Below are 126,316 nucleotides of genomic sequence, written 5' to 3' on the forward strand. Positions count from 1 at the left end.
TGCATTGAATGTACTCAAACTTCAGCTCCATGTATTTATTACCAAAATACGAACAAAGCAAAAAAGTGTTTAAACACTATCCACGGGTGCCATGGCTCACGCCTTTAATCTCAGAGCTTTGGGAGGCCAAGGCAGGAGGATCATTTGAGGCCAGGAGTTGGAGACTAGCCTGGGCAACATAGAAGGGCCCTATTAAAAAAAATTAAATTACCTAGATGTGGTGGTACATGCCTGTAATCCCAGCTACTTGGGAAGCTGAGATGGGAGGATTGCTCGATCCCAGGAGTTTGAGGCTGCAGTGAGCTCTAGCATTACTGTACTCCAGCCAGGTGACAGAACAAGACTCTGTCTCAAATACATAGATGCATACCACAGGGACAATTCCACCTATCATCCCATCGAAAGTGAAAGGAGCCCAAGAATGGGGATGTGATTCAAATGTGCCTTCAGTTGGGTCTGCTTCCTGGGTCTTTCATAGTTGAGCCCTCTAGCTCCCTGCAGTGTTATGCCAGTGTACAAAATGCCATCAGTATTTCTTATACATAACCCCTAACCACAAACCAAAATTTTCTTCTGGTTCTCAACCAAAGAAACAAAGATCTGTTGACTTTTGTACCTAGCCCATGGGTGAGACGGGCTTCCACTGTTTAGCATGAGTGGACGGTTTCCTTGTTTAATCATAGCAGCCAGCTCCTTCGTAGCAGAATTTATTCTGTGAGCTCTGGCTGTAGACACAGCATTATCCACTAAAACGTTCTGTGGTGTTGGAAATGTACTATAATTTGCACTGTTACAGTGCAATGGCTACTAGCCATATTTAATTGAGCATTAGAGTGACTTAAGGAACTGAATTTTCCATTTTATGTCATTTTAATGAATTTAACTGTACGTGGCCACATGAGGTTAACATCTACTGTACTGGCAGCACAGGTGTGGAATAGCAGGAGCTGCTGGGCTAATGTTTGGTCTGGACACTCAGAGAATACCAGGGACTGCAAAAGTTCCTTATTTAAACTCAAGTTGTGTTTGCCCTCAAGTTCAGGAAAGTCTAGGTCTAGGTGCTTTCTAAAGGCTAGTGGAGGCTTAGTCGTATAAGGCACACAGGTGCTCCTGGTAAAGAAATCATCCTAAGGGAAGAACAGGCTCAGGTGGTTTGATGCAGGAAGACAGGTACGTTGAGAAGGAAGTGGTGATTCTGTGGTCCCAGGCCCTGTGCAGTGGAGCCACACTTGAGTGCTAGAAGAAGGAGGCTGCCATAAACCCCCTGCTTCCTCATGAACCCCACTCCCTGGAGCACAAAAGGGGAAGGTAGTGGCAGATGGGCAGCTTTCCTCATTCACTCTTGCAGCCAGCCTGCATTTCCCAAGCAGTGTGTAAATTCTCGGCATGTGCTGGGCAGGGGTGCTGGCAGCTGCAGCAGCACCTACTCAGGTCTGCTTTTAACAACCTCTGTAGAGCTGTCAGCAGTGACAGCGATGCCATCATCGAGCCTCAAGAGGATAGCTGTGTATTTTGGAATAACAGTGATGATCAGGAGCATTTATTTATTTCCATTTTTATGTCCAAACCGTAGGTGGCTGGTCTCCTATGAACAAGCCTTGGATGCCTTTTGAAGCCAACCCAGAAGAAGGATGTTGTGCTTTGCTGAATCCTCAAGAAGCAAACCTACTCCAGAAAGCATTAGGGAGCAAGAAATTTTACTATTTTGTGAGAAGAAGTGCATTTTATCACACACCATCCAAGAAACAAGGGCATAAAAATCCCTGTTAGACCTTTTTGTTTGTGTCTCCTAAGTTTTTCTTAGCTTCTAGTCCATCTCAGGACCCTCGCTTAGGCAGCTTCTAAATATCCCCCAACTCCCTTCCTTATGCAGAGCTATTTGGCCACTACAAGCTCTCCTGGGGGCTTTTTAAAGCATTCATTCTGCAAGAGCCATTTTCCACCATAGGTGAGATTCTGCCTCTAAGAAAAGTAGGATTTATCTATTGTTGCATTTGTTAGTTTCTTTAACACCCTGCCTCAAGTCCAGAAGAACTCAAGGCAGCAAAACGTTAAAACGCCAAGACAGATGAGAAGGAAAAAGGCCAGGCACCTCCTGGTGCTTTCTAGTCTCAGGACTCAGGTTTAATGTCTCTTCTTCATCTTCCCCACCTTTATCCTAACGGGTTCCCCTTTTCTCTCAATGTTGTCTCTTCTGTATGTTTGCTCAATGCCCCTCTCTCCCACTAGCTAGGAATTTCCACCAGGGCAGGTTCCATACTAGTCTTATTCTACCGCATCCTGAACACCTAGCATGATGTTTAACACATAATAAATTACAGATAAGCCAGGCACAGCGGCTCATGCCTATAATCCCAACACTTTGGGAGGTGGGTGGCAGGATTGCTTGAGGCCAGGAGTTGAAGACCAGCTTGGGCAACATAGCAAGACACAGTCCCTCCCACCACCTACAAAAAAAGGTAAATAAATAAATAAATGTTTGTTGAATGAATGAATAGTAGCCAAGATGTGGTGTTGGTTATATACTACTATGCAACAAATTATTCCAAAATGTAGAAATTTAAAACAATAACAAACAGTTGGCATCTCACACAGTTTGTCAGGAAACTGGGAACAGCTTGGCTAGGTGGTTCTAACTCGGCGTCTCTCATGTGATATATAATTAAGCTGTCAGCCAGAGCTGCAGTCGCTTGAAGACTTGATTGGAGCTAGTGGATTCACTTCCAACGTGGCTCATTCACATGGCTGTTAGTGGCAGGAACTTCTCCATGGGACTGCTTGGGTGTGGTCACAACATGGCAGCTGTGTTCCCCTTAGAGACTGATCCAAGAGTGAACAAGGTAGAAGCTGCAATGTCCTTGATGCCCTAACCTCGGAAGTCACCCTTCCACAAGAGCCATTTCTTACCCAGGCTAGCCCTATCCAATGTGGGCGGGAACTACACAAATGTATGAATACCTGGAGGTGGAATTGTTGGGAGCCATCTTGGAGACCAGCTACATGGATGGCTAATTCTTGCAAATTCTCAGAATTATTTGAGTGGTTATAGAATTCCTACAAGGTAAATGTCAGTGGATACAGAGAAACGCTGTTCGTGGTTATTATGTTTCCCTAGGATTATGCCCCCTACCCCCTACTGCTGTTGCCTGGGATTAGCATTTCCTATAGAATGTCTTTACTTGTACATCCAGATCCTCAGAGTAAACTATAATAAAGAGAGAATGAAGAACCCAGAAATTCCTAATGGATTGAAAATAGCAAAATTCCATTTATGAAATACTAGGACAAAGTCTTCCTAAAATTATGGTAAAGGGTAGAAAATCAGTTCTCATTGGAAACCTCAAATAAACATAACTATATTTGAGAAAAGTTCACTTTTTCTCAGTTTAAAGAGAAATATAACTACTCCTCAGAAAATGTGTGAGTTTTCCTTGTCTTCAAGTTTGATGTTTTATTTTAATGGAATTGGATAGGAAGATAGACTGAGATAGCAAAATCCATTGCTAGACTGCATCAAAGGGCACAGACTCAAATGCCTACAAAGGGAAAGCATGTGATATTAAAGAAGTAAAAAGGGCCACATGGGCAGCTGCCACCCAGAGCTGGCCATTGTTGCCATAAAGAAATGTGAGCCCTTTATTGCCAAAGCTTCTGGATTTTCTTTTAAAGGAAAAGCCAATATCTATTAAATGTTGCATGTGAAAATAATTTTAACTATGTGGATTAATATGGCCCTAGATCTGGCTTACTAGCTGCCATTTTGCAACATTTGCTGTGAGTTAAAAAGCAGATGAGTAATAACCACACACCTGAATGGGTGCTGACTCCTGCCTGCAGGGGGGGTGGGGGTGGGGGGCCTTTTGAGAGGCTACTTGGCCTTTTGAGTTCTTCCAATTTACTGAGAAAGTTTTCCATTCTCCTTTTCACAGACATTCTCTGCATATCTGAGGCTTGGGGGTGAGAGAGGAGGAAATATGACAAAAAAAAAAAAGGTAAGAGACTCTCATAACTCATTGGACATAGAAGCTGAAAGAAACAGCATACTAAAGCATTCTCATGCCACCGTTGCAGCTCCTCGTAGGTGAGAGGACCTTCCAAAGTGTAATCACTTCTGTAGACTCCAGCAGGACAACCAGCTCCTTACACAGTCAGTGAGAAAACCAGCCTTTGGCTTTCCTCCCTCCTCAGTAATGAAATCATCTGGACTCCAAATGTCATTAGGTATGCAATCTGGGTGCCTTCTTCATATCAGGCAGTGGTTTTGAGGGGAGTCAGTGTCTCTCTACTCAGAGACACTGTGCAAAGGAAAAGAACATGAAGACAGACACATTCGTGTTGAGAAATGCTGAGTGTATGATTGCTGAGAAATGATGAGTGCATGATAGAATATACTGTTTGCTAAGAAGAACGATGGCAAGGAAAACCTAGCCACCTGCCACCCAAGTGGAAAACTACTTGGGGCATTCTAAAATAGCAAGACAGTATAGGTATATCATATACCGGTTGAAACAATTCTTTAGGCATGGGATATGTGACCCTGCCCCAGTGGTTCCCTTGTGGAGAAAACTTTTTAGTTTGTCTGTGATTAGTGGTGAGCAGGCACCAGCTGCCTACCTAGTTTAGCTTGGTTCTATAAGAAAACACAGAACACCTGTTTGTTGATAATAATCACCTGTTCAGAGAGAATAACTACGTGGGTCAGAATCTGCTGGAGGCCCTCAGCCCGGAATGCTGTCAGCCCCCGAGGCTCTCAGCTTGAAAGGCTATTGGCCCCAGATAGTCCCACTTTGCTGTTCTCTCTGGGTATCTGCTTCTTATATGCCTTCAGTGCCACCTGGGTGGGGGGTCTCTATGGCCAGGCTGGTCTCAATACATTAGGATTCAAATCTTGCCACTTACCAGCTACATGACCTCCTTGCATAAGTTTTGATAAGTCTGAGCCTCATTTTTCTCATCTGTAATGTGGAATAGCAAAAATCATTCTTATAAGATTATTGTAAGGATTAAACAAGAGAAGACCCGTAACTGTTAGGGTTACATCGGGGTGATAGTTCGCTCACCTGATATTTTATATTCTGGGCCTCAACTTTGCAGTTCACAGTCTACCTGAATAGTAGAGCTTGCAAAGTTCTCATGTTGCAGATGAGAAAAACCAGTTCAGAGGACTTGGGTGACTTTGTCTGTGGTGTGACTTGGCCCCTCACTGCTTGTTGGGACCCTCCACGGGGCTCTCTAAGATGGTGCAAGCGAGAACCAGCTCAGGAAGAATGATGAATAGCCCGACAGCGATGTTCTGTCCGGGCTGCTGAGACCACTTAGTGGTCTGGGACCCTGGTTACTGCCTTGGTTGATCCTACAGGAGAGGCTCATGTGCCTGACCCACCTCCCAGCCACGGCTGGAAGGGACTAATTAGTGGCTGGGAATGCAGCTGTGACAGGCATCCTTATTCCAGTAAGCCACCCGAGTGCACCCAGCAGTTACAGCCAGATGGAAAACAGCCACTTAGGCCTTAACGAGCTTGTTCAGCTGTAATTCTGGGGAGTCCTGAGAGCCCTGTTAATTACCCCATTGTGTTGTCGTTGTTGATGTTTGGTTTTGCTTTGTTTTTTATTTGTTTCGGGTTTTCCTCACTGAGCAGGCCCCTGCTTTGATTAGCTTGTCTCAGTTGTCCATACTGTCACATACTACTTTCTAGGCAGATTTAAGATCATTTGCAAATGCAAGAGTACAAGACAGTGTTTGTGTTTGCCTGGATTGAAGCCTTCCTCAACTTGCCTGAATGGCTTCCATTTTCAACCCAAAGAGCACACTTCTCTTTCTAATCCATTCTAGCACCTGTTACAACCTACCCAGGGCACTAGAGGAGAGAGGAGACAGATTTTCTCTTATCCACAAAACGTAACTCCCTGGTTAAGCCACGAAAAAAGCATGAAGCACTAGTGCCCTGTCACAGGCTTTTCTAAAAAATGATACATGAAACACTACCTGCTGCTCCACCATAAAAGTTAAACGAAAAGTTGAACTGTGTTCACACGACAGTAATGTCAAGGTACACCCTACCCTACCAAGGCCTAAAAGAGGGGAAATTCCTATGCTCTAAATCTGCTACACGTGGGATGCGTGGATGCAACAGAGTACCAGAGAAGTCCTGGGTGGCTGATAGTCTGTAGTTGGTGGTGGACGCCACAGAATCATGCTCCAGAGACCACCCACCCTCCTGGGGCAGGGCCTGCGGTTCCCACCAGGAGAGTCACACTCTGGAGATGAGGTCTGCCTGTAGAAGGTGCCTGTGAAGAATTCAAATAAGCCGTCTGGAAGGACAGCATATTGGCCTTAGAGATCTGAGATGTGAAGCCAGGCCTAGGGTAAGAGGGGACTGACAGAAGGCGTGGAGCTCATGTGTGAAGTGATCTAATATTGCCATTTTGGCCAGTTGTGGTGGCTCATACCTGTAATTCCAGCACTTTGGGAGGCTGAGGCGGGCGGATCACAAGGTCAAGAGATTGAGACCATCCCATCTAACATGGTGAAACCCCGTCTCTACTAAAAATACAAAAATTAGCTGGACATGGTGGCGCACACCTGTAGTACTGGCTACTCAGGAGGCTGAGACAGGAGAATCACTTGAACCTGGGAAGTGGAGGTTGCAGTCAGCTGAGATGCGCCACTGCACTCCAGCCTGGGCAACAGAGTGAGACTCTGTCTCAAAAAAAAAAAACAGCCATTTTACAGGTAAGAAAGCTGAGGTCCAGGGAGATGAAGCCAACTTCTTAAAGTCACACAGTTTGCCACAGATGTAGAGACAAAATCCAGATCTCCTGCTTCCTAAGCCAGGACTCTTTGCAGGAGAAAAGCCAGGAGCAGGAGGTGGTGTGAGAAGCTGGGTGAGATAGGAGTTACCACCACAGCTGCTAAAGAGGCCCTGAGAGGAAAACAGACAGATACTCAAATCTGCCCCATGTTTTCCAAGGATGATCACAGCTTAGAGAGTAGTGAAAAGTGACTGCTACCCCCAAGAAACTGAATTTTGCTTCAGAGTAAGGAAAACATCAGAAAGAGGAAAGGGTCATATTCCATTTAATTTTTTTCTTTTTGGTAGCGATGAGGTCTCCCTATGTTGCCCAGGCTGGTATTGAACTCCTGGGCTCAAGTGATCCTCCTGTCTCGGTCTCCCAAGGTGCTAGGATTATAGGCATGAACCACTACACCTGGCCTCAATTTAGTTAGATACCTGCAAAAGAGAAGGGCTGAAATGAAGCACTCTCAGGTGAATGTGGAAGCTGTCTACAAACACAGAGGTCTTCTGGAATCATCATAGACAGTTGAGATCTATAGAAATGCCTCCAGCAGAAAGTCTGTTGAAAGGGAACAGAGACAGATTTATCATCTGTGGCACCAAAAAATGACATAATTATGCTGAGACAGGGGCCAAGGACCAATGTTGCCAGGTGTGCCCACTGCCTATACTGCAAACAGGCACTGGTTTGAAGGGATGGCTCACCCACGGGCCCTGGGATTCTCCATCTTGTGGAGGACTGTTCACCTCTATGAAATGGGGAAGGACAGGGTTCTAAGGAGCCTTCCAAGATAGGTCAAGAGATGAGACCATGGACACTGAGAGGACATGGGGTGGGGGTAATGAGCAGGATGGGGATGCAGGACCCCAAGTTTCCCTAAGTCTATCAGACCTCCATACCCTGAACCAGGGCCCTGGGCAGTCCACATGGGGGAGGGACTGTGTGTGTACTTGGCTCCCTGGTGGGCAGGAGGTCAAGTCCAGCAGGCTGAATAGCAGAAATGCTGCAGAGCTGGGGCTTGCCGCATCTGCCTGTGTCACTGCAGCTGAGGACAGGGAAAGGGCACTAGATTCTGCAGTTCTGCAGATGTTCTATTGGGGCATCTGTGGCTCCATGAAGTATGTGACATTGTCTTCACAGTCATATCCTCCAGTTTCTCCTTCCCACCCACACTCCCAAGAAGATGAACGTTTCACTTCTTCCACTAAATGACTGATAAGTTAATATGGGAGTTCTAGGTGGTAGAGGACACCAAGGTCAAGTGTCACCTGGGTCTCGAGGTGGGAAAGGTGCTAAGAATGGCCCAGCTCTGCTGCAGGCAACTTTCTCTCCATCTCACTCCACCAACCTCCTCATCCCCCTGCATTCTAGATATATGCCACAGTTATAAACAACTCTTGAATCTCAGGGACTTAAAACAACAAAGTTTATTTCTTGCCTGTAGCTTCATGTCCCTCTCAGGTTGGCAGAGAGTGTTGAGCTCCTCGTTATCCTCACTCCCATCCAAGCTGATGGAGACTCCATCATGGGCACCAGTTGCCCTGGCAGTAAGCACTAACACATGGACCTATTGTTCCTTATGATGAAATCTGTTTTCTCCCATGATGTAGTTCTTTTGAAGATGGCATAATCAGAGATGGAAAGAATGAGAATTCTTATTACAGGGCAGTAAAAAGGCCAAATAATAAAGATTCAGGAAACTGATTCCCAATTTTAAAACTGCCAGTTACTAGCTATGTGACCCAGGGCAATTCATACATGCTGTGAACAGTTTCTGTGGCCTTATCTATAAAATCAGCAGCCTTGATATGGGTCATTGTGAATGTGCTTTAAGATGTAGGCTTTGTCATCAGGCATAATAAATTTTGGTCCTCAGTTTCACTGATGGTTCTCAGGTCATTGACAGTGAGCCTGGTCATCCAGGCCTCTGGCCCAAGCAGGACTCAGGCCCCTGTCCATTCCCTGGTGGGAGGAGCCGGGTGGTAGTTTTGTGGGGGTCCTCAGACTCACTACACATGGGGTGGTCAATGCATGTCCCTGCAGTCATTGTATCCTATGGCCTCTGGTCTCAGTTTCTGGAGGAAACATTTAAAAAGTGCCTTGGCTTGTCAAACACCACTTTGAGACCTTCAGAGAACATGATCTCAAGACTTCCTCTTTTCCGCTCTTTATCTGAACTGCAAAGGGCAGCTTGTGGTTCCAAGAGCTCATGGTTTGTTCCAGATCACACAGCCTGTGCTCTCCTGACAGGCTTCCCCTGTACCTGCCAGCAGGCTGCCTTCTGAAGCACTAAGATGCCTAGTCCAGTCTTTCCTACAGACTCTTGCCTGGACAAGAAGGACTGACACACTTCCTATAAGCATCTGATAAAGCAGAAGACTGTTTTTAATTACATCTTTGAAAATAGACAGTCTTAAGCATTGCTGGTAGAAGCATGCATTGATGCGGGCTTGCTGGCAGGCCATTTGGCAACACGTATCAAAAGCATTAAAAATGCATATCCCATTTGAGCCAGGAGTTCCATTTCTAGGAACTTACCCTAAGGAAACAGTTTAAGATGTGCCCAAAGACTGAGGTGTCAGGGAATTCATTACATCCTTATTTAGAATGGGGGGAAAAAATTGGAAACAACCACATGGGGAGAGCAATGTTAATAAATAAATGTGATCATAAGATGGAATCCTGGGCTGCCACAACAAATGACACTCCCAAAACATTAAAGAAAAAGAGAGAAAGAAGAAAAAAAACAGTATGATACAACAAGATCCTATTTTTTAAATTTTATTTTTATTTGTTTGTTTGTTTAAACACAGAGCCTCACTGTTGCACAGGCTGGAGTGCAGTGGTGCAACCATGGCTCACTGCAGTCTTGACCTCCCAGGCTCAAACGATCCTCCCTCCTCAGCCTCCCAAGTAGCTGGGTATACAACCACATCCAGCTAATTTTTAAATTTTTTATAGAGATGGAGTTCCACTGTATTGCCCAGGCTGGTGTCAAACTCCTAGGCTCAAGAGATCCACCCACCTTGGCCTTCCAAAGTACTGAGATTACACATGTGAGCCACTGTGCACAGCCTTAAAATCCCATTTTTATCAAACACTATGAAGGACATATCTCAAGAGATGGTGAAGTTGTGTGTGAATTGTATTGTCTTCCTTTTGTTTCTCAGTACTTCCTAATTTGTCTGTAGAAAATGTAAAGTCATTCAATCTTCCAACAAGTAGATTGAGCAAACTACTAGTAACTACCAGTAGTAGTTTTATTGAATAACTACAAGTAGTTTATTGAGGAACTACTAAGTATCAAGCACTATGCTGGGTCAGTACTGAGAGATGAGATTCCTGTTTGCCAGAACTTTTCTGTTTATTCCTACTTGTGTGATTTTTTCTTAATTATTTTTTTTAATTGTACCAGTTAGGTATTTTTTAAGTCTAGAATCCAGGGAGTGAGTTATATCAGAGGCTTTCAAATAGTTCTAGTCCGCAAACCATCTCAGTGGTGCTAAACACCCATGCATCTCCTGATTCTTTCTCTCACACCCCACTGCTGCTTGGCCTGGCAAATCAGGCAAAATCTTTGCCAAGGCAGTAGGAAAAGCCAGACCTGCTTTTAGAGAAGGCCATACTCTTGTTAATTATCAAAAGGCAAGTTACTGACTTATGCTAGAAGCAGAAGGATACCCGTTTTGTATCCCTGAGTGGATGGAGCAAATGGATGAAGAGTCAAGGGTGGCTGTTGGACAAGTCCTGCTGATGAGTTGGGTGGCTTTCCAGCATCCACTAAGCTCTCCACACTTTCCTCATACACATATAATGAGAACAATAGTGTCTGCTCTTCCTATGTCGCTCCTTGTGAGAAATAAAGAGAACATTATCTTCCCTGCCTGCCTACATGAGGAGTCTGGACAGCTCACATTGACCCTCTTAAGAGCTATCTTTACTCTAAGTTGGGCCTCCACAGCTGTGTTTGTACTAGACTTTCTCTCCTGGGATTTTAGAATGGGCAGCAGGAGACAGGTTCATTCTGAACTGGTTTTTCAGAAGCAAGAAGTAAAACACCTTGGTTGCTGGATTTGGCTATCTTTGTAGAGGAATCTGGATTACAGAAGAACAAAGCGGTTTGCTGGGAGAGGCAGAGCCAAGAGAGAAACAGGCCTGGTGGATTTCCACTTCCAGGACACTGGTCTGACCTGAGACTGGGCTACATTCTTATCTTCAAGTTGGAGAGAATGCCCTGTATTGTTATCAAATATCCTCCAGTTTTGCTCAAGCTAGTTTAAATCGTCTCTGTTTTCATAAGTAAACAATTCTAACTTGCACTCTTCCTCAAAAATTCTGTGAGAATCGAATCGACTAATTTTATCATTTTATTTTATACTGTTTTATATTATTTTATTTTTAGAAGGAGTCACCCTCTGTCTCCCAGGCTAGAGTGCAATGGTGTGATCTCCATTCACTGCAACCTCCGCCTTCTGGATTCAAGGGATTCTCTTACCTCAGCCTTCCAAGTAGCTGGGACTATAGGTGCCCGCCACTACACCCAGCTAATGTTTGTATTGTGAGTAGAGATGGGGTTTCACCATGTTCATCAGGCTGGTCTCAAACTCCTGACCTCAGATGATCCACCTGCCTCAGCCTCCCAATGTGCTGGGATTACCGGCATGGGCCACTGTACCCAGTCAAATAGACTAATTTTATATGAGACATTTGAAAACTCCTTTAAAAACAAAGTCCCCTGACTTTGCAGTTAGGGCAGGAGCTCAGGGTCTGACTGGTTTTCTTTCTCAAAATTCAAACAATTCTGCTAACTTCTTTCTTTTTTTTTTTTTTTAGATGGAGTCTTGCTCTGTCTCCAGGCTGGAGTGCAGTGGCGCAATCTCAGGTCACTGCAACCTCCACCTCCTGGGTTCAAGCGATTCTCCTGCCTCAGCCTCCTGAGTAGCTGGGACTATAGGCACATGCCACCATGCCTGGCTAATTTTTGTATTTTTAGTAGTAGAGACAGGGTTTCACCATGTAGGCCAGAATGGTCTCGATCTCTTGACCTCGTGATCCGCCTGCCTTGGCTTCCCAAAGTGCTGGGATTACAGGCGTGAGCCACCACACCCAGCCAATTCTGCTATTTTCTATGACACCTTAACCCCACGTTCAAAAGTATGTCACATCCAATTCCTGGGCTTTCTAGGGGATTTGTGACACAAAGTAACTTGATATTCGGATTGTGTTTTGGTTACAGTAAGTAGTGATGGCTGCTGTAACACATAAACCCCCAGTTCTCAGTGGCTTGACAAAATAGAAAGTTAGTATCTAGCTCATGTCAAAGTCCAGTAGTGCTGGAAGGACGGTTCAGCTCGGTCCTGTTTTGTGGGAACCCAAGTTTCTTCTACAAAGTGACTTTATCATTTCCAGGGCCTCGAAGTCCTCTGCGCAAGTCAGCAGGACTGGTCCAACAGACACCCTTGACTCTTCATCCACTCACTCCATCCACTCACAACAGGTATCCCCCTGTTTCTAGCCTAAATCACTAACTTGCCTTTTGATATTTAGCAAGAGTATGGCCTTCTCTAAAAGCAGGTCAGGCAGTAGGGATACTGCCTTGCCAAAGATTTTGCCTGATTTGTCATGGCAAGCAGAAGTAGGGCGTGGGAGAAAGAACCAGGAGATGCATGGGTTTTTAGCAACACTAAGGTGGTTTGCGGACTAGGACTAGTCCCAGAGGACTCTGGATCCTCTGAACCCAGCCTGCAGATAAAGGAAGAGCGAGTGAGAACTCAGGGATCTTCTGGGCAGTTTCTGTGGGGCCGGGCCTGAAAGTGGTATGCGTCATTTCTGACCATATTCCACTATTCCACATGGCCCGACCTGCCTATGAGAGAGGCTGGAAACATATAGTCTACCTACATGTCCAGAAGGAAAAGGGCAGGAGGTTTAGTGAACACAGTCCTGACCTCCATCTTCCAGCCCCATTTCCCCTACTCCTGTTATCAGTTGTCGCTAGCCTATTGCCATCTAGTCGACTATACAGGGATTGACAAACAACAGCCTTAAGGGTGAAATCCAGCCCATGGCCTGTTTTCATACATAAAGTTTCCATTGAGACTCAGCCATGCCCATTTGTTTACTTACTGTCCATGTTGCTATCATGCTATATGGAGCAGTTGAATCGTTTCAACAGAGCCCATGCGGCCTGCAAAGCCTAAACTATTTACTCTCTAGACCTTTACAGAAAAAATTTGCCAACTCCTACAAAAATACATCAGCTTTCCAAATAAGAGTCACATTTCCTCTTCTGCTTTTGCCCCTTGAGGGTCACCTGCTGCCCTCCAGGGAAACCGTCAGGTGAGACGGTCTCTGGAGAAGCGTTCCAATGTGCTAAGGAAGAACTTGGGTGCTTGTTTATTCCAGAGGTTCACTGGAGTGTTTGGTCATTTTTGTAAAGTTGCTGAAATTTTTTATGTTCTAAAGTCTAAGAATACTCTTTCTGAATTTAATTATTTTTTTCTTATTCAACTTCCAAATGATGTTCTCATATTCACCTGGAAGTGCCATATAAACTTTCAACTAATGGAACAGAAAGCAAACAAGATGAATGTGGTCAATTAAAGAACAAAAAATGGGTTAGAGAAAGAGCAAAAATTGGAAAGAGATGAGCAATGTTACCACAAGTCTCACAACACCACCCTACCCCCTCTAATACCTTGCTGTTACAGAAAATAGACTGTGAAATAGCATTTATTGCATAAATTGTGCTATCTTTATAAATTCGGAGATTATATATAATTTAGACCATTTTAATTAACAAGGAGTATATGCTGCTTCATTGTCCTTTATTATGTATATAATGTTATAAACTTTGCTGCATGATCAAAGCTTCTTGGATTCTTTTTAAATAAAGATTTTGAGACTTCAAAAGATCCTACATCCCCTCTAAGATGGCTTCTTCTAGCCCGGGGTTCCTATGATTCACAGCAACCCCATCCAACCCCCAGTGGCTCTGCCCAGCCCTTCTGTGGTGTTTCTAAGCACATAGGTCTGGTTTCAAAAAGAACCCACACCTCCCCGCCTCTCCTGGAGTTCAGAAAATGAGCTTCCAACCTCCAGGTTTGCTGGCTTCTGCCAGAGCCTATGCCCTGTGGGCAGATGTGCCTGAAGGAAGCTGGGCCCCTGGTAGAGGTGCCTTGCTCTGGGCAGGGGGCATGGATCACATGGTAAGGCACTGAGTGAGCCACCCTCCCAAGCCGCAAGGAGACACTGGGGATGGGGCTGGAAGATTTGCAGGCTCTTCTGGGCCTTACCGGGAAGTGTGGCTCTAGCTCCCAAGCATGTAAGGACTTTTTTTCCCCTAGGCATTCAGAAGCCTTTTCAGTATAAGGAACATGGCTGTGCTTTGGTCAAGGATCCCCCCAGGTAAACATTCAGAGTGACTCAGCAAGTTTAGAGCACAGGCCTATAACTCCACTTGTTATCACAGCCATCTAGCCATAACCTGGGAAGGCACATCATTTGGCTCTAAGCCACTATTGTCTCTAAAAGGTATAATTGCCCTGCTGACCCTGTACAGGTGCACTCATGCCAGAGAGAGAAAGAGTTAAGCTGCTGACCCTGAAGGGAGAGCTGCACAGCTGTGCATGGGAGCAGCCGGACCAAGAAGCTGAGACAGAGCAGACAATGCAAGAGAGCTGCTGATGAGAGAGCTGCTGAATACAGCTGTATTTCACTTACCTATGGCTCCCTGAGTGTTCTTTCAGCTGTCTGCCATTCATCCACACTTAGGACCTCAGCATGGGCTGGAACCTAACCCTAGACCTAATAATTGGTGTAGTCATCTGCAGAATGAGGTGAGTGGATATTCTGCCCCTGAGCCTCCCAGGTCGGCTATGTGGCTGCAGCATGGGCTGTGGTACCTGGTGGCAGAGATGCTGCTTGGATGGACCTCATGGAAATGTGGGATGCAGTGGATGGGTCTCCTATGAGTGTGGAGAAGGTGCTGAAGCAGCTTGGTGAGCTGTGAGCACAGCACCAAGAAGGAACACACCTTTGCCAGAAGAGTCGGATGGGCATTTCTGACTGCACTGTGTGAAGTACGTGCTCAGTCCTTGCAGGACACAGCGCAGGTAAGGGACCTTCAGGCACAAGGTGAGCGCCTGGGGGCCCAAATGCAGAGCCTGGAGCAAAACCTGGGGGTGAAGGACCTCCAGGCACAAGCAGGGCACTTGGATGCCCAGATAAACAGCCTGAAACAGGTTAGCAACAGCTGTTAGTGGGACTTTGAGCCCATCCTCCAGGCCAGATACTCCTGTTCTGTCTGATGCCTAGGAGGAGGAGGAGGAGGAGGAGGATGCTCACCCTGTGATCTGCTACTGGCTTGCCTTGTGGTCTGTCAAAAGGTAGAATGTGAGCAGTGGAAGGGACACTAGGGGAGAGTCCAGGGGGCCCCCACAGTAGTGGAACACACCATTTATATTGCTTATACCCCCACTGAGTTGCAGGAGTTGGGTAAACAGCGTCAGCAGCACCTAGGGGATCCCCTCCCTGCCTGACTACTCAGTCTTTGGGATGAGGGAGCAGACAGCATTTCTTACTCTGCCTCTGAGATGGCAAAGCTGGCTTCTATCACAACTCACCCCTCCCTTCATCAGTGGCTGCAGCTGTGGCTACGTTTGGCACAAGGGCAAGGTGACCACACGTTAATCAAGTGGCTAATGGCAGCCATAGGGACTATTTGGAATGATGCTGGAGAGACACCAGAAACTGTGAGTAAATGGCAGTCATATACTGATTTGGTGCAGATACTCCAGGAGATGGGTGTGCAGCGGGCTGTGTTTGATCTGAATACCCAGGGGCCGGATGATGAACACTTTACCTCCCACATGAGGGATCTTGTATTGGGCTCAGAGCCCCCGAATGCTTTTGCCTCCCCTCTGTCCATCTGCAAGGCAGACAGCTCTGATTCTCTCTCTTACTGGGCACAAGATTGCCTGTGTATGACAGTAGGCTTTTGGTCCCCGCTGTGGAAGGGAGTTGAGCTCCAGTATCTCTTGATAAAGAAGCAGTTAGTAATGGCGGGATGTATGCATTCATGGATGATGTCCCCCGCCATCCCCGGACTGGAAAAGCAGTTAGTAATGGCATATGCTGCCCTTCAGGCTCATGAGAGCATGGCAGAATGGGCTACAGTCGTCACACGGACGACTTACCCAATAGTGGGATGGGTGTGTTCATGGGTAACCAACCCCAGGTTAGGGACAGTGCAGAGATCCACTTTAGCTAAGTGGGGCACCTACTTGGAGCAGCAGAGTACACTGAGTACAAGTCCCTTAGCAGGAGAGTTGCAAGAGTTCTTAAGGCCTGTAGACCTAATGAAGATAAGGCATGGGGCCCGAGGCACCCCCCGCCCATTCCTGATGAGGCATAGTACACAGGCAGGTCTAGCCAGAGTACTGCTGCTGCCTGGATTGCTGTCGCAGTCCAGCCTAGTACTAACACTATATGGTTTGACACAAAGTGTGGGCAAAGTAGTTAATACGTTGAACTCAAGGCAGTGTAGATAGTGATCACCATGGAGGCGATACCTATGGTAATCTGCACTGGTAGCTAGGCAGTTTATTGAGGCTCAACCTTGTGGTTAATTACCTGACAGTTACAGAATTAGCTAGTTAGTCACCGACCCATGTAGGGCCAGGCCATGTGGCCAGATCTATGAGAAGAATGATGACCTTCGCCAACCAGATATGAGGATGAACAGTAATCTGTTATTGCCTGCCCCAATGCCCCTCAAGGTAGGGAAACAAACAAAAACCCTGGTGTTGGCCATGGACCCTCCAAGCCCCTCATTGGAGATGGTTGGCTATCGTAGCCCCTGAGGGGGAGGGTCTGCAGTATAACTTATGTATTACTCCTTGGTTATTTAATGTGTGACTTCCACAATTAACCATTCATAGGGGAACAACTGGGGAGGGGACCCCCCTCCAGGGGACATATGCACTGTCTGTATGGCCTATTGTGAGCTCTCCTGTGACTTTGGCACGGGTACAAGACCCCAAAGAACTATGGGGAGCTGAGAAGGTGTGGTATCATCACCCAGGGCAGAAGCCCTTGGTGGCTGCATTGTTAGCCAGAGACGAAAAGTTGACTTGTATTTTGCCTGAGGGACGTGATTTACCCGTTAGTACCTGCGCTTGCCTTGGCGTTTCGACCATAGGCTGGGATACTCCAACAGCCTCGTGGACTAGGCCCATACCTACACTGAGGTAACCAATGTCTCCAGCTGGTGGATCTGCACCACCCTTCCAGCAGCAGCTGCAACGGCTTGCCCTGGCACGTGCGTCCAGCTTCTGTGAAGAACTGGACATGGCTAGAAACTTAGGGTCCTATGGACAAGGGTGCAGATGCAACACAGTAAGCTTTGGATAGCGGGCATCACAAAACCCATGGCAAGCCTGCCCCCTGGCTGACTTGTCATGTCCATGGTGGATAGGGCTGGCTAATGGGAGAACATGTGGTGACCCCATTGCATGTACCATGATGTATAGAGCAGCGCTGGGGTAAAGTCACTGTGGGATAATTGCCTACTGAGGCTTGTGCAAACATAACACGTGTCACCACACCAGGGGTGTGGTGGAACAAGCAGCCTAACCAAGGCCAGGCCCCAGTGGATGTTGTGCCCCCTCGGGTTTGTAGGGACACAGGTTGGCCATATCTGCCAGCCAATTAGACTGGACATTGTGCCTGGGGGTGACCTTCTGTGCCTGCCACTGTGCTTCCCCCATTGCCTAGTTGCCTGAATAACTGGGAGGTGCTGTGCTCCTGGTTTTTGTGAGTGCAGTGGGCCCCCGGTGGTCTATCCCTTAGCAATAACTATCCCTGGAGCAGGTATTACTGTAGAAATGCAGGTTACAGCCCTCGCAGAACACACGGCTCAGTCCCTGAATTACACCCGGGTCACCCTCCTTTCATTAACTGATGAAGTTGATCAGATCAGGAAGGTGGTGCTGCAAAACCGGATGGCCTTAGACATAGTCATAGCTGCCCAAGGTGGCACCTGTGTCCTGGTAGGGACACAATGTTGTACATTTATTCCTGACAACAACCAGAACATAATGGCAGTTTTGCAAGAGGTGTCACAGGAGGTTAAGGCGACTGAGCGCCTTACTGATGACCCCCTGCAGAGATGGTGGGTGTCTCTAGGCTCTGGGCTACATTGGGCTCTAATAATCACAGGTAGCATAGCAGGAATATGAGAGGCAGGTTGTTGCCATCTGCAATGTTGCTGTGGCCTATGAATCCAGGGTGCTGCCCTATGTGGATGGATTCCCACTCAGAGAACTCTAATGAAGAACCCCTGCAGAAATGGTGGGTGTCTCTAGGTTCTAGCCTATGTTGGGCTTTAATAATCATAGGTAGCATAGCAGGAATATTAGAGGTAGATTGTTGCTGTCTGTATTGTCACTGTGGCCTATGAATCCAAGGTGCTGCCCTATGTGGATGGATCCCCAGTAAGAGAACTCCCTCAACCTAGAGGGGTGAAGTGTAAACCCTGTGTGCCAAGCCTGTTTATCAAACCTATGTGCCCAAAACTTATGTACAAAATCTGTGTGTGTATATTAGCCTAAGTATCTAAAGCTTATATATATAAAACCTGTGTATCCAAGGCCTACATCTCACTCGGCCAAAGGAGTGGAGTGTATGAAACATGGCTGTGTTTTGGTCAAGGATAGGCCAAGGTAACATCCAGAGTGACTCAGCAAGTTTAGAGCACAGGCCTATAACTCCACTTGTTATCACAGCCATGTAGCCATAACCTGGGAAGGCGCATCATTTGGCTCTAAGCCACTATTGTCTCTAAAAGGTATAATTGCCCTGCTGACCCTGTACAGGCACGCTCGTGCCCAGAGAAAGAATTAAGTTGCTGACCCTGAAGGGAGAGCTGGCTGCACAGCTGTGCATGAGAGCAGCTGGACCAAGCAGCTGAGGTAGAGCAGACAGTGCAAGAGAGCTGCTGATGAGAGAGAGCTGCTGAATAAAGCTATAGTTCACCTACCTATGGCTCCCTGAGTGTTCTTTCAGCTGTCTGCCATTCATCCACCCACTCCCTTCGGACCTCAGCATGGGCTGGAGCCTAATCCTATACCTAACATTCAGGAATCTCCCTTTTCCTTGAATCATTGAGTCCCTCTGAGACTAGAGCTTCCAGTTACTCCTCCTGAGATCAGCAATCAATGAAGGCAATCAGCCAGAGCACCTGCCTTTAAAAGGCCCTGCTTGCAGGTAAGCTCCATGGAGACAGAGACCTTTGTCTGCTTCTCAGATGGATCCCAGGACAGTCCTTGGTACTTACGAGGTCCTCAATAAATATCTGTTAAACAAATGTACTTAGATGATGTACTTGTATGCACCTGGGAATGCCTCTCTGCTTACTACTGTCCTTTTAGCACTATGGCATTTTTATTAGACAGAAAAAAGCTTTTATTTAGGTAAAATTTATATGCAGAGAAATGCACAGGTATTCCCTAGCACAATTTGATGAGATTTGACAAACGTATTACCTATGCAACCAATCAATATTTATATTTCCATCATTTCCAAGAAAACAATGCCTTTTATTACACAATTTGAAGGCTTAGCCTCACTTTATTTATTCCCCTTTAGAGTTCTTGTCTTATTTTACTCTATGATAAGGACTCATGACTGCCTTCACCTTTCAAGGTGTCCCAAGGTATAAGCTCAGTGAGGCTGGGATGCTCCCCAGAGGCAAACAACTAAATAAAGTTTGAAGTATACACACCTGGCTGGTCTGAAGGTAAAGCCTGATTCAAAGATGCATGGAGAGGCACCTGACCTGTTTCTAAGTGCAGTGCGGGGTTTAGAACTGTTTCTAAAGATCCTGGGTGGAGGAGCAGAAGAGGCTTCCTAAGTTGAAGAAAGTACAGGGACAGGGTTCGAGAAAGGCCAGACAATGAGACGCAGAGAAATCACAGTTTTGTCTCAGGTAAGATCTACTATTCTTAGAAGTGAAAGGATTCCCTTCCCAGTCATTCAGTGAATGAATAGCATGCTTCATCTCCACACCAAAACCCACAGCCCAGGTTTACAAATGAGCACAGTGCCTTGTACCCAGTAAATGTTCAACAAATGATTCTTGGGTAGAATTTATCGAACACCTGTCTTATCTCATGGTAAAGCTGCACCTGACCCAATTAACTGTACTCAAAGGACCCTGCAGGCAATGGGCTAAATTCTGGAAGCAGTCACTAGCATCATGACTAAGAGCACAGGCTCTGGAGTCAGGTTGACTGGGTTCAAATTCCAGTACCACCACTAGATTTGTAACTCTGTGCATGTCATTTAACCTCTCTGCTCCTCAGCGTCTCCACCTGTAAAGCAGAGCTGTTGAGAAGGATGAGCTTCTTATTAGGATTAACCAAGACGATGCACATAAAAAGCATAGCACGTGCCTAGCATATAGGCATACTTAGTGAGGGTCAGCTGTCATGATTTACAACTCTGAGGGTAGGGTGAGCCTTGTAAGAACACACCCAGCTGCAGGAGCTTAGCAAAAATGATCTAATCCACTCTGGGGCCAAGCTGCAATACTGGTAAGATGTGACCTCGGTGGGGCATGCACAGTCCCAGCAGACAAGGGAGCCTTGGAGAGTCTGACAGGAGGCAGCGGAACATCCAAGGAGCAAGGACAGAAAACTCTGGAATTCAGAGATGGTGGAGATTGAAGGATAGCCTGAGAGAAATCCTTAATGTGATGATGGAAATTAAAAATAGATGACTTGTCTTAGCAATGAGAAGGCAGACAATCTGCCTTCAAAATTTGTAAGTCCAATTTCTTCCCCCAATTTTTTGTTTTTACTCCAATTGTGTGTGTGTGTGTTGTTTTGTTTTGAAACAGGGTTTCACTCTGTTACCAGGCTGGAGTGCAGTGGCACAATCATAGCTCACTGCAACCTTGACCTCCCAGGCTCAAATGATCCTCCCATCTCAGCCTCCTGAGTATCTGGGACCACAGGTATGTCTAACCATGCCCAGCTAATTTTTGCATTTTTTTGTAGATATTGGGTCTTGCTGTGTTGCCCAGGCTGGTCTTTCAGACTCAGTGATCCATCTGCCTCAGCCTCCCAAAGTGCTGGGATTATAAGCGTGAGCCACCATGCCCGGCCTCTCCCCAGTTTTTTTATGGGAAACTTGTTGAATACCAGATATATGCTCAATTTGAGATAAACAAATACATCACACATTTGTCATAAGGGATTGTCACAATCAATATAGAATATTGAAAATACAAATAGGAGGAAAAAGACTTTATGATGTACATTCATGTTAGTGGGCCCTGCTACAGTGTAATTCCAGCTCTGTAAATTGGATTGATACTGAAATGCAACTGCAGGTTGGTCAGGACTGTGAGAGCTGGGGTCTGGAAAACTGGGCATCACTGCAGCCCTCGATCAGAGCAATGAAGGGAGAGAGAGACGCACATCTTCGATGAGAAGCTGGTTCCAAGTATTTTTTTTTCCTTTTTCAGCCACTTTCTCAACATCATGATTATTAATTATCCATCTCTATGGTACCTATTAGAACGATCCCCTCCAGGGAAAAAAAAGTTGACTTTTTAAAAATGTAGTCTTTAAAGGTTCAGACCCATGACTCTTCCCTCTGTGATGTTCTAAAAATGCTTCCCTCAGCAGTTCAGCTGTGACCCACATGGCACAAATAACATTTCAGGGAAATTACTTGTCCCTATCTCTGAAACTAGGCCTTTACATCTTCTAGTCTCTGTCATGGTTTCTCTTGTTCAGCTGATGAGAACTCTATCTTATTCTCTTGTTCAACCATTTTGGTGAAGGCATCAGAGTTCCATCTGTGAATCAAGCCTCTCCACTTGCTGATGTATCTCCCTATGGTATAGCTCAAGAAGCCAAGGCTGAGCTTTCCTGCTTCTTGACATGGAGGCCCAGGACACTCTCTCTAGGAAATAAAATTCCTAGTTAGGCTCCTTCTCTAGGATGGGCAGCCGTCCTCAATAAACAAGAGCTGTCACAGCCCCTGTGGAAGCAGGTGGCACTGCTCCCTTCCTGGCATGCTCAGCCTTTGGCTAGCACAGAAGCAGTTTGACTTCGAGAGTGACGAAGTGATTCCTTCCCAGGGGACTTGTTTAGCTGACAGCAGATCTGGTTAGAAATTTACCTGTTGGCACAGAAATAAAAGAACAGAGCAATTCGGTGAAAGCATTACAATCAAACAGGTCAGCCCTCTCTGAGTGAAGGCCTATTGTTGGAGTCATCACACCCCACCAGCAGGAACAAGAGGGCCTCTTATCGGTTAAAAACAATTACCTGCCTGCCAAGAGTCAGCTTGCTGCTGTGGAATGAATGTGCTTCACTTGTGTCCCAGCATGGCCACTTCCTGGATGAGTAGCCCTGAGCAAGTGATGTCAACTTTCCAAGCTTTTGTTTTCTTATCTGTAGAATAGAAGTAACAAAATCAGCCTTGTAGGGTTTGGAGGAATGATTAAATGAGATCAGCTGTGGAAAGTGGCTTGCAACGTGCTTGACACATAGTAGGCTCTCATTTTTGCCAGTTTCTTTTCTGTTTCCCTTCCCTGCACTTTTCTCTCTCCCATTGGCTCTTAGGAAAGCATAGGGAGTGGAAAGAAATTTAAAACGTGAAGGAAAAAAGGATAATCCAGGCAGAGAAGAAAACAAAGCTGGAAGGAAAAGTCTGAGAACATTCAGGAAGCCAAAACAATGATGGTACTTTTGTGTTCTAGTAAGTTCTGTGGTGGATGTCTACTCGCTTTTTCTGTCTGCCCAATGTCCTTTCTCCCTGTATTCATTTTCTGCTGCTGCATAGCAAATTACCCTAAAGTTTAGTAACTTAGAGCAACATACATTTGTTTTTCCCCAGTTTCTCTGGGTAAGGAGTCACCTAGCTCAGGGTCTCTCCCAAGACTGCAATCAGAGTGTTTGCCAGAGCTGCCTTCATCTCCAGACTCAGATAGGGAAGGTTCCATTTCCAAGCTCACTCAGTGGTTGTTGGCAAGACTCAGTTTCTTGTGGACTACTGGATTGAGGGTCTCAGTTTCTTGCTAACTTTGGCCAAAGGCAACCCTCAGTTCCTTGCCATATGGGCCTTTCCATAAGGCAGCTCACAATATGGGAGCTGGTTTCATCAGAGTGAGCAAGGGGGAGGAAGAGAGAGAGAGATATCACAGACTTTTGTAAAATAATCTTAGAAGTGATATCCCACTTTCCTCATATTCTGCTCATTAAAAATGACTTACTAGGACCATCCCACACTCACAGGGAGATTATATGAAGGCTTGATAACAGGAGGTGGTGATCACTGGAGACCATCTTAGAAGGCTATCTTCTTGCCTTTCTGATAAGAGCAACCTTCCTTATTCTGTAAAACCACATATGATTCTTTTGAGGCTGCTCTCCATAATACCTGCCACTCCCACCCCATTCCCACACTGAAATGGCCTGAGACCCAGGTCTGGTAGATTATCATAGCACATCTTATAGCCACAATGATTGGTCCAAGAAGGAGCCATGTGACCTAGGCTTGGCCAATCATAGCCTCTCCCTGGAATTTATATATACTGAAACAGGGAGCAATATATTCTGTCTTTCAAATATTTCTCTCCTTCATCTAAAAATAACTAAGATCAAATGATGTAAGCTTGGGGTTTCCTGTGGCCCTATCTTTCAGCAACCATTTAAAGAAATTGAGCCAGGCATGGTGACTCATGCCTGTAATCCCAGCACTTTGGGAGGCTGGGGTGGGTGGATCGCTTGAGATCAGGAGTTTGAGACCAGCCTGGCCAACATGATGAAACCTCAACTCTACCAAAAATACAAAAATTAGCCAGGCATAGTGGTGCAGGCATGTAGTTCCAGCTACTCAGGAGGCTGAGGTGGGAGAATCACTGGGATCCAGGAGGCAGAGGTTGCAGTGAGCTGAGATCACATAACTGCACTCCAGGCTGGGTGACAGAGAAAGACCCTGTCAGAAAGAAAAGGAAAGAAAAGGAAAGAAAGAAAGAGAAAGAAAAGAAAGAAAAAAAATTAATTTCAAGTATACCAGGAATAATTGAGACCATCATATTCTGAAGCAGAGATAAAAGATTTGAGATTAAAGAGAGAGTGCAAATAAACTGGTGACATTTTCTTGAATCCTGGAGGCTACTTTTATCCCCCAAAGCTAATATATCTCCCTTTTTCGCTTGAGATAATTTAAATTGGGTTCTGTCACTTGCAGGAAAAAGCATCTTGATCAATTTAGCTACAGTTTTTGCATCTATGAAATCAAGGAGCTGAACTAAATGATTTCCATGGTTTTTTTCATATTTCAAGTTCTAAGATTCTGACTTAAAATATCTGATTTTTTACTAAAAAATAGATTTTTTCAAAAGTGGGGGAAGAGCAGGAGAAGCAACCTGAAAGAAAAGAAATGCGGAAGAGGAAGACAGGGTCACTCCTGGGACGCAAGAGAACTAAAGACCAACTCTGCCTTCTCAGAACTGTAAGAGTTCCTGCAAAAGGACTCATGCCTTCAGTGATCCCAGGTAAGGCCCACACATACGTTTCTCTGACATGCTGTTGGGGCCATGATGACACAGTAATTGAGGGCATGGACTTTAAAGGCTGCTGCCCCTGGATTCAATGATTATCGTTATCATCATAGCATTTACTGAGTTTTTGTGACATACCTGGAAATATCTCAAGACCCAGCCTCTTCACTTACTAGCTGTGTAACCTTAGGGAAGTGACTTAACTGCCACAACCCTCTGCTCCTCATCTGTAAAATGGGTGTAATAATAGCTTACTTCTCACAGGGATGTTGTGTGGATTGAATGAGTCAATGCAGGTTAAGCACCAAGAACGGTATCTGGCATGGGCTGTTCCTGAAATATTCCTCCTTGCCCTTTACACCCAGCTCAAATATCAAATATCCACAAAACTTTCCCAATTGTACTCCACCTCCTCTGTGTCCTCCCAGAACCTTGCTCCTGCCTGCTAGCTTTCTGGCCCTATGGCTCTGTATTTCATTCACCTGCTCACATATCCATCACCTGTGGCTCACCATCCCTTATTTTTGGGTTCCTGAAGCCTTGGTCAATGGCAAACATATAGAATCTCAGGAAATTTAAATGGATTGAGTAAATAATATTTAGCCATCTCTCAAGAACAAAGCAGACAGTCTGATCAGTAGTACACCCACACATTTTGATTTCACCACCTCAGTGAGTGTTAAGGATTTTTGTCAGGTGAAACTCTGATGTGTGATTGTAAAGCTGCTCCTCACATGAAACCACCAATTGCTCAAGCTAAAAGTAATAATTCCTCATAGCTGGCAGGCCAGCCCATCTGCAACCAGCCATGGTGCCTGTGTTAACGGGTGCGGCGCTGCTGGTTTGGAAGCTGAACAAAGAGACAGTAAACACAAAGGTTGCCTGGGTGCATAAACACAAAATGATCTCCTCCTCGCCTCATCCCTGAAACAGGCCAGTCACGGCATCAGGGACACCACAAGTGGCTACTTGTCAGCTCCTGTCAAGTGCAGTGGCAAGGACCTACCACCTTCAAGCTGCAGATATTAAGGACGAAATTGTAGAACCTGTGGTTTTATGAGAAGCTAAACAGTATGTGCATTCAGAAAAAGATATTTTTCTAAGATGAGTACATGCAAGGTCGTGTATACAGAGAGTAAACATTTCCCCACTTCTAGCTAAAAGAAAATTTGCTAAATGTGTTCACCCAGCTGACTACAGAAAGAACCTCTGGGGACAGTCTGGTATGCCACATAAGGCTGACCATGTGGCACCTCATTTCTCATTAGTACAAATCTTAGGGAAGCAGTACAAAGTGCTTTTGAATCTATAAGGAGAGTGGGGAAGGAAATGAGATGGATAACTGGCTGGAGCGGCATGAAGTTTTCTAAGTAAATAGTGGAATAAAATGTATGAATACAATTTATATTCCCTTGTGTTGACTGCAATTCAATTCAAGGGCATGGTAAGGCTTACAGGATCCCAGTGGTGATCTCCCAAATGACTGGAATTTTTAAAAAACTCTCATCTTCAATTCATCTTCTCCATCTGTATGTTTTTATTGATTCACTATTTATTCATTCATTTATTTGTACCCTGCCCAGTTCCTAAATGCAATGCAGCCTTATGTTCTGCAAGCACTGGGGAACTGTCAGTGGCTTTTGAGCAGGGAAACTACATGATCAAACATGAGTTTTAGATGATCTGGAATCAGTGTTGAGGATGGAACTAGAGAAGACAGAGGCTGGTAGTCAGTCATCCAGATGAGTCCTGACTAGATACCCCGAAGGAGAGAAGACACATTATTTAAGAGGTAGAATGATCAGGATTTCTTGACTGGGTGACTGTGATTGGTAGCAAAACAGTGAAAAAATAGCTATAAAGTGACTTTTTTTGATGGCTTTGTGAATGATGACACTACTTAAGCAGATTGACAATATAGGAGGTGGACCAGTTTTGGAGTATGGGTAAAAGAAAGCTCAAGGAAGTGCTTTAGTGAAAGGTGTCATATAATGATGCTAAGATTTCAATTCTGTGTCAAGCTGCCAGGGCAGGTGACAGAACATGTTGCTAATGAAGGTCTACTGTTGCTCCTTGTGGGCTGATCACCAGCTGCGCCCTTTGAAGTTGTCCTACATCCTCATCATGCCCCGTTGTGGCCACGGTGCTCACTAGAGGAACTTTGAGGGGGTGTGGAAATGGAACAGTACAAGCCCGGAGCCACCCCTAGAGACCCAGCCAGAAGGCTTCTCCTATCGATGGGATGGTGGGACTGGTGCAGTACCACTTTTGCTTCTACTTAATATTTGAAGCCTGCACGGATATCTATTGCCAGTGGAATACTGAGTATTTAAGGGCAGATGACTTCACAACTAGGGTAAATATCCTCAGGCCCTGCCTTGAGTACTGTCTCCCAGTCTGTCTTCATACCTTGAGGAATGGATCAGGGAGAAGAATCCTCCCTTCCAATCACTCTAGTCTCTCTCTTTTCCTCCAGACACCTTCTGTCCATCTTTGAGCCTCTGCTGCTCTTTCCATATTCCCAAATGCCTTCCTTTTCCACACTGGATGAGTCTATGAGCTGGGATGCTTCCTGGATGGCAGAGCCGTTATCTGCTGGAGCAGTCTGCTGTGGACTTGCTAGGCTGTGTGACTGCTGCACAAATAGAAGGCTTTCGTTCAGCTTGGGAATTTTTTGTGTATTCTCTACCTGTTCTCTTATCTTGTTTCTAAAACGGTTCAAGGCATCTTGCAGTATAACAGGAGTTGTTTGCTTTTTTGTTTGTTAGGTAGGACTGGGGATGCCCTCCTTGGAGCTAAGAGCCCAAGGTGCAAAGGTAGAGCTCCCCCTGCTGGCTAGCTTTTGCTCCTGCGCCCCCGGGCATCTGATGCTTTCGCCTTTGTGAAGTCTTGTAGTTTCACAGGGAAGAAAATCAGTGTTGTTCAGCTTGAGGAGGTACTCCTGCTTTCAGAAACAATGGTCAGTGTGCCTGTTGGACTGAACATGCTTAAAACTCATTCCATCGCTTTCTGCCATTATCTGTCACTAGCTCTTGCACAAATATTGAGGCTCTTAATTTGTTTGTGGGACATTGATTGGGCCCTGACCCTGAGTCAAGCACTTTGCTAGCACCAGGAACACTAAGGCCAATGAGAGACTCTCCCTGCCGTTGGAGGCCAGCATAAGTGAAACTGCCCTCTTTCAGATAGGGAAGGCTTTGTCAGCCCAGGCTGGGGACACTCAAAATGAAAGGAGCTCCCTAGCCAGGGCCCCAGACCCAGGTCCATTCAGGAATAAGGGTTGTTTTATCAGGTGTTAACTTTGAGTTATCCTGGCCCCTCTTCTAGGCTGACCTAGCAGGTAGGAGGGAGAGCAGGGCATCCTAAAGGCTGCAAGCCTGGCTGGCTCTGCTCCACCCAGGTGATGTACACCTCAGAGCACCTTCTCCCACTGGGCAGGGGACCACTGGAGCAGCAGTTCTCAACACCTGATTCCCAGACTCATAGTAGCAGCAGCAGCATCTAGGAACAGGTAACAAATTCTCAGGTTTGAAAGGCCCCTGGGTGTGAGGCCCAGCAGCCTGTGCTTTAGCATGCCCTCTAGGTAACTCTGACAGGTCCTTAAGTGTCTCTGGAGATTCAGACAGTGGTGCGGCCACCTCTGGGAGCCCTGCATGATAGTTCGGCTTCATGAGATGCTTCCTCTGCCTCACAGCAGCCACAAAGCCACTTCAGCGGTACCTACTGGATACCCCTTCATTTTATAAATGAGATCACTGAGGTGCAAGACTACATGGTTCTCCCAGGGCAAATCTGTCCAGGGATTTGCCCCCAGGGATCCCAATTTACACAAGCAGAAAAGGGAGGCCTGTAAAGGGTACCCTTTCCGGGTTCCTCGGGTCTGCCTGCTCTGGCCGTCAGGGCTCTGCACAGTGTCTAGTGCAGATCTGCCTCTCCTGGGCTTGTGACTGGGTCACCACGAAGCTCTGGGCCCATGGTCTTCCTCTCCTTGGGGGTTATGTCGAATTCCGCTTTCTCCTTTTTGGTTGCACTGGTTCCTGCTGTCACTCACTCAGAGATGGAACATAAAGGTCCCAGCTGTGAAAGGATCACAATAGGGTTTGGTTTATAAAATCAATCCCCAGTGCCTAAAAATACTTGTCAATCACAGAGAGATAGGAAGTCACTAGAAAGACAGGAAATGTTCGAGGATGGAAATGCAGCCCCTCTGGCCTGGCCATATGGTATAGATGTCTTTTCAGATAAGTGCCAAGGTCTTGTCAGCTGGCTAGAATTAAGGCAATGCTCTGCCTCCCCTCCCCACAATATTTACAAGTATTGATTTTCTAGAAGGGAAGTGGTGGGGAGGGAAAATGTAGAAAAGAATAGCATCTTTATTAATATTAGTATGTTTGTGAACATCATCAGAGGGGTTGGGTCCCAAAGGGGAGACTGCACTTTGAAAACAAAGCTTTCTCTCAAAGAGCAGAGAAATGATGGGCTCGCAGTGTGAGCACTGTCCGTGCAGCCCTGCATGACAGGTGAGGTGCTGACTCAGGCAGAGAACTTTCTGCACCTCTCCACTTACGGTCTTTGCAAAAGGTCCAATGCCCCCTTGTTTGAAAAGATCACTACCCACACTCTTTCATCCCTGATGCAGTGAACAGGGGTGGGGGGAGCACAAAGGAAAAACTATTTTCTCACCAAATGTGAAGGAGTTGTTTTCTCAGGAGGCTTTAATCAAATGCTACAGCCGGATATATTGAGGAAGCACTGCAGGAAACAGTCTGTAAAGCAAGATAGCCTTTCCACACCTGCCTTCTGGAGAGGAGGGTCTGGGCAGGCCTGTTCCATCCAGAATGTTTCTGCAGGTATTGGGCATGGCTGGATTTCAGAACTGGATTAAAAGAAGAGAAAAAGGGGATCTTTCAGCTGGTTTGGGAAAGGGAGCCTGGGGTACGAAAGGAGTGCTCATCACACAGACTCACATAATCTCACACACACACACACACACACACACACACACACACACACACTGAGCTACTTCTGCTTTGTTTTCCAGATGTCCCACCTCCTCATTCTAAGCAGCACTTCTATTTCTTGGTCTCAGGTGGAGTTTCTTAAAAAATAAACTCTTGTCCTGGTATGAATAAGAGTTTAATCTAATGAGGATATTATATTAGATATTCTGGAAGTGGGGGGTACTTGGGGAAAAGATAGGGGTTGAACTGAAAGAGGCAGAAGATTCATGGGTTCACTGAGGATTGGGACCCATGCTCTGTGTTCTCCCAGTGCCCCAGGGATACGGCAGCGCCTCTGGGAGGAGTGGCCGTGGGATGTGCCTAGGGCAGCCAGGTCTAAATGTGAGGATACCCAGTTCATATAAAGAATGCAGTCCTAAAAAGAAATCAGATAGGCTGGGTTTGAACCCAAACTCTGCCACTTGCTGGCTGTGTGACATGGGGTAGTTACTTCCCTATATTGCCTGTTTCCTTATCTGTAAAATGAAGACTATTTACTTATTCTACAAATATTGATTGAACTATATGCTGGGTACTATTCTAGGGATTGAAAGACAGAATTTAAAAAAATAGAGGTCCTACCCTTACAGAGCTTACATTCTAGTGGGGGGAAGCAGATGAAAGACTCTATTACTAACTAAATCACACAGCATATTACGATGGAAGATGATAAGGGATATGAGAACAACGTGGAGCTGGGAAAAGTAGAATTGGAAGGGGAGGGGGCACAGATACAGGTGGTCAGCATATGCTCATTGAGAAGGTAATATCTAGGCAAAGCCTGGAGGGAGATGAGGGAAAACCTTGAGTTATCTGGGAAAAGAATGTTCTAGATCAAAGAGTAGTTGCCTCATACAAAACTATTTATGTAAAGCACTACCTTAGTAACATTCCATAAACATCAATTGTTGTTATTTTCATGCCTATGTATGGTCCAGCAGCTACCATGTGGGCTAGAAAAATGAGCATGTCCACAGTAATCAGCATGCCCTGAACTAGAAGGACCCCTTCAAATGATCGGTTCTAGATAAAGTTCCCAGGACCTTTATTTGACTCAGGGGTAAGGGGAGGAATCTCTAACAGTGACTGAGATTACATTTCCCTATAGCCCTACCAACAGGAGACTCAAGTCAGATTCTACTATGATTTAAAGAAAATAAGGTAATGTTGCTTTGTAACTTGAGCTGCTAAAGTAAGATTCTTACTCATGCCCAAGAAAAATGGGAAGAGTCTGACAAGGGAAGACAGGATAGGGTCCTAGACTGAATGACCTAAAAATGTCTTGATGCTGCAGATTGATATGCCCTTAGCAAGGCAGGGACCAAGGGCAGGGGTTGGGGGAGACAAATGAGGGGCAAAAAGGAGTTGAGATCAGAGAGAAGAAAAATGTATTGGAGGATATATCTGAAGTTGCTACAAGTGAAATACAAGCAGCTCTGGCAATAAGAGCAGGGCCTGAACATATGGTAAGAACAATCTGCCCCCAAAGGAGGTAGGAGCAGTAGACATCATAAGTCAGAGGGATTGGTGATACCAAGGCCAGAGAGTACCATGTGGCTCCAGGGAACCAAGTTTATCTGAAGTCAAAAATGTTTAGCCTCCATAGAAGGGGTGTGGATGGGGTTGGGGGGCTTAAATGTGTTAGAATCCCAAAATGTTAAAATCCTGGAAAAGACTTTCATGCTATTTACTCTTACACTCTCCTTTTTCTATGTGAGGAAAGTAAGACTCAGAAACAGAAAACAGCTATTCGGGAGTCACATTCTACTGGTCAGAATTTCATTGACAGTGACAGAAACTCAATTCAAACCAACTGAATGAGCAAAAGGGAATGCATTTTGGCTGATATAACTGTAAAGACCAGGACTGGCTCACAGGACAGGACTGAGACAGAAATTGGGTATGAACAAATCTAGGATGTATAGCAGAGACAAAATAAATCGTAGACTGCTGTCACAGTATTCTATGAGCGCATAGGCAGGCATAAGACCCCCTGAAATTTACAAGAGTTTTTTTAAAAGCCCACTGTGATCCATTTCCCAGGACAAAATTAATCAAACATCAACTTCATGGGAGGCAGGAAACTGCTTGCCACTCTAAATGGCACTTATTTCCAAGGGCTGCTCAGTAAGGGTCTAAAACTCAAGTTGTGAAGTAATGGTCTATACATTGAATCAACACTCCAGATGCGCTTTGTCTGTTCCACAGGGTGGGTTGTTTTAAAAGTTCACTTACTTAACAAATACTTGTTGAGCACTTACTATGTGCCAGGTCCCGCCATAGGCATTTGGCAAAAACAGTGAACAAAACGGAAAAATCCTTGCCCTCATATACTTTGAGTATAGTGGGAGGATATGGGCAGTCAGCCAATAATTTTTAAAAATCTATTATTCTAGAAGATGATAAATAGTATGGAGAAAAATTGAAAAGCAGAGAAGGAGAGAGAGTGCAAGGTGGAAAGAAGAAGGCGTTACAATTTTTAAAAGAGTGATTAGGAAGGGCCTTCCTGAGAAGGCGACATTTGGGAAAAGACCTGAACAGAAGAAGTAAATCTTGCGGGCATAGAGGGGAAGAGTATTCCAGGCAGGAGGCACAGCAAGAGGTGGTGGCCTCCTTCTACAGAGGCTAAACAATGCCCGTGATGTTTGGGAAGTAGCGAGGATGTCTGTTTTTTCTTTTCTTTTTGTTTTGTTTTGTTTATCTGTATTAGCTGCCAACATTTAAAAATTGGGAATTTCACATCAAAATCTAGATTTCCAAATTTTCTTGGAAAAGAATATCTCCAGTTAAGATCTGGCAATGCTGGCTCCACTGGATTTATCTGATGTTTTCTCGTGATTTGATTCAAGGTATGCATTTTTGTTTAGGAATATTCCAGAAGCCATGCTGCGGCCTTCTTGGTGCTTTATGTCAAGAGGCACATGATGCCTATTTGTCCCATTAATGCTAATGTTCCCTTTGATCACTTGGTTGAAGTGGTATCTGCCAGATTTCTCCACTGAAAATTAATGTTTATACTTTTTAAATAAGCATCTTATTGGGAGATACTTTGAGATTGCATAAATATCCAGTTGCTCATTGTTCTTTTAGTTTTTATTGATGATTCTTCCCTGAAGCAGTCATTACTTTGGTGGTAGCCAGATGGTAATTTTCTAATGCCATCATTCCTTCAACATGGCCTCATCAGCTATTATTACATATTAATGCACCTTGCTCTTCTCAAAGGAATAGACCCTGTAGTATGGGACTAGGAAACTTGCCCTTAAGTTAAAGATCATGGAGATAGGCGGAACAGCAAAAGAATATAGCAACAGCAAGGGACCTGTGGAATGAGCACTACTGTTTCTGTAGAAACTGATCATGTAATTTCTAATATGTATGTATGTGGCCACCAGGTAGCAGGCTTCAGAGAGAATAGACTGTAAATGTTCCTCATCAGACTTAAGGTCTGTGTTGATGTTAAATGCTGTTTGGCTTTTCCTGAATTCCAAAAGGGTGGAGGGCATCATGAGCCATGTCTGACCCCCACTTTCCCATCGTGACCTGTGTCTGTCTTTCAGGTTAACTTTGGAGTGCTCTGGCTGAAAGGAAGGAGTACATTCAGATGGTTGGGGGCCTTAGAATTTTATTTTTGGTTTACACATAAAAAGGGTTTGGAATAGCCACCTTGAAGAATTCAATAGAAAGTCAAGATAAATAAAATGCCTCTCTGACAACAACAACAACAACAACAAAAAAAACTTATGAATCTGAAAAGCAAACATGCTTAGATAATGCATCAGGTATAGACTAATTTGTTCCAGAAGTCTTTACAGGTCTGCTGATTGTAGTGCTTATTGGAACATCTATCTGAATGTCTAAGTCTGATAGAAATCTTTGGCAGACTAACTAATGGCATGGATAACTGTTAGCATGCACTTTTCAATACGTAGAGAAGTGAAATTTTCCACTCACAGCAAGCTGTTAAAATCCTAATTATCCCCTTGGAAACTCACCCTCTCAATTTCAGAAACTAGCTCCTGTATAAAGGAAGGAACTCACACATACACAAGTCCCCATCCATACATACCATGAATAAGTATATTGATCTTCATTTCCAGGAAGATACTCTAAGTCATTTCCAGGAAGATAACTCTATGTCACTCCTTGACGCATAGACTTTCTGTGTAATCCCATCACCGATTATTCCAAACAAAGTAAGTTTTCTACCTGTATTAATCTGTTTTGCATTGCTGTAAAGAAATATCTGAGACTGGGTAGTTATAAAGAAAAGAGGTTTATTTGGCTTATGGTTCTGCAGGCTGTACAAGCATGGCACCAGCATCTGCTCAGCTTCTAGAAAGGCCTCTGGAATCTTTTAGTAAGAAGACAAAGTCAGAGCAGCATGTTACATGGTGAGAGAGGGGGCAGAGAGGGAACAAGAAAGATGCCTGGTTTTTATAAACAATCAGCTCTCTCATGAACTAATAGAGCAAGAACTCACTCATTACCCATTGCTGGGGAGGTGGGGAAGGGGGAGTGGGTGGAGCAGGGTTGGGGGGTCATCGAGCCCTTTATGAGGGATCTGCCTGTATGATCCAAACACCTCCCTCGAGGCCCCACCTCCAACATTGGGGATCACATTTCAACAGAGATTTAGAGGAGATAAATATCCAAACTATATCACTACCTATTCCAGTGATAGCAGCAGCTGGTTTTTGTTGGAAGACATATTTATGTCAACCATGTAAAAAATTTACTCATATTCCTATTGCCTTTTCATACAACACCATGACCAATTAGGAAGGAACGCCAGTTTCTTTCCTCCTGGGTTTTTGTGGAGACACTGAGAAAATCACTTCCTGGAGAAATGAAGTCCAAAAGCCCTGGCAAGAAAAGGAGACAGTTCTCTGCAGATAGGCAGGAAAAAGTTTCAGAAGAGGTGTCAGGGCTAATGCCAGAAGCAAAGGTACCAATATTGACAGCACCTTCTTACAGCTCCTAAGGGGCTTCTTCTTGGGTTCAAGCTTTCTGCAAATGGCAGCAAATGGGCAGGCTGTTAAGCATAGAGGAGAGTTACTATCACCTGATCCTGAGAACAAAGACTAAGTAATGCATCCTGGGAAGGCCCAGGCCAAACAGAGGCCCTGTGGCAGGTTGCTCCAAGGGACACCAAAGAACAGAGAAGGAAGCAGGAAGTTTGGGAAGCAGACCCATGCTTTGACTGAAAGGTGAGCAACAATAGAAGGAAGAGGAGTAAAAACCTTCCTCTTTGGTCATCCCTGCATAGAAAATAGAATTCATAAATTTGAGACTCAAATGTACTCTGCAACAATTTAAAATTTGCAGCATTTTCCTGGGCGTGGTGGCTCATGCCTGTAATCCCAGCACTTTGGGAGGCTGAGGTGGGCAGATCACGAGGTCAAGAGATAGAGACCATCCTGGCCAACATGGTGAAACCCCATCTCTACTAAAAATATAAAAATTAGGTGGGCGTGGTGGCACACATGTGTAGTCCCAGCTACTTGGGAGGCTGAGACAGAGAATCGCTTGAATCCAGGAAGTGGAGGTTGCAGTGAGCCAAGATCATGCCACTGGACTCCAGCCTGGCCACAGAGTGAAGAGATAATTTCATTTTTTTTTTTCTGTCTCAAAAAAAAAAAAAAAAAAAGGCCAGGTGCGGTGGCTCATGCCTGTAATCCCAGCGCTTTGGGAGGCCAAGGTGGGTGGATCATGAGGTCAGGAGATCGAGACCATCCTGGCCAACATGGTGAAACCCCATCTCTACTAAAAATACAAAAAAATGGCCAGGCATGATGGCATGCACCTGTAATCCCAGCTACTTGGCAGGCTGAGACAGGAGAATCACCTGAACTGGGAGGCAGAGGTTGCAGTGAGCTGAGATCGCACCACTGCACTCCAGCCTGGGTGACAGAGCAAGGTTCTGTCTCAAAAAAAAAAAAAAAAAAAAAAAAAAAAAAAAAAAATTTGCAGCAGTTTGTTATTTTGGAACTGGTGTTAGACTGCAGATAAATATGTAGTTTAATACATACACATTATATCAGATTACATATCGCTACAATCATTGGAGTTGCTTTGCTGTTTGGAGAATGAGCCTTGTAGGAAACAACCATTTCCAAGTAAATGATGAATGAAAGATTCTATGAAGAAAAAGAAAAAAAAAGTAACCATAAGGTTAAATGCTTTAGAAGAAGTCAAGCTTGGAGAGCAAGTCGTCTTTGTGTTTAGAAGCCATGCTGGACGCTACAAATGTGCATTATGAATGTGCACAGTAAACGAGAGGCAAAGGAGCCAGCAGGGCTATGAGGATGGGGGTGCTATGGGAACACAGTCACAGACAGTTAAAGAGCGGAAAGAGTATCGACAGAGTTCAGTGAATAGAATGGAGCTACCCTGAGAGATAAAGGTACACAATTAGGTTGGAGCACAACCAGACAGTTGATACATTATGTTCTTTCTCAAGGTTGACTTTTCCTTAATTGTGCTGTTTATTTCCTAAGAACACTTGAGTTGTTGCAAAGCAAATGTTTGAGCTGAGAACTAAAGTCTCATCTTCCCTATTGCTGTAGAGTCCTTGGCAGAGAGCTAAAGACCCTCACAAGCTGATCTGAGCCTGCTTTCCCAAACTAAGACATACAAGAGCCAGCAGTTGAAGTATTAGATTGGGAAGAGGCGAGTTAACTTTGGGCCTCTCTAACCCCACATCAGTAATTGAGAGATATCACTGGTTGCCTAATAAGGAGTGGGATGATGGCAAGTACAAAGCCTGCTCATCCATCCAGGCATTGTCCTATCCCCTCAGCTGCCCTCTGTACTTCCTTCCTCCTTCACCCCCACCCCATCTTCAGGGAATCCAGCTACACTCTGCAGGTGCCCTCTGAGTGGCCAAAGTCATCATCACAGCCAAAACCAGATTTGCCCACCCTTTGACATGCTTCAAACTTACTACCCACCTTTCCTTTCACTTTCTACCCTACTCTCCAGTCAAATTCACAGAGAAATTCTGGTAATATTTGTCATAGCAAAACATAGTAGGGAAGTTTTACTGTTAATCAACATGGGTATTGGTTAAAAAAAATTATGGTTGACCACATTAGGGAATACTATGCAGCCGTAAAAAAGGGGAACACACTGCATGAATTAACAGGGGGAAATGCCCATGAGCATTTTTTCCCCCAGGTAATTTGCCCAAAACTACATCTGGAGTGAGATAATTTCATTTTTTATAAAATAAAGCAAAATAAAAACTATATAGGTGTCCTGAGACCCAGCCCCACCAAGGGTATGCCTGCAGAACAACAGGTAGACTGACTTGGCTAAGGTCCGAGGTTCTTGCCTTGCTGGGTTGGACTGAGTATACATACACACTGGGTGAGTCTAGAGGTGGAGGTGAAGGTGGAGGAGGAGGAGAACCAGAGCCAGTTCAGGTGCAGGGAGGCTGGGAGGAGACAGGCTTGGGAGAAAGCATGAGGAAGAGAAAAGAAAGGGCAAGAGAGACAGAGCAGGTGCTGTGGGGAGAGGAACTACTTTGGGGAAGTCCTACTGCTACCCTGAAAATCAGCAGAGTATTATGGTGTGATCACCACTTTCTAAAGTCAGTTTCTCAGCTCAGAATACTTTTTTTTAGCACACTGTGGAAGAAACAAAACTTCTCATTGAATATTAGGTTTATAAACTCTCAGAAGAACTTTATTTTAAAGCCACTGCAAAAGGAAGATAATTAAGCTGGTGTTTGCTGCCTAAAACACCAGCAATCACACTGTATGGTCTTAAAGAAGAGAAACTCAGGGAAAGGAGGGAAAGAAGAAGAAAAATGCTTTGAACTTAATATGTATATATCTTCATGTGACTAATAAGAGGTAATTTGTGAGCCATTACCATCTGCTACATTTGTCTTATTACCTTTCATGACTGGCTAAGCCTTTATTACAAGCCTTCAAATCCACGCAGATGTAACAGGTTCACATTTCACTCGGATAAGGCTGTGCAGAAAAGCAATTTGACAACAATGGTGTCCTTATCCCTTCATAATTAATGACAACAGAGAAATCTGTATCTTGATGGATATTAGCATACCTATTTATCCTCATTTGAGACCTTCACAGTCATTCCAATAGTCCGCTGACAAAAGCTTTTTGTTTAGTTCATTAGGTTCTCACTTCAGCTTCCTTATAAGCAAAACAGACGACTTACAACAGAAGATGGAATAAGCAAAATATTTTAAATCGAGTGATTTGTTTCACATATTTCACTTAATGTAAACTGATTCCCTTCATAAGGGAAAATAAACTTCGGGAGTGTTTTGTTGTTGTTGTTTCTAATTTAAATATATTTTCTACATGTTCCAAAAGGTTTATAATAAATGTATTTTAATTTGTAACCACAAAAATATTTTTTAAAAATAATAGAGACCAGGCCAGGTGTGGTGGCTCACGCTTGTAATCCCAGCACTCTGCGAGGCCAAGGCGGGCGGATCATGAGAAGTCAGGAGTTCGAGACCAGTCTGTCCAACATGGCAAATCTCCATCTCTACTACAAATACAAAAATTAGCCACACGTGGTGGTGCACGTCTGTAATCCCAGCTACTCAGGAGGCTGAGACAGAAGAATCATTTGAACCCAGGAGGCAGAGTTTGCATTGAGCAATAGAGTAAGACTCTGTCTCAAAAATAAATAAATAATAGAGACCAATCATAAAAAGAAACTGCTTTGTAAAAGCCTTAGTCCTCACCCTGATTCCCTACTGCTGTGTCCTTTCAAAGAAGGATTAGCATGTCATCAAACAAGAAAGCTGATTTTAGTGGTGGGCCCATTTGATGACTGAGTCTGCCTGGCTGGACTGATGGCAGTCATTGATATCCCTGGAAGAAGCCATGTCCTCACAGGAAGTTTCCACCATTTGTGAAGAAAGTACTTCAGTCAGAGCTTCAGTTGCCTCTAGTGGCCTCTAGCTGCCTCAGTACTTCCAAGGCCGCAGCCCTGCTCCTTTAGCCACCATGCCTCTGTTTCCCACAGAAGACAAAATGTAAAGCATCCAAAAAGTATATGTCTCAGCCAGGGTCCAGAGAGAGATCAACAGGGGAGATTTAACATGGAGAACCTCTTACCAGGGTGTGGGAAGAGCTGAGATGCGGAGCAGGGGGTCAACGATGCAACCCAGGCATCAGCAACAACTGGAAGCTGTTACTCGCTCTAGGCTGGGCGGACAAACTTACTACCCATGCCCAGAAGCCAGCCTGGTGAGAACTGGCTGCACTGGCAGAGGAGCTGTCTCATGGGAGATGGATGTGAAGGAGGCACAGTCCCTGTTGGAGAGGCCACTAGGAGCAGAGAAATGGGGGGCAGGAAGGAAGACCCGGGCTTTTTCGTTCCCTCTCCATCCTCTCACAGTGCCTCCCGTTAAGCGAAAGCTATCCAGAAGCCACTTGGCAGAGGAGCCTGAGAAACAAAGAAGGAAGCATTGAGATGACATGAGCTGACAGTTTCACTCTGTCCTTTCATCTGCATTCCGAGTGTAGCCCACTCACTGTTGTCTCCCACTTGAATCGTGCAGCATCCATCTGACTCGTCACCCCGCCTCTCTGACAGTCTCCACACCACCGCCGCTAAACCTCCTCAGGGACCCCTCGGGATCTTCAGGCGCAAAGCGGCTGCACAGTCCTCCTGAGCTGACCCCGCCCCCACTCTACCGTACCTCTTCCGATAGCCGCCTCACAGCCTATGCTCCTGCCAAACTAAACCTTCTTAGCGTTTATTCTTTCTCTATGAAAAAATTCGAAAGAGCAAAAAGGCCTGGAGAGTAATACGATGAACATCCATGTATCCACCATCAAGTTTAAACATATAAAACTTTGTAAAGCCTCCTGTGTAACCTTTCTGTGATTACATTTCTCTCGTTGATCCACTGCCAATAAAAACCATCATCCTGAATTTTATGTTTATCATTTTCAGGTATGTCTTCATGCTTTTATAAGATATGTAAATATCCCTGAGTGATCAATGATATTGCAGGTTTTCGGGCATTATATATATGGTATCATGGTGTGTGTATCCTTTGGCAACTTTTCCAACTCAACATTATATTTAGGAGCTGTATACCCGTTTATACATGTAGCCCTACATTGTTCACTTCTAACTGTTCACCACAGAACTGTACTTACACTAGGTGGAATAAATTACTTACACTAGGTGAAATGAATTGCCTTATGAATGTCAGACTATAAAATCTGTACACTATGGATTAAAGCAGAAATACATAAAGCCATCCTCAAAAGAGTCACAATAGGTCTTAATATGATTAAAGATACAGACATACCACACTGAGTGATGTGTCACTCAGAAAAGGGTTGATCAGCAATGGAAGCATGAAAAACAGAGCAAGAGAAATAATCTTCAGAAGGTAGCTTAGTGTCTGCGCAGAGTCGGTTGAAGTGTCATCAAGCTATAAAAGTTTGATGCTTCCTTCTCCGCTGCATTAAAAAAAAAAAGACCAGTTTAATTACATGGTTGAGAGCCACATTTTTCTCTTCCTTTCACAGAGTCATGCTGTGTTTGCTTCTCTTACTCTCTGTTTTTCGTTGCTGACAAACCCTTTTCTGAGTGACATATTGCTCAATGTGGTATGTCTGTATCTTTAATCATATTAAGACCTATTCTGACTCTTTTGAGGATGGCTTCATGAATTTCTGCTTTAATCCAATAGTGTACTGATTTTATAGTCTGACACTCATAAGGCAATTTATTCTACCTAGTTTTAACAACTTGAAGTGTAGATCATCCAAAATGTTCACACCCTTTGATCTTGCAAATCCCATTTTAGGTAGTGGTAGCACACATCCTCAGAGGTGCATGGGTAGAAATGTTTCAGTGCTATTTATTGTATCTAAAATTGACATATAAATATGCTCAACAGGAGACTAGTTACATTAATTAGGTATTTCCATTCAAATAAATACAATACATCCACTAAAGAGGCTTGAATCAGTTTTTATTTATAGTACTTACGTGGAAAAAGATACCTAACATCTTTTAAATAGAAAAAAAGCAAGTCATGAATAATATTTATAGTATTACTTAGTTATAATGTTAAAAATGTTTATATATGTTTATATATGTTTATTTAGGCAAAAAAGCCTATAAATACACACGCACACACACACAAGTAGCTGGGCTCAGTAACATGTACCTGTAATCCTAGCTACTTGGGAGGCTAAGTAGGAGGATCTCTTGAGCCCAGGAGTTTGAGGCTGCAGTGAGCTGGGATTAGCCACTGCACTTTAGCCTGGACAGCATAGGGAGACCCCATTTCATACCTTGAAAAAATACACACAGGAATATTTATGTTATCAAGATGCTAACATTGGTAATTGCTGAGAAGGTGAAATTGTATAATTGGGACAGGAGACATTTTTCCCTTTTTTGAATTGTTTTACCTATCATCGGAGAAAATATATTTCCTGGCTTTTTGCATTTTTATAAATTAATTTCTATTTTTAATTATGTAATATAAAACTAAAAAAATACAAATAGATTTTGTGGGGATAAAAACATGTTAGATTCAGAATTTCAAAACATGCCTTTGCTATTTATATGAACCTCATTGAAAAAAAGTAAGGAGAAGTCTCACCAGCCAGGAGCTGAGAAGCGCCAACCCGAGTTCCTTAAGTGCATGGATTTAATAGGCTCTCTTTTATACCTTAGTACAACCCAAAATTCAGCCTTGCCTCAGCCCACTCCAAGAACTCCTCTGGGAACCACATGGGAGGAAGGGCCTTGTGACACCTGGAACACTGATCCAAATGCCTTCTGGGAAAATACAGATTATCCATCTTTGCCAAACATCCAACCTAGAGGATAGAGTTGGGTGGGATAACAGATCTCTCTTCCACCCATACTCAGCAGGATAGAGAGCATGGAGCCTGATTCTCATCCATTAATCAGCTTCAACCCTTCCCCTTATCTCTCTTCCCAGAGAAAAGACCAATCTCCCAACTCTTAAGTTCCTTACCAGAGGTCTCTGTTATTCTGAAGTTTAGTATATGATATTTCCCATGCATGCATTTGTGCTCTAAAATAGCATACATAGTGTTTTATGTTTAAATTTAAATGAAGACTTTTATATTATGTATATCTTTTAGGAACTTGCTTTCTTTTTCAATCAACATTTTTGAAATTTATCCCTGTCTATTCATGCAGATCTATTTCATTCATGTTAAGTATGAGTAATCACATTTTATTTACTCATCTCCTTACAGGTGAACAGCTGTATTATTTCTGCTATATTGCTGTTAAAAACAGAGCTATAATGAATATTCTTGTATTTGCTACTTGTGCACAGGTGCTGAAATTGTTCATGGTGGTTATTGTCATAGATATCTTCAGAACTTCCTTATAATGCATAATGAACTCTGAAAATTTTAAATGAATGCCTCCATTGTTCTAGGCATATACATAGTTTTTTCTTTTCTTTTCTTTTCTTTTTCTTTTTTTTTTTTTGAGACAGAGTCTCACTCTGTCATTCAGGAGGGGCTGCAGTGGTGCAATCTTGGGTCACTGCAACCTCCGTCTCCCAGATTCAAGTGATCTCCTGCTTGAGCCTCCCAAGAAGCTGGGATTACAGGCATGCACCACCATGCCTAGCTAATTTTTGTATTTTTAGTAGAGACGGGAGCCTTGCCATATTGACTGGGCTGTTCTTGAACTCCTGGCCTCAAGTGATCCACCTGCCTCAGCCTCCCAAAGTGCTGGGATTACATGCATGAGTGACCACATCTGGCCCATATATGTAATCTCAAATGTCTCTGGATTTGACGGTTTCATCCTTAGGGTATGTTAACACCTTATACTAAGATGAAAGAGATGGCAAAGTCAGCAGTAATAATCCTTGCACCTTAAAAAGAGAAGTAGGATTTTATGATACTATCTGATCCTTGTCTGTCTTTTTATGTGTGTGTCCTAGCTCCCCAGCTAGACCAGGATCTTCTTGTCAGGAGTGATTTTGTGTTAGACTTCTTAGCATTCTCAGCACGTAGGAGAGTGCCCTTTACTTGATGTAACCTCTTGCTACTAAGTGTGTGCCCTCAAACCAGCACCATTGCTAATACCTGGGTGCTTGTTAGAAATGCAGAATCTTAGGTCCCACCCTAGACCTACTGAGTCAGGCTCTGCATTTTAACAAGATCCCCAAGTGACATTAAAAGTTGAGCAGCACTGTTGTAAACTCATTGCTCCCAGGACCTTACCAACATATGTGTTTAATTTTGATCATGTTAACATCAATATCTCATATTCCCGGATCCCACCTTTATTTGCTCTCAAGGACCTTAACTGATATGGTGCCATATGATGAATGTTTCTTGCTCCAATGTGCTCTAGAGTAAGATAAAGGGCATTCTCAGGCCAGCAAGTCAAAATATCTTCCCAAAGAAGGTGATGTCTGAGCAAGTCTTCTAGGGCTTGTAGTCATTAACTAGGTAGAAGGGTGTTCTAGGCAGAGGGAATCAAGTGGGAAATGCATGCATGCTCGAGAAATGTTTAGGGAGCTGCAAGTAATTTAGTGCATATGAAGAAGTAACACAAGAAGAAACTGATGGCAAATTATGAAAGATCTTGTTTACTATGTGAAAGAGTTCTGTTTTTATCATGTAGGCAGGTTGGGCAAAACTAGTGAAATATTTTTGGTAATAAATGGCAAAATTAGATTTGTAATATAGCTAGGTCACTCTGGAAGCTGTTTTGAGGTTGAATTTGGGGGAGGATGCACTGGCAAAAATTAATGAACCCAACAGAGGGCAAGGTGGCCAGCATGTCTGGAAGTGATCTACAGACCAAGTTCAACAAATGCAGGCTTGAGATACCCCACAAAAGAGGGGCTGCCCTACATGGCTGAAAGATTTGGAATCTGTGTGGCTGATCTAGATTGCTGATCTGTGATGGAGCTGGCAAGAGTGAGCTGCAGGAGCACCTCTCTAGGTTGAGTGTTACAAAAGATGGATAACATGAATTCTCTCAGCAGGTGCCTTGGTAAGATAAGTGCTCAAATTGTTCAGGATGTACACACAGACTTTAAAACTACTGATGTTTTTGAGACACGTGCTCATTCATTCAATAAACATTTGAGCATCATATGTATATAATGCTGTTGGAAGGATAAAAGTACCACGGTAAGGTCATAAAAGCTTAAGAACCATCAGCCCCAGTTCTTTAATGTATGGATTTTTAACAGGGTCCCTTTTGCACCCAAGTACAACCCAAGATTCAACCCTGCCTCATCCCACTCTAGGAACTGCTTTGTGAACCACAGGGAGAGGGGGCCTTGCAACACCTGGAACACTGATTCACTTGAACCTGTGCTCAGGAGTTCTGACATGGACACGATATTCAGAGGTATGCCATCATCCCTTGGCATAACTTATCTATCTCAAATTCCATGCAGTTGATAGAGCCAAAGGAGAATGGACCTCTTAGCCAGTAGGGATACAGCACATGCAATTACCACTATCACAGCAGCAAAAGCTAACATTTACTGGTATTTATTATGTTCCAAGCCTGTGTTCAATTATTTTTCAATAATTGTTTTAATGAAGTATAGGATGTGGAAAAGTGCATAAAGCACATGCAAAATATTTGCCTGTATCTGATACTAGGCTACAAACTTATGGAGAACAGCAAATATCTTTTTCATCTTTATGCCCTACAGCACCTGGGATCAAGCCCTGACCTACTCATTAATGCTTGTGAAGTGGTTAAATAATAAGCTAATAGCCAAAAGAAAATAAATGCTCCCTTGTCTTAATAGTTCTCAACTTTTGGTACACGTCACCATCACCTGTGGAACTCTGAATGTCATAGCTGCCAATACCCCATGCTTGGAGACCTGATGCAGTGAGTGAAGCCTGATTTAGTAACTGGATTTTTGATTAGACAAATCTTTTCATTCACCTTTAACTCTATGCTCTTCTCAAATGAGAGCATGACTTCACTAAATCATAGGGCTAAAAGCATGATGATGTGTATCTATCATGCCTTTACTTCTAAAATGATTTTTCTTACACAACTCTTCCTTCCAAATAGTTAAATTAAAGCACTCTAGGGAATATCATCTAAATGGATTTTTAAAACCCACTCTTTCAACATTTTTACATCAAAAAGAGTGAAAGTAATTATTGTAATTACAATGAAAAATTTTCTGGCAGTGCATTAAAGGGGAACCATTACTAGGTTGAGAAGAAATTCATTAAGATTATGGATATCAGTAATATCCACAGTATTTAGAGTGATATTTTACAAATGCATTATTCTGAAATTTGCTCTATTTTTATTGTTAGTAGAACCTTATCAATGTTCAATTATGACAAGAATCTAAATTGTAAAGAAACTTTGAAATGATGTATATTTATGTTGCTATTAGAAACATACTAAATTTCACACCATCAATTTCATTTATTCAATTATGCATTCGCCTAATAAATGTTAGATGAGCACTACACCAGGCACTAGAAATAGAGATTAAAATACAGTTCCTTTCTTTAAAGTCATCAATTTAGTGGGGTAGACAATTTAGGAAATTAGAAATTCCAATGGATATGATAAACACAATATTATAGATACACACAAGGCACTGCAGAGGCTAGAGGAGGAGGAACAAATTTGGGGATGGAGAGCGGAGATGTCAGTGAAGGCTTCCAGGAGTAAGTAACTCTTGAGCTTTGAATGTTATCTTAAGGAAAACAAAGGAGGCAACTGTATCCATCAGAGTTCTTAGTCACCAGTAACAGAAATCAGCATTGGCTGAGTAAGCAGAAAAGATACTTATTAAAATGTTGTGAGGTAGCTCACAGAATTTCCTGCATTACTCGAGAACTGGACTCAGAGTCCACATAGCCAGAAATATCTCCCAAAATCATGCCAAAGATCTGGTCTAGTGAGGATACTGCTGAAGCTGACTGCCCCTAGACATTAAGCAGCAACTAGCACCTGCTGTCCCAGAAGTTCAGTCTTGCTGCAGCTGCTAACATCACCATCAGAGAAAAATTATCTGTGGTTCTTGTGTCTAAGTGCCACTAGCTCCCAAAACAAAGTCTAGAACAGAGACATCTGATCAGCCCAGCCTAGATCACAGGCCTGCACCCAGGTGCAAAGGAAGCTAGGAAAACAGATATCCCTGTTTTCAATATCAATGACTATACAACAAACCATCTTAGTGGTTTAAAACATCAATAACCATTACTATACCCCAATATTCTGTAGGTTGACTTGGCTCAACTGGACAGTTCTTCTGCTCCAAGTGGTATCTGCTGGGTCTACACTCACCTAAAGGCTCATCTGCCTGGGATGTTCAAGACAGTTCACTCACATAGCTGGCTGTTGGCTAGGAGCTCAGTCACAGCAGGTCAGTTCCCCTCCATGGGGCCTCTTCATATAGATTGGGCTTCCACAGCATGGTGCCCTGAGGATAGTTGTATATTGTATAAAATATCTCCCTTCCAAGAGGAAGCATCCCAAGCAACAAAATCAGAAGCTTCAGATCTCTTAATGCTCCACCTGGGAAGTTACAGAGCATCACTTCTACCCATTTTAGTGGTCAAACCAAGTCACCGGCTGGCACACACTCAAGAAGAAAGACAAGCTCCATTTCACCAATACAAGGAATGGAAAAAAATGCAGCTATGTTTAATTCCCTACACTGGCATTTTCAGCTTTTATAATCAGACGAAGGCTTTTACTCTGCCTACCTCGACTCCTAAGTTGGAGATTTACTGAAATATAGGAAATGAGTTTGGATGCTGAGCCATTAATGACAATAACAAAAAGACAATTGTCCACTGTAAGAAGGAAGAAGAGTATTCAAAGCAGAGTGAACAATATTGAAAAGTCAGAGAGGACTTCAGCTGATACTGCCACTTAAATAGTGCACTACTCATGATGATATAATTCCTGCCGTTCTCCTGCTAACACTGCATTAGAACGGCTCCTTGTTGAGCAGAGTTGTAATTCTACTGTATTTGTGCACATCAGAGGGTTTAAACTAATTACAATTGATTCAGAAGTTGCAGTACTTGCTTGTTTTCTCCTTTCTACATCTTTAAAATCCTTTTCAAGATCATTGTTAACAAGATCTGCTCCAGGATCAGAAACGTGTATTTGACAATGATTGCCTAGGGAATGCAGTAATTTGGAAATAAATAAATCCAGATCTCATCTGCATACTTGGGTATTTTAAATTTTTCATTTCTTTTTCATTCTGAAAATATTCAAAGTGTAAAGAAGTAGAAAGTACTTTACATATAGTACTTCACATATATTGGTACAATAAACACCAATATTTCCACGACCCAGATTTGATTTAATAATTGTTGGCGTTTTGCCATGCTTTCTTTATGTACATGGTGTATCTTTCCTGAACTATCTTAAAATAAGTTACAGACATCATGACATTTTAACCAATGCAAAAGTAAGGGCATTATCTTACATATCCATACTTTCATTATTCTATCTTTAAAAAATTGACAATAATTCCCTGAATATTTAAGATCAGCTCAGAGGCCAGAGCACCAGAATTATTGTCTCTGTCAGCTCTAGCACACCAGAGGTCCAAAATGTCAGGAGGGAGTTCAGCATTGACAATTTCTGGAAAGCTAGTGTGGCAGTGTGGCTCCCAGAGTGATTTTAAGTTTTGGAGAGCAGGAGCAGACCCTGGAGGGACCTAGAATTAGCAGCCCCAGTAGACAGAATGGCCTGAGGCAATATCAGTGGCAACTGGCAGCTTTAGGGTGTTCTGAAACAGCGTTTCAAGAGGGCATTATTTTTATTTGGCTATTAGCTTATTATTTAACCACTTCACAAGCATTAGCGGGTAGGTCAAGGCTTGATCCCAAGTGCTGTGGGGGCATAAAGATGAAAAAGATATTCCCCATCCTCCAGCAGCTTGCAGCCTAGTATCAGGTACAGGCAAGGGTTTTGCATGTGCTTTATGCACTTTTCTATTCAGTTACAGGCATCATGACATTTTGGCCATCTGCAAAAAGTAAGGACATTCTCTTATATATCTATAATTTCATTATTCTATCTTTAAAAAATTGACAATAATTTCCTGAATATTTAATGCCAGTGCATATTCAGACTTCTTCAAATATCTCCAAAATGTCTTTTATAAATGGTTCATGTCATTTATTCAAATAAGAATGCAATCCAGAACCATACATTCCACTTGGTTGTTAATCCTCTAAAGTCTCTTTTAATCTAGAATATTACTTTTGAAGAGACCAAGTTATCTGTCTTGTAAAATAATCCATATACTAGCTTTGCATGCTTGTTTCATTATAGTAACATTAACTGGTTCCCCCAGTATTTCCTGTAAACTGGAAGCTGAATTTAAAGCCTTGTTTAGATTCCAGGATAAGTATGTTTGGTAAGAATACCGTGTACTTCCGTATCTGTGTACTTTACATTGCATCACATCAGGAGGCTCACTGTGTTCAACTGTCTTTGTCTTTTAGTAGTGGGGGTGGGGGAGGGAGGCAGCAAAGCAAAAATAATAATTCCCAGGCTAATGAGGCAAAATAAAATAGTCTAAGATGGGGTCACAGTGGAACTAAAGGTGTAGTAGAGAGATGTGTTAACCAGGCCCCAAGGATGCTGTCTGTCTCTGAGCCCTTAGCTTTGGGCTTGAATCCCTCACCTGAGAGGACAGATGTTCCTCTTGATGGTATTAATAAAGGGAAGCAACATGCCCAGCCACTCTGATTCTGACTGGAGTCCGAGAACAAGATCCTTCTTTATCCCAGAGCAAGCTCCCAGAATAGCCCCTGCACAGGTCTCTCCTGCCCAGTTCCGGGTGAGGTCTGCTCTGATTTCCTAAAGAGAAAAGCAATACAATAGTACAGCAAGACTTATTTCATGGGCCCTACAGAGCTATAAGAACTTAGAGTCTGGTGCACTCAATATGGGCACCAGAGTTACCCTCTCTGTCAGCTCTAGCACACCAGAGGTCCAAAATGTCATCAGGGAGTTCGGCATTGACAATCTCTGGAAAGCCAGTGTGGCAGTTTGTTTAGGGGAGCAGCAGCAGACACTTGACGGACTCAGAATTAGCAGCCCCAGTAGACAGAATTTGCTGAGGCAGTATCAGTGGCAACTGGCAGCTTTAGGGTGTTCTGAAACAAGTTTGTTCTCAAACTTGATACTACCGATACTTTGGACTGGATAATTCTGCATTGTGGGAGGCCTTCCTCTGTATCGTAAGATGTTTAGAGGTATCCCTAGCCTCCACCTACTAGATGCTTGTTGTAGTCCCACCCCAGTTGTGACAAGTAATGGTGTCTCCAGACATTGCTAAATGTCACCAGGTTGGTGGGGAGGGGCTTGTGTCAACATTGCCCCAGTTGAGAATCTTTGGTCTGGGGAAAAGGTCAATTTGGTGACAGTAGGGTTTTCCATTAAGAGACTAATACTGGGCCCTATGTAGGAATCTTTTACATACATTAGTTCATTTCAGCTGGATAGCAAACTCTGTGGGGTGGGAACATTTTTTTGATTTTTGCAGCTGAGGAAAGTTCTCAGCAAGGTTCTATGATGTTGCTAAGGTTCATACCTGGGTTGATCCCACTTTAAAGCTGATCCTGTTCATATACCAAGCTGCCTTTTTCTGACAGCACAATGTCAGCATCTCAGGCCTGGCTGCAACAGAGAAGTGTCAGGGACAGTCTTATTTTAAGACAGGGTCTCACTCTGTCTCCCAGACTGGAGTGCAGTGGCTCTGTCCCTTCTCACTGCAGCCTCAACCTCTCAGGCTCAAGTGATCCTCCCACTTCAGCCTCCCAAGTAGCTGGGACCACAGGTGCACACCAACACACTTGGATAACTTTTTTTTTATTATTTGTAGAGATGGGGTCTCCCTACATTGCCCAGGCTTGGGACAGTCTTGAAGGAGCATCAACTCAGGGCTAGGAGCAGCTTCCAGGTTCACGGCATTGATCTGGTAAGAGTTTCCAAGGGGCAATGTGAAGTCCCACTGATGCTCTTCATGGGACCACCTGAACGAAGACTCGAAGAAGGGATAGCCAGGAGAGTAGCTTTGGAGCTAGGGGAACATGGAACATATTAAAGACTTTGAAGTGAAAATGGTGGGCTCCTGACAAATAACAATGAGGGGATTATTCCTAAATTCTTTATATACAAGATCCTAGGCTCCAAAGAAGTCTGAGATAATTCAAGACTTGCAGCATGAGAACAGTGCCTGGACAAACCATACTTCACTGGAACAGCACAGGGTTGACAGAAGCCCCCTCTGGGGCCCCCACAGTGAGGAAGGATTGGTTCTTGGGAAGGGGAGGGCCTAATGCATGGGGCGTCAAGGAGCCTGGAGAAGTACTCTGCGGCAGAACCAATTGGATACACTGGGGCAAGCACATATCTGAAATGAAGCATTTCCCAACTATTCCAGCAGATTTTCCTCTTCCCTGAACTTGCTACTTTTATTGTCAATCCTATGTAGCTTCAGCACTTAATTATTCTCCATTTGATAGAATCAGAAGTTTCAAGGTGGCAATTGTTTGAGGTATATTAGCCTTGTCTCCCTAACTAGACTGTTAACTCCTGGTTCTGGGCAGGAACCAAGGCCTGTTTCTTTACAGACTATCAGCACAGATATAGAGGAAGCTGAGTGCACAAAGGTGTTCAGTAAATTGTCAATTAATTTAAAAGGAAAAATTACAAAAATAATAATAATCAAGGATAGGATTATAAATTGATATTATACCTATATAACTATAAAACCATTGAAAGACATGATAAATAGCAAAGCCTCAGGAAAGCTATTAAAAATACATTAAAGTTTTCAGCTGGGCGCAGTGGCTCATGCCTGTAATCCCAGCACTTTGAGAGGCCAAAGCAAGCATATCACTTGAGGTCAGTAGTTCAACACCAGACTGGTCAACATGGTGAAACCTTGTTTCTACTAAAAATACAAAAATTAGCAGGCCGTGGTGGTGCGCGCCCGTAATCCCAGCAACTAGGGATGCTGAAGCAGAAGAATCACTTGAACCCGGGATGTGGAGGTTGCAGTGAGCCAAGATTCTGCCACTGCACTCCAGCCTGAACAACAGAGTAAGAATCTGTCTAAAAAAAAAACGTTAAATTTTTTTTTCTAGAACAACCCATGCCATTCATTCAAGGGAATGTTATTTATTGAATAAATATGTATTGCCATCAACCACATGCCAGGCCATGTTGTTGAAGCTGAGAATATAGAAATAAATAAAGCAGACCAGAGTCTCTGCTTTCATGCAACTGTTAAAAGTGCATGAGAACTACCTCTATTGTATGTCCCTGGATCCTACGACTACACAAATTTAAAGACAGATGTAGGTTTTAAACAAAGTTTCAGCATTGTACAATAAAAATTTATGAGCCACATTGCAATTTAAAATTTTCTAGTAGCTACAGTAAAAAGAAAAAAAAGAAAAAGGTGTAATTAATTTTAATATTTTACTTAACATATTTATTTTTGTCATGACTCACAACAAGGTTTCCACTTCTGTTCACCTTGAAATAAGAGACTAACGTAGAAAGAGTTATCGCTTGACTGTTCCACAGTGCCCTGAGGCCAATCTCTTCAAGGTAAAGGGGACTTTTCTCCTGAGAGACAAGTTGCTCAGAAAAGTCACGTGTTCTCCAGGTGATCAGGCTGAATTTCACAACACAGCAGGTTGATACTGGAACCATTTCTACAATCAGGATAGTATATCATGAGCCTTTCAAAGCTTTGCTCAGAGCCAAGAGAGAGGCTTGAAGACTAGAGTAAGGAAGAAAGTTGGGTTGCAGCTCCCTTCAAGAGAACCCTCCATCTATATTGTTCGATATGTGGTAAACCCATGAGTGGGTACAGGTTCAGTTCTGAGGCTGTGAAATGCAAGATAAAGGTGCCAAGAGGTTTGGTTGTTCAGTGTGTGCTGTTCTCTGCTTCCAAAATGGCACCTTGTTGCTGAATCCTCCAAAGAGGGTGGAATACTGTGTCCTCATGTGGCAGAAGAATATGTCTAAATAAATCTAGGAAATGACTCTGGGGTCTTTGATTTAAATGTTATGTATTAATGTCAATTACCACTACCAGAAGCCCATCCTTCAAAATTTTTTCCTTGGAAAGGTCTATAAAATTTGATAGAACTTTATGTACAGAATTTGAGCCTTCAAAAAATTTGTGGAAAAAGTTTCAGCACCTTTAGAAATAATGTAGACAAATAGCAGTTTCTTCCCTACCTCTCCCTCTAATTTTACAGATAAAATTAATACTGTCCTAACAAGTTAAGACATATTAAATATTGAAATATTCAATATTTTTCCTGATACATTGAATGTGTCCAGAAAGTTCTAGATATCCAGTAGTCCAGAAAGTACTATAACACCAAATTGTAACATATTATTTATGCAATAAATTTGATAAGCAAATCCAAGAAAGATCAGAAAGGGTCTTGCTCTGTCAGCCAGGCTGGAGTGCAGTGGCGCAATTACAACTCACTGCAGCCTTCACCTCCTGGGCTCAGGTGATCCTCCCACTTCAGCCTCCCGAGTAGCTGGGACTACAGGAGCATGCCACCTTGCATGGCTAATTTTTTGTAACGATGGAGTTTCAATATGTTGCCCAGGCTGATCTTGAACTCCTGGGTTCAAATGATCTGCCCACCTCAGCCTCTCAAAGTGCTGGGATTACAGGAATCACCCACATGCCCAACCTAATACCCTATTTTTATAAAACTGTATGAAGGACATATTTTAAGAAGTAGTGGTGAGATTATACCTGTAATCCCAGCACTTTGGGAGGCCAAGGTAAGCAAATTGCTTGAGCCCAAGAGTTGGAGACCAACATGGGTAACATAGTGAGACCCCATCTCTACAAAAAATAAAAAAATTAGCTGAGCATGATGGCATGCACGTGTAGTCCCAGCTACTTGGGAGGCTGAGGTAGGAAGATCCCTTGAGCCCAGGAGGTTGAGTCTGCAGTAAGCCATGATGGCACCCTGCACTCCAGCCTGGGCAAGGGAGAGAGACCCTGTCTCAAAAAAATATAAATAAATAAATAACATCTTAGGTAAATGTTTAGATACAGAAAAGATCTTGGGGATCACCTGGTGCATATTTCTTAAGCTGTGATTCATAGATCCTATTCCATGAATGAGCTTTAGGATGAGAAATTTGAGTGTCTGTGGATAGAAGCATTTTTCTACAGAAAGAGGCAAAGCTTTCACCATATTCTTAAAGAGATACATGTGCCAAAACATTATTTGTCCTAAAAGGGCTGAGAACCTGTGATCTCACTGCATTCTCTCATTTGTTATATAAGGAGACTGAGGTCAAGAGAGGTTAAATAACTTATACAAAATCATAGTGATAACAGAACCTGGTCATAGACTCAGGTTCTACCCATACTGCCTTTCCAGAACACCACCACATTGCTGAGGTTTTGTTCTTGTTTGTCTGTTAATTTCTTATACAACATAATGAATTAAATTGTTTTCACTTTTTAGTCTAGTCAATCTTTTTTTCCCCCTCTCTTAATTATTATTCACTGCTGGTTGGTAAGGAGGTGGTAGAATAAGTACACTCCTATATTCCTGGTGGCATTCTAAATTAGTAGTCTCTTGGAAATTACCAATAAAACATTCATAGCCTTTTGGCTTAGTAACTTTTATATTGAGAAAAAAAATCCTAAAATTGAAAAGCCACACATACAAAATGTTCACCTAAGTACTATTTTATAATAGTGACAAATATCCATATAGTGGTGATTCCATTGACCACTAAGCAGGCAATTAAAATTAAGGTTTTATATTAAATGATAGGAGGAAATGCTTACAACACAACATTAGGTGAAAAAAGGGACACAAAATCTACTTAAATTACAAGTTTGTAAAAAGTTGCACAGGAAAAAAAAATCTAGAAGTAAATACAACAAATGTTAACTGGTAGTTTTTTTCCTTCTTCTTTTCTTGATGGCAAATCTTAGATAATGCAGTTATGGCCATAATTTTTAACAAGGTAAGTAAAAACAATACTATCGCTGGCTCCAAATGAAATGGACTTTATATTTCCTATAGATTTATCATCTTAAAAACATTCAAATACTCTCCTTTTGTAATAAATAAAATTTCATAAGCATTAGAGCACGGTCTTCAGACTTACATGTAAGATTACCAATTACAATTTAGTTGGCCAAATAGGTATTCAATTTTCCTATTACAAAACTGTAAGCTGATGGGGGGAGTGGCACAATTTAATTTAATTATTTTTTGAGACAAGGTTTCACTCTGTCGCCCAGGCCGAAGTGCAGTTTAAATTCATTTAAACATTTTCTTAGTGTAGGGTCTGCTTTAAGGTCTAGTCATTTGTTCTTCTTATTTTGATATTTCCGTTTAGTAGAGCTATCAAATGAAAACAAGTATGTGTTCATTTAAAATCAATTTCAGTTTCTATACACACACAAATTCAAGCTTGCACACGAGCTAAACCAGCAGGGGGCGAAATACAATAGGCATAAATTTGACAAGCCAATATAGATTTTTCTTACTTCAGTGACTGAGCAATAACACAAAATCCAGCATCACCACGAAGCAATTGATACTCCCATTTAAAGTGATGCAGTCCCCGTATATCTTACAGCGATTGAGTAGTAAAGAGACAAATGCGGGTCTATTGGAGCGCTCCGAGTTAATTTGTCTAGAACATTGCAGAGGCGGGATAAATCGTGATGAACTGCTATTGTCCTTATCTTTCTCCTGATTTGTATAATTTCTCCATTCAAAGGAGTGGACATTTCTCTGTGCCTGAGGGGGTGTTTTCCATCCTTGTTTCTTTGTGTAGCTGCTGAGCTTTGCTGTTTTGGAACTACTTTAAATTATTCAATTACTGATGCAGACGTTTGGCAAATATGGGCAGAATGAGAAACCGGCAGGGCTCATGATTTGTAGGACCCCGGGCACATCAACCGAGACAGTAATAATAATCCTGTAGCCCTGTAGTTTGATTTTTACACTGGCCGGTGTTCTAACAGATATTCATGGTAAAGAAGAAGGAAAGGTAATAAAAACGCAAATCAGGACTGATGATGGAAACAAAATCTGTTACGACCTCTGTTCCAGAAATGCGTTTGAATGCAGAAGTTTATGGTGATTTCTTTAGCCTCATTGGAAATTCTCCCGAAGGATCTATGAAAAACGACCACCTTCTCCAAGCCAAATTCTGGACTATTTTTTTGTTGGTCTCGAAGACGGTTTGCCAGTTCGGCGGCTGCTTTCCCACCTCAAATTCTATTTATCGCAATCTCTTGTTATTGGTTAAATATCAGCTTCTTCCTCTGTCGGCATACATTTAAAAAGAGGAAGGGACTTAGGCTGTGAATGAAAAAGTCGTTTTTCGGGCCGAAAAGGGCAAGCTGACGAATGCTCTGTAGTAGGTTTTTGGTAAAAATGTGGTTCTATATTTCCAAACCGTTACAATTTTATTTGAAGAGCGAGAGACTTAACCCCGTCCTGAGCTGAATGTTAACATTAACTGGCTGACAGGAGCACCTGTCCCTCGCAGGCTGCGCTGCCTCAGCGTGCGCCTGAGTGAGGCAAGACGTCTATCCCCCTACAGCTCGATGACTCGCAAGGAAGTAAAAGGAAAGGGCAGATTGCCCACACCCAAAATGGCGGCCGGCGCTCTGTGCGACAGCGCCTGCGCAGGGGTAAGCGTTCCGTGACACCAATTCCCCTGGAGTGTCCTCCCCCACCCCACAGCACCCACCAGCGCCCGGTCCCGACCTAGCCACCTGCGCCCGGAAGTGACGTATCGGCGGCAGCGGTCCCCCCGCTGCATGATGGGAGAGTGTGTGGAGTGGGCGGGGGGGTCTCCGCGGAGGAGGTGGAGGCGGCGGCGGCGGAAGAGGGCGGAGGGTAGTGGGATGGGGGTCCCGCGGCAGCGCTGAAACTCCGGGTGGGTGCCCATGGCGCTGCTGCGCTGACAGGGCTGCGAGCAGCCGACCTTCCGCTCTCACCAGTTCCGCGTCGGAATAGACGGTCCTTCCCCGGGGAGCCAGTTCCTCCCCGGGCCCCTGAGCCATGCCCATCGCGGCCGCCCCGAAGGAGTCAGGTAAGCGCCGTCGCTTCGCTCCCCGAGCTGCGCCGGGGAAAGAGAGTGCAGGGACCGGGCCCGGCCCACCAGCCAGACCCTCACCCGGGCCGGGAGCACCTGCCCGCCGCGGAGCCGGGGGCTGCGAGGACGGAACCGGCTCTGCGGGCCTGCGGGCTCCCGGCTCGGACTGTGCTCTCTTCTGCGGCGAGTGCGGGAACGCCGCTGGTGGCGCCCGAAGCTCACAGCCCCCTCTTCCCCATCCCGGGCACCGGCTGGGGAAGTGAGAGTCCTTCCCTTCCCGGCCACCGCCGGCTCTTCCTGCCTCTTTGCTTCCACCTGCCCAAAGCTTCGCGCTGGTTGCTTTCTCCCAGGAGCTGTTCAGAAGTTTGGGGCTTTGCTCCCCCTCCCTCGTGACAGGTGTAAACACTGCCTCCTTCGCCGAGGCCCGAGGCTGGCTGCGACCTGAGTGTGCTGCTTCCAAGGGTCTCTGAAGTAAGCGAATTTGGAATCCTCCAACAGGCAGAGGGGACGGCCCCAAAGCTCACGCATCCCTTCCTTGAGAGTACTTTTTCTGCTGCCTTCTTGTACTCTTCAAGAAATTATCTGTCTCCTCTCCAGATTGCTTTTGAAAAGTTGAACCATTCTTTAAGCGCCTGGTTTGGCAGGTGCTGCGTCTTGCTTGGGGCAGAGGCAGTGTATAGGGTGAGCGGTGGTAGGGTCCTTGGTCTATTAGGAAAGTAGTGGGAATAGCAAGGTTTTTTTCCTTGTTGGTTTGTGCAAGTTATAGCTTGGTTATAGTGAGTCTTCTGTTGGGGCCAAGGGAAGAACTGACTCATACATGTAAATTTTTTACTGGGCGGGGGGATGAAACAAAAGCAGTGGTTCCGTTTCAAAGTTCTCACTTGAGGAGAAGTAAAGTAGAAATTTGGTTTTCAACGTTTCCTACAATGTAAGTCCTCCTTCTACCTCGTATTCCGAGGATTTTCTTTGGTGGAGGGGAGACACAGAGTTTATCTTTGATGTTACACTTAATTGTTACTTTCAGTTAACCTCTTAGACATTAAAATGTATGATAAACTCTAGAGACAACAAACTTTACAACATTATTGTGTTAATATAATTAGCACAGTCACGTACATTTTATATGCTTTTTACCAGTTTAAATGTTGGCTTTTATAGTAGTCATTTTTAACACTTTGCAGAAGTATATTTGTTTAAACAAAGTGTCTGTGGTAGTCTCCTAAATTTTGTTCATAAAGATACTTCACATTAAAAGACAGATCTTGGGTAAAACATCTAGCCCAGTAAATGGCACCTAGCAGATACTTATTAGAGTTGTTCCTCCATGTATCAAATTAGATATATCAGTTGATCTTCAAAGTACATATATATTTTTAAATCTTCAAAAACCTCTGGAAAGAAATCCATTACAATTCACATAATATGTAGGGCATTTAAGTTTTAATGTTTGCTGATCTTTTGACTTAGAGACTATTAAAAAATAATCCTGTATCACAAGGATAATATGTCCTTAATAGCATTTGATACATTTTGCAGAATCCAATTGTCTTTATGAAAATTGTATAATATTGGTGAATCCTATTATAAAACATCATTTTAAATTTTCATTTGTTCTGCTTACAGTGAGTGAAAAACTAGTTCAGAAATGTAATGAAATTTGAGTACCAAATAATGTTTTGTTTTGTGTGAAATCTAAAGTGCTTTCCAAAGCAGGCAAAGAAGTCCTTGAACAGCATCTCATTAAGGGATTGCCCCTTCTCTCCCAACCTTTCCCCCAAATCTCCTAAAAAGAGGCCACTAGGTATTTAGGTATTTTTAAATCATCATAAATTATTTAAATAAAATGTTCTAACTTAATGTTACCTACACTTTGTAAATAAAAAATAAAGGCTTTTCCCTCTATTCCTAGCACTTTTAAGTCCTCTTTAAGTAGAATAGTGAACCTTTCTAGCCTGAACTTTGTAAGTATTTATAGTTTTTACACTATTTTGAAAAATCTGGCATTATGTGGATTTTACATATCTCATTCTGGTAATCTTTTTCAGTTTATGTATGTGTATATCAGATACAGTCAAAGGTCCTTTTGCAGCTTTATATGATAATTGCTAATATATATGAGCAATATATATTTACTCATATATATTGCTTCCTATGAGCAAGATACTTTTCTAGATGCTTTATATATAGTGTATTAACTTAATCCACACAACAATCCTGTAGGGTAGTAGGTAGTATCCCTCATTTTTCAGAGAGGAAACTGAGGCACAGAGATACTAAGTAACTTGTCGTAGGTCAAATCAAACATCTGGTAAGTGACAGAGCCATTTGATAGACCATTTATATAGTCTCATGCAAAACTATACTACATGTTTTCTATGATTTGTGCAATATGTAGCAAAAGTGTAACAACATGCATGGGAATGATAAACACCAAGTCAGAATAAAAGTGACTTCTGGAGAACCTGAGAAGGATGAAGGTCTAGGAGGTTTACAAACATATCTTTACATCCTTAAAAACATCTGAAGCTGACTTGGTAAGAGATTAAGATTTAACATACCTGAGTGATGGTTACTCGATCATTCCTTATGGCTTTTTTCCCCCTAAGGTTTGTATATGCATGAAATTCTTTACAATGAAATTAAGTTTAGGTATTTAACTTTAAAACCTATATAAAGTATCACTCTTCTTTCAGTATTGTATATTTAAAAAGAGGACAGGAAAGGAATTAGTATTATTTTGTATTGACTTTTAAAATACAAGGAGCTCCTAAGTTAAAAATTTTTTTTTAAATTAAGAATTGTTTATGATGTTCGTTGTGGGCTAAAAGAAAAACAAAAACAAAAAAAGAAAAGAATAGAATTGATGGCCTCTCCAGAGTCCTCTGCATGAACTTCCCTTGCCTGGGCTCTTCTCTATTGCTGGTAACCATTTAACAGTCCTTTATCACACTCCTAGTTTCTGTTTCTGGCCTTACCCTCCGAGAATAGGGGCTCATAGGTCGGTGGATTAGACCTATTCCCAAGAAAAGAGAAAAGGTCAGAACTAAGTAGGGAGTAAGAAAGGAGGTGGGGAATTACTGCTTATTGATTCGGGAGAAGTGAAAAGAGGAGGGAACTAATGATTAAAGACCCCATCCTATGGTTGTCAGTCACTGCCACCCTTGTTCCAAATAGCTAACTTGAAGATAAGCCTTGCAAAGATAGATTGCTAATTAATTAAAGGTTAATTTACAAGCACTATATTAGTGAATAATTCCCATAGGAAAATTACACAGTAAATGGGAATTAATTTACTGTAGGTTCTATTTATGTAAATATTTACAGTATGCCTTAAACCATTTCAGTTAAATATCTACTGACACCATGTTATCTTCTTCCTTTCATTCATAAAACAAATATCTATTGAGCACCTGCTATTTGTCAGGCCCTGTTCTAGGTGCTGGGGATACTGAAATGTACAAGAAAAAAAACTTCCCTCCTACAGCTTCAGTTTATTTGTGTATATATGTATGTACTCGCACATTTGTGTATGTATTTGGGACAGATAAGCTAATAGCAATAAAATAGCAGATAATGTTAAGTGTCATCAGAAAAAATGAAGTCAGTTTTGGGGGATAGGGAAGTGCTGAATCTTTTGCTTTGAGCCAGTAGTCAGGGAGGTTGGTGGGGCTTGCTGTTTTATATACGGTGGAGTCAGAGAAAGCTTAAACCTGAAGAAGGGGAGGCAAATAAGAAGAATGGTAGAGACAGAAGTATGCCTGTAATAGTTAAGGAATTGTGGCAGAGAAATCCAGTGTGGATAGAATAGAGTGAACAAGTAGAAGAGTAGTACGAATTGTGATCAGAGTTAGAGGGTGAGAGGGCAGTGTTTTAGGGTCCTTAGAGAAATTCTGATGACTTAGGCTTTTTACTGTGTGAGATGGGAAATCGTTGCAGGATTTTTGAGTAAAGATATAAGATAATTTATGTTGTAAAAAGATCTGTCTGGCTGCTATATAGAAAATAGACTACAGAGCCAGGCTCAGTGGCTCACGCCTGTAATCCCAGCATTTTGGGAGGCCAAAGCGGGTGGATTGCCCGAGGTCAGGAGTTTGAGACCAGCCTGGCCAACATAGTGAAACCCCCATCTCTCCTAAAAATTTAAAAAATTAGCTGGGCGTGGTGGCACATGTCTGTAATCCCAGCTACTCAGGAGGCTGAGGCAGGAGAATCACTTGAACTCAGGAGGCAGAGGTTGCAGTAAGCCGAGATCTCACCACTGCATTCCAGCCTGGGCAACAAGAGCAAGACTCCGTCTCAAAAAAAGAAAATAGTCTATAGGAGTGGAGTCTGAGAATAGAGGCAGAATCAGGAGTTGATTGTGCTGATAGAGTTCAGAAGAGATGGTAGTGGCATGAACCAAGGTGGTAGCAGTAGAGATGACAAGTGGTAGAACAGTTTCTTGAATTGGAATCTGCAATAATTCCCTCATTTTTAAACTCAGAAAGCTTACAGAGGCAGTCCCTTCTGAAAATTCAAGACCCTTGCAACCTGTGTTTCCAGCTTACTGCCTGTGCTCTTCATATATCCTGGGTTCTAACCATATTCTATTATGTGTTTTAACTGTTCTTTGACAGGGAACCCATGCTTTATCTTTAGTGACTACGATTTCCTCTGTCAATTAAATCCTTCTCATTTCAAATTTTCTCCTTTATGAAGTTTTTTTTTTTTTCACCATTCCTCCTCTTCCCAATCAAGTGTGATCTTTTTCTTAGAATCTTGGTAGCCACATTTTACTTCAGTGATGTTTATATTCTATCTCTCATCACTTTTGCTGTTCTCTTGTATTATTCTCCTTAATTAGTTGTAAGTTTTTTTAAGGCTGTTACTCCTCTTCCTAAGTTCTACCAGAGTTTTGTATGTAATAGATGCTCAGTAAATAGTGGGTATATACATGTTTAAAAATTTTTAAATAGTCTTCTATTGCAGAAGCATACAGGAAGATCATAGAAAATAGACAAGCAAAAAAAACAAATCGCTGTTTTTTTTTTTTTTTTTTTGAGACAGAGTCTCACTGTGTTACCCAGGCTGCAGTATAGTGGAGTGATCATGGCTCACTGCAGCCCAGACCTCCTGGGCCCAGACAGTCCTCCTGCCACAGCCTCCTAAGTAGCTGGGACCACAGGCGCACACCACCACACCTGGCTAATTGTTTTTATTATTTGTAGAGATAGGGCCTTGCTATGTTGCCCCAGCTGGAAAAATTACTTTTTAAAAAAAATCCCTCAGCCAGACACGGTGGCTCACACCTGTAATCCGAACACCTTGGGAGGCCAAGGCAGGTGGATCACTTGAGGTCAGGAGTTCAAGATCAGCCTGGCCAACAGTGAAATCCTGTCTCTACTAAAAATAAAAAAAAAAAATTAGCTGGGTGTGGTGGCAGGCACCTGTAATCCAAGCTACTCAGGAGGCTGAGACAGAGAATTGCTTGAACTTGGGAGGTGAAGGTTGCAGTGAGCCAAGATCATGCTACTGTATTCCAGCCCAGGCGACAGAGCAAGACTCCATCTCAAAAAAAAAAAAAAAAAAAAAATCCCTCACAGTTACAGTTTATATAATAATGTATATTTTCCTACACATTTTAATATATTTATATATGTGTACTTTTTACCAAAATGAAGGCTTGCTGTACATTAAGTGTTTTGTGGATTTTTTTTTTAAGTCAGTTAGTTTAGTCATCTAAACTACTATTCAAGGCCAAATTCAGATTCTTCCCCAGTTCACCCAGAAATGTCCTCTGGCAACTGATTTACCCAAATCATTATCTGTTCCATATTATGTTTCTCCAGTTATTAAAATTATGAAAAAAATAATGTGCTTATTATAGAAAATTGGGGAAAATATGGAAAAAAATAGAAAACAGGTATGCCCCATGATGGCAGGAACCCATCTGTTTTAATGCCTGTCACAAAGTAACACTCAATAAATACATGTTGAGAAGGATAACAGAAGAAATATATCACTGGTCCTCATAAATAGAAAACTGTTAATATTTTTGTTTTCCTCCTGTTTTATTTTTACTGTGAATATGTATGTGAGTGTGTTATACATATACATATGAATCATATTGCATTGATCTTTCTTAGCTATTAAATTGTAAGCATTTCTCCATGTTACTAAATTTTCCTTAAAACATGCTCTTTCATGGCTGTGTAGAATGCCATTGAGTTTCAAGTTATCTCTGCCATTTCCCACTAATGTGATTTTTTTCAGATTTTACCATCATGGAAGATTATCTTAGTGAAAAAGTTTGTACATAAATCTTAGACTTTATCATGATTATTTCCATAGGATCAAGTCTTAGAAGTAGAGTTATTAAGTCAGAGGGAAAGTCTATAGCTTTCTAAAAGGTTATAATAAAATCACTCCTACCAGCAGTGGTTGAGTCCCTATCTCCCTGTCATTTCCTCAGATGATCAGTAATATGCAGTTTTTAAATTACTTGAATTTTTATTTTGAATTTAGGCTTTTCAGCAGTGTGGAATGTTTGTATAATTTAAAGTTTTGAATAATTGAAACCTGAAATATGCTGTTATTTGCTATAAGGTTAAACTTGTTTAATGCCATGCTCTTTTTAAGGTAATCGATTCTGTTAGCAAGCTGTTTAAGTACAAAAAAAATACAGTACTATCTTCTAGAACTGTCTTGTCTAATACAGTAGCCACTAGCCAAATGTGTCACCTGAAATGAAACTAGTCCAAATTAAGATGTGATTTCAGTGTAAAATACACAGCAGATTTTAAAAATGAATCTGAAATATATCAGTAATATTTTACATTGGTCACATGTTAAAATAATAATATTGTAGACACTTTGGTTAAATAAAATTTCATCTGTTTCTTTTTAAATGTGGCTACTAGTAGATTTTAAATTGCATATATGGCTTTATTGTATTTTGGACAGCGCTGCTCTAGAAATGACACTTTTTATTTAGAGAAGAAATAAAAGATTAACTTGTCTGTTATAGAAAGGAGTACATAGATTTTTTTTCAAATTACATTTAAACCTCTCAGTATATTTTTCATAGTATACATGGTTTGCATGGTAATTTTTCAAGTTACAAATGTTTGATCACAAACTATAACTTATTATAGTTCTTATGATCCAAAAGAAATATGTGTAGGAGGACTTGAGGGAGAGTGTTAGGAAACTTACCTGAGGGATTGATCTCTCACTTAAAAATTGAAGGATGTGTAGGAATGTCTTAGGCATTGGGACTGTGTAAGTGCAAAGACCCTATGGCACAAGGGAATGTTAATTATCTACCTTTCAGAAACTGAAAGAAGGCTAGCCTAGAGCATTGAAAAGATGGGGTAATTGAGGAGTAAGGCTGGAGAGATAGGAATAGTTTAAAGTTTTTATTAAATATATATATTTTTAAACTCTATTACAAGAAGAGGATTGGCATGATCAGATTTGACTTTTAAAAAGAGTACTTGGGTTGGGCATGATTGAATACTAGTTAGGGAGATTAGCTTAGATAATAATGGCATTTTGGACCAGAGTGGAGTCAGAAGTGAAAAGAGGGGTTCCAGAATTGAGGGATTTGTGAGGTGAAATTATTTGTTAGAGCTATTAAAGGATACAGAGCTTTGCCAAAGGTGGTCTTAAGTTTGGCATGGTAACTGGGTTAGACAGCCCTGAAAGAGGACCAGCTCTAAGGAAAAAGAGCTTAAGCTCTGTTCTTATTAAGCTCAGTTTGAGATCTTTGCAGAATCAAGTGGAGAGGTCTAAGCAGAGTTGGCTTGGCTGGGCTGTAAACAATCTGAGAGTTCAAAAATATGGTAATTATTAATATAAGCCTTAGGTAGATGAGATTGTTTTGGGAAATTTGAGTAAGGATGAAACCTAGAATAAACTTATATTGCTAATTTGAGTGTCTTTAATGCCTATGGGAAAATTTGTTTATTTTGCAGCCTATTTTGTGTAAAAATGAAAGCAAGAAGTAAGATCAAATAAGTTTAAATACATACTGTTTGACATATGTGTAATCAAGTAGATAATCTCACATAATACTTACTTGATTCTTTGGAAACATTTACTTTTTTTCTGCAGTAGACTGGGCTTCCTAACTATCAAACAAGCTGAAGACAATTATGAATAGGTATTGGTGTTTTTGCTGTATTAGTAGATCTAGTCCGGGTGTGGTGGCTCTTGCCTGTAATCCCAGCACTTTGAGAGGCCAAGGTGGGTGGATTGCTTGACCTCAGGAGTTTGAGACCAGCCTGGGCAACATGGCGAAACCCCATCTCTACAAAAAATATAAAAAATTAGCTGGATGTGGTGGCATATACCTGTAGTCCCAGCTACTCTGGAAGCTGAGACAAAAGGATCGCTTGAACTCAGGAGGTCAAGGCTACAGTCAGCTGAGATCACACCACTATACTCCAGCCTGGGCAGCAGAGTGAGTGAGACCCTGTCTCAAAAAAAAAACTAAGGAAAAATTATACAATTATCTTCATAAATATTGAAAAGACATTTAAAAACCCATTTCTGATTTTTTTAAACAAAGCAACTTAAAATACACATTACTTAATAATTCTATAATACAGTAAACATATATATACCTCAACTCAAAAATCAGTATCTTAATTTACCTCACTGTTATGAGACTTGGAAAAAAAAATCAGTCTACCCCAATTTGTTAGTGATGTGATATGGTATACTATATAAATACCAAGAGCTTTTGTTTATGTAAATAATACTTGCTAGGTAGGGTGGAAGTGAAGACTACCATTTACATGAGCAGAAAAAGATAAAAGACCTAACAATAAACTTAATAAATGTAAAAATTCTGTATCGCTAACAGATTCAATTTTTATGTTAAAGTTAAGAATTCTATAGGTAATAAAAGTGACCCTTCCTAAGTGATTAATGAATTATTTATCACTTGTTATTCTTTAAATCGTTTTAAGTGATATGTGATACTTTTCGAAGCAAAACTCCTAGGAGTAGGATTTTTTAATATTTGTATACATTTTAGTGAGTCCACAGTGTTTTGAAATGGATGAGATGAATAATATTTCTGCCTCAGCCCACCCTCCCAAGTGAGTTTTTTGGTGTTTTCTTCTTGGTGATTGCTTAAGTTTTGTAGTATTTTCAGTTTTGCTGTAGTTTATCATCTCTCAACTTGTTTATTGTGTGGGTGCAAAAATGTTGACCTGGAGTATGCAGCTGAAATACTTCTGCTGCGATAACATTCAAAATCTGAAGCATTGATTTATTTTCTTAAGGCTTTCGGTTTTAGTGGCTATTTATAAAAAACAATGGACTTGTTAAGAGATAATTTAACTCTTTTTACACTGAGCTCTTTTTATACTTCTTACTATGTTTGATAATATCTTCATTCCTAAAAAAAAGAATTGCTAAGAGTTTCAGGTATCAAAAACTCATATTTTCTCTATCCTGAAGCCCAAACAAAATATTTGAGTATTCATCACTTCTTATAGTTAAGTCACCACTTCCCCTTCTTATCCATATTTTAGATTTATTCTGGGCCAACAGATGATAGCTTTCTGTCTCATTAGGTTTCATAAGTTTACACAAAGCACAGGGCAAGTGTTACACGTAAATAAAAAGTTAAGATTTCAGTCAGATTAGCAGTGACCCTGGTTTCTGGAAGTAGGGAAGTTTTTTGTTGTTGGTGCTGCTGTTCACATATGCATTTCTTTAGTTCATCTGCAAGTGAAACGGTGATTATTTGTTTAAGCTTGGTGTTTTTTTTCCTGAGAATTCCATAACATTTTAATTATATAGTAATTACAAGTGAAGCTTTAAAAAGGAATAAACAAATTATTTCATAAACTTTCTTGTTAAGTAGAAAGTAGTAATTAAGTATTTCCAAAATGGAATTACCCAAATCTATAGCTGTCTCAAATACTTATTTAATATTTCAAAGATTGTCACAGTACTTAAACTTTTGTTCCTCTTAGGTAAATTTTTCAAGTTTCATTTTTAAGAAAAGTATTGAAGATTTAATGTTGTGAACTCCTTGTTTTTGAAATCTTAAGAATGTTAAGTTTCTTAGTGCTAGTCTCAGATAAATGTGTACAACACAACTTTAAAATATTTATACAATCAAATCATAAGAGAAAACAGTTTTGTAGGAAAAAGTACTATTGCAGTGATTTACCAATATCAGTGAGTTTAGCAGTTCAGTTTAGAAACATTTAGGTCATCCCTGGAGTTGTAAAGTCCAGTGACATTCTTATACTCTGGGAACTTAACACAAAGGTTCTCGACCTTAGCTAACCCATTTAGTATCATCTTTGAAACTTTTAAAAATATGTAGATGTTTGGGTCTACCCATTCTATTAGAGAAAAAAAGCTAATACAAAGCTAAGGTTGAGAACCTATTGCGGGAAAAACATGGAAACAAATGGGATTTGCTTTGTTAAATGTAATAGGAAATAGATATAAAGAAGTTGAATTCAAACAGGAAACCTGAATCAATGAAAAGAACACTGGCTTGATGTTAGAGTCCCACTTTTCTTACTTATTCTTTGTGGGACAGTGAACAGATTGTTTGACTTGTTTCTTCCTCTGTAAAATGGGTTTTTGTGATTAAACTAAATATATGAATAAATTGGTGTATGAATAAGTACCTTGCACAGTACCTATCACATAGTAACTCAGTAAATACAGGTGATCTTACTTCTTCAGCCTTCATATAAAACTTTATGCCTGAATAGAATTTTGAAGGCTTAGTCAGTGGGTTCTCTGGACATATAAGAATAATACATTAGAAGAAGTGACATGTGTGACAACTTAGAGATAACAGTGCTAGTGGAGGATTCATAGGTAATTTTGTCTGGCTGGAACAAAGAGGGAGTATCTTAGCCATGTTGGCTAAGATGAGGAGTTTTAAGTAGACCACAGTAATCCTGCCCAAAAATAATGAGGCCCTGACAAGGTATGGGTTGCGTGGTATGTTAAAACAAATACAGTAAGAGATGTTAAGGAGGTAGAACCTTTTGATTGATTTAATTTGTGGGAGAGGGGGAGCAGTCAGGGGTAACAGATTTCTGGACTTAGAATTCAGAATATAGCGTAGGAACAAGTGGTTTCTGTTTGCCTTTTGAGTAGAGGTTGACTTCAGTCTTGGAATTGGAGAATATGAGATATCTCTGAGCCATCCAGGTAGAGAGATTTTAAAAAGGCATTTGGGCTGGCAGATCAGAAGATTAGGCATATAAATAAAGTTTGGGCATTATGACAGATTGAAAACAAAAGGGGGATGAGATTTTTCAGTGATAAGAGTATAGGGAAGTGGCTGGGCATGATGGCTCACTCCTGTAATCTCAGCACTTTGGGAGGTGGAGGTGGGTGGATCACCTGAGGTCAGCCTGGCCAATGTGGTGAAACCCCATCTCTACTAAAAATGTAAAAATTAGATGGGCATGGTAGCACACACCTGTAACCCTAGTTACTGCTCAGGAGGCTGAGGTGGGAGAATCGCCTGAACAAGGGAGGTGGAAGTTGCCATGAGCCAAGATCGCGCCACTGCACTCCGGCCTGGGCAACAGAGCAGAGCAAGACTGTCTTTAAAAATATATATATATATATGGGGAAGCCAAGACAAGCAGATCCATTGAAGGAGAAGGGATAGAATACAAGTAGGAGTATCAAAAGAGAATGCCAGCAGGGTGTGGGTGGCTCACACCTGTAATCCCAGCACTTTGGAAGGCCAAGGCAAGTGAAATGATTGAGCTTAAGAGGTTGAGACCAGCCTGGGCAACATGGTGAAACACTGTCTCTACAAAAAATTTAAAAATTAGCTGGGCATGGTAGTGTACGTCTGTAGTCCCAGCCGTTTGGGTGGTTGAAGTGGGAGGATTGCTTGAACCCAGGAGGCAGAGGCTACAGTGAGCCATGATTGCACCACTGCACTGCAGCCTGGGCAAAAGGAGGAGACTCTGTCTCAAAAAAAAAAAGAAGAATGCCTTTCAGAAATGCTTTTTCACTTAAAAATGTATTTTGGATACTTTCCCCTGTTAGTAATACAACTTTCTCTTTTTTTAGTGGCTGTACTTTTTATTTACTGACTTCCTTATTAATATCTTTAAGTTGTTTTCAGATGCTTTTTTAAAAATTGAACGAACAATATTGGAATTAACACTTTGGAAATATCTTGGTATATTTGCATGAATGCCTCTGTAGAATACATCCTTGCACATGAAATTGCTTAGTCAAAAGAATGGAAACAACAAACACCAGAGCCTACTTGTTGAAGGTGGAGGGAGGGAAGAGGTGAAGACTGAAGTGGGGTACTATGCTTATTGCCTGGGTGATGAAATAATCTGTACATCAAACCCCCGTGACACGCTGTTTACCTACATAACAAACCTGCACATGTACCCCTGAACATAAAAATTTTAAAAATTAAAAAATTAAAAATATTCATTAAAATGTTTGATATGCTACTAAACTGCAGTTGGTTGTGTGAGCCAAGATATACTCCTACCAATAGTATTATTTTTTTTTTTTGGAGACCTAATCTCACTCTGTTGCCCAGCCTGGAGTACAGTGGTGTGATCTCGGCTCACTGCAACCTCCGCCTCCTGGATTCAAGCGATTCTTCTGCCTCAGTCTCTCGAGTAGCTGGGACTACAGGCATGCGCCTGTAATTTTTGTATTTTTAGTGGAGATAGGGGTCTCACCATATTGGCCAGGCTGGTCGTGAACTCCTGACCTCATGATTCACCTGCATCAGCCTCCCAGAGTGCTGGGATTACAGGTGTGAGCCACCGCACCCGATATCAGTAGTATCTTTTAGAGAACTTTTACATTGTAGATACTACACCAAAAAAGTTAATGTTTGCAAACTTAATGCTTTCTGAAAGTGAAAATCGTTAAAATTCACCAAAATGTTTATGTTTAGGTTATGTTGTTTGTATGGTTTTTTAAAAATGTTATCCTTAAAGTAGCTTGCTTCCTAGATTGAAGGTAGTATGAATTTGAAGAAAAAGAAATAGTAATTATCATTTATTACTTTTATGCAAAATTCTATAAAGAGAAAAAGAACACTTTCATTTTATCAAATACTTGGTTCATTGAAATAATGTAGTTTAAGAATACATTTTGTTTTTGTAAGCACCAGATCAGGGAGGAATTCTTTGTTTTAAAAGAAGCCCTGTTCCCTCCTCTTGTATTCTGGAAGCAGTAATTGGATTTAGAGGAATTGGATCAGAAGGAAAAAATACTTCTTTATACTTTGTATTAAAACCTATTTCTGGTTTGTAAAATCAATTTAGAGGGTCATGGCAAGCTTTTAAGAAAAAATGAAATAGAACTAAAAGTCAGAGTACATAGAGAATAAGGGTAAATACTGTTTGGTGAAACTTTTGGGTCATCATGTAAAATGTATTTCTTCTGTGAGTCATGGGGGAAAGATGTGTGAAAAATTGTACTTTATGTGACGGGCTAATATTCAAGTTGTTTCTAACCAAATGTATTTGGTACATTGAGAATAATAAATGTTTCTTTTCTTTTACCCTTTAGCCTTTCTACCTCTCAGGAAAAAGTAAAACTTTAAACCAAGCAAAAACACTATTAAAAAAGGTCAACCAGCTGGGAATTTGTTCGCCATGGAATTCCTTCCATAGTTTTTGTGGGGTTATCAGTATTGGTAGACCCATTTGTGGCATTACATGTATACACTCCACACACATGCACTCTTGAGCAATATTTTGGAATGTGTTTATATTTGACTTTTCAGGTATATGAAGTTTGTTTTATAATCACTCCCTGAAGAATATCATATGTGCTATTATATGTGGATCATTTATGACTGTCCTTAAGTTTGGTTCATTGTTTTGTTTCCTTCTGTCACTTCATTGTCTCCAGGTCATCTTTTTCTCTTAATTGATGGGTGGTAAGAAAACAAATTGAAGTAAAATTAATAACACCTGGCAAAGACTTAATTTATGAGGTAAATCTGCTGTTACATAGGTTATATTTTAAGGCAGTATTTGTGAATTTTAGATTATGTAGGACATTGTTGCTTACTTATTGACTTAGATAACTGAATTTTAACTACATTTGGTTGCAGTTTTATAACCTTTAGTAGATGCTTCTTTCTCTAAAAGATGAATTGTTCTCATGGTGGGTGTTTGTGATGTAGAAAGCAGCATTGTCAGAGGAATGGTAGCTGCCACAGTGTATGTTTTTATGTTACAGATTAGAGTGGTATTTTTTCATTTTGAAAGTCCACATGGTAGTTTGTTATTTTGTTTTTCTGGGAATTTTGTTTTTTCTCAGAATACACTAGTCACTTAAGTTTAACTTAGTCTTGACTAGAATGCTAATTTAAAACTTTACAGAAGAAATTTATTTTAAAGCATGTCAGCTGTTCATGTCAGCTGATTGCAAAATCTTCTGTGGGAAAATTTTTGTGAAGTATTAAAGTTCTAGGGAGCAGAGAACAAGGAAAAGAAATTAGTCAGACTATCCAGAGTGTAGCTAGTGACACTCACTTACACCTCTGCTTATGCTGAGGAATTGTCTCAAATCAAAGCAAATATTCATGATAGCAGGTCTATTGAAAACTTACTACAAATTTTTGTCATTTAGCTAGGGTTTTTTTGTAGCTTTCATATAAAGTACTGCCCCTCTTAACATATTTTCTCTTTAGACATGTTGCAGCACAAATGATTGGGTTATTTTCCCACATTCATCACATTTCAGGCCAGCCTTCTCAAATCCTACTTACTTACCTTGATTAAACTTGGATATTTCATAACTTACTTGGTGAAGCACTGAGACCAGAGTTGTGGTTATATAAATCCAATTGGAGTGTGGGTGGGTTGGAGCACAATTCAAGAGTGGTTAGTAGAATAAATGTCCCAACAAGAATGATGATAATATATTTACTTCTTGCTACTCTGAGGATGCAGTGGTAAACAACAGAGGTCTATGCCTACACAACATTTACAGTCGTTTGAGCTCAAATAAAATAACTCTTGAAAGAGCAACTTACAGTAGAGTGGTAGCATGGAAGCCAGATTGTGCTGAGTTGAGGAGTGAGTGTGAAGTTAGGAAGTAGAGAGAGTGAATAGGCACATCTTTTTCAAGAAGCTGAGTGGTGAGGAGGAGGAGAAGAGCTAGGGCACACAGAAGAGAGGATTTTGTTTTGTTTTCTGATTTGTTTTGAGTATGGAAGAGTCTTGAACGTTTATAGGCTGAAGAGAAAGGATCAATAGTGATGGAGAAATTTTAAAAGCCCCTGAGCAAATAATTGAGAAGGAAAACAGAAGGTCAACAGATTATCTGTAGACAAGGTTGTGGATGTAAACAAGATTTTAGTGAAGGGACAAAATCAAGGCAGTTTCTGCCTTTCAGATTCTATTTTCATTGCAGAGTTTCAGGGATATGAGAGTAGAGAATTAGAGTGAAGAATTTATTCGGCATCTATATAATAGACGCTGAGAGTTCTAGGGCAAAAAAATGGTTTTCCAAGGGCTAATCCATGTATCCTCATAGCTCCTTCTATTTTGTTGCCCTTGTTATCAGTAGTTATCCAATGCTATGTATACAATTTTATGTTGAAGTACCTTTTGGGAAAAATAGCTAGTAAACTCTCAGATATGATCAGTTGATATGACAAGTTAAATGTACAACAATCTCTAATATTTTTATCTTGTTTAATTTTTACATGAAACTATCCAAATGCAAATAAAATGTGTTGTTATGAATTTGTGTAGAAGGTTAAAATGTTCAGTAGAATAAAAAATTTATCATGGGAATTTTTGAAAACCAACTTCTCTCAAATAATTCAACGTAATTAGCACTTGAAAAGTGAAAGTGTGTTGCTGCCCATGTAACATTATATATATGATATTTTTACTTTTATGGGTCAATTGTATTGACATCAAAAATAGAAAGACAAAATATTTTGTTGTCACTATTGACAATGTGGCTTTTTTAGGGTGATCAACTTCAGTATAAAGGTATTTTGCTATCTCATTTTCATTGTTTGCTCATATTTGGTACTATGTACACTAATACTGAAACAAGATGTTTGCTGCCTGGCATTTTTGTTGGTTATACTGTACTTTCTCATCTTGTAAAAATTTTTCTCCTTCCAAATTACTTGGAGGTTTCAGAAACCTTTTTCTGAACTACTCAGAAACCTTTTTGCAAGAATTCTTAGAATTCTAATATTTGCTGTCAATCATGTCTAATATTTTAAGACACTTATAAAATACTTGATTAACTTGTGATTAATTCACCACTTACTAGTTATGCTACCTTGCAAGATTACATAACCTCTTTGAGCTTTTATTTATTCATCTTTAAAATGAAGAATTTCTGTCTGGACACAGTGGCTCATGTCTGTAATCCCAGCACTTTGGGAGGCCAAGGTGGGCAGATCATCTGAGGTCAGGAGTTCAAGACTAGCATGACCAACATGATGAAACCACGTCTCTTCCAAAAATGAAAAAATTAGCTGGCCGTTGTGGCAGGCACCTGTAATCCCAGCTACTCAGGAGGTTGAGGCAGGAGAATTGCTTGAACCTGGGAGGCGGAGGTTGCAGTGAACTGAGAATGTGCCACTGCACTCCAGCCTGGGCAACAAGAGCTAAACTCCATCTCAAGAAAAAAAAAAAAGAATTTCTACCTCATATGATAGTATGAGGAGATAATTGAGATAATTCACAAATTATCTTCACATAATATTGGCCCATAGTAAGCACTCAATAAGTATTAATGATGACATTGGTATAAACACAATTAAAACACATGGAAGATACTATTAACAAATGTCATCTTAAATAATGTATATATGCACTTGGTGACTAAGTGACATACAGTTGGTGTCTGATATCTTGTTTTTTGTTTTGTTTTGTTTTTAAGTTGACAAGTTTATTGTCTATTTTTAGAGGCTTTCCCTGTATTTGTTAGTTTCTGTTGCACTAATATGCTAAGAACAAACCACCCCAAAAGAAAAAACAATTATTATTTTAATTTTAAAATTTAGAGCCATGAAAACAGCTATGATATCATAGCACTCTAAACATATCGAAAACAAAAAAGTTAATTAAAATCCAAATCTTCATGTGATTCAGAGGAAGGGCTTTTCTCTACTTCTTTACGACTCTTAAGCAGAAATGTAGACTAGGCAAATTCATTGATGGTACATTTTGACATTATATTAAAATTTCCATAAGGATATTATAATAAAGATTTTGAAGAATTTGAACTACTGCACACCAGGCAACACTTGTAATGTAAATTGATGTTGTTAATGCTTATATAACATTTTCATTCATTTTTCTAAAGAAAATACATTTTTTCTTTTCCTTTTTTCCTTCACTCAATTTATTTAACAAGAGACTAATTACAAACTTTGGACATACTGTGGTAAAAAGGTAGTGATTATTTTTGCCATTCATTAAATATACTTTGCTAGTGTCATTTATATATACTATTGAAGTCAATAGCATACTTCAGATACAGTTGTTTTTCTTCTCCCTTTTCTTATCACCATCCTTCTTTCTACAATGCGTTTTCCTCCACCCTCCATCCTAGTCCCTATGAAAGTAAGTTTAGAGTGAAAGGCCTTTGGTGAAGCTGATTGTATAATCTAGGTCAGTTTATCTGGCCTTGAAAGGTGGTGTACACATTGATACAGCTGAGCTGATACCTTGTAAAGAATGAGAGTTTCTCCCAGGTAAGCAGTGTTTGCTGTACATTTATAACTTGTCTGGAAGGAACTCTTGATGTTTGATTCTGGAAAGATTGCTAGAGACACTCCACCCCTCCTCAATGTGAGCCCATGGACCTTTAGGGTACGTAATACTGTGTGTGGATGATAAGGGGTAGGAGGGTGCCAGAGATTAACTATTCCTTAGAGGAATATGTAGGGAATACTGTATATATTTCCCACATATGATGAATCCTTTCCATTCCAACCAAGCACCTTCTAAATTCTTGTGGTTGTTCATCTAACCAAATAGGAGCTACGGCCAGTTTACTTCAAGATATCAGTGAGAACTTCTGAGTTACATTTTTCTATTTCACTTCAAAACTTCCATCTTTTATCAGACTAGTAACTGGACCCTTGAGTTTGTTTAGGGGTTATGATCTCAGTCCTTCAACCCTGGGCTTCAGTTTTAGTTTATCAGCACCCCCCACACACCGCCCCCCCACCACGCCGTGCCCCCAAGCCTATGAAATTATATAGTTATATGAGTCAAGTTTTATATTTTTCTGGAGATTGGTTATAAACATTGGCAATAAAGTCAACTTCATGTATCTTTAGTGTGGTTATGAATGTTTTTTAAGTGACCTATTCTTTCAGTGACCTTTTAAAATAATAGAGTCATATGAATGTTTGTGCCAACTAAGCACACACTGACTTACATTCTGTTACAGGTAGATTATGATTTGAGCCACAGAGTTGGTGAAAGTTAAAATATGATGGCAGTTGATAATTTACTTAGTGCACAGAATGTGCCAGGTGCTGAAGGTCAAGTATAGTTTTAGTACATATTATCAAATAGTTTTCTAAATATCTGTACCAGTTAATATTTCCACAAATGAAGTATGGGAATTACAGTTCCTCCACATCCTTACCAAAAGTGGCTATGGAGAGAATAACTTTGTTTTAATTTTAATCATTCTGGTAGGTGTTTAGTGGTATCTTAATGTTGTTTTAATGTGCATTTTCCCCTGATGACTTTCTATATGCTGTTGGTTTTTTGGATATCCTCTCTTGTGAAATACCTGTTCAAATATTTTGGCCATTTTTCTGTTGGATTTTCACATTGATTTGTAGGAATTCTTTGCATATTCTGGATATGAGTTCTTTGACAGCTACATGTTTTGTACCTATCTTCTCCCAGGCAATGGCTTGCTTTTTCATTCTGTTTATGGTATTCTTTTGATGAACAGAAGTTTTAAATTTTAATGCAGTCCAATATATCAGTCTTTTTTATAATCAGTGTTTCTGTTTCTTGTTTAAAACATTTATGCCTTTCCTAAGGTCATAAAAATAATCTCTTCTGTTATCTTCTAGAAGGCGGATTGCTTTACCTTTCACATTTAGGCCCATGATCTGTCTATCTGGAACTTATTTCTGTGTAAGATGTTAGAATCAAAGATTTTTTTTCCTGTCTATGTGTCTATGTCCAATTAATCTAGCATCATTTGTTGAAAAGTCCATCCTCTCCCCGCCACACTGCAATGGCATCTTTATCACAAGACCATATGACCTTAAGCCAAGTCTTAATATCTGGTAGTTTAAATCCTCCAACTTTTTTTTTCTCGAGAAACTATTTTTAAATGGCCAAATAGTCTCAGACAGTTGTTGGCCCCATTCCTTCCTTCCTTCTGCCTTCCCAAGCCCATCTTGCCTTTTGACCCCAGAGCTTACAACTTACAGACTCACCCTCATCTTCTTTTCCATGACCATTTCAGACTAGAGGCTAGAATTCCATAAGTAAGTGCAGCTTCTCTTTTGGTGGAAGATCAATACAGAATCACCTTCACCTGTTATATTCCCTGCCATCCTAGCTACTAATCTGGCTCAGGGCTTGGGTTCCACTGCTGATTGCTATTGGACTTCTGGACTCTTACCCTGACCCTTTTATATTGGACCTTCTGTGCCAGAATTCCCAAACCCAAAACCCTCTGATTTTACCCTCTGGTTTGTAGCCCTGAAAGTCGGCTTCAGTTTGCACTTTTATTATTTTTATTCACCTATATCGTCCCTTAATCTCCTTATAAGATGTGATTTCTCATCGACAGATCTCCAAAGTAGAGGAAGCCCACCTAAATTCTCTATCTCTGTTCTCTGACTATTAGGATATACTGTTTGCTACCCAATCATGAGACCCTGCTGTCAACTGTTTTTGTATACTGTGGCTTGCAAGACAATAGCCGCATTATTTATTTGCTGCTGTCTAACAGGTCTTAGAATAAGTAGACATAAAAATGACGAGTTACACACATGCATGCACACACATGTATGTATGCTTGTTTGTACAGATTATAAAGATGTTAGATGACTGATTGGGACTCCGTGGCTGGAGTAAGTAGTCCATTAAGAAGATGAAGAAACATTCAGTTTGTTGCATGCCAGACACAGTACTAAAGTAGCTCATCTGTCTTTTTTTTTTTATGTCAAGTAGGAACAGTTATTTAAAGCCCATATTTTATGTGTTAAAGTGGATTATATAAATGAAACTTAATTTGTAAATTCATTATACAAGTAATACTTCAATTAACATGAAACTTCTTTTAAGTAGAGTTGGCTTAGACATAGAGGAATTTTCTGGAAACTTTTGAGCCTCCCCTACACTGATTGGTTCAAGCACACTTAGAAGCAGTGACACTCTCCTAGATTTCTAAAGGATAAGTTGGGTCAGAGCTAAGACCTGCTGCAGGAGAACATGCAGCAGCCCAAGTTCTCACCATCAATAGGTGACCCTCTTTTGAGAAATATGAAAATGTTTTTACTTTACAAAGCCAATAAAGCCCGTCTCACCTATAAGGAAAAATAGAGTACCTTGCAAAGATATGACAGGAAGAAAAACTTTCTGAGTTGTTACTTTGGTTACAAAGTTTCCAATTCAGGTCTTTGCATTAACATCTGAATTTAGAATAGGTCTTGAACTAATAAATTATTTCATTTTTCAACAGTGAAAGTTTTGGAAAAAAGCAATAGGTTAATCACAAACAGATTAAGCTAGAAAAACACCATCACACATAGTTCTTTGAAAATAAGGTATTATGAGCATGTAAAATCATACAGCCACTCTGGAAAATAATTTGGCAGTTTTTTACATAACTAAACGTGTACTTACCATAATACCCAGCAGTCACACTCTTTGGCATTTATCCCAAATAGATGAAAACTTACATGCACACAAAAACCTGTACATGGATGTTCCTAGCATCCTTATTATACATACTATTTATATATAATATGTATAGTATTTATATTATTTATATTAGTACGTATAGTATACTATATATGCTATTAGTATATATGTATGTACACACACATTAGATATATGCAATTTATAATGGTAAAATACTGGAAACAACCAAAATATCCTTCAGTAAGTGAATAGTTGAACAAACTGGTGTATCTGTACAATGGAATGCCACCATCAATTAAAAAAAAAAAAAAGACTGACCTGCTGATACATGCAGCAACCAGAATGGACCTCAAGGGCATTACACCGAGTGAAAAAAATTCAAACTCAAAGGGTTGCATACCTTATGACTCTATTTACATAATACTCTTGAAATGACAAAACTGGCAATGGAGAACAGATTAGTGGTTGCAAGGGGAACAGAGGTGGAGTGAGGGCAGTTCTATGTCTTGAAAGTGGTGGTAATTACACAAAGCTGAATAGAAGATAAAATTGAACGGAACTGTACACAAACACAAATGCAAGTTCTTTTTTTTTTTTTGGAGATGGAGTCTTGCTCTGTCGCCCAGGCTGGAGTGCAGTGGCACAATCTCAGCTCACTGCAACCTCCGCCTCGGGAGTTCAGGCTATTCTCTTGCCTCAGCCTCCCTCGTAGCTGGGATTACAGGAACCCACCACCACACCCGGCTAATTTTTGTATTTTTAGTAGAGATGGGGATATTGGCCAGGCTGGTCTTGAACTCCTGACCTCAAGTGATCCACCTGCCTCAGCCTCCCACAGTGGTGGGATTACAGGCATAAGCCACCATGCGCAGCTAGCCCTTTTTTTGTAATGGTAAAAATTGAACAAGGTCTGTTAACAATAATATTAACAGTAATGTACGAACATTGTCATGGTTAAAATGGTAAATTTTATATTATGTATATTTTACCACAGTTTTTTTAAAGGTGTAAGTAACACATTTATTCTAAAATACACATTTAAATGTAGGAGTATTAATCTCTTTGAATGCTTTTTTTTCTCATTTTGAAACAATCACAAACATAAAAAGTTGCAAGGTCAATACAAACAAGTTTTTTTCTGAAACAATTTAAGACTGCCAGCCTGATGCCCCAACACTACCAAATAGTGTGTATCTTCTACAACCAAGGACATTCTCTTGTATGACTGCAATACTACCATCACAATCAAGAAGTTAACATTGATAAATTGCTGCTGTAGTGAATCTTTTGGACTCTATTAAAGTAGATGATTCATAATCATCCCAGTAACGACCTTTATAGAAAGGAGATCAAGTGCTGCATTTACTTTTCATGTCTCTTTATTCTTCTTCAATCTGAACCGAGTTTTCCGTCTTTCCTTGACTTTCATGACCTTGATACTTTTGAAGATTATGGGCCAGTAATCTTGTAGTCTCTCTCTGTTTGAATTTGCCTGAAATTTCCTCCTGAAGTCAGGTGTTGTATTTTTGACAGGATATTCCAGAAGTGATCCTGTATTCTCATTGCATCTCATTAGGTGGTGCATGATTTCAATGTTCCCATTACTGATAATGTGCATGTTGATCACCTGATTAAGGTCGTGTCAGGCTTCACACTGTAAACTTATACTTTTTCCTTTGTAATTAAGTGTATTGTGGGGAAGTACTTTGAAACTATGCAAATATCTAGTTCCTCATCTAACTTTCAGTTTATTTACTTACATGTTTATATCTGTGAGGACTCAGTTTATTATTTTATTTATTGGGTTTTAATCCATTATTATCTTTATTTCAGTGCTCAGATTGTTCCTGATTTAGCTAGTAGCAGCCCTTTCAAGCTGGCTTTTGTATCCTTTTGACATGTTACTATCTTTATTAATACTTCTAAATTTTATTTTTATTTATTTATTTTTGAAACATGGTCTCACTCTGACACCCAGGCTGGAGTAGTAAAGTGTCGTGATCATGGCTCACTGTAGCCTTGACTTCATGGGCCCAAGCGATCTTCCACCTTAGCCTCCCAAGTAGCTGGGACTACAGGTGCATGCCACCATGCCTGGCTAATTTTTTTTTATTTTTTATAGAGACAAGGTTACATCATGTTGCCCAAGGCTAGTCTTGATAAAACTCCTGGGCTCAGTCTCCCAAAGTGCTGGGATTACAGGTGTGAGCCACCATGCCCAGCTGCTTTTAAACTTTAGAAAAAGGAACCCTGTCATTAATGGCTATATAATATCCTGTTATAGGGACATAATGTAACTTGCTTAAATAACCCCTTTGGAGCATTTTGTTTTAGATTTCTTTAAAAAGAGTTTGCATAGTACAACCATATTGCCTTCTGGAAGGCTTATGACAATTATACACTCACAAGCAATGTGCATGTGTGTGTGCAAGGGTTCCTTTCCCCACATTCTCATCAACAATTACAAAGTGCTTTTAAATAATAGGAACTTCATAATTAGAAGGACACAGTTAAAGGTAAAATTACCTTGCACACTAAGCATTAGAAGGGGTTATCAGGACACTAGACAAGGAAAGAGAATAGGATTTATGTGTAACTTGTACTGTTGGTTTTTTTTTTTTTTTTTTTTTTTTCCTGTTTATATCAGCAGCAGGAAAGAAGAGTACGGCAGAGCAAAGCAGTTATTTCCTTCTTTATGGTGCTAATTTTGTAACAAAGATGATTTGAAGTAAATATGTTACAGATTATTTCCTTTTACTTTTCTTGTGACTTGCTCATTTCTTTTTGGTAACTCTCAGTGACTGACCAGTCATAACCTCAAAGATCCTTTTCAAAATTCTGAAGCACTTCTCCACTAAGCCGCTGTCTGAATGAACTTTGGGAAAGTTACTAGTTGGCTTCATTTTCCTCACCTCTGAATTAAACTATGTGGTTTCTGCAGTACTTTCACTCTAAAACTGGAAGATCTTAACAAATTTTATTCTGAGAGTTAGAGGAAAGTGACTTTTCTAGCTTGCAAAACTGGTTGAATTTGTTAGTAAACATTTTCCTCATGTATCTATCTAACTGGGCAACTGTGAGTTGTAAGAAGTTTGTTTATTATTTATGGACTGGTTTTATTCTAAGACTTTGGCTGTTCTCCCTTTGCTTATTTTTTTTGAAACTGAGTCTCACTCTGTCACTCAGGCTGGAGTGCTGTGGCGTGACCTCGCTTCATTGCAGCCTCCACCTCCTGGGTTCAAGTGGTTCTCCTCTCTCAGCCTCCCAAGTAGCTAGGATTACAGATGTGTACCACCACACCTGGCTGATTTTTGTATTTTTAGTAGAGGCGGGGTTTCACCATGTTGGCCAGGCTGGTCTCAAACTCCTGACCTCAAATGATCTGCCTGCCTCAGCCTCCCAAAGTGCTGGGATTACAGGTGGTCCCTTTGCTTTTAATGTTAAATCTGACTTGTGGAATCTTTGACTCCTTAGCACAGAGGAACAGAATAACTCAGGTTTCATTTAAGAATTAAATATATTAAAAAGAAGCTATTATAAATTAATTAGTATGGGAAGGATTATTCAACAAAAGAGATTAAGATCATTGCTTGGCTGTTTAGAAAAAACTATTCACCTTACATTTTTGCTTTATGTCATACACCAAAATAAGTTCTAGATGTGTTAAAAATAAATGTTTTTTTAAAAAAAACCTTGAAAGTAGAAGAAAATAAAAGTATTTATTAACTCTTATATGATAGCAAAATAAAGAAGAAAGTTCCAAATGAAATGATCAGTTGATTTGACTTCTTAAAAATTAACTTGGGAAAATAGCTTGGCAGTTTCTTATAAAGTTGAGCATGTTATATGACCCAGCATTCACACTCCTGGGTATATATATTTTAGAGAAATCAAAACTTGGGTTCACATAGTAATCTGTACATGAATTGAATGTTCATAGCAGTTTTATTTGTAATAGGAAAATACTGGAAACAACCCACATATCCTATATGGAATGAATAGTAGACAACCTATAGAACATCTATACAATGGAACACTAGTTAGCAATGAAAAGGAGTCAGAGCCAGGAGTGGTGATGTGCACCTATAGTCTCAGCTATAGGCTGAGGCAGGAGGATTGCTCAGCCCAGGAAACCAGCCTGGGAGCCCAAGAAACCAGCCTGGGCAACGTAGCAAGACCCTGTCTCTAAAAAAGAAAAAGGAATGAACTGTTGACACATGCAGCAACATGGTTAGCTCTCAAGGGAAAAAGCGAGGCTGAGGAAAAAAGCCGGGTTCAAAGGGTTATTAGTGGATGATTCTATTTATATAACATTCTTGATGTAACAAATTATAATGATGTAGAATAGATTAAGGATTAGAGTTTAGGGAAGAGTGTGACTGTTAAGGGGTAACATAAGCAAGTTTCTTTGTGTTGATAGAACAGTTCTTATCCTGATTGTAGTGATGGTTACTCTAATATAATCCACATACATAAAATTTTCTAGAACTGTGTACACACACATACAGACACACCCCTGGTAAAATCCAAACAAGGTTTGTACCTGAGTTAATAGTATCGTACTGATGTCAGTTTCCTGGTTTGACCCATGTATATTATGGTTATTACCGTATTACTATATTACCACTGGGGGAAGCTGAGTGGAATATACATAAGAACTCTCGTATTTCCAACTTCTTTTGAGTCTTAAACTATTTCAAATTATTAAAAGTTATTTTAAAATTAGCTTGGGTCAGAAATAAACATTGAAAAGCCAAATGAAGAAAATATTTGTAGCAATTATTAGAGATGACATTTTTATGCATTTTACTTATTAATATAAAGAAGTCATACAAATTCATAAGGCAAACATTGAATCCTTAATGAATTGAAGGAGAACTTAACAGAATAAGCACATGCCCAGGAGAGAATTTTGTAGGTGTACTTTTGTAAGCATATATTCAGAATTTTCTGGAATCCCCAAATTTCATTGATGTACTACCATGCTGTTGGTAACATATAGTCTAAGAGAACTTTTTTTTTTTGGCCAGTATATTATAGCTGTGTAATTTCACCTAAGAGAAAACTAGATTAAAAGATACAAAACATCATGCAGGAAATGGTCAAGGAAAAAAAGACAAAGTAGAGTGTTGTAAATTTGCATTGTTTTAAAGTAGCTTTGAGAGAATTTTGAAAGATCTTGTTTTATGTAATCTGTCCCCTCCAAAAAAAATCTTTTTTTTTTTTACAGGTTTAAATTAATTGTTTGAAAGCAACTGAACAATGGAGCCAGACATCATTCGAATGTATTCTTCATCCCCACCACCACTAGACAATGGAGCAGAGGATGATGATGATGATGAATTTGGGGAATTTGGTGGGTTTTCAGAAGTTAGCCCTTCTGGTGTAGGGTTTGTTGATTTCGATACACCAGATTATACATGTCCCAAGGAAGAGTTTGTACCTTCAAACCATTTTATGCCAATTCATGAATTCTCAGAAAATGTAGATAGCCTTACAAGCTTTAAGTCCATTAAAAATGGTAATGATAAAGACATCACTGCTGAACTTTCTGCTCCTGTGAAAGGACAGTCTGATGTGTTACTTTCTACCACCAGCAAAGAAATAATTTCATCTAAAACATTAGAGACTTCCATTGATGGCATGGAAAGTCCAGGAAATTTAAATAAAATAGTGGAGCAGAGACAGAATGTTGGAACACTTGAAAGTTTCTCTCCAGGAGATTTTAGAACTAATATGAATGTTGTTCATCAAAACAAGCAGTTAGAGAGCTGCAATGGTGAGAAGCCTCCTTGTCTGGAAATTCTAACAAATGGGTTTGCGGTGTTGGAAACTGTAAATCCTCAGGGAACAGATGATCTGGACAACATAACTGATTCAAAGGGACGGAAGCCTCTTAGCACTCATAGCACTGAGTGTAATTTAGACTCTGTACCTAGTCCTGCTGATGAATTTGCAGATTTTGCCACATTTTCCAGAAAGGAAAGGATACAACTAGAAGAAATAGGATGTGCAGTTTTAAATGATAGAGAAGCACTAACCATTCGGGAAAACAATAAAATTAATAGAGTCAATGAACTGAATTCTGTAAAAGAAGTGTCTTTGGGTAGAAGCTTTGATAACAAAGGAGACACTAATGGAGAGGATCAGGTTTGTGTTTCAGAAATAAGCATAGTGGCTAACAGAGTTTTCAGTGTTGAAAAACAAGGCCTTCCAACCTTGCAACAGGATGAATTTTTACAGTCAAGTGTTCAATCAAAGGCTTGGAGTTTGGTAGACTCAGTTGATAATTCAGAAGCCATTAGGAGAGAACAATGTAAAACTGAAGAAAAACTTGACTTATTTACGTCTAAATGTGCTCACCTATGCATGGATTCTGTTAAAACTTCTGATGATGAAGTTGGTTCTTCCAAAGAAGAAAGTAGAAAGTTTACTAATTTCCAAAGCCCAAACATTGACCCCACAGAAGAAAATGTTTTGGATGATTCTGTAAGTGTAAAAAATGGTGATAGTAGTAATGACTTTGTGACTTGCAGTGATGCCAATGCAGATGATTTTGGTGATTTTGGTGACTTTGGCACTGCCAGTGGTTCAACTCCACCTTTTGTTACTGGTACTCAAGATTCAATGAGTGATGCCACTTTCGAAGAGTCTTCAGAGCACTTTCCACATTTTAGTGAACCAGGTGATGACTTTGGAGAATTTGGGGATATAAATGCTGTTTCTTGCCAAGAGGAGACGATATTAACAAAGTCAGACCTAAAACAGACTTCTGATAATTTATCAGAAGGATGTCAATTGGCAAGAAAATCTAGTGGAACAGGCACTGAACCTGTTTCAAAACTGAAAAATGGGCAAGAAGGTGAGTTTGGAAATTTTGATTCTGTGCCAAATATTCAAGATGACTGCAATGGTTTTCAAGACTCTGATGATTTTGCAGACTTCAGTTCAGCTGGTCCTAGCCAAGTTGTAGATTGGAATGCTTTTGAGAATGAACAAAAAGATAGTTGTTCTTGGGCTGCTTTTGGAGACCAGCAGGCTACTGAATCTCATCATCGAAAGGAAGCCTGGCAGTCACATAGGACAGATGAAAATATTGATACTTCAGGAACCCCCAAAACGCACAGTGTACCCTCAGCAACTTCCAAAGGAGCAGTTGCTAGTGGCCATTTACAGGAATCAGCCACTTCAGTTCAGGTATTTACTAATTTTCTCTATTTTGTATAACTTACTAATTTATGTGGTGGCTTCTAATTTCATTCAGCTTTTCAAAAAGTATTTTTTCAACTGAGTACCTGTTAAAGGAGCCTCATTATGATGTATAATGCCTGTCTGATTTGTGGATTGGTTACATTTTTCACAAACCTTTGGGAAACTACAAATAGTCCTATAGTAAAGCGTAGTAAGATTTTTCTTTATCTCAATGAGTTTCTTTAATATTTACAGATGTTCATTAACTTGGATTTTTTGGTGACTATACCATTTATATTTTTTAAATCCCCACACTTATTAGCTAATTAACAGTTCCAGTAAATCCTTCAGTATTTACCCTTTACAGTGATTTTAAAAGAAGGTTAAACTGAGATTTAGATTTTTCTTAAGTTTAAGAAAAAATTGTTAATTTTGTCCATCAAAAACCTAGGAGATTCAAGTACGGTGTTGATTCCAGGAAAGAACAAGGAGAATTTGAAACCTCATTCTGTGCCAAAGGCTACAGTTGAATTGAAGAATAGAAAAACAACTAGAAAAAAGCAATTTTTTCTTTTTTTTCTCATAATTTAGCAGCTACTAAAAGACTTGGGGTGAGGGTATGAGATGAATTAAGGTTTAGTCCTAAAATAAGAAACAACTATCGGTTGACTTATTGTAGTTGTATTTATTTGTTTATGCTTTCTTACAAATGTACTTCTTATCCCTTCCTAGGGAGTAGGTGTGTCAGGGAGAATATTTTTACCCCTTAGCTCCTATACATTATCCTTTTTTGGTTCAGACCCTTTCAGAAAAGATTCATTAAGATTCATTTTGACCTAAAGTCACCCCTAGAGGTGTAGCTTGATATCTAGGTTGTTCCCCCGTCCAGAGTTGTACCCTGTGCCAAATTTTACCTTTTTTCAACTCCAGAGGTGTACAAGAGGGCACTCTCTTGAACATCACTGCTTTATACTGACAATTGATATATGTAATTCTAACACCTGATCCACAAGCTTATCTTAAAGATACTGTGAATAAAATCAGAATCTACAAACTTTATTTCTCCAGTTATCTTTTGCTAAGAAAACCATTTTTAACTGGAAATCTTCCCAAAGTCTTTATAATTGAAATGGTTATACTTCATTGCCTTGATAACTTTGACACAGTAAGATACTAGAGAAATTATGATATTACCAGTTGGTGCACATAGCTAATGGCTTTTTAAGTTGATTTTTGTGTCTGAGTAGTTTAATTTGCTAATTCAGTTATTACATAGTTTGGCTAATGTACATTATTTCTATTGAGTAATTTATTATTTAGGCAGAACCTTGCCCTTTACACAAGAAATGAAGTAATTATGATGCTAAATGAGGACTGTTGCTTTTGACCTAACCTTTTACCTATTTAGTTTCATCTCAGTAGAGGATAGGGTGACACTGGTATTGGATGATCTTTAATTTGTAGCCTTAGAACTTTTAACATTATCAGATAATGAATTTTTTAAAGTGTGACCACTTCAAGTAGGAATTTCTTGCATTATACAAGTTGATTGAAGTTATTTATGTATAATATGATAACCAGATATAGGAGGTAATATAAAGCACATGGGCTTCATGGAATTTGGCAGATGTGAGTTTGAATCTTGACCCAGCCTCATGATTTTGGATAGGTTACTTCTGAACTTAGCTGTATACACAAAGAAGATAATGTCTACATCAAAGAACTTTTGTGAAGATAAAATGAAAGGAAATTTTTAAATGACTGAAAAAATCAATCTGCTAGAAAGGATTTTATAGTATGATTCTATTTTTTATAAAAATCAAAGAGAAGGCCGGGCGTAGTGGCTCACGCCTGTAATCCAAGCACTTTGGAGGCCAAGGCGGGCAGATCACCTGAGGTCGGGAGTTCAAGACCAGCCTGACCAACATGGCGAAACCCCGTCTTTAGAAAAAAAAAAAAAAAAAGAGAAACTATAGATTTGGCAAGATGCATTAAGAGTTTCTGAGGCCAGGCCCGGTGGCTCATGCCTGTAATCCCAGCACTTTGGAAGGCCAAAGTGTGTGGATCGCTTGAGATCAGGAGTTCAAGCCCAGCCTGGCCAACATGGTGAAACCCTGTGTCTACTAAAAATACAAAAATTAGCTGGGTAGGGTGGCATGCATCTGTAATCCCAGCTACTCAGGAGGCTGAGACAGGAGAATCACTTTAACCCAGCAGGTGGAGGTTGCAGTGAGCCAAGATCATGCCACTGCATTTCAGCCTGGGCTACAGAAAAAGACTCTGTCTTAAAAAAAAAAAAAAAAAAAAGACTTTCTGAGATTTGTTTGGCTCAGGCCTTCTGCTTTTGCTTCGGCGAATGGATTATGGAAAATGAACAGAATTTGGATGCTAGGAAAGAGAAACTGCTGGAAGAGGCCAGAAGAAGTTTGGGAAGAAAGTTGGTAAGCCCTGCTGAGTAAGTGACTGAATCAGAGATGGATAAAGTTGAACAAAGACTTTCCTTCTTAACCTGCTGTTGTGAAGGAGAGTTGCAGCCAGCACTCTTTCTTGGGCTTCAGATTCTGCTGGAAAAGTACATTAATTTAGTCCTTTTGGAGAGAATTAGATTTGTTAGTATTTTTCTTAAACTGTTTTTTCTAGTTGCTCTGGACAATGTTCAGAACAGCACAGAATTCCTCATTTTTTTTTTTTTTTTTTTTTTTTTTGAGACAGAATCTTGCACTGTTGCCCAGGCTGGAGTGCAATAGCATGATCTTAGCTCACTGCAGCCTCCACCTCCCGGGTTCAAGTGATTCTCCTGCCTCAGCTTCCTGAGTAGCTGGGACTACAGGTGCACGCCACCACACCCGGCTAATTTTTGTATTTTTACTGGAGATGGGGTTTCACCATATTTGCCAGGCTGGTCTTGAACTCCTGACTTCAGGTGATCCATCGACCTCAGCCTGCCAAAGTGCTGGGATTACAGGCGTGAGCCACTGTGCCCAGCCTCCTCACATATTAGTAACGGTAAACAATAAGTTTTTTAGTGGTAAAAGTTGAAATGATTTATTCCTGTTCAGTCTTACCTGGATGCAATAAGTGTCCTGAACAAAATGCCATCAAATGGTTTTGTCTGAATTTTGCTTTGATAGAATGCGAGTGTTTTAGATCTCAGAGCTTAATTAAATTAAACATGGGAATTTGATTTAATTTGTTTAATTAAACAAGCATAGAAGACAAATCTTTGTTTTGTGAAGTCAGATAAATGGTGTAGTTGGTCATTTCAGATTTCTTCCACTTTTTACTATTTGGTATGTGACATTATCCAGGTCCCCATTTCTTAGCACTTTCCTATTTTTAGCCCATCAAAAAGTTGTCTTAGATTTTAATAAATATGTCTTCCTTGGGTTTAGTACAATAATTTGTTACTTAGGTAGGGAAAAGTCAAGCAAGAAGAATTCTTTCAAAATTAAAAAGTGTTCTTAGTCTAATTCTCAACTGTGGGTCCAGCCAGTCTCAGAGGGTTTGAGCTTTGATGTAAAAGCCATACTTGAACATGATTGAGAAATAGATATCTTCTCCCTTTGGTAAATTATTTTTTTCTGAAAACCCAGAGTTTAGTATATGTCATTCTTTTGTTAACATTCTTATAAACTGTAAAAAAGGTAAGTAGTGGTATCTCCATTATACAAATGAGAATGAGGTCTTCACTTTTTGGGTAAAGATATAAAACAATAAAATGACAGCAACAAAGCAGTCCTTTTTTTATCAATGTTATCTTAACATTTTTTTTTTTTCTATCCTGGGAAACCAGGAAATTTTCTTTCTTTTTTTTTTGAGACAGAGTTTTGTTCTGTCGCCAGGCGCCAGGCTGGAGTGCAGCAGTGCAATCTCGGCTCACTGCAGTCTCCGCCTCCTGGGTTCAAGCAGTTCTCCTGCCTCAGCCTCTCGAGTAGCTGGGACTACAGGCACACGCCACCACGCCCAGCTAATTTTTGTATTTTTTAGTAGAGACAGGGTTTCACCGTGTTGGCCAGGATGGTCTCGATCTCTTGACCTCGTGATCTGCTCGCCTTGGCCTTCTATTTTTTTTTTTACTTTATTTATGTTTCAGAAAGAAACCTTGACTGAAATAGCCAAGACACCTTTTTCATAGATATATGGTAAAAGAGATAATGAATGTCATAAGCACTGCATTTAACCCTGAGCTTTTGTAAAATTTTAAAGTATTGTTCTGGATATCATTTAGAAATTTAGGTAATTGGTAAGTAATCTATTTATATTAATTTGCTGTAGAAAAGGAGGCTGTGAGTTATTTTTTTCTTATTAGACATCCAGTCGATAATGCTACAGAGAAAATGTTATTAGCTGAAGACATATTTTGAGAGCTTTGAAAGTCGAGTGTCACAAAAAAGAGAATTACTAATACCTTGGCTTGTGTTAGTTCAAGATTAAGTTAGTTTTCCTTTTTTTTTTTTTTTTTTTTTTTTATGAGACAGAATCTTGCTCTGTTGCCCAGGCTGGAGTGCAGCAGTGCGATCTGGGCTCATTGCAACCTCCACCTCCTGGGTTCAAGGGAGTCTCGTGCCTCAGCCTCCCAAGTAGCTGTGATTACAGGCGCAGAAACTCAACGTTCTTAAATTGCATATAACCAGTCCTACCTTTTCATCTTTACTTACTTAATCATCTAGCTAATATTTATGCAGGTTTTCCCTCCTGTGAACATTTGAACATACAACTGAAAACAAGTAAGCAACAAAATAAGGGAATTAAGATCTAAGACTTTAGCCTTATAGATCTTTGCTTACTTAACTATGTGGATAGAATTTCCTTTTGCTGTTTTCCCCTCAGAAAATTTGACTATCCATTGTTTAATTTCAAAATAGAAATCCTTCATTATATTTATTCAGAAATTGTGCAGAAGGGAAAAATCATGTTTAGAGCATGGTGAATATTACAATTAGTCACTCTTTATATAGCTTGAAATTGGGGATTGGTAAGTATATAGTTGTAGATTGTACTTGATAGCTTACTTAATATTTAATAGTGATGCAGCATAAGATATCCTCTTAAATGGAAGATTAAATTACCCAGTGGACTTTAGTGTTTCTTCTAAACTTCCACTTGAGTGTGAAACCTAATGCTATCAATATTAAAACTGTTGATATTAATAAACTTCTGTACCTAAGCAAGAAAGAAAAACTAACTGGAAATATGTTGAAGGAATATTAAGAGTTACCTTAAATATAAAATACTTAAGTCATTACTTAATATCCTCAAGAGGGTCTTGGAAACTGCAACTTTAAGCGAAAGGACATATAACAAAACCAATTTTACCATAGGCTGACTGACATAAACAAGAGTTACTATGGCATCTTTCTGGTCACAGAAACATCACTGAACTTCTAAATAAAGACACAAAGCACTTCTAATATTAAACGTTGAAGTAAATGTGAGCTATACTTACATTTAAGAAAGATTAGTAAAAATGAGAAACAATTACCCAGTTTTTGGTGAATCAGTGAGTGACAGCAGTTGTAGTACTACTGCTGGGTAAAATCAAGGGATAAATGTTTGCAAAGCAAAAATTATCTAAGGAGCACCTCCTACCACCATTCAATTCAAAAACAAATCTGGCAGGCTCACTGGGCACTTTCATAGTGCATCATTTATTGTTGTGCATTTGTATGATTATTGTAGACTTCACAGATGTTTATAATTTATTCCTTTTGCAATCTACTTATTACAGTTCAGGGTTGCCAGTGGCCAAAGCATATCCCTCCAGCTCAGGGTACAAGGCTGAAACTAATCCTGGCCCAGATGCCATTCCATTGCAGGGCACACTCACACACACACATACCAGCACTCGCTCAGACTGGAACAATTTAGATAATTAACCTAATGTGCACATCTTTAGGATGTATGAGGAAACTGGAATACCCAGAAAAAACCCATGCGGACATGGGGAGAATGTGCAAACTCCACACCGATAGTGGCTGCAGCCAGGAATCAATTGTTTTTCTCATCAACATTACAACAAAATGACATTATTCAGGGACCTACTGCCCTTTAAAGGAGATAGGCACTTAAATACACCTCTACATATACCTCTCTAAAAAGCTGAATGAGACTTGCAATACACTTAATCTCTTTATGCCCAGATGTAGTCATTTATAAAATAGACAGGTATTAGAATTCTCCAGATAAACAGAACCAATAGGGTATGTGTAGAGGGAGGGAAGAGAGGAAGGAGGGGGAGTGTAGGAGTGAAGATAGTAGAGAGAGAGAGAGAGAGACTGATTATTGGAAATTGAGAAGTTCCAAAATCCACAGTGCATAAACTAGAGACCCAAGAGATGATGGTGTAGTTCCAGTCTGAGTCCAAAGGCCTAAGAACCAGGAGAGCAGTGGAGTAAGTTCCAGTCCAGAAGCCAGCAGGCTTAAGATCCAAAAAGAGCTTATTTTTTAGTTCAAGTCCAACTGAAGTCCCAACTCAAAATCAGGCAGAAGTTCCCTCTTAGCCTTTTTGTTCTATTCAGGTCTTCAGCTGATTGCATGAAGCCCACCCACATTAGGGAGTGCAGTCTGCTTTAGTCAGGTTACAAATTCAAATGTAATGTCATCTAGAAACACCCACACAGGTACTCCCAGAATAATGTGTTTTGGGTTCTGTTTGTTTGTTTTTGAGACAGGGTCCCATTCTGTTGCCCAGGCTGAAGTATAGTGGCATGATCTCAGTTCACTGCAGCCTCCATCTCTTGGGTTCAAGCAGTCCTCCCACCTCAGCCTCTCCAGTAGCTGAAACTACAGGCGTGTGTTACCACACCTGGATAATTCTTGTTTGTTTTATAGAAATGGGATTTTGCCATGTTGTCCAGATAGTCTCAAACTCCTGGGCTCAAGCAATCTGCCTTCCTCAGCCTCCTACAGTGCTGGGATTATAGGCATGAGCCACTGTACTCCACCCCAGAATAATGTTTGACCAGATGTCTGGACACCCCATGGCCCAGTCAAGTTGACACATAAATTTAACCATCACAAGATGGAATACCTTATATCCATGTATAGCTTTCAGGATTTTTTGGAAGACTGTAACCTGTTTGTGACTAAGACATGCCAGTTGGGAATCTCTGCATTAGATAAAATGGATAAAGTGAAATGGCTGCTTATATACCCCAGGACTTTCTTCCTCTACCCCCAGACATAAAGACATGACAGAATTGGGAATGAGTAAAAGTTGTCAATTCATACATGAAGCTTTGCCCCCACTGATGAATTAAACCATTGGGTAATCATTTTTTGCTTTCCCAGAAACCAAATTTGGTTTTAAAAAATAAAAATAATTACAAAGACATTTAAGATAATGAAGGACCCTGATAGGAAAATGAATATATGAGAAACGAGAGAATTGGGAAAGGGGGAAAAGCTATAAAAGCCAGTGAACCTTTGAAGATGTGGTATAGCCAAGGATACATTGCAACTTTTGTGAGCCCTTTCTCCATAAAATATGTTTTTTGGTTAACAGTAGAAATTAATAGGGAGGGGCCAGGCACAGTGGCTCATGCCTCTAATCCCAGCACTTTGGGAAGCCAAGGTGAATGGATCACTTGAGGTCAGGAGTTCAAGACCAGCCTGGCCAACATGATGAAACCCTGTATCTACTAAAAATACAAAAATTAGACCTGGTGGTGCACCCCTGTAATCCCAGCTATTTGGGAGGCTGAGGCAGGAAAATCGCTTGAACCTGGGAGGTGGTGGTTGCACTGAGCCGAGATCGTGCCACTGCACTCCAGCCTGGGTGACAGAGCGAGACTCCATCTTAGGGAAAAAAAAGTAATAGGGAGGCAAATCTGAATTTGTGTGGGAGTACCCCCTAGTTCTGGCTCTTGCCAGTATACTTATGTGTCAGGCTATTTTGAGAGCAAAAGCTCCTGCTTTGGGCTAGTTTCCATTCAGAATGGTTTTGATAGGTAGGAACTCATCTGAGCACAAGTATCCTGTGCAAGTAGCATAGCTCCTCTACTTGGCTTCAGAGCATTGGACATTAATAGAGAAAATGAAAAAGGAGTATGGCACCTGCCTTGAAGAGGATTTGATTTTCAATCCTACATTTATCAGAGTCCCAGTTTTAAAAATGTTTAATAGCCAGATGTGCTGTTGTTCGCCAGGCTTAGAAGTCAGTACTTGAATGAATGAAAAGGCATGACTGAGTTGCATAAACTGGTATTCAGCTAGCCAGTCACCAGTTTATTCCATATTCAAGGGACAACTGAGGACTATTTTTCCTTTTTTTACTTGGAAGATGATGGCATTTAAAATTCAAGGAATTAGGGCTGAGTGTGGTGGCTCACATGTAAAATCTTAGTGCTTGGGGAGGCCAAGGTGGGAGGATTGCTTGGAAGCAAGAGTTCAAGACCAGACTTCGCAATGTAGTAAGACCCTATTTTTAAAAAAAATAAAAATTAGCCGGGCTTGGTGGCATGCGTCTGTGGTCCTGCTACTCAGGAGGCTGTAGTGACAGGATCGCTTGAGCCCAGAAGTTCAAGACTGCAGTGAGCTGTGATGGCACCACTGCATTAAAGCCTGAATGAGAGAGTGAGATCATCTCTTAAAAAAAAAAAATCAAGTAATTGTTGTAAATGTTATTTTAATTTGATGTTTAGTTAGTATTGTTAATATCAGCTAAATATTTAGGATGCTAAGTATGGGTGCATTTATTTGTTACCCTCATATTCAGAATGCAGCACTGACTAGTAAGAATTAACAACTTTGTTGAAAACGATGAATTGTACTGCTAGATGAAATCATTTGCTTTAAGCATAGTTATTACCCCACCATTTAACAGGTGAATCCGTTATCTAATAATGGCTAGAAATGTTTGAAAGGGCACAAAAATGTGGGGAAAACATGATTTATTGAAAAGAATGTAGGCTTTGGAGTCAGACTGTGGATCAGATCTCTGCTGTGTACTATACCAGCAGTAAGGCTATGATTAATTATCTGAATCTTCCTGAGCTATAGTTTCTTCATCTGTAATATGAAGACAATAATACTTGTGGAGTTTCTTTTAGAAGATTCATGGAGGAAGAGCATCAAGCATAATATGGTACATAGAAGACATTTGGCTATTATAATTATTTAGATATGCCCAATTTGTGTATAAAAATGATTTAGATGGCTTACAATAAGATACACTTTCATAAGTAGAACAGTTATGCCCCCTGCAGTCTTAAATGAAGGCAAAGTGTGTGTTTTTTTTTTTTCATCTAGTGCACATTAATTTAGTTAGCATTCCCATACCAACTATGTGCAGGAACCTAGGCACTAGAAATTCAAGAAAAAGACATAGTCCCTGCCCTCAAAGCTCTTGTAATTTTTAGAAATTGGACTTAGAACCGCTTTGATGACAACATAATACTGTGGTTAAGAGCACCTACTCTGAAGCCATACTTCCTGAGTAAGAACTCAGCCTCTCAACTTAATATTCCTGTGACCACAGGGAAGTTAACCTCTTTCTGTTCTGCTTTTCTCATCCAGGAAATGGAGACAGTATTATTATTACCTCCCTCATATGGTTATTTTGAAACTTAAGTGAGCTAAAATTTACAAAGCATTTAGAATTATGCCTGCCACATGGTAGGCACTACGTGAGCATTAAATGAAAATTATGATGCACTGTAGCAAGCCTTTGCAGTTTCCGAGTAGGCTTCAGAGTACATCTTTTGATCTTTTGCTAAATTTAGGCTCCCACTTTCTTGAACTGTGTTAAATGATATTGTTTGCTTTACTTATGCTGCCTTACATGCCTAAGGAAGCTAGAGCTTAAGCAGTCTGACTTCACCACTAATTCTAAATAATAAAGTATCTATTTCTTGGAATTTTACATCTAATTCAAGTCTACATGTACTGTAATATGTTAATAAATGCCACCGTTTGATGCAACCTTTTTCTGTATTAATCTGCTACAAGGAGTTTGAAGATTTGGGTTTTGTCCCCATCTAATCAAAACCAGTAGATTTACTATTATGGCTACATATCCTCTGTATTGAAATAGGAGTTCATATAAGCAGGGTAATATAAGCAAAGTTCCTTTTTATTCATAAACATTAGAAGAAATCCAAGTTTAATATTTTACTTATTAACTTGAGTTTTGATGTAATACTGAATTTTATTACTGATTTATTTGTATATGTTAAACTATCCTGGGCTGGTAATGTTAAGAAGGTGATTGTGTATTTTAAAACAGATTAAAATATTTAATATATGTACTCCCAAAAAAACTTTGAAAAACAAACTTGAAACCTTTGCCACTCTCACAGTTTTGATACACCTGTTATCCCAAGTGCTCAAATTTTATGCTCAATATAACAATTATTTCTTTAAAAAATTAGGGTCTGATTACAATCTGTTTGGGAAAATCTGTTTCCTGAAAAAACAAACCTGTCTGGTCATAAGACAGACTGTTCTTGTGGTAGGTTATTTTAACTTCTCTTCTTTTGAGTGTTCTATTAGTTACATTCTTGTAACTGTTCTACTTACCTAGTTATTTGCACTGTGCTTCTTGGGAAGCAAAGTACTCTTTTTTTTTCTTTTTTTTTTAAGACAGATTCTCGCACCTCCACCTCCGAGGTTCAAGCGATTTGCCTTGCCTCAGCCTCCCCAGTAGCTGGGATTACAGGCACCGATCACCACACCTGGCTAATTTTTTTGTATTTTTAGTAGAGACGGGATTTCACTGTGTTGGCCAGACTCGTCTCGAACTCTTGACCTCGTGATCCTCCTGTCCCAGCCTCCCAAAGTGCTGGGATTACAAGCGTGAGCCACCACGCCCAGCCAGGAAGCAAAGTACTCTTAACACCTAATGTGTGATACATAGTGTAATCAAGATTTAAGTCATAATGCCAGCAAGCCAACCACCAGTATCCAAAATTTAAACTCTACAAGGAGTAACCATAGCAGGTTTCATTTATAGAAGAGACTCTTAAAAATAGATACTTAAAAACTAGGTAATTTTTTATTTCCAACTCAATAGGATGATTCTGGGGAAGGATGCAAAATACTTGGATTATTTAATTTCTTGTTATGTCATAATATAGTAGAAATTGATAAATTGAGGTAAGTATTTTCATAGTGATTTAGAATGCTAAATCATGGTAGAGAAACATCCTCGGTGAGCTTTGATTCTAGTTTTGACACTCATTTATTTCATTCTCTGGCAAGCCACCTGTGTCTACATGTGTCATCTCTATAATAACAGTAGTAATGATAAAAGCTGCCACCTCTGCCACCCTGGGTGCCACGTATTTAATCCTCTAAATTATCATCCACCTCGTGAGGTAGATAGACCCTGATATGTCCAGATTATAAATGTAGAAACTGGGCCAGGCACAGTGTTAAGCACCTGTAATCCCAGTTACTTGGGAGACTGAGACAGGAGAATCGCTTGAACCTGGGAGAATCACTCCAGCCTTGATGACAGAGTAAGACTCTGTCTCAAAATATAATAAAGATAAATAATGCAGAAACTGAAGTCTTAGCCCCTGGATCTACAGCCCTCTATTGAAGTGTTATAATTATACCAGTCATTTACTTACTGGCATTAACTAGTAGTAGGGTTTTACCATGTTGGGCAGGCTGGTTTCAAACTCCTGAGCCCAAGCAGTCCTCCCACCTCAGCCTCCCAAAGTGCTGGGATTACAGGTGTGAGCCACTGCGCCAAGCCAGAAGTTGATATACTTTTAAAAGTAAAATGTGACAGTAAGTTTAATTTTAATAAAAATCTTTGTTCATTTTTTTAGTTGCTTTCTTGCTGAATTGTTGAGGAGTTTCCCTCCTTGTGTTCAGCAATGCTGTTAGTAGATTCTGGTTATTATTTATTGCTCTACCTCAAGGGTCAAACCATGACCCACAGGACAAATCTGTCCTGCTGCCTGTTTTTGTAAATAAGTTTCATTGAATATACCCATGGTTATTTCTTTACAGATGGCCTATGAGGCCTAACATATTTACTATCTGGCTCTATATAGAAAAGATTGCTAATCTCCTGCTCTACCTCATTCAACATAAGATTTGAAGCAATCTAATGTAATACCTAATCCTAAACATAAATGAAACTTTCTCTAGAAATTTCCATTCATCTTACAACCTTTATGGGAAAAGCCTGAAGAAGAAATAAAAATTGGGACGATTAAGTTAATGTTTCTTTTCCTCAGCTTCATTCCATTCATTTGAGAATTCTGCTGGTGTCTTGACACCTGCCAGTTATGTGTAACATTGCCCAAATGGTTGAATGTGTTTTAGGGTCATTTCTTTCTTCCTGTGGTAAACATTTTTTTTCTATCCCATTAAAAAGATGATAAAGAGGATACAAGATTTAACTTACAGAGAAATAAAATTTGGTCATATGTGAGTTTTTTTGTTTACCTTCCCCGCCCAGGAGGAGCCAGTGCTCATCATGTATCTAATTAAGTGGTTATATGATCCCTTTAAAAATAATGTTGGTCCATTCCCTCTGTTGAGGCAAGTGAGAGCAAGGGCCCCTTGACACACTCAAGTTTCACCCGCCTTGGGATCTTGAGGCTACCCTTTACTTAGGGTTCAAAATTGATAGTGAGAACTTTTCCAATATCACACATAGGAATATAATGATGATGTGAGAGTAACTTTTGTAGAATTAGTAGAAGAGTACCCTGAGACTAATTATGCAGTGTTAAGTTTTTGCTCTGGTACAGCTTCCAAAAGAGAGATTTTGGTTCTTTTTTTTCTTCTTTTTTTTTTTTTTAATTTTCCTGGGTGCTCACTGCACTACAAAACAGAAATCAAACATCAACTTGTTTTTGTTACTTGGCAGGAAGTACCACCATGATGTGGCATTTTGCTTGTACAGTCTGTCAATTCAATAGTAAACTTAATCTTACAACAGGCTTTAACTTATTAACAGTTTGTATTCCTAGTTGATGTTTAAATGGTAAATTGGGCTGAGTTGGAAAATATCTTACATGTATCTGAAATACACTTAGGAAATGGGAATAAATGTTATTGTAGGTTGCACTTGTATGATAAACCTAGTGGTACCAAAAAAGTAAGTTGCTCTAAGTCCAGCAAGTTTTAGTTAATAAAAATGCTTAATAAATGCCAAGAAATGTATCTGTTTGTTCTTGATGAAAATACTCTAGGGAATATGCAGGCTTTACTTAGGGGAATAGTATTCTGTTAAAAAATATACATATACATGCAACAAAGACAATTAGAGAAATGGAATTTCTAAAAGATAACACATATCGCCAAAATGATGAATGAGCTTTTTAATTTTTTATCAGTAAAAATTGAGATATTCTTTCCTACTTTGGTTTGTATTATTAGTAGCAAAGGTATTTCCAAAAGGCTTTCAAAATTCCTGTTTATGTCCAAGAAAATGATTGTTTAGCTATAATAGCATAATACTTTTCACAAGCATCCAATCTTATTGTTCCTAAATCTAGAGTAGCTGAGTGGTGATAAGAAACATTCCAGTGTGGTGGAAAGAATATAAATGCTCTTTGGGTTTTTGTTTTGTTTTGTTTTTGCTCAAACATTGAGATTGCTTTCTTACTATACAATTGGATAATACTTTCTTTTTCGTAGAATTTTGTAACGGATTAAGATAATGCACGTAAAGTACCAGGTATTAGTGTTTGGCACGTTGCTACTTTTTACTTGTCACCTACATATGATCATCATCATTATTTAAATTAATCATTTAGAATGATTGTTTCATGAGTAGTTGTGTTCTTTTCACTAGTGTTTTCTGTATCTGAGTGGTGGTTCTCTTCCTCTCTTACACTAGTGGACAGAGAGTGCATGTGTTTGCATTTTAATGATATAACTATGATATCAAAATTAAATTAAAATAAACTTTGGGGGGTGTTTTGATGCAGACAGCTTTATTAAACCGCCTGGAGCGAATTTTCGAAGCATGTTTTCCTTCCATACTTGTCCCTGATGCTGAAGAGGAAGTCACTTCCCTGAAGCACTTGCTGGAAACAAGCACCTTGCCAGTAAAAACAAGAGAGGCCTTATCTGAAAGTGGGTAAGTAGGAGACAGTTTTTAGAAAGCATGTGTTTTTGTTAGTTTCAGCAGTTCTAATTTATAAGTTTATCTTAAAACAGTAAGGTTCAGGCCAGGCACAGTGGATCACCTGAGGTCAAGAGTTTGAGACCTGACCAACATGGTGAAACCCCATCTCTACTAAAAATACAAAAAATTAGCAGGGTGTGGTGGTGCATGTCTGTAATCCCAGCTACTTGGGATTGAGATTGTGGCATGAGAATCGCTGGAACCCAGAAAACGGAAGTTACAGTGAACCAAGATCATGCCACTGCACTCCAGCCTGGATGATAGAGCAAGACTCTATGTCAAAAACAAAAAAAAATTAAGGCTCAAAAACAATGTGTCAAAATCTAATCATGTTGTTCTAAAAAACAAACTCCTTGCCTCTTTACTTTTGAGCTATTTCTTTTTATATTTCTAAGTCAATATTCTAGTCAGTTGATGTTACATATTATTTTTTGACTTATTAGAATGATAAATGAAAGTTTAGATCTTACCTCTGCTATTTTCCTCCCCTCGTCTTCCCCATATATCAATTTTTGGTTAATTTCTTATTTGGTGTTTTCATTATTATAATCATGTATATATTGTTCACTCTTAAGCCACTGTTTTCTTTATAGTACAACTTCTTCCTGGATTTCTCTTTTTCATTTACTTAGTGTTTCCCTACCCATTAAGAGCTTGTTCATACACTTTTACCTGTGATCCAACCCCTCATCATTCTGCTCCCATCTAGAATAGTTTCAATATGGGCTTACACATACATTGTCTTGGGACTTCCCTTCACTTAGATCCCTTGAGAGCACATCCTCTAAATAGCCTTCTGAGAAAAAAGATAGATGGGAGGTAAAATTTTATTCTACCGTCACATTAAATTTATAGTTTAAGATTTCTTTTGCTGACGTTCTGAAATTTCACAATGAAATAACTTTTTTTTTTTTTTTTTTTGAGACAGAGTCTCACTCTGTCACCCAGGCTGGAGTGCAATGGAGTAATTGCGGCTCACTCCAACTTCAGCCTTCCGAGTAGCTGGGATTACATGCACCCACCACCATACCTGGCTAATTTTTTGTATTTTTTAGTAGAGATGGGGTTTCACCATGTTGTCCAGCCTGGTCTCAAACTCCTGACCTCAGGTGATCTGCCTGCCTCAGCCTCCCAAAGTGCTGGGATTACAGGCGTAATCCACTGTGCCTGGCCTTAGTTTTCTAATGACTATAAGTGTTAGCTCTTGATTTCATTTAAATAATTGTACACTCATGTTGAACCCAAGAGTAATTGGAATGTGTAATATGTCACAGCCTTATTACAAGTAGAACTCATGGGAACATTATTGAGTAACCTATTGTTGATGGCTTCATCATGGCCTTTGCAGGGAATTGCTAGATGTGTGGACTGAGCTACAGGATATCCATGATGCACATGGTTTGAGATACCAGTGGGGCGGCTCCCATAGCAACAAGAAGCTTTTGTGCTCCTTGGGAATAGACACTCGAAACATTGTGAGTCTTTTAATCAACCTGTGAGTGCTTTAAAATTCTGTTATACTTCCGTTAAAGCTGTGGTAAGGTAGTTCTTCAGAAAACAAATATTTGGTTTAAATGTTCATTTATATTGAATGTGCTGACTTTTAAACATCAATCTACCTAAATTTTTCTCTAATCAATAGTTATTTTTAGAAAAAGTTGTTTTAGTAGTTTTCCTTAAATATAAAATTAAGGAATTTGGGAGATAAAAAATATAACCCCATATGGGCAATTTTTAAATTTCAGCAATTTATCATTCACAATATGCAATTCACATTGCAAGCATATTTTAAAACTATTTCATTGTATGATTATTCTCTAAATATATGTTCTTTCTAACACATGCTTGTAGCTCTTCACGGGCAATAAGAAGCAACCTGTTATAGTGCCCATGTATGCAGCAGGATTGGTAAGTACAAAAATCTCTCTGCATGTATTTATCATTACTACATTTATTCTGTAAAATCATCTTACGCAGCATGACATAGAAATGTATTTTAAAAGACATTTAGTGTTGGAATCTTAAGGGTATAAATAGATCTTTTTTAATCTCATAAATCTCATCAAATACTGATCGCAGGACTTTTAAAATATTTCATTAATTACAGATACTGTTTTTAGATTGAAAATTTTTATCTTAATAATATTAGCATATTTAACTGTAAAATGCACCTCTGGAGGATTCTCTTTTTCTTTTCTAAACTTGTTTTAAAGAAAAGGAAGCTGAAGTAGCTGAAGCCCTAAAGATAGAATTTGTTTTAATCCAGTTATTAATTTTAAATATTGCAATAGCAAGGGTATAGATGTATATAAAAGCTTAGAAATGCCAGATTATAGTGAAAATAAGCCAGGACTCATAATAGGTTTTTAGTTTTTCCATTAATGTTTTAAATGTATTGAATTTTGTTTTTTCAGATATGCCAGGTAGTCCTGGGAAATTGAGGCATTTTCATTCTGTTCCTTCTCAAGAATCAGTCACATTTTAAAGTTTGATGTTTGTGGTTTTTTTCATGTCTTTATTTTTACTGATAAAAAAATATATTTTTATTGATGAATAAAAATGACCCATCAAACTAAAAACATTACTATAACCGTTAAATGGAAAATAAGGAAAAAATACTGTGAGAATAAAGGAAAAAATAATGATGGAATCTTTGGTATAGAAATGTATACAATCTGGGCTGGGGCGGTGGCTCACGCCTGTAATCCCAGCACTTTGGGAGGCCAAGATGGGTGGATCACGAGGTCAGGAGATCGAGACCATCCTGGCTAACACAGTGAAACCCCGTCTCTACTAAAAATACAAAAAATTAGTAGGGTGTGGTGGCATACGCCTGTAATCCCAGCTATTTGGAACCCTGAGGCAGGAGAATCACTTGAACCTGGGAGGTGGAGAATGCAGTGAGCCGAGATCGCACCACTGTACTTGAGCCTGGGTAGCAGAGCGAGATTCCATCTCAAAAGAAAAAAGAAATTTATAGAACCCATTACGTGCATGTGACAGTGAATTTGCTGTGCAACTTGACCTTTTTTAAAAATCTACAAACTTTCTTCATTAATAACCACTAATTAATTTTGAATTGGAACATTTTGTTTTGTGGAATTTTCTATTCTTGAGTTTTGTTTTTTAAAATCAGTATCTACTCCTTTGTAAATGGTTATCTTGTACTTTAAAAATACTTTGATGATCCTTACATTGTTTTCTGTTGTAGGTAAATACGGTATAATACTGGATATTTCTTTAACTTTTTGGTTATTTGGATTTTTTTTTTCCTCAAGGAGTAGCAATCCAGAGGTTGCTGACATTATGGAACTAGGAATTTAATTTGTAGGCACTTTGATTCAGCATATTAGGGGCAGTGACCCCCACTTAATGCTTATGTGTAGCCTCAGCCCATTAGCAGTTCTGTGAGAAGTTAGAGGCTAAAACTTAACGCTTTATTTTTCAACCTTTATTAGTAATGTTTTTACTATTTCTATGGGCTTTTTTCCACTTCTTTTTTTTTTCTTTTTTCTGATTTATTTTCACATCTGTCAGCTCATACTTGTGGCTACTATTTCTATAAGCTTTAATATCAGAGTTTGTTGAATGAATATAAATGTATCTTCCCTCCTCCATCTTTGTGATATCTTTCATTTAGAAACTTTTTTTTTTAATATCAAGTTTTAAGTTTATACCTGAATTTACCCATGGTGCCTTACACGCATGAGATGTTCAGTAATCTTTTGATCTCACCTGGAGAAATAGTATGTGAAGTGATCATTTAAGCCACTGGTTCTTAAACTTTAATGTATATCAGAATCACTTGGAAGACTTGTTAAAACACAAATTGCCAAGCACCACCCCCAGTTTCTTACTCAGTATTTCTGGGGTAGGCTCAAGAATTTGCACATCTGACAAGTTCCAAGGTGACACAAAAGCTGCTGATTGGGGATCACAATTTGAGAATCACTGCTTAAAGTGATCATTCAAACTAGAAAACTTGGCTGAGACTAGTAATTGTTTGCCAAATGTATCATCTTTGCATAGGGGCACACTAGAGAGCCTGTATAATGCATATAGTATTGAGTTAGGCCATGAATTTATTTCATTTTTCTAGCTGCTAGTTTAAGCCTTTTAGATGTGCTACTGTTAAGAATTGATTCTGCAAATTGTTTTCGTTAGTTTACGCTTATTGGGGGAGGGAGAAGGCAGGGATTCTGAAAATTTTAGAAATTTACAGATTCTAACATTAATGACTTAGCAGCTTTCAATTTTTTTTCTTTTTGGTCCAGTTAAGGGTGATTTTGTCTAGGATGTAACCTTTGATTGATAAATATTCAAAAGCTTATCAGATATTATTTTAAAATATGTAAGAGTTTGACTTTTTTCAGGCCTAGATTACTCATTTTGAGTTTGGTAGAGTGTTGATGCAAAATGCTGATGTTTTTTCTCTTTATTTTTATAGCCATACTGAACATCTATCTTTCTTACTCAAAAAGTGTTTTAGGCCGGGTGTGGTGGCTCACATCTGTAATCCTAGCACTTTGAGAGGCCAAGACAGGTGGATCACCTGAGGTCAGGAATTTGAGACCAGCCTGGCCAATGTGGTGAAACCCCATCTCTACTAAAAATTACAAAAAATTAGCCAGGCATGGTGGTGGACACCTGTAATCCCAGCTACTCTGGAGGCTGAGGCAGGAGAATTGCTTGAACCTGGGAGGTGGAGGTTGCAGTGAGCCGAGATTGCACTAGTGCACTCCAGCCTGGGCAACAAGAACGAAACTCCATCTCAAAAAAAAAAAGTATATTAGATTTTGTAGCAAATCCAGTGGTACCTGTAAGATGTTTTCCTCTCTAAAAAGGCTATAGATGTACTTTGCCTGTCCAAAGAACTAAGTATTAAGACTCCAGTGCCATCAGAGATCAGGATCAAACATTAAATTCACACTGAAGGACACAGATGTCATATTATATGCCGTGTTTTAGAATCAGCTCTCGCTTCATGGGGTAGTGTGTACAAAGGGTACCATTTCCTGTAATTTTAGTGTCATTAAAGTGTTGGATTCTTAGAGGTTAGATGTGACATTGTCTCCCCCACCCATCCTGAGTTGTGCTTGTGCTTTCATGTGATAGTAATAACTGTACTTTAAAACATCTGATTTAAAGTACAAAGTCTTGCTTCAAAAACTTTAGATTCTAAAGATATTATTGTGAAATGGTTCTCATTATAGTGCTATAGGATTTTCAGTTAGTAACATTTAAGAATAGCCAGGTGTGGTGGCGTGAGCCTGAGGCAGGAGGATCCCTTGAGCCAAGGAGTTTGAGGCCAGCCTGGGCAACATAATGAGACCTTATCTCTTAAAAATGTCTCTTAAAAAAAAAAATTAAGACTAGTTCCTTTTTGTCTTCAGTACTTTCCAAGTGACCTGTTTTTTTCTTTCTTCTTTCTGATAGATTAAGTTTATAGGCTGTGTGCCCCCACCCCCATTAAAGGTTAATATTCCTTTTTCAGGGTATGTTAGAGCCCACCAAGGAACCATTGAAACCACTTTCTGCTGCAGAAAAAATAGCTTCCATCGGTCAGACAGCCACCATGTCACCAGATATGAACACATGCACATCTGATCAGTTCCAGGTAAAAATATCTATGTGTATAAATATGTTTATGCATGTATTTACATACATATCCACACATACTGCCTTTTTCCTTCATTTATGACTGTTAGTTTTAAAAATATTTTTAAAGCTTGATTTAATGATGAACATGATTTTGATTAACATCCCTTGGAATACAATGAACAAATTGTCTTTAATTTTCAAAAACAGAAAAGCACAATTTGAGAACTGGGTGATTTGGATAAGTTCTTAAACCTGTGCAGGCCTTCATCTCTTTACCTATAAATTGAAGGGTTTAAAACAGGTATCTCTAAAGTCCCTTACAGTTTGAATATTGTGTGATAATTACTGACACAAATCTGGTAAGTGCTGTATTTTCAACAAAAAAAAGTTGGGAGGAAACACTATTTACACCAACTCTATAAGTCTGCCATTATATGTGTATTTTTTTTTCTGGAATCCTGTGAAATTTTATAAAGCAGTAAGTAAAGGTTAGGTATGTTTATCACCTTAAACTTGTTTTTAGAGTTTAAGCAAAACGATTATTTAAGTTGAAAATGATGTGACCTTTAAACAATCTATGCATTATGAAAATGGAAAACTGTCTTTTTTTTTTTTTTTTGAGATGGAGTCTCTCTCTCCCAAGCTGGAGTGCAGTGGTGCAATCTTGGCTCACTATAGCCTCTGCCTCCTGGGTTCAAGTGATTCTCCTGCCTCAGGCTCCTGAGTAGCTGGGACTACAGGCATGTGCCACCATGCCCAGCTAATTTTTGTGTTTTTTAGTAGCGACGGGGTATTTATTCACCATGTTGGCCAGGCTGGTATTGAACTTATGACCTCAGGTGATCCACCTACCTCAGCTTCCCAAAGTGCTGGGATTATAGGCGTGAGCCGCCACACCTAGCCAGAAAACTGTCTTGCCTTTCTTATTTTTTACCCTCTTGGCACACTTAAGCACAAATTTTTTTTTCAGACTATTATGTTAATATGAAGTCTTCTGTCACTTTTTATCTGTGGAAAATGGGCCATTTGGGCTTGCACTCTTACCATATCAAGTTAGAAACTGACTCAGTGCTGGTTAAGTATTGTTTTTGTAGAAGATTAGTATTTTTAAGTGAATATTACCATTTCTTGCTATGTTTTGTCATTTCTTAACCTTAGATGTCATCCTTAATTGTATCTAACACAAAAAGTGTATGTTTGGACAGCCTTTCCCAAAATGTGTTTCCATTGAACATTAATCACCAAAGATGGTCCACTAAAGGGTTCCAGGGTAAAGTAAGTTTGGGAAATACTTCATATCATACCCCCATAACCATCCTTAGAGATCACAACACACATTAAGGACACTAAAGAGTCCTGCAGTGAATGGCTTATTTAATTTTAATTCATTTCTCAAATTTACTTGGCCACAGGACCTTTTTTTTGGCAGAGACCAGAGGAGAGGGGAGTGGTAACACCTGCAGAATTAGTGTTTTGAAGAACATACTTTAGAAAATGTGTAAAGCAAAAATAAGACCAAAAAAAAAATCATGTAAAGCATAGGTTCTGCCATTTTAGGTGTGTTTCAAGAAACATCTAATATTACTGCTGTGTACCACTGTGTTTTATACTTGGGCATAGCTTAAACATTACTTCAAAACCAGCTTATTACTAACACTGAATTAGTGGGCCAGAGGACCTTGGTGTTTACAATGCCTGGCCTTGATGGTTGGGCAGCAGACAAGGTGGCTTGGGCAGAATGTCTCCGAAGGTAGACTGTCTTTAGTTACCTTGATTTTGTTGCCCTGATATGCCCTCTGGCTATAAACTGCTCTCCCAGGTCTGCCCTGTGTATGCATACTTCAGAATTACCTTTCCTATAGCACATTTTTATATCTGCCTCCATCTGCATTCTTACTCCTAAAGTGTTAGGTATTTTGAATAACTACTTGGTATATTTACTGAAAATGGAGCTGTTCTTATTGAGACCATTTGTTGCTAGTTTTGCTTCCTCCTCCATCTAACAACTTCCACTTTACAACCCCATAAACTATTGCTTTTGTGTCAGTTAGCTGTTGCCTGTCATTTTTGCCTCTGATTTGATCTTACTGTGTATTTCATTTTAGTCATAGCTTATCTGTCTTACATAATTTCACTATGGCTTGACAAAATGTAGTCCAGATGACCTAATGAAAAATGTGTCAGTTTAGAATTTTGTGCTGAGATGCCTGACCTCCGTCACAGAATTGTATGGTCCTTGCTTGACACCATACCTCTGACTCAGGTTAAAATATTTAACAGTCATGGCTCATGCCTATAATCTCAGCACTTTGGGAGGCCAAGGTAGGTGGATTATTTGAGCCCAGGAGTTCAAGACCAGCCTAGCCAACCAACATGGCAAAACCCTGCCTCACAAAAATTAGCCAGGCATGATGTCATGAGCCTGTAGTCCCAGCCTCTCGGGAGGCTGAGGTGGGAGAATTGCTTGAGCTCAGAAGGTTGAGGCTGCAATGAGCTGCGTTCATACCACTGCACTCCAGCCTGGGCGACAGAGCAAAACCCTGCCTCAAAAAAATTTTAGCAAACATCTGAAGTACATTTTCTAAAGAATCTCTTTGCAAAAAATTTTATATATATATATATATATATAATTTTTTTTTGAGGCAGAGTCTTGCTCTGTCACCCAGGCTGGAGTGCAGTGACACAATCTTGGCTCACTGCAACCTCCACCTCCCGAGTTCCAGCAGTTCTCCTGCCTCAGCCTCCCAAGTAGCTGGGACTACAGAGACGTGCCACAACACCAGACTCATTTTTGTATTTTTAGTAGAGATGTGGTTTCACCATGTTGGCCAGGCTGGTCTCGAACTCCTGACCTCAAGTGATCCGCCCATCTCAACCTCCCAAAGTGCTGGGATTACAGACGTGAGCCACCACACCCAACCTACAAATGATATTTCTTACCATTCTTCATTGGCATGCTACATACACACAAACACATATATATATGTGTGTGTGTATAATTTTACTTTTTGGCCATGCAGGACAGAAGTTACATCTTCCTACTAGTCATATTTCTTTTAGATAGAACAGTCCTAGCCTTTAGTGCTAGAAGCAATAGTGGCTTTCAAACTTAGCACAAGCACAATTGTTTAATTCCCATTATGACTGCAGGTTTTTGGGTCTGTCTATTCTGTCCCAATTTTGGTACCCATTGAGTTTATTTTTTTCTTCCAACTTGGCTTGTATTCATTGATCTTATAACTATTGCACCTCTTGTTTAAAAATTTATCAACTTATTAATAACTTAATATTTTTTATAAGATACTTTTATCTAAAAAGATAGTTTAAGGGTGAAAAACAGTAAATTATACCTTTTTTGGGATTTTGTATGTGTTTTAATTTTTATCTGCTGAATTTCAAAGTCACATCATTGTGACCATTACTGATTTCCCTCTTAATTAATTAAGTCAATACTTTAACCACACTTTAGTCATCACTGAGTAGGGTCAACACTCTATCAGTTATCCATCTAGTCACAACTAGCAACTTCTCTTAGACTGCCTGATATGAGTATTTTAGGTTAGAAAAAATGATTATCTAGTTCCAAGCTCACTTGGTTTTTTTTGAAATGGAGTTTTGCTCTGTCACCCAGGCTGGAGTGCAATGGTGCAGTCTCAGTTCACTGCAACCTCTACCTCTGGGTTCAAGTGATTCTCCTGCCTCAGCCTCCTGCGTAGCTGGGATTACAGGTACCTGTCATCACACCTGGCTAATTTTTGTATCTTTAGTACAGACAGGGTTTCACTGTGTTGGCCAGGCTGGTCTCGAACTCCTGACCTCGGTGATCCACCCAGCTTGGCCTCCCAAAGTGCTGCGATTACAGGCGTGAGCCCAGGCGCCTGGCCACCATGCTCACTCTTTACAGCAAGAAAATGTATTTGGAAAGGCTAAGTGATTTTCCCAAAATCATGAATCCCAGTCTCCTGTCTCCATGTTTTTGTTCTTTTTAATATGGCCTTATTTGCCTAGTGATTTCTCTGAGTTTCCATACTTGTGAACACCATTAGTTTTAGTCTTGTTTTGCTTCAGTATCCTGTTTTTCACTTTCTTCATTTCGATTAAATGTTGATTTGTGTTTATCACCTCATTATTATAATTTTGGCTGTCTCCAAAATACCATACTCAAATAGGGATTTGAGAAGCTTGGATTTCAGCAAATCATTGAAATATCTCTAAGCACCCAGCTACTTGACATCATTCAGATAGAATGTGTTCATGAAAGAACTTGGTCCATTTATCCAGAAATTGTTACTGGATAAACCTAGATTTTGTCCATTTATTCAGTGAATATGACCAAAGGTGTCACTGATCTAGAAGTGGAGTAAGTTGAATCTACTAGAATGTTTAGAGATGTTTGTTTGCTTTTAAGATCAGCTACAGACCATTTTTTCTAAATAGTTATTAGCTGTGCAGGTACGTTATAAATTAGGTTTTCAGCAGCAGTTTTTTAACTTTTATCTGAAATATAGATTCATAGGAAGTTACAAATATAGTACAGAGTAGTGCCTTTTACTCTTTACCAATTTCCCCCATGGTTATATTTTACATAATATACTATAATGTAAAAACCAGGTATATGACATTGGCACAATATGTGTATATAGTTCTATATCATTATATCACATAGGTAGATTCATGTAACCACCACCACAGCCAAGATACAAAACTCTTCCATCAGCACAAAGAACACATAGTCACCACCCCACAACCATCCCTACCCCTGGCACCCACTAACTAACTAATGTTAGTATTTTACTCGGTTTATACCTTGTGCTCCAGGCTGGACCTGATTTTTGGAGACTGATTACTTAAATTAATTTGCCTGTCATTGATTCCAGTTATCCAGACAGTCATATTATAATATCATGGGATTAGACTTTCAAAAATAACTGATTCGTGCTCCTTTCCTATAGAAAACAGCAAGTGACCTTACCTACCCAGAAAAAAATTAATGTAAAGTTTTAATAGTACAGTGCCTACCTTACAATAAAGCGTAGTGGTAAATGATGTCCAAAAAGAGATGATAACATTTTGATATCAAAAGTCTAATAAAATACAGGTTATTTTAACACCACCTCCAAAAGAAAAGAAAAAAGAAACCAACTTTTTTTCTTTTAAAAATATTCCTAAAATGAAGTGTGAATGCTCATTCTAAAAATGTTTTTGCACTGCCTTCCATCTTAAATTTACCATTTGCTTATTTTATCTTTATATGTTTAACAGTTATGAAATTTAAGCCCATGGAATAGTCAAATTAGCTCTGAGCATCTTTTTAGTGTATTGTTTTAAAAATTCTGCACTCAGTTCAGCAGCACATTACAAAAATTGGCAAGGTACGGAGGCGATTAGCATGGCCCCTGTACAAGGATGATACCCAAAATTAAATTCTGATATCCAGTCCAAAATTAAATTCTGGTATCTAGTAAGTAATTTCTAAGTTAAAGAAGTTAATTAAAATAGATATTTTAAATCAACACTTTAAAAATGTCTCGTTTATCTGCCCCTAATTTTCTTCAAAATTTAGAAAATTGTAAGCAACCAGATAGACCTTGGACTTTGAACCTTCTTGTTTTATATTATAAGAAGACCAACTGAATTAACTGAACTGTACAAGAGCATATTACTATTTACTTACTTAGTGGTTACCCTGTCTTGAATAAACCAATTCTCCTCACTTTCAATGTGGTACTTTCTCTATTGTATTATATTAATAACTTTTAAGCTGCTAGTCACTTAAATTTAATCATTTTAGTGAAAAAAGCATGTTTTTAATTTTAATATTTTTATTGTAATCAAGCTAATAGTTTAAATCATGATTTGAGAATAGATTGAAATCTTGACGTAGAATCCGTTCATAAATTTGTTTAAAAATGTAAAGATAATTTCATTTCCCAGATACAACTTTTTAAATGTCAATAACCTGTACTGTTTGTAAATTTTACAATTTCAGTTTGTGCTAATATTTGCAGGTAACCTTCTGAAATTGTAAATTATCCTAATTTTGTCTTTAGGTACTTTGTTGCCTAATGGTCTTGCTATAAAAATTTTTTTTTAAGGATTCTTTACATTGCTACAACATGTACTGATTAATTTTGATTTTTTGGTTTTCAACTCTAGGAGTCTCTACCACCCGTCCAGTTTGACTGGAGTAGCAGTGGCCTTACTAACCCTTTAGATGGTACGTCTCTCCGTAGAGCCTCTAGCACCAGAGCTAGAGTTAAGAAAGCTACAAAGTTCAGACAGACTTCTCTCTGCTGATTTCCTTTTTTGTTTGAACATAACTTATTCTTATCTTTGGAAATTCAGGCTTTCTTTCTGAATAGTAATTGCTCAAGAAACCAGCCGTTACTATTATCAACAGTATTAATGTTCAAATATAGGTAACAGGTAAAATTTTAGTTTCTTTAAGTCAAAAGTAAGCTTCTTTATTTTTTACAAATATCTAGGTAGTTTAAAAGGTATTTTAGCTAGGACCAATTACCTTGAATTTTTTTCTGTAAGTTTTAATTTATGGAATTTTCTTGGATGCAAAGTCTTGTGGCTAGAGGCTGCTTCAAAGCACAAAGCACAATTATTTAACCAAAAACAATGTGCATAGATCCATGTTTATTGACTCACAGTAGTTTTCAGATTTAATATTTTATAGAGCACTATAGGTGCAAATAGAAAATAAATTTTACGATCCTTTTCTAAAGCGTGTTTCCAAATGTTAGTAGGCAGTTCTAAAATAATTGGTTTCACTTATGGCTTTAAAAGAAAATCCTCAAAAAGGAATAACTTATTTCAGTAATGTAATGTGGGCTCTTTAAAATAAGTAACACTCCAGTGCTAGTTTCTAGTGTTGACACCACAAGTTTTAAGTGGATCCCAAGATGTAATAGCTCTTACTCCTTGTGCTTAAGTTGTTCCAGCTGTTGTCTAAAACACCTGCCATTGTCTAAATGGCGATTATTGCCATTGTGAAAAAAATACACTATCAGCTTGACCTTCTAGTGGGGTCCTAGGATATCTGGAAAGCATCCAATTGAATTAATATAGTGCTGAAGGAAAGCCTGGATGCACTTTTTGCTGTTGTCTGGTGTCTTCAGTCAAATCATCATGCTTTTTAATTAACAAACAACTTCTTTAAAAATGTATACTATTTCTGATTACTGTTTCAGAGTTAAAGGGGAACAGTACAGCTTGAGGTTGCACATCAGGGTAGGGTAGTTATGACTTTCTTTAATTTTATTTTAAACTAAGTTAACATATTGGTGCGTGTCCTGAAACTGACAACTCTCCTGTCACTTTTTAAAAAGCATTAATTAGAAACCAGTATTACTAACATGAAACATTGATTTGGGCATGTACAGAGATTTAATATTGGGTTGAGATTAAAGTATTGTTTCCCTTTAACGGGTACGCTTTCCTTTTTGGTCTTTCTGGTATGGCTTCCAGTTTTGATTGAAAGAACTGAACTCCTAAAACCTTACTCAGTGTTACATTCTTTACATTGTACATGAGAAAATGTACATTGAATTAAATTGTTACTTTAGAAATGTCCTTAGTAATGAAAAACTAATACTGTACACATTGTTTTAATGTTGATTTTTAAAATGTATAATGATTACTAATTATAACCTGCATGTTCAAGTGTGTGTCTTACCCCTTTTTACACATAACCCCTCCTCCCTTGGCTTACCTTCTGTGTGGCTGCCTACCAACACGGTCACTGAATTTCAAGCTAGTGGAGGTTCCACTCTTCTGAACCTTGATTTCTTTGGGCCCGTGGATGACAGTAGCTCTAGCAGCAGCACCACAATCCCAGGTCAGCAGAGTGTTAAAACCACAATTCTAGTTTATTTACTAAAAGCATGACCACATCACTTGACTTTCCTATAAACAAGGAAACAAGTAGATTGTATTCTCTATAATGTCTTTTTAATACTTTTCTTTCATCTGTTGTTATTTTCTAGTATCTGATTACCAAAAAAAACAATGACTTATGTGAAATGTATTTCAAGGAAAACTTTCTGAGTGTAATATTCAAAGCTGAAAGTAGTTTCTAGGAATAAAACATCCCTAATGTCCCTAGACAGTTAAAGGCAGGGTTGTTGGGTTTTTTCCCTCTAAGTGGAAAATGTGATATTTTATATGCTTAATTTTAAAAGCATATTCTATAAATTTGAAAAAACAAAAGTTTAGAGATAGAATATTTTAGTATACAAAGATGACTTTACATTGTAGTGCCTGTAATAATATAACCTTTACAAATTCCAGCATTCAGTTAGTTGTTTATTAGTGTTGCTAAATATATAATTAGGTTCCAAAATGTTGGAGTCTAGCACTAAGTATATAGTCCCACATAGAACTATTTCTGTTTTTATGTAGCTCTTAAATAGAAAGTTTACTTTAGTTTTCCGTGGGGAAAAAAAAAGTTACAAAAGTAGAAAATAATTGCTATGAGATACTAAAAGCTAGAAATTAAAACTTACTCGAGTGCCTGTTAAATTAATGTTCAGCCCTGCGAAAGTTCAGTTCATTGACCAAAGGACTAATGTACTTTGTCATTTTCTAACTGAATAAAAGATTTAAATTATAATGGCATTTTTATGTTTATATTTTATTTAATATGATTTTAATGAATAACTGTTGTCCCAACATGTGATCTGGTAATCATGCCCATTGATCACCAGACAGCTGTTGGGGTGCAGTATAGATGCCCATGCCCAGAATGCACACTGAGAGTTCCTTTCTGTCCCCACTAGTGGCGTTTCACAACTAGCCTGGTTCCTGAGAATTCGCTGGTTTTGTGCTATTCCACTAGATAATGCTGCCACCCACTTCCAACAGTTTAGCAGCCATGATGGAGTATGGATGGGGGAGACTTAACAGAGTCAGCTAAGAGTGAGCCTGGGACCCAGGATACCCTTCTTGAGATCTGGTTATGGAAATCTGATTCTACTGCAGGGAAGTTCCAAGGTCATTTGGTATAGAATGACTGGATTCCTCAGTCCAAGCCCCTGGTTATCATTCTTACTGTTTTCAAGATTTTGCAAGCATATGAAAAACCAATCTGTGTCTGGTTTTACATCAAAATGATACTGTACTATTTACTTAAATTACTTCTAAATTTACATTTGATCTATGCAACGACCTGGGTGAGCTAATTAGTTGTCTGACATTTTAGAATACTTAATGGGAGGTGGGAGGGACAACCAAAAACATGTATATCCTTTTCCTTGTTACTCTATTCCCAAGAATTATTAAGCTCACATTTTAAATTTGCTCTCAGCTTTGTTTTGTCATAAACTGTATTATCATTTGAATGAGGTCACTGTTTTTCTTTTGGATGCCTAAAAACCTGGTTTAAATTTAATTTTTGGTTACATTTCAAACTCATTTAAAAACCATTCATAGGAGCACAAATAACGTGGCTATATAAAGAAGTACAGAAATGACCTGATAATCAGGCTCAGTGTACACAGCTGCAAGAAGAGCAAGCGGTTTCAGAAGTTTAGAACTGTAATGGAAGTGAAATCAGCATGGTCAAATGCAGTTCTCATTACTTTGGAGCCTTTTAAATATTTCTGTTCAGTATTTTCATTAATATGCTCTAGCTGCTATATAAATTTGATTACTATATATTTGCTTTGGCTTCTTTTTATTGCTATTGGGTTTTGTTAAAACTTACCATCAAGCTACAGGTATCAACACCTTCCTTAGTATTCCATTTCACCATTTGCTTGCACTTTTTCTGACTTGTTTCTGGGAAAGTCATTTTGTCTTAGCTTGCGGTTATTTAATTATTTTGTGTGTGAGACTTAGGAGGTTGGCATAGAACTTGGTTGGCTAGCTTTAGTTATGTAACTAAACTATGCCTCATTAAGGTTCTGTTTAAAAAAAAGACCTTCCATAAAAAAATTACTCTCTAATTATTAAATAGTTGTCTTGTTTTTGAAAAATCTCATAGTTTTGGAGGTTTTTTGGTGTGATGGGAGTTAATTGGGGGTGTGATTTTTTTTTTTTGTCTTTTTTTTTTTTTAATCTACCACTTTACTGTTTGACAGCCAAGTGGTCAGTATTTTATAAACCTAACTAGGTTTTTACCAGCACTTTCCTGTTGCCAGTCAGAATGCAGTTATTTATTCTGCATTATACATTAGACATCAACTTAAATTTTGTGGTTGCTGGAATCTAGTCTTTAGAGAGGGAAGTACTTTGGGCTCATTTGGTCCCTTTATAGACATATACAATCTTTTATATTTTAATTGCAACCCATGTTCTTATTACAGGAACACAAAGGAAAGTCCTTTTAAAGTATATTTTGAAACTGTACCTTAATGAAATATTGAGAACTTGGGAGAGTCAACATACATTTTCTATAGCCTTCCTCCCTTGTTAGACTTCGTAACTGTGGAAGTTGCTTTTGCTTGTCTGATTTCTGTAAACATCTGAGATCTATGTTTACATCTGTAAAGGTTAATAGAAGTCAGTTTATGAATTAACCTTAATGTATCTTAAAAGGAAAAAACTTGTAAATATATGCATTTATATATAACTTTATTTGCTGATCTTACAGGGCATTTTTTTAAAAGAAATAAGTAAAAATTGCAGAAGCAGTAAGACATTCTTCTTTAGAATTTTGATTCCCTGCAACTCATGAACTTTTTTTCTCAAGTTATTTGCTGGTACCAGGAGAGTGTAGGATTAAAAACTTTTTTTTTTACTCTGAATATTGTTATTATCCAAAGCGTAGCTTGAGTTTAAAATATTTAAACTGGGCGGGGCGCCGTGGCTCATGCCTGCAATCCCAGCACTTTGGAAGGCTGAGGTGGGCGGATCACGAGGTCAAGAGATTGAACCCATCCTGGCCAACATGGTGAAACCCCGTCTCTACTAAAAAATACAAAAATTAGCTGGGTGTGGTGGCATGCACCTGTAGTCCCAGCTACTCGGGAGGCTGAGGCAGGAGAATTGCTTGAAGAGGTTGCAGTGAGCCAAGATCATGCCACTGCACTCCAGCCTGGCGCCTGGCAACAGAGAAAGAGGGACTGTCTCAAAAAAAAAAAATTTTTTTTTAACTGTTCTTTTCAATGTTTTTGTTGTCATCATTGCTATAAATCTGTATTACATGAGAAATATACAAAGTTATATGTATATTTTAATGAAGTCAGATGGGGAAGAGTTTTTAAATCAATTTTTGCAATAAATCGAACCCTCTGAGCTTCCTTTTGAATTACCCTAACAAGATATTTGAACTAATGACTACCAGATTTGGATGTGAGACTACAGAATTATAATTAACCCTGTAGACAAGAATTTTCATTTTGTCCAAAAGTAGTACTTACTCACCTTTTCTGAAAATCTTTTACCCTCCCCACCTCTAACCTGAAGAAAGAACAATGTGGTATATGTCTGCGATTAGTCCTTAGTCATGATATATTTAACCTGATTTTTTACCATATCTAAATCTTTCTCTGTGGAAGAAAATAGAGAAAAAATGGTTAGAGAGGTGAGGAAACAGCAAAATTTTTAAAATGAGATTAGTTAATTGAAAAATGGGATGTCATATAACAAATCATGTGCATTCTATTTATAAAACATTGGTAACTTTCATATCACATTCTAATCCAAATTGAGGGAGTTTTTTATAGCAGATAGAAATTTTAGAAGTATTTGGGTAGCATCTGCTACATAAATGCTAGCTTTAGGATATATTCATTCCAAAATGGAATTTGAAAATTATTTTCCTGTTTTATAAAAACTCCAAAAAGTAGAGTTTATAATTTAAAAAAATAAATGCAGTATTGCAGTATTCTAAAGATATGTTGTGTTTGTAAAAGACTCAGATGTTTACAGAATATTGCCTTTCGCATCTTGGATTGTGGTTAACTGGGTAACCCATTGCAGCCTGCCATCACTGACTATCATTTTATACTATAAGGTGTGGATCCAGAATTGTATGAGTTAACAACTTCTAAGCTGGAAATCTCCACCTCAAGCCTCAAAGTGACTGATGCATTTGAAAGACTCATGTCCACAGTAGAGAAGACAAGCACATCTACCAGGTAAACAGTTGGTGTCAATTATACCCAAATTTTGAATTCTGAGTTAAAACGGCCCAAAGGAAAAAGCATGTAAGTTGGCAGTACTTCAACGTACTGTATTACAATTTGCTTTATAAAAGTCAGTCGATGCTAAGTCCAGAAAATAGTATCAAATTATGTTTAATTATGACCTTTATTAGAGCAGAATTATTTCATTAAGAGATTGGCAAAGGCTGACAGATGTGGTGTTTTTTTTCTTTTTTATTCCCCCCTACTTTATAAAGACTATTCTGATTAAGTATTGTGATCATAAAGCCATTCTAGAAACACTCTCCCTTTCTCTTAGTAATTACTGAGAAAATCATCTTTGGGAACCCAGTTTTATAATCCTGGAGTCACCTAGGCTGATCTTTTTACTTACAGATTAAGATGGTTCTTGGAATTTTCATTGACATGCACCTCTGATTTGGGACGTAAAACCTTACTTTACCAAGCTTTCTAGAAGCCCGTCAGAGGCATGGCCCATAGAAAAGCAATTACCATCTCCCAGTGTTGGAACTAGAGGCACGGAATTTCACTCAGGCCACGTGTTTGGGATTCAGAAACCTTTAGTTTTATATGATAAGGCACTAGAACAATCCATTGCTTTACATTATTGTTAACCATAAGACTAAGCCAGTTTCTAACAGGAAGGTATTCTGAACCAGGAAATCAGTAGTGCAAAAGCAAATCTGGTTGATTGGCACGCCAACTCTGCTGTCTCAAATCCGTGAAATCCACATTTTAAAGTGGAACTATTTACCAATTTGAAAGAAGTGTTATAGCTCTTTCTCCTGAAAAAATACATGCCAATCACATATTAAATTCAGGTTTATATTTTAAATAGATTCTTCTATAGTAAAACATCCATTTAAAAAAGCCTTTTTTCTTATGAATAATAAATGTTTATCTCTCTTAACTTTACTTGAATTCTTACATTGTCTTTTAAACTTTGTGTGCTTTTATTCCCCCAGATATTTCTTATTACCATTAATTTTTATAATTATGAAATACATTATTATACATTTTATAATTGTAGACTACCCTTGGTTTTCCCTAGAATGGCTTTGTAGCATGTAAATCCTTGTTTGTCTGCCAGTTCTCTCCATTGTTCTCATTGCCCCATGTCTTTGCAGTATGCCACCTGGCACTGCTAAAGCCTCCTCTTCAATGAACCTACTTGTAAATGTGGCTATATGGATTTTTCTTCTTGCGTTCTAATTTTTTCTCCTTCCAAATAAATCATTACTTCAAATTGAAACTCCTCTCATGGAAAAACATGGGTGAGAAATTTGTATGTGTTAACTAAAAGCTAATGCACATTTGACTTTTTAAAAAAAGAATGCTTTTGTTTGGGTTTCCCCTGCTATTTTCAGGACAAATCTTTCTGTGATAGTTCTACTCTTTCCTCACTCTGTTTCCCCTGCAGTCTCACTGACCAAACCAAAGAACTATAGTAGTTTTGAAAATCCCAATGATGAGAATTCATTTTGTGCCATTAGGAGGAGCTCTAAACCACATTAACTTGCTCTCCTAATTCTTTAACTCATCCTTGAAACATGCTGAATCTAGAGAACTCTTCCAAGCCCTATCACTTTAAGAATCTATTTTTTTTTCTCTTGCTCTGTACTAATAGGGAATGAACTAATACTATAGTATTATATCCTGAAGTCAATGTCTGTTGATTCTGTATTGAGTTAACTCTCTAGGACCTGTCCAGCATCATTTTTAAAACAAAATAAATTGAAGAGACAACAAGTTGCCAACTTTATATTTTCTGTTTTGAGAAATGTATGTCATTTGAAAATGGTAAAACTACAAATGCCCACAAGTCTTACAATTAGTAAAGTCTTAAAATACTGTAAAATGTCCCAATGAGTGATTCTCAACTGTACGGAGAAGAGATAGGCTGGTGGCATAACTTCAGAAAGCATTTTTAATATCTTATGTTTAGGTTTTCTTTCACTTTTCTTTTGAATAAGTAAACTGCAAAAAAATAAAGCTCAGCAAAATCTTTGCTATTGACAATAAGCAGAAGATAAAGTGAGAAGGCACTGTGATAGCCTATAGGGTAAGAAGGAGTTAAAGTGGTCAAGGTAGAGGAAATTTTACATGGACCAAACCATATCCAGTACTCTTTACTAAGTGCCTTTGAATGTGTCAGGGAAATATATATCCTCTTTTGGAACACAGGTTGTGAAAGGGACTTCTCACTTTGAGTTTTTTAAAGAAATGCAAATTCTTAGTTTTAAAACAGTTCCATCTTCTTGCCTACCTTTCCTAATATGGAGGAAAATTATTTCCTACTCTAAATCGCTGCTAACTAGTGACAGCTAGTTAGTAGCCACAGACTTCTAACTGAAGTTTACACAGGTCAAAGAAATAGTGCCAAAAGGAATAGATCTTTTATTCCTTTTTAGGCCTTTTTATCGAGATAAAAATTTACATACCATAAAATTCACACATCAAGTGTTCAGTTCACTGGTTTTTAGTATATTGACAAAGTTGTGCAACCGTCATCACTAATTCCAAAACATTTTTATCACCCTTAAAAGAAACCCTGTATCTATTAGCAGTCACTCCTTATCCCTCTTGTTCCCCAGGCCCTGGCAACCACTAATCTGCTTTTCTATCTCTATGGATTTGTCTTTTCTGGTTTTTCATATAGATGGAATTCTACAGTCTGCAGCCTTTTGTTTTCCTGCAGTCTGGTTTTTTTTTGCTTAGCATTATGTTCTCAAGTTCATTCATGTTGTAGTATTTGTTTTTTGGTTACATAATATTTCATTGGAAATAGCACATTTTATTTATCAGTTAATCAGTTGATACTTTGGGTTGTTTTCACTTTTTGACTATTGTGAGTAATGCTGCTATGAACATTTTTGTGTAAGTTTTTGTGTAGACAAATGTTTCCAACTCTCTTAGGAGTGGAATTGCTGGGTCATATAAGAACTCTAAGTTTAACTTCTTGGGGAACTGCCAAACTTTTCCAAAGTGATGACACCATTTTACATTCCTACCAATAACATACATTCCAAGTTCTCCACATTCTTACCAACACTTGTTATTGTCTTTTTGGTTATAGCCACCCTAGGGGGTTTGAAGTGGTATCTCATTGATATTTTGGTTTGCAAATATCAGGGAATATTTATTTACCTGATAACTAATGATATTGAGTATATTTTCATGTGCTTGTAGGCTATTTGTATATCTTCTGTGGAGAAATACCTATTCAGATCCTTTGCCTTTTTTGCTTTTGTTTTGTTTTAATAGAGACGAGGTCTCAATATGTTGTCCCAGACTGGTCTTGAACTCCTGAGCTCAAGTAGTCTCCTGCCTCAGCCTCCCAAAGTATTGAGATTACAGGCATGAGCTACTGTGCCCAGCCATTTGGCCTATATTTTAATTAGATAATTTGTCTTTTTATTGTTAGGTTATAAGATGTTTAAGTATATTCTGGATACTAAGCCTTTATCAGAGAAATGATTTCAAGATATCTTCTCCAATTCTGCAGGTTGTCTTTTCATTATCTTGATAGTATTCTTTGAAGCACAAAAGCTTTCAATTTTGATAAGATCTAATTTTTCTTGTGATTTAGCTGTCATATCTAAGAAACAGTTGCTCAATCATGGTCACAAAGATTTGTACCTAGATTTTCTCCTAAGAGTTTTTATAGTTTCAACTCTTACATTTAGGTCTTTAATCCATTTGGAATTAATTTCTGTATATGGTGTGAGGTAGGAGTCCACATTCATCCTTTTGCAGGTGGATATCCAGTTGTCTGATCACTGCTGAAAAATATCCCCCACTGAAAGGTCCTGGCACATTTGTCAAAAACAAAATTTTTTTTTTAATGATTATGTTTTTTCCTGGACTCTCAATTGTATTCCATTGATAAAAAGGGTAAATCTTCACTAGAGAGAATATAGGCTAAAATTAGGTCACTGCCTTTGACTTTGAGAAATGATCATGATATAACTTTTTATTTTCAAATTCTCCCTGTTTACTTCTTCCTATATTCTCAGAAGACTAGCTCACACCCATGCACAATGACCACAGATAAATGCACAAACTATAAACTGTGTAAATTTGTTTTTTTAAAAAATATAATTTCATACTGCCTCTAAAATAAGGCAGTTAAAACCCTAGAATAATCTTTACCAACTGTTTCTTAGATAAAAACTTACTCTTTGCTCTCTGTTCTCACACCCAAACTGCACTCCACATATCCTTTATCATAAAACAGAATTCGGCTTTTTATAGTGAACAATTTGAAATCATCTTTGGTCTAAAGTGAATAATCTGTATAACCATTCCTTCAATATATTTAATATCCAGGAAAAAATAAAGTCTGAATTGCAATCATGTGCTCAATTTGAGCCAAAATTGAGGCTCATTTGGCATTTTCTATGGCTCACCTGCTGAGTAGACCTGGGTCACCACGCATTTTCATGTCTTTACTAGGCACCAAACTGCTTATTCTCAAATTGGGGCCAGTGCAGTAAAATATACTTCATCTACAGGACCTATAGGCTTTAGAGATTTCCCTCTCCCAGAGTTCCGTCTTGCCTGTGTACAGGCAGAACACCAGCAACCAGCTCTAGTACTGCTGCTTTTGGACCTGCTGTCTGCATCCCAACAGGCTGAGACTGGGTCTTTTGAGCTGGGAATTCTCTCCTGGAATTCCCCGTTGGGGATAAAGAAAGCCTGAGGTTAAAATGACTTAGTCTTGCCCTGGATGTACTTTGTTTAATGCTGAGGTAATTTTGGTAGTTTTAGGGGGTGGAAGGGCAGGGAAAAATCCAGTCGGGTGTAATGTGTTTAAGGCTTTGGCATTATATTTCTGCTTAGTACATTTTAAAATTATGCCTGTGTAGATGCTTCTAGCCTAATGTAAGGGCTAGAAAGTATACGAGCTGTCCAGGTATGCATGTGAGTATCTGTGTGTGCATGCCCAGCTTTAATGAACATAAATAGGCCATGTGTCACTCTTCATGAGAGATTTGGCACAGGAAGCACACTACACAAAAGTATTACAAGATTCAGGAACTAGCAGAGGAAAAGATACTCAAGTCCTCGCAGATTGCTAATTGCCTACCTTGAGAGTGGATTTTCTCCCATTTGACCTACAGCGAAGTCACATTAACACACTTGTCTTTTTTTCATTTGTCAATAGGAAACCGAAAAGAGAAGAGCACCTGAGTGAAGAAGCTATCAAGGTGATCGCTAGCCTTCCTGACTTGACGTTCATGCATGCCAAGGTGTTGATGTTCCCGGCCACGTTAACACCTTCCACAAGTTCCCAAGAAAAAGGAGACTGATAACTGATGTGAACTGGACAGTTTCTATTGCTTTTCCTTTTTTCCACCCCTTCCCTACCATCAAAAACATACTTGCTCTAATTAAAAAAAAAAAAAAAAAAATTCAAGTTCAGCTGATTTGTTGGTAAGCCGCACTAGAAAGGTATACATAGTAATGTATATTTATTTACATACTGAAGTCCTAAATTTATATTAGAAAAATGTAAATAATCAGGGGTAAACATTTTTGAAGATTTATTCTTTTTGTGTTGCTGGGATGTATACATTTATGTCTTTGTGAAATACACTGGTGGTGTCCTTCTTACAAAACTTTTCAAATAAAAAAAAAAAAAAACTCAAATCTTCACTGTCTGTGAAATCCCCTTCAGTCTTTTCAGATTTCGTTGACTGTCCTCTTGATTTTTCATATTACATGTCAAATTACTTTTGCTATCATAAATAAGCTTCAAAGTCTCCAATTTAATTTTTTTTTAATTTTGTGTATGATGAGTTTGTTTCAGATCTGGCTTTTGTTAACATTTTGGGGCTTTTTTAATCTTTTCAATCTGGTGTGTTGCTGTTTGACCTTTTGCAAGGTACTTAATCAATTGCTCTTTTGTTATAGGGTATGGATCATTGTCAGAACTTGATTGGAGGGGTTTAAAGAGATTGTGTCTGTTTAAAATCAGTTTGATTCAGAGAAGGACCAAATTATATGAATGTCTTACAATGGAATTTACTTGTTACCGATTTTTGTTGTATTGTACCACTATTTTTTGAGGATTTTGCACAGTGTAAAATGACATAATCATAGATTGCTATGGTTTAGGCTGTATATACAGTGAAAACTATGGGTTTTAAATGTTTGGGGAAATTCCTATGGAAAAAAGAGAGACATGTAGAAGAACCTCTAACAAGGTTAATGTGCATGCCCAAGGTCTTTTGAGATTTCAGTGTGTAAATTTCCTTTTAGCTTACACAAAAATAAAATAATTTAAAAGAAATTTAGCCTGCTGTCTTTGTACTTTGGTGTGTGAGGAAAAATGTAATGAGTTTGAATGAGAAGTTTTATTGAATATTAATATATTTCAATCCAGAGAAAATCATTTGATAGGGCTTCCACTTTGTTGAAGCCAAGAAGAATTAGAATCTGGCCTATAAGAATTGGATCAGCACTTTTAGTAGCTGAGCTGTTTGTTTTTATACAGAACATGAAATCAGTAAAGAAATTCCCATGATTCATTATAACCTATCTTCATCAGGATATTGGCAAGGTTAAATAGGGATTTGTATATATGTATATGCTTGGAATTTTTTTCTTTCCAAGCATATATAAGCATGAAATGAAGGTAAGCAGAAAAAGTAATTTTAGAATGTTACTAGATAATGCCTCAGCAAAAAGTCACATGACATTGCCTCAGGAACAGGCAGTCAGCTGAAGTCGGCCTCATCCACTCTGGGAATGAGCCTGTGGAACTCCTGTACCTCCATTGTTGACAGAGGCTCCTGTGTTGCCAGGGGATTACATGGGCCATTGGAACACTTGCCTGAGTGTAACAGAAGTATGGCCTAGAGTGACAAGATTTCTATCCAGTCCATATCCCACAATTTCCCCGACTATTTAAAAAAAAAAAAAAGTTTGGTTTTCAGAGAAAGCTTTCCTTCAAAATAATCACAAGTTTTTAGTGTCCAGCACTAAAAATGGAAAAAGATGACTCAGAAAATTCCTTAGCAGAACTTTTCATGTTTCAGTAATTGAAGCATTAGCTACTTCTATAGTACATTACAACTAAATTATAATGTCAAGTTTCACCAACCTAAGTTCACAGCGTACATATTAACTGTGTTACCATGAGAAAATTAATCAACTTCTCTGAGCCTGAATTATCCATAAAAATGGGAATGATCCTACTTCATGGAGTTGATATATTAAATAACGGATGTATTTAATAAGACACTTGTCCTATGAGTAAACAGTCAATGAGCGGTAGCCAGAGCATAGCATCCGGGAACTCCAAAAGCTCCTGGAGTTCCAGCAGATTCAAGAAGCAGCCTCAGGAGAAAGGGTCACTAAATAATAATAGAGTAACAGCATTTTAAAATTTTTAAGTGGGCCTTTCTTATGAAAGTGACTTATTTTAATGACTCATAGATACACAACTACTTTTAGATAAGCCAGACTTTGCTTTTGTCAGATTAGTCTTTGATAATTTCATCACAACAGGTGGATGGATCATCCACCTGTTAGTGGATGTTAGTGCTTCAGTACTGAACATCAAAAAATGGTCAGCTTTGTGCCAGACCATGTTTAAACTATACTGTAGCAGTGGCTGGCAGGAAGAGCTTTGAGTACCTTCCTGGGATCTCAGCTAAAGGACAACCTGTGGCTTGCAAGCTTGTCTTGGTCAGCAGCAGCTCCACATCTGTCTTAAAGTCAACCAGGAAGATCCTGCAGAATTGAGAAGGGAAGGAACTAAGCAGTTGGAGCCCCAAAAGGCTAAATCATACACTGGCTCAGCAAACAGCTTTGCATCCTTTCCATCTTCAAACCAGCTCATTCATCCTGCAGTTGCATCTCATTGGACGGCCAAGTCCCAAGAGCCATACATAATTCCCAGGTTAATCCAAGCCCAACTGGGAAGTATGAAGAAGACTTTTGTAAGTTGAGTCACGTCAATACTATTTTTATGAGTCTTTTTTTTAATAGAAAAGCTTGTTCTTCCCTCTTCATGATTGTGTTCTTTATTTAGAATTTGTCATCTTTTCATTCCTTCATGTTTCTTGAATCAATTAGGATTAGGCTTGGCTGTGAGTAACAAAAACCCAAAATACTGCATTTCATGTAGTAAGACTCATCCTTTTGTCACATTTTGACTTCTCTGAAATTGGAACGTGTCATACAATTGGATGGGTTGTCTTTAATTGGCAGTGTTTTTTTTTTTTCTTAGCAACATATTAAGTAATGCTACCTTACAGCCAATGACAGAGTTGATGAAAATGGTAATGGTGGCTTAAACAGTGGAATTTTGTTTCCCTCCTGTAAAATGCTGGAGGAAAACATTCTAGGGCTGGTAAGGAGCTTCTTATGATCACCTCCTGAAGTTCTTTTTTTTTTTTTTTTTTTCAGGTTAGGGATGATAACTGTGATAACTGTTTCAAATGAATTTCTAGGACTCATTAGTAGTCACTGCCTATTAGTCGTAGTTAGTGTGAGTGGCAGAAATGGCAGATTTTCTGTTCTTTGTATTGCTTCTCAACTTTCTGAAAGTGGCCATTCCATAAATAAAAGCATGCTTTCCATCAAATTATTATCAATGCCTATCTCATCTCCTCAGATAATTAGATTTACCCTTCGAATTTTTACCCAAAGCTTTGGTGATTTTTTGTCTTTAAGTATTTTCTTTTTTTATTTTTTATTTTTATTTTTTTTAAAGAAAGAAAAAAAAGAATGAAGAAAAGGAGGAAAAAGGAAGAGAAAGAGAGAGAGAGAATGGGAATATTGCTTTCTTGCCCAGGCTAGAATGCAATTTAGTAATGAGTTTTGAAAACCTCTTTTATACCGATAATTATCCTTAATGATGTAGTCAGGAAGAAATAAGGGAAGAAAATAACAAACAAACAGCCAACCAATATTTCATTTAAACCTATGAAATGCTATGCGATTACTGAGGAGTGATTTACTTCCAATTATGTAGTCACTTTTGGAATAGGTGTGAGGTGGTAATGTATGTTTTGTGTATTTGAAGTGGAGAGTTCTATAAATGTTTATTAAGTTTACTTGTTCTGGGTCTGAGTTCAAGTCCTGAATGTCCTTGTTAATTTTCTGTCTCATTGATCTATAGAATCGTTAGCTCTTCTTGTTACATTAATCCTTTTGCCATTATGTAATGTCCTTCTTTGCCTCTTTTGATCTTTGTTGCTTTAAAGTCTACTTTATCAGAGGCAAGAATTGCATCTTCTGCTTTTTGTTTATTTGTTTTTTTTACTCTCTGTTTGGTTGGTAAATCTTCCTCCTTCTCTTTGTTTTGAGTCTTTGTGTATTGTTGCATGTAAGATGAGTCTGGATGCAGCATACCGATGGGTTTTGGCTTTTTATCCAATTAGAATATATATAAGTTTAATACTGGTATTTGATGCTAGCTGGCTGTTTTGCCCATTAGTTGATGTAAATTTTTCATTGTGTTAATGTTCTTGCTTTTTGATATATTTTTGGAAAGGCTGATATTGGTTGTTCCTTTATATGTATAGTGCTTCTTTCAGAAGCTCCTGTAAAGCAGGCCTGGTGGTGGTGAAGTCTCTAAGTACTTGTTTGTTTGCAAAAGATTTAATTTTTCCTTCGCTCATAAAACTTAGTTTGGCTGGATAGGAAATTCTGGGTTGAAAGTTCTTTTCTTTAAGGATGTTAAATATTGGTCCTCACTCTTTTCTAGCTTGTAGGGTTTCTGCTGAGAGATCTGCTGTAAGTCTGATAGGTTTCCCTTTATGGGTAACCTGACCTTTCTCTCTGGCTGCCCTTAGTATTTTCTCCTTCATTTCAACCCTAATAAATCTGGAAATTATGTGCCTTGGGGTTGGTCTTCTTGAAGAATATCTTTGTGGTGTTCTCTGTATTACCTGGAGTTGAATATTACCCTGCCTTGCTAGGTTGGGAAAGTTTTCCTGAATGATATCCTGAAGAGTATTTTCCAACTTGGATTCATTCTCTTCATTACATTCAGGTACACCTATCAAACGTAAATTAGGTCTTTTCACATAGTCCCATATTTCCTGGAGGCTTTGCTCATTCCTTTTTATCCTTTTTTCTCCAATCTTGTCTTCTCGTTTCATTTCACTGAGCTGGTCCTCGACTTCTGATATCCTCTCTTCTGCTTGATCAATTTGACTGTTTAAACTTGTGCATACTTCGTGAAGTTCTCGTGTTGTGTTTTTCAGCTCCATCAATTCACTTATATTCCTCTCTAAATTGTCCATTCTCGTTAACATTTCGTCAAACCTTTTTTCAAGGTTCTTAGTTTCTTTGCATTGGGTTAGAAGAAGTTCTTTTAATTCACGGAAGTTTCTTATCACCCACATTTTGAAACCTGCTTCTGTTATTGGAACACACTCATTCTCCATTAAGCCTTGTTCCGTTACTGATGAGGAATTGCGATCCCCTGTAGAGGGAGAGGCACTCTGATTTTGAGTATTCTCTGCCTTTTTAGGCTGCTTTCTTCCCTTCATTATATATTTATCCCTCTGTCGTCTTTGTAATTACCGACTTTCTAACTAGGTCTCTGAGCAGACGTCCAACTAGTTGATTCCCAGCGCTGAAATCTGAGCAATCCACTGCACCGGCCAAAACAGCGGTGTTAAGATTGATGGTGCTTTTCTGCCCGGGAATCTCTGGACTCTGCACCAAGAACTGCCGCTCTAAGGTGCCAGCTAAACTGCCGCACTGGCCACAAGAGTCACCCTGGTGACCCGTGGGGCTCCTCCGCTGGGAATCTCTTGGTCCGTGAGCAACAAATATTCGTCTGAAAGTGTGGCATCCTCTCGTTCTCTGCGCTTTTGCTGGGAGCTAGGTGCCCGAGCTGCTAGTGATCAGCCATCTTGGATCACTCTCCCTGAAGTTCTTACTAGCTTGTCATTCCACCATTCTCAACACATGGTTTC

The 126,316-nt window shown here is 39.5% G+C and overlaps 1 protein-coding gene and 1 non-coding gene across 4 annotated transcripts; both read left to right on the plus strand.

Annotated features, from left to right (window-relative positions):
- The first annotated feature begins 55,298 nt into the window (after positions 1-55,298).
- On the plus strand, positions 55,299-121,668 carry AFTPH (aftiphilin). Of its 3 annotated transcripts, none has more exons than XM_012477231.2 (10): positions 55,299-55,503; positions 81,601-83,567; positions 97,457-97,608; positions 99,005-99,131; positions 99,508-99,564; positions 103,151-103,273; positions 109,414-109,474; positions 111,020-111,103; positions 115,223-115,346; positions 120,541-121,668. In XM_012477231.2, the coding sequence occupies exons 2-10, from the start codon at positions 81,633-81,635 to the stop codon at positions 120,683-120,685; spliced, it is 2,808 nt and encodes a 935-aa protein (XP_012332654.1). In that variant the 5' UTR covers positions 55,299-55,503; positions 81,601-81,632; the 3' UTR covers positions 120,686-121,668. The 3 variants fall into 3 exon arrangements, with proteins under 3 accessions (XP_012332654.1, XP_012332656.1, XP_012332655.1); XM_012477232.3 differs by lacking the exon at positions 55,299-55,503 and adding an exon at positions 56,389-56,434; XM_012477233.2 differs by lacking the exon at positions 111,020-111,103.
- Positions 108,589-108,698, plus strand: LOC135269802 (U6 spliceosomal RNA). Its single transcript, XR_010338055.1, has one exon. It is a non-coding gene; the product is annotated as a U6 spliceosomal RNA (small nuclear RNA).
- Positions 121,669-126,316: the final 4,648 nt, after the last annotated feature.

This window comes from Aotus nancymaae, unplaced genomic scaffold, assembly GCF_030222135.1.
Source record: "Aotus nancymaae isolate 86718 unplaced genomic scaffold, 86718_ANA_hifiasm-v0.15.2.pri h1tg000057l, whole genome shotgun sequence".
Classification (NCBI taxonomy): Eukaryota; Metazoa; Chordata; class Mammalia; order Primates; family Aotidae; genus Aotus; species Aotus nancymaae.

Bases quoted from the DNA above. Each gene is read 5' to 3' on its own strand.
- AFTPH (XM_012477231.2), top strand. From the start codon at position 81,633: ATGGAGCCAGACATCATTCGAATGTATTCTTCATCCCCACCACCACTA. The intron at 97,609-99,004 runs GTAAGTAGGAGA...TGGCCTTTGCAG, and splicing joins GAGGCCTTATCTGAAAGTGG to GGAATTGCTAGATGTGTGGA. The intron at 99,132-99,507 runs GTGAGTCTTTTA...ACATGCTTGTAG, and splicing joins GAATAGACACTCGAAACATT to CTCTTCACGGGCAATAAGAA.